Source organism: Delphinus delphis, chromosome 9 (genome assembly GCF_949987515.2).
Source record: "Delphinus delphis chromosome 9, mDelDel1.2, whole genome shotgun sequence".
Classification (NCBI taxonomy): domain Eukaryota; kingdom Metazoa; phylum Chordata; class Mammalia; order Artiodactyla; family Delphinidae; genus Delphinus; species Delphinus delphis.
The window spans coordinates 871306-1015484 of NC_082691.1; the positions used below are offsets into that span (position 1 = coordinate 871306).

The 144179-nt window shown below is 39.3% G+C and overlaps 1 protein-coding gene and 1 pseudogene across 1 annotated transcript; one reads left to right on the top strand and one right to left on the bottom strand.

Annotated features, from left to right (window-relative positions):
* The first annotated feature begins 21310 nt into the window (after window positions 1-21310).
* LOC132431366 (centrosomal protein of 78 kDa-like) lies at window positions 21311-51248 on the top strand (annotated as a pseudogene).
* On the bottom strand, window positions 50608-102342 carry LOC132431367 (metabotropic glutamate receptor 7-like). Its single transcript, XM_060021220.1, has 4 exons — window positions 101863-102342; window positions 92234-92315; window positions 90182-90272; window positions 50608-50877 (listed from the first exon to the last, which is right to left on the bottom strand). Exons 1-2 carry the CDS (start codon window positions 102340-102342, stop codon window positions 92280-92282), a joined length of 516 nt encoding a protein of 171 aa, XP_059877203.1. The 3' UTR covers window positions 50608-50877; window positions 90182-90272; window positions 92234-92279.
* Window positions 102343-144179: the final 41837 nt, after the last annotated feature.

The window sequence follows — 144179 nt, forward strand, 5'->3', positions numbered from 1 at the left end:
TCCTGGTGTTAGTTAGGGATAGTGCCTGTGCCTCAGTTACTAGTAGTGTCCGAGCTTTAGTTAGGGAGAGTTTCAGTGCCTGAGTTCAGAGTAGTGTTATGGCCTGAGGTAGCGGTAGTGTGAGGGCCTTAGCGACAGTGTCAGTGCCTCAGTTAAGAGTATTTCAAGGCCTTAGTTAGGTAGACTGTCAGTGCCTGAGTTAGGAGTAATATCAGGGCCTTTGTTAGGAAGAAAGTCAGTTCCTGAGTTAGGAGTAGTGTTATGGCTTGAGTTAGGAGTAGTGTCATGGCCTTAGCTAAGGACACTGTCATTGCCTGAGTTAGAAGTCGTGTCACGTGCTGAGTTAGGAGTAGTGCCAGGGCCTTAGTTAGTTACAGTGTCAGTGCCTCAGTTAAGAGTATGTCAACGCCTTAGGTACTAAGTGTCAGTTCCTGAGTAAGGAGTAGTTTCATGGCCTTTGTAAGGGAAACTGTCCTTGCCTAAGTTAGGAGTAGTGTCACTGGCTGAGTTGGGAGCAGCGTAAGGCCTTAGTTAGGGACAGTGCCAGTCCCTGAGAGTGTAGTTTTGCCAGGGTCTCAATTAGGGACGTTGTTACTGCCTGAGTTAGTAGTAGTGTTAGAGCTTTAGTTATGGACATAGTCAGTGCCTAGGGTAAGAGTATACTCTATGCCATTTTCAGGGAGAGTGTCAGAGCCTGAATTAGGAGTACTGTCACGGCCTGAGTTAGTAGTAGTGTCAGAGCCTTATTTAGGGATAGTGTCAGTCCCTGAGTTTGGAGTAAGTCCATGGCTTCAGTTAGGGACAATGTTAATGCCTGAGTTAGGAGTAGTGTTATGGCCTGAGTTAGGAGTAATGTGAGGGCCTTAGGGACAGTGTCAGTGCCTCAGTTAAGAGTATGTGAAGGCCTTAGTTAGGTTGAGTGTCAGTGCCTGAATTAGCAGTAGTGTCAGGGCCGTTGTTAGGGAGAAAGTCACTTCCTGAGTTAGGAGTACTGTTATGGCCTGAGTTATGTGTAGTGTGAGGGCCTTAGGGACAGTGTCAGTGCCTCAGTTTAGAGTATTGTCAAGGCCTTAGGCAGAGTGTGAGTGCCCGAGTTTGGGTTAGTGTCACAGCTTCAGTTAGGGACAGTGTCCGTTCCTGAGTTGGGAGTAGCATCCTGGTCTTAGTTAGGGACAGTGTCGGTGCCTCAGTTAGGAGTAGTGTCAGGACCTTTGTTAGGCACAGTGTCAGTACGTGTGTTAGGAGTAGAGATAGGGCCAGAGTTAGGAGTAATATGAGGGCCATTTTTAGGGACAGATTCGGTGCGTGAACTAGGAGTAGTGTCGGGGCCTTAGTTAGGGAAAGTGTCAGTGTCTTATTTAGGAGTAGAGTCAGGGCCTTAGTTAGGGACAGTGTCAGTGCCTGAGTTGGGAGTAAGGTTAGAGCCTTAGTTTGGGACAGAGTCAGTGCCTGAGTTACCAGTAGTGTTGGACCTGTGTTAGGAGTAGTGTGACGGCCTTAGTTAGGGATAGTGTCAAGGCCGGAGTTATGAATAGCATCAGTGCCTTCATTAGGTATTGTGTCAGCCCCTGATTTAGGAGTAGAAACAGGGCCTAAGTTACCGACCATGTCATGGCCTATGTTGGGAGTAGTATCAGGTCCTTACTTAGGGACAGTGTCAATTCTTGAGTTAGGATAAGTGTCACGGCTACAGGTAGGGACAATTTCAGTGCCTGAGTTGCGAGTAGTTTCAGACACTTAGTTAGGGAGAGTGTCAGTGCCTTATTTAGGAGTAGTAACAGCGCCTTAGTTAGGTAGAGTGTCATTCCATGAGTTAAGAGTAGTGTCATGGTCTTAGGGAAACTGTCATTGCCTGATTTCGGAGTATTGTCACGGGCTGAGTTCGGTGTCGTGTCAGGGACTTAGTTAGGGACAGTGTCACTGCCAGAATTAAGAGTATGTCAAGGCCTCAGTTAGGTATAGTGTCAGTTCCTGAGTTAGGAGTAGTTTCATGGCGTTAGTAAGGGAGAGTGTCCTTGCCTGAGTTAGGAATAGTGTCATGGCCTGAGTTAGGAGTAGAGTAAGGACCTTTTTGAGGGACAGTGCCAGTGCGTGAGTTAGGATTATTGTGATGGCCTAAGTTAGGGACAGTGTCAGTGCCTCAGTTAAGAGTATTTCAAGGCCTTAATTAGGTAGAGTGTCAGTGCCTGAGTTAGGAGTAGTATCAGGGCATTTGTTAGAGAGATAATGAGTTCCTGAGTTAGGAGTAGTGTTATGGCCTGAATTAGCAATAGTGTGAAGGTCTTAGGATCAGTGTCAGTGCCTCAGTTAAGAGTATTGTCAAGGCCTTATTTAGGCAGAGTGCCAGTGCCTGATTTAGGATTAGTGTCACAGCTTTAGTTAGGGACAGTGTCCGTTCCCGAGTTGGGAGTAGTGTCCTGGTCTTAGTTAGTGACAGAGTCAGTGCCTGAGATAGGAGTATATTCAGGGCCTTAGTTACACACAGTGTCAGCGCATGATTTAAGAGTAGAATTATGGGGTTTCCCTGGTGGCGCAGTGGTTGGGAGTCCACCTGCCAAAGCAGAGCACACGGGTTTGTGCCCTGGTCCAGGAGGATCCCACATGCCGCGGAGCGTTTCGGGCCATGAGCCATGGCCACTGAGCCTGTGTGTCCGGAGCCTGTGCTCCACAACGGCAGAGGCCACAACACTGAGGGCCCATGAAATGCAAAGAAAAAAAAAAGAGTAGTTATGGCCAGAGTTAGTAGTAATGCATTGACCTTTTTTAGGGACAGTTTCAGTGCCTGAATGAGAGGTAGTGTCAGGGTTGTAGTTAGGGACAGTGTCAGTGCCTCACTTAAGAGTATGTCAAGACCTGATTTAGATAGATTGTCATTTCATGAGTTAGGAGTAGTTTCATGGCCTTAGTAAGGGAGAGTGTCCATACTCAAAGTGTATACTCTTCTATCTTTGGGTGTATACCCTTCTATCTCTAGGAGTATACCCTTCTATCTCTAGGTGTATACTGCTCTATCTCTAGGTTCATACTCTTCTATCTCAAGGTGTATACTATTCTATCTCTAGGTGTATACTCTTCTCTAAGTGCACACTCTTCTATCTCTAGGTGTATACTCTTCTATCTCTAGGAGTATTCTCTTCTGTCTCTAGGTGTATACTCTTCTATCTCTAGGAGTATACTCTTCTATCTCTAGAAGTATACTCTTCTATATCTAGGAGTATACTCTTCTTTCACTAGGTGTATAGTCTTCTATCTCTAGGTGTATACTCTTCTATCTCTAGGTGTATACTCTTCTATCTCTAAGTGTATACTCTTCTATCTCTAGGCGTATACTCTTCTATCTCTAGGTGTATAGTCTTCTATCTCTAGGTGTACACTCTTCTATCTCTAGGTGTATACTCTTCTATCTCTAGGAGTATACTCTTCTATCTCTTGGTGTATACTCTTCTCTCTCTAGGTGTATACTCTTCTAAGTGTATATTCTTCTATCTCTAGTAGTATACTCTTCTATCTCTTTCTATCTCTAGGTGTATACTCTTCTATCTCTAGGTGTATACTTTTCTATCTCTAGGAGTATACTCTTCTATCCCTAGGTGTATACTCTTCTATCTCTAGGAGTATATTCTTCTATCCCTAGATGTATACTCCTCTATCTCTAGGTGTATACTCTTCTATCTATAAGAGCATACTCTTCTATCGCTGTGTGTATACTCTTCTATCTCTAGGATTATACTCTTCTATCTCTAGAAGTATACTTTTCTATATCTAGGAGTATACTCTTCTTTCAGTAGGTGTATAGTCTTCTAACTCTAGGTGTATACTCTTCTATCTCTATGTGTATACTCTTCTAGCTCTAGATGTATACTTTTCTATCTCTAGGTGTATACTCTTATATCTCTAGGTGTATACTCTTCTATCTATAGGTGTATATGCTTCTGTCTATAGGAGTATACTTTTCTATCTCTAAGTGTATACTCTTCTATCTCTAGGTAGAGATATTCCCCTACTCCTATGCCCCTACTTAAAAAAATACATTTTCAGACCCATTCAAACCAATGAAAATCCAAGTTTTCAGAGCACAAGATAATGAAAATTTTCTCGATCCACATCTTTTACTACCTTTAATCTGTTAACAGACACTAAGTGTCTCAGATGAAAAGTACTGTAGCGGGAATTGACATCATTAACAGTATTCCATACAGGTAAGTCTTGATTGTTCCAATTTCTCAAAAATTTGGACACATTTACTGCCTCTATGACATGTCTAGGGTGTGTGAAAGAAAAAAAAAGAGGCCTGTACAATGTATTTCTCAAAATAGACAGAATTATTTTGCACATAAAAACAGAGAAACCTTATAAATAATGTACAGGGAGCAATGTAATGTCGGTAACGGAACTACTCATTTGGAAAGACAACACTGTCACCTAGTGTCCTCTCAGCAAAACTGAGTGGGAATTTTTAGGAGCTGCCAAAGCAGAGGTGGAGATTTATAGGAACCTGGGATGTTTGAAAAATGGTTTTCGACGATCTCCTCAAGGAACGCACCAAGCGCCATCCCAAATTGCAATAATGGCTCCAGGTTGACTCCTTGTGTCCTCACTCGTTGCAATGTGACATTCCAACTTCTCTCATCAAGAAGCAGAGTTAATTTCCCCTCCCTTGAAGTTAGGTGACTTGCCACGGCCAATAGAAGGCAGCAGAAACGATGGTGTGCCAGCTCAGAGCTAGGCCCCACGATGCTTCTACTCTCCCTCTCAGAGCCCTGCCACCCCCATGAGCACAAGCCCCAGTTACTAGCTGCGGCATAAGAGACATGTGGCCCAGTCAGGCCCCCGGCCTGACTACAGCCAGCCCCCAGCTGACCCCACAGGTGTAGCAGCAATTCCAGCCATGATAAGCAGGGTTGTGAGGAAGAATTAAGAGCATAAGTGTATGCTATAATTTATAAATCACTCTGTCAACCTACGACATTATTTTTCAAAAACATTTTTGTTATTTTGAATTCCTGCGTGGACATATTGAAAACAGCACCCCAAGGATTGTTGGAGAGGAAAGGATGCAACCTGAAATTGAGAGTAAAATATATTAGTTTATCCAGATTCACATATTTGTATAAATTACTAGAAAATCATCTGAAGGAAAACAGACACGAATGAAAAAAACAGACCAAAGAACACGGGTGAAGAAACATGGCAATTTAACACCAACTAGTACATCAAAGATGTAATGGAAAGTGTATGTTTCGTTCTCTGTATAATGCTGTATAATTTTCCTCACAAAAGCATTATTTGACTTGTACATACTTCGAAAAAAACAAAGCATTAAGATTATCTGCTGGTGTGAAAACTGGCCCCTATACACAGAGGGCAACGAGAGACAGAAGAAAGAGGCAGCCCGCTCCAGACTAGTCAGTGGCAGTTTTAACAAGCAAGGGAACCTGCTTGCAAGGCTTGCTGTTGTCAGCTGAAAGATGAATAGATCTCAGCACCCATACACCAGGATCTTGAGTTTACACAGAGACCTTAACAGGGTTCACTCACGTGTACTCTCTACATGGTCTCAAGAACACATTACTCTCTCAATGCTGAGTTCTTAAAAATGGTTCCCACTGTGGGAAAGGCAGGCAGAATGTATATTCCAAAGTCAAGGGAAGGGGTGAGGAGACTCTGATTGCCCGGGTCCAGCTCTCATGTCAACTGGCGGTTATGCCCTCTCAATGGTTTCCTCTGACATTTCAGGAAGGAAGGATACCAGAAAAGACAGCCTACGGCAGAAAACACTCAACATGTTATCACGAATGGCAGGGCAACCCAAGCAAGTGGATATACAAGCCTACGTAACGCTTGGAAGTAGGAAGCTTTGGGGGACTACACCTGGGCTGGTACTGGCCTCCCTCCCCAAAGGGACAAGGAGAGCAGAAACCTGGATGGAGTCAAGAGAGACAACAAAGAAAGGCAAGGCTGGGTATGGAGCAACGTGTGGATCCAGAAGCATGTGTCTCAGAACTGCCGGGGCTCTGCAGACCAGCTGCATCCCCATTCTCCTTGACCCTCATGGGTATAATGAACTCAGGATGGGCGCATCCCGGCTGCCAAGTCACTTCCACCTGTCCATGGAGTTGACAGTTACTTGCTCACAGTGAACCAACCTCTCTGGACCTAACAGCTACTGCAGGAGGCGGTAGTGGAGAACAAGGTGACGACAACGACCAGATGCAAAGGAGGAAGAGACGTTCAGCGGACCGACTGGGTGGACTGATGGTGTGGGGTTAAGTCTGCAGAGCTAAAGGGGCCAGAGTTGTAGAAAAGGGAAGGGGAACCATGAGGATATGGTCAAGCCCCATCGTATGGATAGTTCATCCATATGTTGTATGCAAATCCCATTCAATTTGCTCTGAGTGAACAAGAGAGAACAAAATTATCCTTTAAACCATGTCAGTGACTTTATTTACCATCTCATTTGATGAGCTCATAGCCCAGGGTCAGAGGGAAATGGGAGCTGTGAGTCTGCCATCTCTCAGGAAGTCTCAGGCCTCAGAGGCCCCTCAGAGCCAAACTACCTCACCTTTTGCACTTTTCAAGCAACGTTATTCCTAAGTGCGAGTCACCCTCTTCATCAGGTTCTCCAAGAAACAGCAATCTCTCCCAATGAGAGAGGAAAAATGGGCTACTTTGGCTTGCTGAGGCACAATATGTAGGTCTCCAAAATGGTACCTGCCTGGGGATTTTTCAAGAAAATTAAGCATCAGTGGTGATTTGTTTGTCTTCACATAATGTATGACCCAGGTGTGCTGAGAAATAAGAAAAGGACGAACGAATCAAGGGCGGCTGATCCAAGGAGGCAAGGGGCAACTTCCACAGCCTACGTGGAAAGCTAGAGGGAGGGAACATCCAGCTGGTGGGAGCTGAAGACAGGGGCCAGTCCTCCTTAGGCTCGGGATGCCACCCCCTCTTCCTACATCTTCACGCTCTCCTTCTCTGTTGGCCCCTCCCAGCCATATTAAAGAGAAACAAGGAACTGCTCTCCTCCATTCCATTCTCCTGTCCTCCTATCCACCCCTCCCTTCTTTCCCTTTGCCATCAATTTCTTGACTTGCCCCCCATTTCTCCCCTCCCATCCACACTGCGGTCTGGTTTCTGCCCCCCTACTCTCGTGAAACTGATCTCCTTGAAGCCCCCAATGATTTCTCCGTTGACAAGTCCAGGGCACTACTTCTCAATCCTTATCTTTGTGACCGCCAAGCCGAGTCAGATCTTAAACAACGTCTCTGTCTTGAAAATCTCTTCCCTTGGCTTCCGCGCCACCTTTCCTTTTCTTTCCATGAGACCGATCACAACCAGTGCTGCAGATTCCATCAAATTAAGGAATGCTGTTGCCTACATGTGTGAATGAGCTCAAGTGAGTAAAGTACTGAAGTAGAGGACAGCTAAAGTGAAACGTCTTCATGAATGTCCACGTGGCTGAGCAGCAAGTTAACCTTTCCTACATGTGCTAAAGAAGAAGAGTTGGGTTTTATTTTAGTTACTTTTCCCTGGACTGTGTTGAATGACTATCATCTACAAGTTCAGGCTACTTTTGGCTGAGGATTAATGCACTGGGAGAGCTGAGAGAAAACTGAACAATAGAGCTGTCTTTTTCTTGACCAGTTCACCTTAGTTTCCCAAACTCTAAGTCTTTCCCGAATTCTTTCTCCTTTTTAGTGTAGTAAAAGGAACATAACACAACATCCACCATTTGGATCATTTTACAATTCACTGTACCATTCAGTGGAATTTACTACTCTCACAATGTTGTTCAAATATCACCACTGCCTAGCTGCAAAACATTTTCATCAACCAAGAGGAAACCTACACCCATTTTAAGGAGTCATTCCCTATTTCCCTCTCTTCCAAACCCCGGCAACCACTAATGTAGAATCTTTTCTGTGTGTATGGATTTGCCACTGCTGGACATTTCATGTAAATGGAACCATACGATATGTAGCCTTTCATGCCTGACTCCTTTCACTTAGTTGCATCCATCATGTAGCATGTATCAGAAATCCACTCACTATTATGGCTGAATCCTTCATACCCTTTGAATACAAAATTAAAAATACGTTGAGAGTGAAGCTCTTTTTTAATGGCACATCTATTAGGCCAATTCATTGAAAGAAGCTGAAGATGGAGATATTGTTGTGAAATGATAATCGTTGAGAAGCCTCAGCCAATTGGATAACGAAAACTTTGGGAAATGTTGCAAAAAATTATCTGCTTTATGTTAAAAGCCTATTAAACAAGGATGCAGGAGATTGTCTTTTTCTTGCAGGTAACTTAAATGAGGCAGAAAGAAATAATTGCCCTTTAGAACACATTTTGAAAGGATTCTATTTATTCTTAGTAGACGAATGGGAGTACAGGAAGTTCACATCCAATATGGACTCCCTGTCCAAACACTGTTTATCGTTTTGGCCACCACTATCGAATTATATTTCTTGAGAGTAAGGCAGCTCAATTCCTGCATATTACTTTCTAAAATTCATCCATCAAATCCATTAATACAGTATAAACAAGAGTTGTTCATGTTTAAGTGCACTTCAAATATCAGGTATAAAGAACCCCCAGTAAGGAAAAGAATCCTATATCTCTTGCCAGAATCTGGTCAGCTCTGGGGTGCTCTGCTAGCTGAAAGACACATTCATTATTAAGGGGATAGAGGCTGTTTAAGTGGGATGAGAGCCAAAAAATTGTAACTACATACATGTGTTAAGAACAGTGCTAGGTTATCTCATATTCTATATCAGTCAAGGCTCACCGTTTTATATACGTGAAAAGCAAAGTTAAAAGTGTATTAGTAGGGCTTCCCTGCTGGCGCGGTGGTTAAGGATCCACCTGCCAGTGCACGGGACACACGTTTGAGCCCTGGTCCGGGAAGATCCCACATGCCACGGAGCAACTAAGACCATGTGCCACAACTACTGAGCCTGCGTGCTAGAGCCCGTGAACAACAGCTACTGAAGCCCACGCACCAAGACCCCGTGCTCAGCAGCAACGAGAAGCCACCACAATGAGAAGCCCACGTACTGCAACAAAGAGTAGCCCCCGCTCACAGCAACTAGAGAAAGCCCGCGCACAGCAACGAAGAGCCTAGGCAGCCAAAGATAAATAAATAAATACGTCTATTTTTAAAAAAAGTGTTTTAGTAACTTACTAAAAGGCACGCAACCAGTAAACATGAGCAGGAATTCAATCCCAAATCTGTCACACTGAAGTTTAAGCTAATACTTGAGATTAATAAAAACAGCACTAAGTTAAAAGTTCAGAGATATTTTTTATTTCATACTTTCACTAACGCTCTTTGGAGATAAATCATGTCATTTATATGGGCCTTAGTTTTCACAACTTTAATAGTTGGAAGCTTGACTAGATGATCTGTATGTAGACACCCAATTCTAAAATGTTCCACTAATTTGGATTGCTACAATAATTGCCCTTGCAATACATGCATGCTGCCACCAAGTAGCAGTAGAGACTACTAGTTCCTTTTTTACCCCTAGTGGGGGTGCATTTTGACAGCAGACTTATCCGTCAATAGTACAACCTGTTAGTATAACTATAAGATAACAAAATAATCTGGTATTCTTTCCTGTAAAAGAGAAGCTTTACATTGTGTCTGTGAATCGTACCAGAATCACCTGTAGGTTTTTAAATATAGAGGAAATCCTGAACCCATTGAATGAGACTCTTCAGAGACAGGACTTGGGCATCTGGAATTTTGGGTTCCCATCATTTGTATATTTTATTTCATTTCATTTTTGCCTATGTACAATATTTGTCACATCCTTTTGAATCTTTAAAACTTTCTTTTTGTTTTAAATTTTAGAATATTCCACAATCTTCACCTACTTTTCATAAGGTGTTATCTGTTATATTTATTCGATCTTGTGCTTCTCCTGGTTAAGACTTCTTTCTTTCCTTTTTTTGTTTTTTTCGGGGCCCTGCCTCATGTCTTGCAGGATCTTAGTTCCCTGACCTGGGATTGGACCCCAGGGCCCCAGCAGTGAAAGCGTCATGTTCTAAATACTGAACAACCAGGGAAGTCCCAAGATTTCAGTTGTAAATGACTTCTTTCCCCACTCTAATTCATTCCTGGGATCAGTTTCATGTTTGGACATTAAAGCAACCTTGCGTTGCCAGAATAAAGCTACTTTGATTCTGATATATGATTGTTTTACATACCATGGATACAGTTTGTGCTTCTCTTTACACATTTTGCATGCATGTTCAAAGGAGAAACTGGCCTGTGATTCTATTCTCGTAATATTCTTTATCGATTTTTTTGTTGCTTTTTTAAGATTCTATACTTTATGTTTTATTTATTTATTTTTGGCTGCATTGGGTCTTCATTGCTGCATGCGAGCTTTCTCTAGTTTCGGCGAGCGGGGGTCTATTCTTTGTTGCGGTGAGTAGGCTTCTCATTGCAGCCTTCTGACCCCATGGGCTTCTGACCCCATTCGTCAGTGCTACTTCAGGTCCTCACCCCTTCCCTTCTGACCCTGGGCGGTGAAATCCTCTTTCTGCGGCTGGCGTGCGGCAGAAAGTCAATGAGGCAAGAGTAGGTTTGGAATATCCAAGGAGCAGAAAGGATGTCAGCGTGTGGAAAACAGAGCGAGCAAATTGGAGAGGAGAACGAAACAGTCAGAGAGGAAACAGAGGCCCAGATTTCTAGGTCTGTGGAGGCACTCTGAGGACTTTGCATTTTCTGTGAAGAAGCCACTGAAGAAATTTGAGTGACATGATCTGACTTATGTTTTAACAAGATCTCTCTGGATGCCACGCTGATTAGAGACTGTAGGAGAGCAAGGACAAGCCCCAGAAGACCAACAGTTGATTCAAAGAAATGATTACTCAAACATGGTCCCCCTCCTCAGTGAAGACGCAGAGCAGGAATTGGCAAATAATGGCCACGAATCAAATCAGGCTCTCAGCCTGGATCTGTGGGACTGTGAGCTAATAATGGTTCTCACGTTTAGAAAGCTTGTTGAAGAGGAAAGAGGAGGAGAAGCTACAGAAACTGTATATGGCCCACAAAGCCTAAGATATTTAAAATCCAGAAAATGCTTTCCAACACCTGACGTAAAGCGTGTGGCTGGTAGGAGGTCCTCAACCAAATTTGGAAGAGGAATACGTGAGTCAGTTAGTTCCTGAAAACACTGTAAAGTGATAGGTGTCAAGAAACATTTACCCCTTCACCCTTAACCTTCACAAATGATGCCAGTTCCATTGAGCTATTGAAAAATACATTCTGGCTTTCAGAAAAATAACCCAGAGGACATTTTCTCACATACGCAAGGTCATAAACAACTGTCAAGTGAAGTTGAAATAGCAACAAATCAAATAATAACAAAAAACATTTTTACTGATTTTTAAATCTTACAAAGCATTTTCATGTTCATTATCTAATTTAATCCTCCAATCAACGTCATGAGATAGTTATTATTTCCCCATTAGAAATGACCACATATGAAATCCTGAGTGATTGCTCAAGAAAAGCTGAAATCTTGAGTGTTACATCTATTAAGGCCATGGTTGGGTGTTTTCCCATGGGAACATTGGATGCTAAAATCCACAGGGATTTTCAGCTCAAGATGGCAGACTAGGAAATATATTTACTTGCTGTTCCTCCTGAAACCATATCTAAATAAAACTGTAGAAATACCAAAATTAATCAACCAATAAAAGCCAAGATATTCTGGAAGTCATCAACCACAGAAAGATTTCAACACATTTCGAGAAGGCAAGCAATGAAATGGAGGAGCCATGAATAAAATAATGAAGAAAAAAAGGCTGAGCCTAAGTAAGGTCTGCACAAAGTCACTCAGCTTTTGCTGAGCTCTGGTTATAGTCAAGGGCAGAGGAAAGAAGAGGGGCTGAAAACAAGAAGACAAACGTCATTTTAGGAAAAACACTTCGTTTAATGAGCTCCAGGGAACACTCAACCTGCTGCCATACTAACTCATGAATTACAACGGATTGTTGGTAAGCAAGACAAGAAAACAGGGAAGAAACAAAGGAAACAAAAATCAAGACACTGTTTCTAACTGGACTCTTCTCAAATGAGATCGAGGAATTACGGTTCAATGCCACAGCTGTAAATCATTTCTGCTCTTGGAGAGGTTACAAAGGGCTTATAATATTTCCCTTGTTTTCAGACAGAATTTAGGTCTGAGCAAAAGCTTTTGTGTCCTCCAACCCCAAAATTTATTGGGGATGGAAGCCCAGATTTGCTGGGACATACCATAAAAAGAATCTCATGAGCAGAGGGTCAAACTGATTTTGGAATATATGAATTATGCCCAGTGTGAGTTTCAACAGGTTTATATATATATATATATGCATTTTTACTGATCTATATGATTTTGGGTTCTGAAACTTCTACATGTCTCCTGCGTGATACATAACAGACAATGTCAGCCCCAGGAGGGAGAAAACACTCCAATGAAGCAAGCCAAAGAAACAAGTTTTAAGCAAGGTCAAGTGATGTGTAGACCAGGATTGTTCAATTCCTACCTGTCATGCTGAAGCTTCCAGCTCCTGAATAACAACACATGCTTCCCTTGTCCTAGACAGCCAAGAGTACGTCTCCTCTCTTGGGCATAAGAATCCCTAGAGTTACATATGTGTAGTAAAGAGTGGACCCAGCTGTCACACTCACAATGACCAAATTGTGTTGATCGTACTTTACACCAATACATCGCTCCACGCTGAAGTTGCAATAAATGATATATTTGCTTTCTAGACATATGAATGAGACGCCTTACTGGATATACTCCAGGAAGGCCAGAGAAGCTGGCTTCTAATCCATACGGAACAATTCACTGGTGAATTTCTTTCAGGATAGCCCATGATTTATCTAGAATATCACCTTTACGTATCTGGATCCTTCAAACTAGACAAAGGGAAAATACGGGCTTCAAGCCTCAGTTAGAAATATGGAATGGTGCCATGCTGACAACTGGTGGTCCCTGACCTGTATCTTCTGAGATTAGAACACAGTGTGGTGGATGACCAATTCATGCGTTGAACAAAAGAAGACCTCCTACAGGGCAGTGTAGCTGTTCGTTACAGGTATGGCACTTAGGGCTAAGTACCATAAGGACTACAAGAAAAAAAGAAAAACAAGTAACACATGAAGCATATACGATAAGGAGGCACCACAGTCCAGAGCACAAGCTCTGGAACCACACAGGCTTGGATCGAATCCTGGCTAAGCCACTACCATCTATATACCCTGAAGGACAGGCCAAGGTTTAAATGTTCTTTTGCCAAATTTCAAAAAAGAAGTGAAGAAAGAACCTATCTGCCAGGAAGGGACATCGTGGGCTGCAGCATCCAGTCGGATCAGGGCTCTGCATCTCCTGCTCAGAGACCTTGGCCACCTGGCTCATGGTGATGCTGGCAGCTGAGCAGCCCTGGAGAAGGCGATCCTGTCTCCAGGTCTCGCAGAGGAGCTGGGGAGGTCTGCGGACGAGGTGGCCCACACCCTGGTAAGCTCTGGCTGCCTCCTGCCCTCAGGTCTGAGCAGGCTCTGGCCTCTGGGCCCCGTGGTGGGGAAGGCCTGGCCGATACATACGCAGGGCTGAGGGACCTGCAGAGCCAGTCCCCAGGCAGGGTGAGCTCTGGAGGAGGCTTCCACAGTCCCCAACAGTCTCCGCATGGTGGCCCATCTGGTGCCAAACACCTGCCACCCACAGCCAGAAGTCCCAGCCACTAGAAAGTCCAGAAGGGGCCCCGCCCTTTGCCTTTGGGCCGGGGTTAAGGCAGCAGCTGGGCTTGCATGTGACCCCTGCCTCACCCCGTGCCCCGCCGCTCTTTCTCTGTGACACGGACAATGGATATGTCATAAAGCCAGACAGAGCCAGTGCTATAAATTCAGAGGAGTTAGAATCTAGGAAGAGGCTCTCCCACTTTCACTCTCTGCTCTCAGATCAGGCAGGCAGTACCTCTAATATGGAAGCTATGGACACCACACCTCCTTCACACGCTGTCCTCTTCCATTCTGCTCCTGTTTTCTCCAGCACCCCATTTACGGCTTTGGCGGGCATCGGTGCTTCAGCAGGAAGCACGTCAGACCCCGAACCTATGGACACCACACCTCCTTCACACGCTGTCATCTTCCATTCTGCTCCTGTTTTCCCCAGCACCCCATTTACGGCCCTGGCGGGCATCGGTGCTTCAGCAGGAAGCACGTCAGACCCCGAACCTATGGACACCACACCTCCTTCACACGCTGTCATCTTCCATTCCGCTCCTGTTTTCCCCAGCACCCCATTAACGGCCCTGGCGGGCATCGGTGCTTCAGCAGGAAGCACGTCAGACCCCGAACCTATGGACACCACACCTCCTTCCCACGCTGTCATCTTCCATCCTGCTCCTCTTTACCCCAGCACCCCATTTACGGCTTAGGCCGGCACTGGTGCTTCAGCAGGCAGCACCTGTAACACCAAAGCTATGGACACCACACCTCCTTCCCAGGCTGTCATTTTCCAGTCTGCCCTGTCTCCAATAGAAGCACTACCCATTTCACACCGGTGTTCCAAGTTCTGGGAACACACCAGCCAGTGACAGCAATGCCTCAGCCCATGCCTCGACTCATTTACCTGCAACGTGAGCCAACAGACAGACCAACACTTCAAAGTTATGACAGAAAGTTGAGTAAGTTATACGCTTGGAATTTCATTTATTATTATTAACAAGCACAACTGTAGTGCTTAGACTATAACAAGTACTATTCTAAGGGCTTACCAAATATTAACTCACTTATTCCTCATAATGGCAACCCTAGAGGTAGGGAATATTCATAATGTTCACTTTTCTGGGGGCAACTGAGGCCCAGAGACGTTGAAGAGCTTGCCTAATGCCACACAGTAAGTAGGTGGCAAAACCCGGGATTAAAACCAGACCGTCTAGACTTTCATCACTTTGCTGTGTCACCGTACTATAAGTTGTGGTTAGGGAAGGAACTAAACTGACAAGACTCTGAACTAAAAGGAGAAGGGAGAAATGAGAAAATGAGTGATCCTAGAAACTAGAGTAGAGTTAGGCTCAGAAATTTCTGGTGATGAGACCCGGAAGAACAAGAACTTGGTTGGAATATTAACTTGGGGTAGTATCTGAATCCATGGAGAAATGGTTTTGTTTTCTGTAAAATTTAGAAAGGTCAGTTGGATGAAGATTAATGAAGACAAAAGTAGAAAGGAAAAGAAAAAGGTGCCTTAAGGGAGACATAACCGCTTCCCTCTACGTACCCACAGGTGGGGTCCTGTGGGAAAGGATGGAGCTCTCTCTACCGGGTTGGTCACCAGGCTGAACAAGGAGAAACATGGCAACCATTGTACTGGTTTTGATGATCTCTCAAAACCAAGGCTTCAGTTTCCAAGAACGACCTACGGTAGCATAACTAGTGTGTGTCACACATGCCACTAAGCGTGTTTCCAGTCACACATTTTAATTGGAGAAATACTTCCTATGAGGTAGGCATCAGTTCCCTATGGCTGCTGTAACTAATGACTACAAATGTGCTTGCTTCTAACAAAACCCACTTATTTTCTTGTGGTTCTGGAAGACAGAGGTCCAAAACCAGTTTCCCTGGGCTGAAACCAGAAGTCGACAGGGCCATCCATCCTCCTTCTAGAGGCTCTAAGCGAGAATCTGTTTGTTTCCTCGCCAGCATTCCTTCACTTCTGGCCACATCAATGCAACCCCAACTTCGTCATCACATTCTCTTTGGAGTACAAATTCCCTCTGCCTCTCTCTTACGAGAACACCAGTGGTTATATTTGGGCCCATCCAGGTAGTCCAGGAGAATCTTCCCATCTGAGAACCATTACTTTCATCCCACTGGCAAAGTGCCTTCTGCCATTTAAGGTGACATTCACAGGTTCTGGAGAGTAGAATGTGGACATTTGGGGGCAATGGTATTATTCAGTCTACTACAAGGTAGATACTATTATCTTTCTCAGATGTAGGAAATGACGTTTAGGGAAGTAGTTTGTCTCAGGTCTACAATTTCCAGAGTAGAGACTTAAATTCTGCCACTGACACTTTAGGACACACCCTGAACAACTTGAATCTGTGTCCTTAACTACTGCATAATCCTTGGTGAAGAGTCACACTTAGGTATCAAGACCCAATTGAATACAACACAAGTACTGTCTCCTCTTTCACTATGTTTGCCTGGTGTACTGATGAATCTTGCCCAGAGCAGAAGAGTTCAGAAAATTGTTATGCAGGTTTACGAAGAGAAAGCATTTACTCTTTCACGTGCCCGGAGTAATGGAAGGCTTTTTCAAATAAAATATGCCACCAAAGAGTCAAGTGTCACAACAGAGGTAACCCCGTGGGAGTCACGAGGAGACTAAAATTATCTCCAATTGTGCAGGAGAGAAAAGTTTCACTGAAGGCAGGTTTCACTGAACTACACCTGTTCAGCCAAGCCCTACAGCACAGAAGTAGGAATGTGGGTATGTACGAATGGGAAACACTTTAATGCAGAATGGATGAGAAATATGCATTCGACCTATTCTAAAACAACTGGCTGATTAACTCAGTAAATCGATTTAGTCAGTCAAACTAGCTTTAGCTGATTACTTACCCAGGGAATAGCTGTTTAGAGTAATTTTTGTCATAGAACAGTAAATAAAATGGTTGAACTATAGCTTTAGGCTTGCTAAGTGAAACAGATTGCTCTAGATGATTTTCAAGTGACTTACTTGGTAGTACTCACGAAATTGGGGGTTAACAATTGCTTAAGAAAACAAAGAGAATTGATTTTAAATAAAGTACTTACTGTGTGAACTATCTGTTCAGTAGCTCATGTTAAACGGATGTTTATAATCCCCATTGGACAACCAACTACTTTTTTGCAAATGGCAATGTGAATTGCTCTCGCATAAACTATAGCAATGACCACCTATCTAATTTGTTGTCCAAACCAGAAATCTTCTAACAATACTGGTGTCCTAATAAAAATAAGCACGAAGGGAACACACACTGGGTGTCTCCCGTGTGCCTGTGCATGCATCTATATCTCACTGAAGCCCCATAACAACCCCCAAGAGAGGGACTCTGAGTGTCCCCATGCTGCTTCTGGAGAAACAGGCACAGGAAGGTTCAATAGTCTATCTACCTAATATCACACAGAGGGTGGGAGAGCCCGTTTTTAAACCACCTGCCTCCAATTCCAGGTGCCAGGAGCCAGGCTCAGCCTACAGCTCTCTTCTGCTCGCCTGGAGGTGAAACAAGGTGTCATGATTAGTCAAATCCAGGTCTTCACTCATCAAGGCAGCTTGAACACCTGCACGTCCTCCAAGTAGCAGGTAGCAGAAGCAATAAGATGTTTGCCCCGTGATCGTCCAGGAACTTGGAATCAGCTGGGCCTGGTTAGGCTGAGCTGGTTTAGAGTGGAGAGGACCACCGATCTTCCACCTGGGCAAGTGCCTTTTGACCTCCTGCCATCAGAGGGCCGAAAACTCCAGCCTGAGAATGTGCTGAGGCCTGTAGCCTAGTTACGCCAGCTCAGAACAATGATGAGCACACGTTTTTCCAATCACCTTTCCTCATGCTCCCCATGCCTCATACTGCCCTGCTTCTTTATTCTTTATCCCACAGATACCCAAAGCCCCTTGCCTTTGGGGAGGCGGATTTGAGACCTATTGTCACGTCACGTCCTCGCTTGGCTACCCTGTGAATAAACCTCCTCTTTGGTGCAAACCTCAGCATTTCAGTGTTTTGGCTTGCTGCGCCTCAGACAGAATGGTTGGGAGCAGTGGCACAGGTCCCTTGCATGTGAGGGAAGCTGGTTCCTAGTAGTCACGTTGCGGATGTTTTCTCCTCTCGGGTGGGGGTGGGGCAGACATCCTGCTCTTCCGGAAAGGGAGAAACACAGGTGCCAAACCCTTGCCCTCAGCGTCACCGTCACCTAGGAGCTTGTTAGAAGCACAGAATCCAGGCCCCACCCAGAACTACTGAATACTAGCCTGCATTTAACAAGATCCTCAAGAGAGGCATACCCATATTAAAGTTGGAGAGGCACCAAGCTGTCATCGTCTTCTCCGCAGCTAATGAAAACGAAGCAAAGATTCATCCCGAGCCGACTCTGCCTCAGTCACCTGGATATCCCATGAGCTCATTTAATCCTCCCCAGAACCTGCAAATGAGACTGAGGGTCAGAGTGGTCTAGCACCCAAGGTTCCATAAGAGAACATGACCAAGGCTCACTGGAGCCCAGACTTCCAAAAAAGAAGGCCCCTGAGCACAGCACGGCACCACCGCAGCCCAAACCGTGGGCCTCGAGGGTAGGCCAGGCTCCCCACGCAGAGTTCACACCATTCGACAGATGCCCACAGCAGACCACAAGGCAATATGAGAAGTAACTTCTGATTGTGGAATCTCTGAATTTTGAGATTTAAAGAAAAAAATCTGTTTTCGGGAGATGGTTAAAACAGTTCTACCAAGGAGTAAAGAGAGGGCATCTCGAGGCCCCTTCTGGACTAAGAATTTAATGCCTACTTATTGAGAGATGCTCCGTGCATTTGCTCAGCCCTACGTCAAGATGAAGTTCTCTGTGCCCTAGAAGCTTAGGTTCTAAAAGGCCACAGAAATGGGTGAGACCTAAAACATGCCAGAACAATGCGACGGCCTTAATCAGACTGTCTTTGCTTTGCCTTGCTTACAAGTCACTGACTTTAAACTGAATATGGTGTCATGTCTTTATGTTTCTTGAAGCTTTTTTTTTAAAAGATCATATAAAGATTTTCTTCCATGGTAAGACTTTTATATTGTATTTTGTTCAACTGGAGTGTGGTTCATTTACCCTCCATCAGATGATTGCTTATAACTCACCTTGCTTTGTTAAGAATACCGCTAGAGGCTTCTATGTCCCTACTAAAAAAAATACATTTTCAGGCCCAATGATAATCCAAGATTTCAGAGCACAAGATAATGAAAATTCTCTCGCTCCATGTCTTTTACTACTTTTAATCTGTTTACAGACCCTAAGTGTGTCAGATGAAAGGTACTGTAGTGGGAATTGACATCGTATGACAGCATTCCATACAGGTAAGACTTGATCCAATTTCTCAAAAAGTTGGACACATTTACTGCCTCTAAGACATCTCTAGGGTGTGTGAAAGAAAAAAAAGAGGCCTGTACAATACATACAAACAGGGAAACCTTATAAATAATGTATGGGGAGCAATGTAATGTCGGTAACGGAACTACTCATTTCGAAAGACAACACTGTCACCAAGTGTCCCCTCACCAAAACTGACTGGGAATTTTTATGGGTCACCAAACCAGAGGTGGAGATTTATAGGAACCTGAGATGTTTGAAAAATGGTTTTGGACGTCCTCCTCGAGGAAGGCAACAAGCGCCATCCCAAATTGCAAAAATGGCTCCAGGTTGACTCCTTGTGTCCTCACTCTTTGTAATGTAACATTCCAACTTCTCCCATCAAGAGGCAGAGTTGATTTCCCCACCCTAAAAGTTAGGTGACTTGCCATGGCCAATAGAAGGCAGCAGACACGATGGTGTCCCACGATGCTTCTACTCTCCCTCTCGGAGCCCTGCTACCCCCATGAGCACAAGCCCCAGTTACTAGCTGGGACATAAGAGGCATGTGGCCCCGTCAGTCCCCCGGCCCGGCTACAGCCAGCCCACAGCTGACCCCACAGGGGTAGCAGCAATTCCAGCCATGATAAGCAGGGTTGTGAGGAAGAATTAACTGCATAAGTGTATGCTATAATTTATAAACCACTCTGTCAACCTACGACATTATTTTTCAAAAGCATTTTTGTTATTTTGAATCCCTGCGTGGACATATTGAAAACAGCACTCCAATGATTGCTGGAGAGCAAAGGATGCAACCTGAAATTGAGAGTAAAATAAATTACTAGAAAAGAGTAAAATATAAATTACTAGAAAATCATCTGAAGAAAAACAGACCCCAATGAAAAAAACAGTCCAGGGTCAGCTGGGGAGTGGCTGTGTTTGGGAAAGTGGTCACACCAGGGACTCTCCAACAGGAATGGTAATGTTTCACTTCACACACTGGCTGGAGGACACAGGAGTGTCTGCGATGTTATAATGTGAGCACGTTGCATGTAAAAGCCACTGCTGACCACATCTAGGGGATCTGATGCGTGGGAGCTGGTAGTGGGTGGAGGCATCCAGAAGGTGGTGGTAGAAGAGCAACGTTGTACACATAACGCCTAAGGCCTGACCAGAGGACGACCACTGTTCTAGAAACTGGACACAAATCCAACTTCTACGGCCAATCTTAGAAGACAAACTGAGGCATATTTAAAGTTTTAACACTTTATGTGAGCAAAAATAGACTCAATTCAGGCACCACAAAGCGGAAGAGGTGAGGAGCACTCCAGCCACAGGAGCTGCAGAGATGTTTATTTTAAAAGGGCAGAAGCAGAACAAGGAAATGACTGATTTGCTATGGCTTTAACGCCTAGTTGGTGGTTTGTGACTGGTTGTCCTCAGCGGTTTTCGTCACCCTGAGGCGTTGACAGGCTTAGATTTTGGTTGGTTTACGTAGGCAGCCGCATCACTAGAGCCACTGCTGTCTAACGGCCTCCTTGCAGGGTTAATTTACTGACACCAATCGTCTGAGTCCTTCCTCTCACTCAGTCACTTCACTTCCTACGCCTCAGTTTCTCCTCTGTAAAGTGGATATTCAGTAGTAAATTCTCGGAGTTGTCAGTACAAATAAATAAACAAAGTGATTATTAGTAACCACGATCATGTCCTGAATGCACGGAACACGTCACCGTTTGCCAACCACCGTGTCAAGTCAGCAGAAACTACAGAAATTAAGGGCTCTCCGCAGAAATTCACACACCCGCGCACCAGGTAACGGACCACAGGCAAACGTTCACTCAGCCTTTCCTGTGTCCCTCACGAAGTGCACACTCTCTCCTGGGCGGCGCGAGCACAGACACTTAGTGGGAGTTTACTTTTAAAATGCGCTGATACAATCATGTCTCACTTTTGTTTGGATCAGTCAGCAAACGCGTTTTCGAAACCCCAAATTCTCCACACCGCCTACCTTTCGCGCCGTCCTAGTCTCGAAGCTTCCACCACTGCTCCTCAAGCCGGGTCCCCTTGGGAGGCGGGGCTGCGTGCTGGCGCACAGGGCGTGCGCTGACATCCTCGAGCCCCGCCCCCAAGGTCCCGCCCGGAAGTTTAAACCGCCGCGCCGCGTCCCGCGGGGCGTTGAGGCCGGCGCCAACAGCCGGCGATGCGGGGTCACGGGGTCGTGGCATGGAGGGGGCCGGCGTAGCTGGGGCCCGTGGCCCTGCGTCTTCCGCCTGCTACGTGGGTCCTGCCCACGCTGCGGCGCCACAGCCGCCGGGTGGTGGGCGCCCGAGGGGCCGGGAGGCGAGCAGGGACCGCCAGGCGGCTGTGGGCATCGTGTCCGCAGCCAGCGTCCCCGAGGCCACGCTCCGGCCATGATCACTCGGTGAAGCTGCGCCGCGACAGCGTGGCCGACTTCTGGCGCTGTGAGGAGCTGTGTGCGCTGCAGGACTCGCTGCCTCTGCCCGCCGGTCGCGCTTCCCTGCGGGAGGGCTGCTGGACTTCAACGCCGACCGCCTCCGTGGGGTTGACTGGACGCCGCTCTTGAGCACCCTCTGCCCGTGATCTGTATCCAGAGTTTCTTCCAGCCACGGCTTGGCGAGACAGGTTTGTAGTTCCCGCTTCCAGGGGCCCTCATGTGGGCGCTGAGAAGCGGGGTTTTAGATGGTGCAAGGTGGAGGGTGGGCACTAGAACCGGTGCCCAGTGCCCGGGTGTGCGTGCACTAGACGGGGCGTGCGGCTTAGGACCCCTGCCAGCTCGGTGACCCCGGCCGAGTGCTTTAAGGCTTCTAGGTCTCAGTGTTCTCATCTGTAGCATGGGCTTAACAGGACCCACTCTCTGTGGAGGTTACAAGGTCTCACTCTATTAATGCTTGTAGACTATAATGTAGAACACTTAGCACAGTTTGGAGCGTCGTTAATGGTTGCACAGATGTTACCTGGTGTGTTGAATGACTTTGCCTGGTACAGACCAAAGCGATTAGGAAATTGATATATCCCAGCTTCATTTCCTTTCCATTCAAACAGGGCTCAGGAAAAAGAAATTTTTTTCAATAGTATCCTATAGTGGAAAGAGCACCAGTGTGAAGGCAGCTTAGGGTTTGAATTCCAGGGCTTATGCTCTCTGTGGCCTGGGCAGATTTCTTTTGCGCTACAATCCCCACACTTGTAAAATGACATTAAAAACCACTCTTTTCTGTGGGTTCTTAGAATTAATTAAGCAGGTTATGTGTGTAAAGTATCCTGGTACTTGAATGAGTTGTCAGAACCAGGGGCTGCTGGAGACGACGCTTCTGCCCTAGGTAAGCTCCCCTTCTACTGGGTGGCAAGTAAACACAAGCACAGTAGTCAGTGTTCTGGAAGAAGTGAGTTCTGGTGCTACAAAGCATAGAATCTCTTTTTTCTTTAATTTAATTTTTATTTTATATTGGAGTATAGTTGATTTACAATATTGTGTTAGTTTCAGGTGTACAGCAAAGTGATTCAGTTATACATATATCCATTCCTTTTCAGATTCTTTTCCCGTACAGTTTGTTACAGGATATGGAGTAGAGTTCCCTGTGCTATGCAGTAGGTCCTTGTTGATTATCTATTTTATATATAGTCGTGTGTATATGTTATTCCCAAACTCCTAATGTATCCCTCCCCGCCATCTTTCCCCTTTGCAGAGCACAGAATCTTGGAAGGGAAAGTTCAGGGTAGGCTCTTGGAGGAGGCGCCATCCTTTCTAAGGATATGTAGAAGCTCCTGGGGTGGCAGGAGGGAGCAGTGTGTGTCAAAGTTTGAGAAATATAAAAAAATATGGCAAAACTCAGGTACAGGACTGGAACTCAGGGTTTGGGAAAGCAATGAGAGTTGATACTGGAAACCTAGTGGGGCCCCACAGAAAGGGGCCTTGTTTGTCATGTCAGAAGTTTGGATGTTTATCCTGAAGGCTGTGGGAAACACCAAAGAACAGTGAAATGGAATTCTGGTTTAGAGGCTCACTGGGACCTCCATGTGGAAGGCAGTTGATTGGGTGCAGCGTGAATTGTAATCAAAGGGTCCCACTTAAGTTATAAAAGGTGGGACTGGATTTTGCAGATCTGAGAGAGAATGGGTGAGGCCTGGTGACCAGTTAGAAAAGGGAGGGCAGCAAGTGTGGGTGACAGTTTACAGCTGCATCTTTTTGTGAGATACAGAGCACAGTAGCGAGGGATTGGAGGTGGGGAGAGGATCTTACTTGATCTTCAGTGCTTTAGAGGGGCCTGGTAGAGGGGCCAGGTCTGGGCCCAAGATACAGATCTGGGCTTTCTGGAAGGACAGGTGTTTGAAGGCATGGGAGAGACTTAAGTTATACACAAGAATATCCAAAGAGTCATAGGTCTGAGAGTTTTTTAAGTGGGTATATTTGAGGATGTTTATAAGCTGAGAGAAAGTAGCTAGCAGAGGAAGGGTGTGAAGATCTAGGAAAGGAAATGATTGTTCGTTTGTTTTCGAAAAGCTGAATACTTATCGTGTGCCTGGCCCTTTACTAGGATCTGGGGTTCACACCATCTGTTCTCTCTCCTGCAAAGACAGTTCAATTCATCCCCTGGTGAACAGAAGTCAGATTATTCTTTGCATCCCATTCAGGTGTAAGAACTGTTCTGTACCTCTGAAGGGACTTTACTTAAGCAGAGTAATAAGTTAGAAATCAAAAGAAATTAGAGCTGGAAGGGACCTTAAAGGCCACTGTACTTAATTTTGCCACATATTTTACATTGAATGTAACAAAAATTTATTGTTGAGCCCATTCTCTTCAGAGTTCCTTCACTGAACTTCCTTTATGTCTTGCATCCAGTGGGGCTAGCTTGTAGATTTTGGCCTCCTCTTAAATTTGCTTCTTCATCCATATTACATTTTGCCCAGACTATGGCAGAAACTCTTGGGTGGTTTCGCAGCTCCTGGGCTCAACTCCTCTAAGTTCATCTGCCTACTCGGGTTGAGTGATCTTGTAACATAAAAAGCTATGCTTAAAATAATGCTGCTAATGGCTTGCCCACACAGAGTTAGTGCATACTAGCCACGCAGCGTTTGCCCTGCCTAGAGGCGTGTAGTCTGAACTGTGCTGGGCCAAGCCTCATGGGGCTCTTTTTTTTTTTTTTTTTTTTGCGGTACGCGGGCCTCTCACTGTTGTGACCTCTCCAGTTGCGGAGCATAGGCTCCGCACGCACAGGCTCAGCGGCCATGGCTCACGGACCTAGCCGCTCCGTGGCATGTGGGATCTTCCCGGACTGGGGCACGAACCCGTGTCCCCTGCATCGGCAGGCGGACTCTCAACCACTGCGCCACCAGGGAAGCCCCGTCATGGCGTTCTTTGGCCCTGAGGAAGGGGAACTTTTTGGGATCACTTCCTTTGTCTAATTGGTCCTTCAGCAGCGGGGCGCCTTTTTCTAATCAGCGGAGGCACCCTTACTCAGCTAGTGGTAGTCCCAGGCCTCATCACCTGTGGGATAAAAGCCATGCTCTCTCCCAGGCTTGCTTCTGCCAGCTCCTCTATTTTCCTTTGTGTCTCTTCTCACACTTGGACCCCTGGCCTTTAGTCGTCCCCACCTGAAGTATTTACAGTGCCCAGCAGGAGTCAGGCTTGAGTGTCTTTTCACAGATGTTCCCTCTGCAGTTAATGCACCTCCTACTCCAACTCTGCATAGCCTTATCTTTCTAGATTGTACTTCAGGGTTCTCATGAAGCTGTCACTTAGATATAACTTTTTGCCTCCATAGGCACCTCTGTGCATAAAGGTTATGTTTATTTATCTCATGTGATTGAAATTTTGAGTTTATACATCTTCCTCCTTAATGAAGGCTTTAAGGGCAGGAATCGTTTCTAATCCTTAGCACAGAGCAGATGCTTTTTTTCTTTTTATTTAGGTGCTTTTTAATGATGATAAAATGTATGGTTTAAACCACTCATTTTACAATATTTTTGCTTTAGGTTGTGACAGAAATGAAGTTTACAGAAGTTGTGTTCCTGCGATAAGAAATAAAGATGTGACCTTCCAGTTGTGTAAAGCTCATGAAGGCTGTGTAAGTGCATCGGGTGCGCTAAGGAACCTGGAGCTAAGTGGGCTAGTTCTGAGAGAGAGAGACTTAACTATGTTAACAAAAGTAAGCTTTCATTGTGTCCTGCCAACCTTTGATAGTTGCTTTTGGGGCAAACTAAAGCAATAAAATTTAAAACTGTTCCTCCCCATTAAAGGGATTGAATATTTGGCCACTTTGGTGAACCTGTGTCTTGCGAATTGTCCAGTTGGAGACGGAGGTTTCGAAAGTGAGTTTCAGTCTTGTTTAAGTCTCTTCCCATTGGACTGGTCTCGTGATTTCCTACACACCATGTCTGTCTACCTTTTCCTGTCTACCTTTTCTTGGTGTTGTGTATGCGTGGATTGTCTCCTGTACCTGCTCAAACCTGGGTCCATTTTCATTTGTACCATGGAAGTTTGTCATGCTGGATACTGTCAGAATTAATCTTACTTAAGTTTGTGTTAAGCCACAAACCACACGTTTTGTATATTTCCTGTTTTTTGTGTTTCTTTATATTTTTATGGTTTCTCTTCAAGAAATATTATGGGACGGGAAATAGCAAGATGTAAAGAGCAAAAAAGTCATCATTCTCTTTAAATTGTTAGAACATCTATCTGCAATCATAATTATAATGCACTGTGGTATGTGTTCAAATAGGAAATATATGTAACGTCCCGTAGGAGCAGCAAACTCAGTGGTGTTGGTGAGGGTGTATGATGGACCTAATCACAAAGCAGGTGATTCTTGATTGGGGTCCTGAAACATTAGTGTACGTTCCCTGTGTCCATTAGTGGTCTGAAGGGGTAAGGAAGCCTGCCTTTCAATTTGAGGAAACAGAGGGTTTGAGGTCCTCCCTCTTCTATTGCTCTAGTATACTGCATAGCAGCTAATAAAATACTGGGTTTATAGTTGACATTTAAATCGCTGATTGATCATCAAGGTTGGCATGTATCATTGGAACTGAAAATCGGAAGAGTCTTATGCTCTTTAGGTTTTTCTTTTTTTTCCTTTGTCTCAAAAGTATGTAGTACTTTACTGAGTGGTTGGGAAGAAAGTTTGCAGTATCCAGTGTATTCAGTTTTAGTACTAAATAGAATTAAACTGTTGCTGTAAACTGGAATAACTTTGTTACTGACAAGCTTTAGAATGCATCAGTTCATCAATTACCTGTTTGGGAAGATTGTAGTTAATGATTTTAAGAATGTGGCTGTAAACCGCCAATTGACTCAAGAAAAGCAAATAAGTCAAGATTGACAAACGTATAGGCTCTTCATCTTACTGTGTGTGTGGGTTTTTTTTTTCCTTTTAGTTATTTGGCAAGGTGTAAAGAACTCTATCACTCTTAAGACAGTAAACTTCACGGGGTATAATCTGACATGGCAGGGAGCAGATTACGTGGCCAGGATCTTAAAGGTGATTTTATGTTTAAACTTTCATGAAAACATATGTGATTGAAGCACATTAATACATTGACACAGATGGCAGTTAATTTTTGTCTTTTGATACCTGTGAGTGCATCTTTCGTTTTGTTGAAAGAATAAGACCAGTTTTCAGTTTGGGATTCTACCATTTAGTAAAGATAGTCCACTTAATTTTAGAAATAGGAGATTTAATATATAATACATAATAATACTTCTATGTATTTTTAGTTACTGAAAACATTGATTGTGATGCTGTGAAGAAACTATTATAGTTTATAATAGTCTTCAAGATTTAATTTAGTCTTCAAGACTAAATTATAGTCTTCAAGATTTAAATGAATCAAGTGTCTATTAGCTGCTATAGTTTATAAACTAATAAACATCACTACATCGGCAACTTGTAAATACAGTTTTTAAACTAATGCCTTAACAACTTTACAGTGGTTATAATTACTGTATTGAGGCCCAAGTTATTTAATAATTTGACATGAAGTCTTTTTAATAGTTTGGTGGTGCAGATCAGGGATAGGTAAACTATGGCTGGTGGGCCAGATCCGGCCCGTCGCCTGATTTTGTAAAGATTTTGTAAAGTTTTTTGGAACATAGTGGAACCCATTGTTTACATGGTAGCTATGGCTACTTTCAGCCTACGCCAGTGGGGTTGAGTAGTTGCAACAGAAACTGTATAGCCCACAAAGCTGGAAATGTTTAAATTTAGATTTTAGAAATTGAAAAATTCTTTGAGCCTATACAGGGCAAGTCCATTGACCCCTCGGGTAGAGAACAGTCAAGAACTTGGGTGCCGAAGCCAAATGGTCTAGGTTCAAATTCCCTTTCTCCCTTTTCATAGCTAGTGACCATGGACAAATCACTTAACGTCTATGCCTCGTTGTGAGGTTTAAATGAACTCATTTGTATAAATAGTGCTTGGCACATACTAAGCACTGTGTAAGTGATTGCTGTTATTTCTGCTTGGAGCTTTTATAAGCCATTGTTAATAGGAAAATGACACTAATGATTTTGCTTTTAGAGTGTCAAAGGCACTTTGAGTCTTTTGTGTTTTCAAGAATGTAACAAGACTTTTTTGATTTAAAGTCAGTGTTCCCTGTTACCAAAATTGATTTTATGAATATAAAGAATTGAATGTCTTTAAGACAAGACTTGTGGTTAAATGTCAAACCATTATCTTCCCAAGGCACATCAAACTGGCTGTGCATAGTCCAGGCCTCTGAAGTTTGTGTCCACACCCTAGGTAGCATGTAAGATCCATTTTGTAAATATAGTTTTAAAAATAATGCCTGGGACTTCCCTGGCGGTCCAGCAGTTAACACTCTGCGCTCCCAATGCAGGGGGCCTGTGTTCGATCCCTGCTCAAGGAACTAGATCCCACATGCAATAAGTAAAAGATCCGGCAGGCCGCAACTAAAGACCTGGCACAGCCAAACACAGCCAAACAAAGAAACAAGTAAATAAATAAATACTTTTTAAAAATAAATAAAATTCAGTAATGCCTTAGGAGTTAGGAAAAGAAAATATTAGAACCTATTTAGCTTTGTATCATTTAAAAAATATCTGTGTAGTTTATAATGTACCTAAATTATATGTATAGAACTTTGTGTATATAATTTGTTAAAAAATAAGATGCATATTAAAAAGTTTTCTTATGGGTTGCCCAGTCAGGTGTTTGGAGACCATTGGAGGACAGAATGATGAAATTTAGAGCCTCAGCAATGATAGAATTTAGAATCAATTCCCTGACTTAGAAGATAAGGAAAATAATTCTTAGACTGTAATTGAGTTATCCAACTTTACATAACTGTTCAAAAACAGGTCATCCAGTGGCTGGAATCTAATCACTGACCGACTAGAATGTGGGTCACTGGACTCGTAAAGCAGAACTGACTGTTTAATTTCTCAGCTTGATTCTCCTGGCATATATGCGTGATATGTGTGTGTGTAAATCTCTGACATAATAAGCCATACTCAGTAGGCACATCCTGTTTCCTTATTGAAACATCTTAATTTTGTCCCATTAAATCTTTGAAGTATCAGACTATCAGAAGGCATGAAGAAATCTGGGCTGAGAGTCTTCGTTACAGGAGACCTGATCTTGACTGTATGCCTGGTTTGAGGCGCATCGCTCTGAACTGCAACAAGCTCATTGGTGACCTGGGTGCTCGTGCTTTTGCAGAATCTCTTAGTGAGGATTTATGGCTTGGAGGTAAATTCTTAAATTGAAAATACTGAATTTTTAATGTAATATATGCTTAGCTTTTGGCATGATACTGTTGTGATAGGACTTTTTTTAAGGCCTCATTTTTCTGATAGCTTTTATGTTGCTTTTAAACTTTCTCTAAGAGTTACATATATTCTTTACAGAAAATACAGAGTAACAAGAGAACAATTACCTATAAATTTAACACCCAGACATAATCACTGTTCATTTTGGTGTATATATTCTCAGTCTTTTTATTGTTTTCTATAAATATATTTGTACACTTAGGGATTACAAAAATAGAATTGTAGTATACTTGCTATTTCATATTCCTGCTTTTTTCATTTAATGAGGTATCATGTAGTGTTCCATCATATTGATGTCCTATAATCAGTTCTTTGCAATTAGATTGAGACAGTTTGCTTTTCCCTGTCAGAAACAATGTGAATACGTTGTATATACATCTCTGTGTCCATCGGGCTTACTTCTGTAGAATAAGGTACTACAAGTGGAATGACTAAGTGTGACATATTTTTAAGACTTTTCATACACATTGCCAAATTACCACCCAGAAAGGCTATGCCAATTTGTAGTCCACCCCAAGAGTGGATGTGAATGAAGCCTGCCTCTCACAAACGCTGGCTGGTAGCACTTTTTAAAAACTGTAAGACTACAAAAATGAGTACCTCTCCCTTTTTTATGCAAGTGGGATTACTCCAAATTTTATAACTTTTTTCAGTTAATTCAGTATGACCATCTTAGCAAGTCAGTAAATTTGCATCTTTTTTTTTTTTTTTTGTGGTACGTGGGCCTCTCACTGTTGTGGCCTCTCCCGTTGCGGAGCACACGCTCCGGACACGCAGGCTCAGCGGGAATGGCTCACGGGCCCAGCCGCTCCGCGGCATGTGGGATCTTCCTGGACCAGGGCACGAACCCGTGTCCCCTGCATCAGCAGACGGACTCTCAACCAGTGCGCCACCAGGGAAGCCTTACTGCATCATTTTTTTTGTGACCCTTCAGTGTTCCATTATATGAATATGCCACAGTGCACATAGCTTATCCGATCTTGTATAAAAGGTATGTCCAGTTTTTCAGTTACAAAAAGTACTCTGATATATATCCTTACCTATATCTCTGACTATTTCTTTTGGATCAAAAGGATATAGACATTTTAAAGACTTCTCTTACAGAATCTTGGCTTAATCTGATAGGAGAATAACCACATTTTGTTTTATTTTGTATTCATTTGATTTACTGGTGAGTTTTACTGGCTGTTTGTATTCATTTGGCTAGTTGGTTAATTACACCGGGCGTCCCTTCTTCTGTAGTGACAGTTTGTAAGGGTTGTATCATATGCTGTTAGATCCATATGTCTGACTTGCTATTTCTGTATGTCATGGGGCGTTGAAAGACTCTAGTTATTTTAATGTGATGGTCCACTCAACACTTAAATGACTCATGATAGTTTCCTTTCATGTAATATTTTTAAATACCTGTGCTTTTGCGATGATCCCTTTTGATTAAATGAGTAGGTTGTTCAGCCCCAGAACTACTAGAATTCATGATCATTTGTTCTGGTTTTTGTCTGACCTTTTACTGCGAGAGTTCTTGACCATCATACTTTCATGATAGGTTTTTAGTGTGTATTCTCTATACACACGTTGTTTGAATTTGTTAATTGTTTGTATCCTGGAAAACAGTACTTTTCTAATGTTGTACTTCCCTTATGGTTTGAGCAGATAATTCACTGATTAAAGTGATTTATACTTGTAAATTGTTCTTATCTCTACTCTGAATAGAGGTGAACCTAGATACTAAGCCTGCTTCCACCAAGAGCATTATTTGCTTCTTGTGCAACCTCTGAATTCTTGCAAGGAGTACTTTATTCATTTGTCAGTTTCACAAGTAATTTTTTTTAATACCTTCTGTGTGCCAGATACGGGTTTAGGCACTACTGATAAAGCAGTGAACCAGACAGACAAAAGTCTTGCCCTCATGGAGCTTACATTCTAGTGAAGGAGTTCAGATAGAAATTAGTAAAGAGATAAGTAATATAATTTTAGAGAGTAGGAAGTGCAAAAATATCTAAATGTAAGAAGAGTGAGGGGGGGCAGGTAGGACTCCATTGGACAGGTTAGTTAGGGACCAGCTTCACTGGAGAAGTGGCATTTGAATGGAGACCTGAATGAAGAGAGGAGCAAGCCATGGAAGATCTGGGGTAAGCACATTCCAGGACAAGGGGGCAATGAGTATGCAGGCATGTAGGTGGGTGGAGTATTTAAGGAAAAGCAAGAAGGCCAATCTGGGCAGAGTACTGAGTGAAGAAGAATGTGGTGTGACATGAGGTCAAGGAGCTAGCCAGGGGTCTGCTCTTGTAAAGTCTTGAAGGCCAGAGTAAAGATGTGGATTCTTCTAAATGAGTAGAGGGTTTCGAACTGGAAAAAGGCATGATCCAAATAGTATCTGAATAAGGTGACCTGGTATAGAGAATGGACTTGGGAGGATAAAGAAGAGAAACAGGGAGACCAGTTAGGAGACTATCACAGGGGTCCAAATAAGAGATGTTTATGGCCTAGGTTAGGTTGGAAGTTTGCAGCAAGTGAAAAGTGGTTGAATTCAGGTTGTGTTTTCATGGTGTAGCTAACAAGACCTGCAGATAGATTAGTTGTGGGGTATGAAGGGAATAGTAACAAGGAGACAAGTCGTTGATGATTATGTGTGCAACTGGGTGGTATCACTTAGAAAAAGGGGGCTGATGGGAGGAGCAGCTTTTGAGGGAATAACAGGACTTTGATTTGTTATCTTAGATGCCCTTTAGGTATCTAAGTGTCTGGACAGTGCTCAGACTGTACTTTCTATCCAAAGGTATCCAAAGCCACTTTAGATGCAAAATGTTTAAAGTTGACCTTTGTTGCTGCCAAAATAGTAGCCATTGTGGGCAGTCTGCAAGATGGCATCTTAGGTTTCTGAGGAAGAAATTAGAATACACAAAGGGGTATTAAGGGTATAATTACATAATGTAGATTTCATATTTAAATTTATGGGAAAAGCAATAATTAGTTGGCTTTTGGTTTTAAATGGAAATAGCCACTCATTGGGAAATAATTACTCTAACTTCAATTCATTTTACTTTAGATCATTCTGTGATGAAAGCAATTATCAAAAAAGTTCTCCAGATGGAAGGAGTGCCAAGTCAGACATACATAACATGTTTCAGTTCGCTCGGAAGAATTTCTCTTTAATGGCTTGTTTTTCTTTCTTTCTTAAAAGAAAATTATCAAGGTACTTTCTGCCATCTTAAAACTAAGTTTTTAGTCAAATCAAATGGCTTTTCTGTTTTTGAAAATGTTGTGTGATGCTTTAATTTAGGTTCCCAGAAATGCAGATTGAAAACCTTTTAACTTTTTATTTTCTGGAACATATTATCGTTAGTCACAAATAGTCTTTTTTTTTTTTTGGTGATAAGAATGAATAGCAGGAGCAGCATTTGTGAAACCAAATCTAATATGAAACTGACTCTTTCTTGTGAGTAAATTTGAACTTTGAAACAGCAAAACAATAAGGTTTGATATAAAGCAAAATACATATTTTATGTTTATGATCTGCCAATTTCCCAGAAAGAGTTTTCTGGTGACTTTAGTTATATACCGGATACATTAAAATCACCAATGGACAACTCATCTTTTATTCAGGTTCCCTCTGAAAGTTTTAAAAATTTGTTGACTTAATATCACTGAACGGTTCACTTTAAAATGGTTAAAATGATAAATTTTCTGTTTTGTGTAGTTTACCACAATTTTTTTAAAATGTGTTGTTTGAAGATTTTTGGGTTTTATAAAGGTATTGTATTAGCATAAAAATGAAAAATTTAAAAGACCACCTCTAATTGCATTATCCTATCTAGCAATATTTACATTTTTATTTTCTCTTCCTGCTGTCTATAAACATAATTCCACATAACTTCAATATAATTTGCCATTCTTATCTTTTCATACTAAATTTAAATTCTGTGATTCATAGTTATACTTTTTAACATTGTATTCACAAGGTTTCATGGAGTTGGTCAATTTTTTAAATTGGTGAACAATTGGAAATAACCTAAAATAAACTATTGTAAACATCTTCATAAATACAGCTTTTTTTTCCTACTTAAAGATGTATGTTTTTGATTCTCTGTTAATCAACTTGCTTGGACAATAGTGTATTAAATAAGTTGTTAAGAGTGTCTATGAAGTCAAAAAAAAGCTTATGATTGTCTGCCAATTGTTATTTCAAGAGAGTGATATTTTAATAATCAAATAGTACATAAAAAGAAGTTAAGATTTGTTGTATCACACTAATTAGATATTATTATTAAAAATTTATATCATGTGTACAGTATTCTTAAAATAGCTAAGTTGACTTTTGCTATGATATTAGAAATGGAAATATATATATTAATAAAGCATGTATATTAGGAATTCTGTAAAATTAGTACCTGGTGGTATATAATAGGGCATCATGGAATGAGAAGAAAACAGTTAAACGTTTTTTTTTTATTTAGCATGATGAAACAAAGTGGAAATATAACTGCAATGTACAAACTCATTGAGCTATTTTAAGAGTAATTTTATTTCTTGGGCTTTTTTTTTCTATTTGCCTCAGTTATTTGGAGACATAGAGGTAAGCCAATCAGTATCTGGGTATATACCTAGATCCTGGTGAGTGTAGGGTGAAATAATGGTGTGAATTCTGTCACATTTATATTGTCATGATGTATGCCTAAAAACAGATGGGAACTTCTATTAGAAATTTTTTTTATCCTAACAAGAAAAGTGTAATTTAAAAAACTTTTAATACAAATGTATTTGCATTCGTTTCTGAAAGTAAAGGAAGGGTATACACATACCCTTCACATACACATACACATACAAACCACATGCATACAAACATTTTTTTTGACCGTAATTAAGTTAAAAAACACAATAAAATAGCACAAAATGAACTGAGCTCCTATATATTTTTAAGAGGCATGTAAATCACACAGGATCGTGTGGTGATTATCAATAAGCTACACTCTATGAAATATTTGTCCTATATTACCACATACACTCCATTTTACCCTGCATCCTAATGTTGCTAAACTATAGTAGAAAGCAACAGCATAGCACAGGGAGATCAGCTCGGTGCTTTGCGATGGCCTGGAGGGGTGGGATAGGGAGGGCGGGAGGGAGGCTCAAGAGGGAGGGGATATGGGGACATGTGTATGCATATGGCTGATTTGCTTTGTTGTGTAACAGAAACTAACACAGAATTGTGAAGCAATTATACTCCAATAAAGATCTATTAAAATAAATAAATAAAATAACACAAAATATAGTAGCTTTGAAGGATAAATATAACCATTTTAACCTATGATGTTTGTTTTCAGTAAATTCAAATTAAATATTTAAATGTGAATTTTAATATGTGGCTTGTTCTAAATAAAATATTAACACGTAGGTCTAGTTTTTGCAACCAAATATTTCATATAAAGATACTTGCCTCTTTACTACTGAAATATAGGATACGTCTCCACATTTCACTCTTTTATCCAGTGGGTTTCATTTGTTTTTTTGTGTGATTTCTGTATGAAATCAAAGGAGCAGTGAAGGTTGACAGGCTTATAGGAGAGTAACATTGACTCACCTACCACCCAGCAACTTGCAGCCTTATAACTTTTATTGTTTTTACATAGAAAAATTCATCTTAAATTGAAATTTTGGTCTAATTCTGAAGATTCTGTTTGGCAGAAGTCATGGGTGTATCTGTGTTTCTGTGTCCTTGAGATTCAGAAATGCCAAAGGTGTTCTAAGATTCAGTAAACTTGAGTGTTTCTGCATAATACATAAAATGTATCATACTTCGGGATTATTTTAAAAATTTATTTTTGCATTTCTGCACATCTCAATACTTTTGTTTTAGTTAAAATAACTTGTTACTGTAGAGAACTTATATTTTTTAAGAATGCTGGCTTATGTAAAACCTTTGTACAAAACGATCCTCTTTTTAATGGCCTTGGCATCATCGTCAAGTGCCTGTTTGATTCCTTTCAAAGTGTACACATGTGACAGTTGCTCTGTAGACCTTTGGTGCATCTTGATTCCTTCTTTTCATGCTTTGTCAAACATAGGCTTGGCCGCAAAGCAACCTGTAAGTAATGGAAGGAAACACTCTGCTGGTAAAGAATGTTATGGTCCTGAACCTCTACCACCTGGTGTGTCTGGTTTCTGGCCGTGGCGTACTGCAGAACATGCAAAAAGCAACAGGTAACGTGTTTGCATTCCCTGTCTTTTTCAATCATTCAGAGTCCTTTATTTTGGAACTTCTGTTATGTGAGCGGTCTCTGGTGCTTTCTATAGAGGAAAAAAGATAACTCACACATGGCTTCTGCCCAATGAGCCCTCTAAGGAAGAAAAACAAAAAGTAATTGGGAGTTTCAAGTTGTTTCTCAAGTGTCACAACAGAGCTAACCCCGTGGGAGTCTTGAGGAGACTAAAATTATCACCAATTGTGCATGTGAGGAAAGTTTCATTAAAGGCAGGTGTAGTTGCGTGAAGCCCTACAGCACAGAAGTAGGAATTTGGATATGTACGAATGGGCAAAAAGACATTTTAGACAGGGGAAATAGTTTAATACAGAATGGATGAAAATTATGCATTAGACCTATTCTAAAACAACTGGCTTATTAACTCAGTAAATCAGATTTAGTGAGTCAAACTAGCTTTACCTGATTTCTTATCCAGGGGATAGCTGTTCATAGTAATTTTTGTCACAGAACAGTAAATAAAATGGTTGAACTATAGCTTTAGGCTTGCTAAGTGAAATAGATTGCTCTAGATGATTTTCAAGTGACTGACTTGGTAGTACTCACGAAATTGGGGATTAACAATTGCTTAAGAAAACAAAGAGAATTGATTTTAAATAGTACTTGAAGTAGTTACTGTGTAAAATATCTGTTCAGTTGCTCATGTTAAATGGATGTTTATAATCCCCATTGGACAACCGACTACTGTTTTGCAAATGGTAATGTGAATTGCTGTTGCATAAACTATAGTGTTGAATCCCCAGTCTTTGCACTTGAGTTTAGCAACTTTGTGGTTTCCTGTCTTCTTCCTGAGACACTTAATCTCACATCCATCCTCCTCACACAGGGTGGTAAATTAGAGAATGATTAATATCACCATTTAAAGAAGTGAGACTGAAATCTCAAGCATCCTGAACATAGGAACTGAAGGGGCCTCTCAGCAGTTCAGAGAGTTATTACCGAGCCAGTCACCTGAATTCTGTTCGGTTTTCTCCATAGCAGAGCCCTCCAGGTCCTTGTTTTGAGCTTATTTATTTTTATACACAATTCTGTGTGGATACTGTACATAATACTAAATAGTTGTATTAACTGGGTTTAACTGGTGATGTATTTACATGAAGATCTAACTTCGTTTTGTTGATATCTTTTTAGGGGCTTTCCATTCATCAAAGCTCGTGATGTATGTAATCAGTTGCTGGTGTTTAGCTATCATATTTATGATATATAGGACTTGAATTGGGAAAGGTGGATGGTCATTCTCCTTGCTTTTTCAACTGACAGAGCCTTACAAGAAGCATTTCCCTCTCTGAAATAAATCCATGTAAAACATGTCTGGTCGCTCTCCCAATGCAACTGTGTAGTTGTGTGGATTTGGCACACAACTGGCAGCCTTGTGGTTATGCCTGTAAACAAGGAAGCCTGTTTTCCAGTCCGCAAATCAGCTGTTACCCAGTGAGACGAACTTGAGTGCCATTTCTGACCCCTCACATGGAGCTCTCATACTGAAGAATGTTCACATGTTTTCAAGAAACGTTGTTTGCGGGCTATATGTACAAATTCCTGATCTGAAAGCCAATATAAAGCAACATCTCCCAAACCTCTGCTCTCTCACCAAGGCCACACACATTCCCTCGCTTACGGCCTCATGGCAAGCTAATACTGTCAGTATCAGATTCTCCTTCCCAGTGGTTCGGGGAGACTGCATAGTTGCTCTGTGAAAGGCACCACTGCTGAGGTTGAGAGAAGAGCACCTTGGGTGTCAGTCCTGCCCTTGCATGCCCAGAGAGAGAGGTGTGCACCTCGTTCTCCTGTTACGGTTTTCCTGTGCTGCAGGGTTTGCTGCTTGTTGTCAAAATGATGTCCTAGTGACTTGTCTTCTGCGTGGTTATATAATCCCAGCACGCTTCTTTATGATCTGTAGACTTTTATGGGGTTGTGGCCAGGTCAGGTTTTAAATGTTTGGAACTGTCCTATTGAACAACATTGCAGTGGCAGTGAATCTTGATGGGAGAATTGTATTACTGTTACCCTTGTTTTGGCTTAAGTGTGGTGAGAAGATGAAATTTTTGATGGGTTAGTTTTAGTTGTGTATGTGTATGTGATTTCTTTTTTAAAATTCTAATGTCTGTTATTCCCAGCTTAGATATGTTGACTTTCTGATTATTCATCAGTCCCTTTACTGATGTATTTTCCTCTGAAAAACTACATTTTCTTCCAGACTGTTTGTGTCTGATGGTGAAGAATAAATTTTTCATTTGCAGTATAAAGTTGATCTGAGAAAAAATGTTTACCTTGGCTCTTCACTTGGCTTCTGTGAAAGAAACTTAATAAAATAATATGGGCAATTCCCATTACTAATCCTAACCATGTACAACAGAGGTCTGGACAGTAACATAGCAAAAATAAGTTCCTGTAATTTTACTTAGTCATTGCCTGTTTTAGACTAAGGAGCAGTGAGAGACATTTATAAATAATGATACCTCAGATCACTTTTGTTAAATGTCCTCTAATATTTGGATATTTGGATCTGGCTTGTGTTATCTTTTTTTACAATCTTGTCTTCTTTCTTTGCACTTTAGTGTAACAACTCTGTGATTTCCTATCTTCTTCTTCAGACACTCAGGTCCATCAGAATTTCCTGTGACTGTGACAGTAGAGAGTCCTTCCTCCTCAGAAATCGAAGAGGTCGATGATTCCTCAGAAAGTGTTCAGGAAGAGCCAGAGAAAATCCGTTTGAAACAAGAAGCACTGCAGGTACAAAGTTATCACTTTAAAGCTATAGAGAAGATTCTTTTTCAAATGGAAGCCTGATTGCAACACGCCACAGCTTGTGTGAGGGTTCTGTTTTCCCCTCCCATCTGCATTGTATCCCCTTGAATGGTTCCTTAAGCTTAGACCAAGGTGAATGGTGGACATTTGAACTCTAAGAAATAAAAATCAAAACATGTCGTTAGTAATATATTTTCCTTTCCTTAGAACCTTAGTATATTAGATTTAGGGAGAACCTTAGTGATCATACGATAAAGAAATTGAGTTCTGAATGAATATAGTCAGCTGATTCAGTGTTCTTGTTTTACAGATGAGGAAATTGACAGTTCTAGCTGAACTCTGTTTTTATAAGAGGAAAATATGGCCTCATTTTAAATAAAAGTAAAAAAAAAGTTTTGATGTTGATATTCTCCTTTCCTAAAATAAAAAATATCAAGAAGCTACATTCTATTACCAACTAAACCTGACCTCTAATGTCATTCCATATTTTTGTTTGTATGGACAGAAAAGAAAAATTGATTTTCATAAGAAATTTTTGTACCTCAAAAATAATATATTTCTTTTTTTTTCAGCTTTAATGCAGAGCTGAACATTTCTAGTAAATAAAGGAACACCATTTGGGGGGACCTTGTCTTTGTGCTACAGAGTTCATGTTTAATTTTTAAAAATTATTTAATGTGATTTTCTTTTCATATGAAACATGAAACTTGACAGGTTTCAGAACTAATTATCCCATTATTGTAGGACTATGGGAATTACTCTTTGATTTTCAAAAGAGAAAGTTAGATTTTTATTTTTTTAATTAAAATTAATGATAATATAGAGAAATTTTAAGAAAAGAACTTAGAAAATTATGAAATGTTAGAGTAGGAGAAATCTATAGTTCGTGTAGGGTTACCCCCTTTCGTTTTATAAATGAGCACCTACAATTTGTAGCACGTAGTGGTTTATTAGTAAATGGCAGAGTACGACAAGGCCCTAGAGCATCTAACCCGCCTTCCTTGTCATTTTAGATGTGATGTATTCATTTCCTTCACGAATAGACCAGGAGATTGTATTTCTAAAACCAATGATAGACACTGGGGAAGACCAAGAAGTTTAAACACTGGACCACAGAATAGCAGATTCAGAAGGTACTGAGAACCCTTTTAGCTCTTCTCCGTTTTCACAAGACACTACAATGATGGTATCAAAGTGTTTAAGTATATAAGCCCACAAGAATCAAGAGATTTCAACATAGTTTTGAAAGACGGAAGACAAGTGGAAGAGTGTGAAACTGAAGCAGTAGGACAGAGGAAAAGCATCACCTAGAATATGCACAGCGACCACCTGCAACTGAGGAGGATTCTGACCCCACCTGCAGAAGTAGGCCCATGCTCAGATGCGCATGTAGGAGAGAGGGTGGAGTTAGTTAAAAGTGTGACTGAAATAGGGGAGCTCATTGAAGGGTTGTGTTTGGAGGAGTGGACTCCCAGCCCCGCCCTCACACTCCTGAAATGAGATGATTTCATTTTGAAACCAGTGAAACTGGCAAGAACTAGGGCAGCTAGTGTGAGTTTTTACACCCTAGAAAATTGTGTTTGGGGGAGATCCTATTACAGTTACTCCCCGCTTTTTCCTGCATAAGAAACCAATCAATCGTTGACTTCAGGGAGCTTTCTGCACTCATTCTTAAATAGAAAATAACTGTCATTTGCGTGATAGTTGAGTAAAGCTTCCAACGTGAGAGGGGGAAAAAGAGTGAAAACGTATCCTAGTAGGACGAGGGACAATTTAGGGAACAAAATAATTTAAGAAAAAACCCTAATTAGTATCCTGAGAGAGGTTTAAAAAGAGCTGTAAAAAGCTATAAAATAAGATTAGGGTGTTAATTAAAAAGAGAATGGTCAGAAAGCGAGAGAGGTCTCTTGGAAATGAAAATATGGTTGCTGAAATAAATTCAGTAGGAATTTAAAAAATTTCTCAGTATATAAAAAAGAAAGACACAATGGAAAAAGTGATAGAAATATGTTAGAGAGGCTGCATCTGGGAGATCCAATATGTTACTATTAGAAACTCCAGACCCAGAAAAAAAATGGAAGGAAGCTGTCAAAGGGCAACAAAATTCCCCACAGCTGTAAGTAGACATCAGGCCTCAGATTGAAAATAGTTACGCAAGATGAGCAAGAATAGACTCATACCTAGGCACCCTTCATTGTGAAACTTTAAAATACTGAAAAAATAAAATAGAATAAAATACTGAGAGGATACATCCATTCCAGAGAGAAAAATACTGGCCACCTAAAAAAAAGAGTTAAAATCTGACCTTATCATACCTGTCATCAGCACCATGGATCCTGGAAGGCATTAGAAAGATACCTCCAAAGTTTTTCAGGCACATAATTTTCACCCTAGGGGTTTGTATCCAGCCAAACTATCAGTCATAAGTGGAGGCTGAAGAAGATATTTTGTACACAAAGAAATTTGAAAAATTGACCTCCTGTGCTACACCTTAAGCTATTTATAGAAATAATCCAGCAAAATGAGGCAATAAACCAAGAAGGAAGGTAATAGGGGATTCGGTGCAGATTGCAGCTAGTCTAGAGTGGAGAGGCTTCTATTGATTGTGTGATTGAGAGCTGAGAAACACCTTGAGGCATATTGTACTTACTTGGTATTAGGCACTGTTGGAAGGGAGGAGGGAGAGGAAGAGGAGAGGGAACTTGAACTCCAGAGGACGAAAGGCTATATGGACATAAACATGAAGCAAACTAAACTATCATTGATTTTTAACGTACTATTGGTGAGGAAGAGAAGAATCCACTTAAACTTGACACTATAGATGTCCCCCTTTTCAGTGACACACAGGGGTAATGACCACCTGTCTAATTTGTTGTCCAAACCAGAACTTGTCCAAACTCCTTACACTTCAATAGTGTAAGGAGGCGCTCTAATGCCTCCTTACAGGTATAAACTGGAACAGCCCAAGGCGGCTTGGGGTATGTGGTCACCCTGCACAAGGGCAGTGACACTGGCACAGTATGGAACAAGGTGTAGTCTGTACACAGAGACACAGTACATCTGCAGTGGGCAATATTAATTTAATTGTAATAATGGCAATACTGTCTTGGTTTGCAGCTTTTATCGTCAACTTGCATGTAATCACTAATAACTAAAGTAAACTATACTTAGTATGTATTAGTATTAAGTTGGTATGTACTGAAATGTATTGTGTACTAGTATGTACTTAGTATATATTAGGCTCTAAGTGTTTTTGCATATATTAACTCATTTAATCCTCTGAATAGCCTTATGAGGTTGGTGCTAATATCATTCCCACTTTTTTTTTTTTTTTTTTTGGCGGTACACGGGCCTCTCACTGTTATGTCTTCTCCCGTTGCGGAGCACAGGCTCTGGATGCGCCGGCCCAGCGGCCATGGCTCACGGGCTCAGCTGCTCCGCGGCATGTGGGATCCTCCCAGACCGGGGCACGAACCCGTGTCCCCTGCATCGGCAGACGGACTCCGAACCACTGTGCCACCAGGGATGCCCCATTCCCACTTTTGAGAACAGGTAACTAAGACAGGGAAGGAACTTGCCCAGGCTGTACCTATTTTAAGGTTGGATTGAGGCTTTGAGTTGAGGCTCTCTGCCTGTTCTCTTAAACCTTACTCCTTACTGACTCTCGAATAACAGAAGACTTAACTGCACATAGAACAGAATATAAATTTCAACTTTGACAACGTAAAAGCTAGGTTTGGAAGGTAGACAGGAGGTAGAAAAAAGGGAAGATGGTATGAATGTCCTCATTTTACAAAGCGTGACGTTGAGAGAGTTTATAGTTGATCAACAATGTAGGTTTTTAAGTATATCACTACAAGTCAAAGAGATCATGAGCAGTGGAATAACTCATGATGACATTACAGAGCAGTGTGGACATAGGAAAGAGTGTAAAGGAACTAAACCCTTACTTATTAGTAAGTTAGAAAGTGAACAGATAATGCCTCCAAATTAGTGAGAAAATAGTCATGTAAGAGTATTACTTGGAAATGGAGAAGAAATGGAGAAGAATTCAAATAACAATAGTTGGACCTCCCTGGTGGCGCAGTGGTTAAGAATCTGCCTGCCAAGGCAGGGGACACGGGTTCGAGCCCTGGTCTGGGAAGATCCCACATGCTGCAGAGCAGCGAAGCCCGTGCGCCACAACTACGGAGCCTACGCTCTAGAGCCTGCGAACCACAACTACTGAGCCCACGTGTCACAACTACTGAAGCCCGCGTGCCTAGATCCTGTGCTCCATGACAAGAGAAGCCACCGCAATGAAGAGTAGCCCCCACTCGCCGCAACTAGAGAAAGACTGCACGCAGCAACGAAGACCCAACACAGCCAAAAATAAATAAATAGTAATAAAAAAATAAATAAAAAATAACAATATTGATGTAAACCTCATGAAAAAGGAAATCCAAACAGCCAGTAAACACAGAAAAGTGTATGACTTCATTAAGTAATAAGAGAAAAGTGAGTCAAAACCAAGGAAACTACATGCCAATCAGATTGACAAATACATAAAGAAAGTCTGGTAGTTTCAGGTATTGTAGACCTGAAGTACTATGAGAATCTTCTACCCTGTTTATACTGGAGTATAAATCGACACAACTACTTTGGAAAGCATTTAGCACTCTCCATCAACTGAAGGTACATAAATAGCCTGTGAGCCAGCAGCCCTCACCCCCGCCCTGTGTAAATGCACCAGAATAACCGGTACAGCAGGATTCCTGTCCATGATTTGCATTAGCACAAGCTGAAAACAAACCAAATGTCCATTAAGAGTCAAAAATTAAATAAATTTTGTGTATTCGTACAGTGGCAACACTATCCAGCAATAAAATTGAATGAACTAGAGCTACAGGCAGCAATGTGGATGAATTTTTTAAACCAACGTTGAGAGAAAGAAATAAGATAGAAAAGACTTCATATACTATGATCCTCTACATAAAGTTAGATGTTGACAAAACTAAACTCTTTTGTTAGGGATGCATGCAGGTTAAAGGAAAGGATTGTCAAGAAGTGAGGGTGGTGTTTAACCTGGAAGAGGGAAGGAGCTTGTGATGAGAAAAGGATATGGAGGGGGCGGTTTGAGATGCTGACAAGTATCAATACTTTCAGATTCGAGTAGTGTTTATGTGAGTATTCTCTTTTTATTTGTCACATTGACAGTTTTTTTCTGTGCACTTCTCAGTACACATATCGTATTTTACAATTAAAAACCTGCGTAAAGAATCGGTCACTTCTTGAGTGCTGGATGTGGGAGTGGGATGAGACCATTTCATTTTAAGCCCTTCACTACTGTTTGCATTCACATGTTCATTCATTCAGCATTAATTGAACATATTCTATGTACCAAGCACTCTTCTAATTTTATATGTGTTTTAACTCATGTAATCCTCACAAGAGCTCTGTGATATGGGAGCTTATCTCCATTTTATAGATGAGGAAGTTGAGGCCTAGAGTTATAGAACTTGTCCAAGGTTATATAGCTAATGGGTAGTGCCAGGCCCATTTGCCTCAGAGAATCTGAATTTTTACAATATAATCTAAAAGAGAAATTTAATTACTAATTATAAGCAAAAAAATTGCACATTAAAGAAGATGACACGTTTTCATCTATCCAGTTAGAGAAAAACACACAGTCTGTCTTTCACACACATACATCTTGTATTGGCAGGGATTTTCCTTATTAAGCAATTATTTATTGACCGTCTACGCTGTGCTAGGCACAGGTGCTGGGGGTAAACACTTAATAAAATACACCCCTATCTTCAAATAACTTGCACTCTAAGTGAGGAAGTAAGCCAATAGTTATAGTAGAGGTTATATACCAAGTGATACATCGCTGATGGCAGTGTAAAATCTCAGAAATCTTTTGGAAAGAAGTTTGGAGACAGGTACCTCAGAGCCTTAAAAATGTTCATTTGCTTTGATCTCAAACTCATTTTTATGGATTTATTGTAAGAACGTTATTCTCAATATGGAAAAAAGCTTTCATGCATAAAAACGGTTATTGTCTGATAATATTGAAAAGTTGGAAAGAATTTAAATGTGTAAAATGGTTAACCAGTAAACCCACTCAGTGGAATATTTTGTAGCCCACAAAAAAAAATCACGGTTATGAATCCCCGATTATATGAGAAATGATTGATTTCAATGTTAAATGGAGAAAAGTTGAACATAAAATTTGATATCTAATATGATGGAAGCTTTGTCCCAGAAAAATCACCCTAGCCAGTGTACAGAAGGGAGGAAGGAGAGCAGATGACAGGAAGGAAAATTATTCCAAAGCCTTATCATTAGTCTTACTTAAGTAATAGAATATCAAGCAATTTTACTTTCTAACTTTTTTGGTTCCATATTTCCGTGTAAGGGACATGAATTATGAATACTTTGTAGGAGGAGGATACACTTTTTCACAAAAATTTAACACTTCTAACACAACTAGAAGATTGATTAAACCATCGTATTAAAAGTAGAGGAATTTTGCATTTTTTTTTTCCTTTTTCCCCATTGAAAACTTGACTGGCTTTAGTAATGAAACATTAAAGAATTTGAAGTTCTTAGACTCTCAGTTTTTTAAACATGTTCTGAATATAAAAATATATGCTCATTGAGCAAATGTTTGTAAATAATGAACAGCTTCTTGAAGGAAATAGAAGCCACCTCGGCATGTACACACACCTAATCTGCTCTTTTGTCTTAAAAAAGTATCAAAAATATTTTGCCATGTCACTAAATTCTACATCAGAGAATTTGATTAAGCTTTTGCATCATCTCCCAGGAAAAACGCACAGATATATTATGAATGTAGAACTCCTGAAGCCCATTCATTAACTCTGGTTGAGACCTCTTGTCATTCTTTTCTTAGTGGCTTCATGGTGCATTCCTTCAGACGGTGAGCTGTTTTTCTTTAAACCAGTCCCAATTTGGAGGCTCTTAGCTTTCTTCTAGGGTTTGGTTATAAACAATCTTATGACATCATGCTGGTAGATAAATCTTTGCCCACATCTTTGATTTCCTTAGGGTAAACCCCTGATGTAGGATTATTGTTAGGTACCAAGAGTTACTCTCCAGAAAGTGATACCAGTTCCTCTCCCAATGATGGCATATAATAGAGTTCCTCATTCTTTAAGTGATTGTTCAAAGCAGTTAAAAGGTATAAATATACCGTACTGTTTTCATAAGTATAGGAATTCTGATTGTTTATCGCTGCATAAGAAACCACCCCGAAACAGTGGCCTAAAACAATGACAGTCATTTATTTTGTTCACGAACCTGGAGGTTGAGTAGGATATTGATTCTTTTACTACACTCTTACTGACTGAAAACAATACCTATTTGACTAGCTCACAGCTCTGCAGGTCAGAAGTCCGGGCACAGCATGACTGGGTTTCCTGCTCAGATACACACGGGAACATGTGAGTTCCCTCCTGAGAGTGTTAAAGCACGTGAAATTTAAGTGTAAGACATTGAGCCCCAAACGTTGGATGTTCACCATAGTTTGTGTGGGTCACAGAGCTGAAATCAAGATGTCAGTCTGGCTGTGTTAGCATCCAGAGGCTCTGGGAAAGAATGGCTCCGAGATTCTTCGGCTTGTTGGCATAATTCAGATTCTGCAGTTGCAGGACAGAGGTCCCCATTTCCTTGCTGGCTGTCATTCGGGGGACAGTCTCAGCTCCTAGAGACCTCTCACTTGCCTTCCCTGCCACACCATTGGACTTCTTCAGAGCCAGCAATGGAGAGTCTCCCTCTTGTCCCTTTTGTACTTCAATTCAGGAAGAGTTCAGGTCCTTTTCATGGGGTGCCTGAGTAGGTCACATCCACCTAGAATAATCTCCCCATCTTAAAAAAACAACTGATTTTGAACCTTAATTCCGTCTGCAAAATCCCTTCACTGCAGCACCTAGATTTAGAGTTTGATTGGATAAGTGGAAGGTTTGTGTACTTCAGTAAGTAGGAGTCTTAGGGGCTCTGTTAGAATTCTGCCTATTGCAAGCAGTGGCCCCACTTCACGGACCGAAGTGTCTTATTTCCTGAAACTCCTAAGGGAGTTTATCAGTGTTCATTTTATTTCAGTGACCTTGGTGAATGGGAAGACTACCACCTCCGTGAGCAGGAATGGCACCCAGCTTCCTGAGTCCACAGTGTGGCTCTGCTACTTAGTGGTGTGACCTTGGCTGTGCTGCTCTACTTACTCTACTTCTCTGCCTCTGTTTCCCTCATCTGTAAAATAACATGGAGTTAGTGATTGTTCTTTCCTCGTACGGTTTGTTTTTTAAATAAATTTACTTTATTTATCTGTTTTTGGCTGCGCTGGGTGTTTGATACTGCTCTCGGACTTTCTCTACTTGCGTCGAGCGGGGGCTACTCTTCGTAGTGGTGTGCGGGCTTCTCATTGCGGTGGTTTCTCTTGTTGCAGAGCACGGGCTCTAGGCGCGCAGGCTTCAGTAGTTGTGGCACGCGGGCTCAGTGGTTTTGACTCGGGGGCTCTAGAGCGTAGGTTCAGTAGTCGTGGCGCACGGGCTTAGTTGCTCCGAGGCACGTGGGATCTCTCTGGACCAGGGCTCGAACCCGTGTCCCCTGCACTGGCAGGCAGATTCTTAACCACTGCGCCATCAGGGAAGCCCCCTCTTAGGGTTTTGATGATTAGATTTAATGCCCAGGGAACTCCAGGAACAGTGCTTGACTGTAAATTGCTTTAAAAGTGATTACTTTTGGAGCTTCCCTGGTGGTGCAGTGGTTGAGAGTCCACCTGCCTGCCGATGCAGGGGACACGGGTTCATGCCCGATCCGGGGAAGATCCCACTTGCCGCGGAGTGGCTGGGCCCGTCAGCCATGGCTGCTGAGCCTGCGCGTCCGGAGCCTGTGCTCCGCAATGGGAGAGGCCACAACAGTGAGAGGCCCGTGTACCGCAATAAAAAAAATAAAATAAAATAAAGTGGTTACTTTAAAAAAAAAATGCTTTTGAATCTGCAATTATGCAATTCAGGTGTGTTAAGCATGTTCATTAATAGGAGTTCCTACTATAAAGAGACCCACAAATAAAAATAGAACTTTTCTTTCTTCTTCTTAACTATTTCTGACTTGCTATGTTATACGTATATGCCTTTTATGGTGGGCTGCCACAAATTTATGTTGGAAAAAGTGGAATTTAAATAAATCTTTACTATGCTAATTTGATAGATTTTGATAACTCATTTCACTAGCATGGTACGATATTACCAGTAGCAGACTAAAATCTGAGTTCACTTCTGGCTCTGCCCCTAAATCCTGATGAGTCCTATAGCTGGAAAGGCTTTTGGATATTATACTACGAATTAGTTATAACATTTACTCTGTTTGTTTAGGAAAAACTGGAGGAGTGCCTAAAGCAGTTAAAGGAGGAAAGAGTAATAAGACTTAAGGCTGATAAATGAGTCAATGAAGTAAACAATTGCTTATACTTTTGGGAGTGTTTTGGTTTTATTTCGATTTGATTTTAATCCATATACACATAGTTTGTAAACTTCAAAACTGTAATATGTTGCAAATTGGTTGTATCATATGGACTTTTGCATTTACTGGTATTTAGTGATCATATGATCTATATTCCAGAAAGCATGTTTTTAAAAATATGAAAATCTCGGTGTGTGTGTGTGTGTGTGTGTGTGTGTGTGTGTGTGTGTGTGTATGTGTGCGCGCGCACACGCGCTTTATGACATTAGCTTATGATCTGTTCATGATTCTTTGATTCAAGAAAGCACTTTTTGTGCATATACTATATATACAGTAGCATAAAAGACATGATGAGACTCTCCTGGCAATGAATTAGGAAAGTGAATCATTTAAATAAATTTAAGGTATTGGAAAACTTCTAAGAATGCAATGAAAGATAAAAATATATACTGTAAGAATTACATTAGGTAATGTGCATGAAAGCAGGGCATAATCTAAAAAGTTCTAAATATACTTTGTCAGAGGTTGAGCGTAGGGAGGAATTTTTCAAAGTGCATATCCACTGGACTGGCGGACACTCATTCAATAAGTGGTGAGCACCTGTTTATATAAGGCAAAAGGGGCATCATGAACATAACAGCCTTTCTGAGAAATACTGGAGTTGAGCTTATAGGGGGTTTTAAGTGCATAGGTGATGAGCGGAAGGGGAAGAGTGCACGGGAGTGAATATTTTGAAGGAGCCAAAGAAAACATTGGTGATCGTACATTTAATAAATTGGGTTGGGTATGATTTAGGACTTTTAAACGTAAGCATTAGATATTTTTTGTTCACTAAAGTTAATTCTTAACATTCAGCAGAGTTGTAATATGTTTTGTTCAGATCAGATTCTATAATTCACTTTCTAATTTAAGGGAAACTTAAAGCAGGTAATTTTCTGATGTGGAATGAGGCTCCATTATGAATTGAACCAGTTAGAAATGTGATCTTTCGTGAAAGATCATTAATAAAACGATAACTTTGGTTTACTTATATACCACCTAAGCGTTATATAGGAAACTTTGTTGGGTGCCTGGGGGTTTTGGTTATTATGTGATAATGGTCTCTGTCTTTACTGGTGGAGAGTTAGGTTAATTACAGATTAATTACATTTTGAGTGTTTTAGTTTTGTTCCTTGAAACTAGGCAAGACTACTTTTGATGACAATGAGAAAAAAATCATGTCAGACATTTTCCGTCTTCTTTTATAGTTAGAACATGAAAATGCCCAGTTAAGAAATGTAACTTTCTCTTTGTCTGAAGCCCTTCATGTCCACAAGCATGATCCTGGATGATGAAGGTGTTTTGGGCAGCATTGAGAATTCTTTTCAGAAGTTCCATGCTTTCCTGGATCTCCTTAAAGATGCTGGGTTAGTTCATTTCTCTTCATGGCGTTCTTCTCTTTGCGACTGTAATGGTAGTTTGCTGAGGAACTGGAGCAATTTTCATCACTTACGTGGCCATATTTAGCCAAATTTAGTGTAATTATAGGTAATATAGTTGACGTTTTAAAAGGAGGAATTAAATTTTTTAAGAAATGCAAATAGGGGAGCCTGCTTTGGTAGAGTGGGGAGCCCATTATAAAAGAGTAACCTGTAGAGAGTAATTAGTAGGTACAGTTTTTTGTAAAGACTAAATTGAAAGCAGTTTTCATTGAAAATATTCGGGAATGGATAAGAATTTTCCTATCTTTCATTTACTTTGCTTGTTTGATAAGTTTGAATTAAAGTTATTTTTGTCTTAGACATAAAAATTATTATTAATCTGCAGGGAAGATATAGGTCAGTGGTTCTCAACCATGAGCAATTTTGCTGAAAGAGGGAAGTGGAGATTGATAGTTGATGGAGTGGTGTTTTGTCAGTGAATGAGTTGGTGTTGGGAAGGAAGGAACAAACACATTCTTGGAAACTGGAGGAAAGGTGGTAAAGAAGTGTGGGAATGGAGGTGTGACTGGCAGTGGACGGGGTGCATGGTACATGTTGAAGCTGCTAGTGAGACAGTGGGATGTCTCCTAGAGGATGAATCTGGAAAGGGCTGAGAAATTGGGGGAGAGAGAGGCTTGTAGTATGGAGTAGGATGTTGGCTTTTAAGATTTTAGAAGTATTTCATGATTGTAGGTCTGGGGAAATCTAAACTGCTCTTCTGTGATTATAATAACCTTTATCTTTTCTCCTCTCCTCCTCTGGTCCAGGCTTGGGCAGCTGGCCACAATGGCTGGTATAGATCAGTCAGATTTTCATTTACTAGGTCGTCCCCAGATGAATTCTACTGTTAGTAGTCCACCTAAAGAAGAAAAGAAGGCACTTGAAGAAGAAAAATCAGAATCAAAGCAGAGTGCCCCAGGACCAACGCAAAATCTCCAAGTAAGTGGAGAGGACAGCACTTAAGGATTCTAAGAGTGATTAGCAAAAAGGAAATGACCAAGTCAGAGAGAAAATAATAATGGTCAGTCTCTAATAGTTCACGTGCTCGGGAGCTAGAAGACTCTGGAGTCCTCCCCAAATCTGAGATTAGTAAATGTGGGCCCGTTTCATGATACTGTATTGTTGTACATAAGAAAACTGGAAGTTCTTTAGAAAGTGTATGAGTTAAAGCAAACTCTCCTTAATGAAGAAAGAAAACATTACAGAAAATATTCCAAATTTTAAGTTGTATAAATGTCTGTTCTATTCATATTTTATCTAGGTTTCTATTTGTATGCAGTCAGCTTAACAATGAAGGAACACTAATGGAGGTACACGTACTGATACAATTCTTAAAATAAGTAATCTTGACATAGCTGATACGTAAGATATTACAGTGACTCACCTGGTCATGGGAATGGGAGGGGAAACCTGTCAGCTTTTCCTCCAGCCTCACTTGGAGCCCCCTTCGCCCAGCTCAGCCAATCTCAGACTGGTCTTGGGAACTGACTGGTCTTGGGAACTGACAGTCTGGTCACAAACTATATTATATACTGTTCACATGTGCCTGGAGGATAGCAAAGAAATTAATTTTCTTACAGAGTAGGGTTTTATTTTTAGTGAGGGGAAGGAAATGGGTAATAACTACCCCAGTCACCAAAGTCTGAAAATGTAGCGGACATAGCCTTGGATATAGCTAGGTTAAGCTGAGAATCACTTGGCAGGATATAATTAAGAGAAAAACTGGCTCTGAAATCTTCTGAATAATCAATTGACTGTGTTAATAATAAGATCACAGAGTAACACTGAAGTTTTGAACTCTACTTTTTAATGGTTGGCTTTGTTCATCACTGAATTTTTGTCTTGTCTTTTGTCTTTCCCTCCAGTTTCAGAAAATTACAGGTGATGCTGGGATTCCTTTGCCTGTCGACTCCTTCCATGTCCCAGTCTCTACTCAGGAGGCCTTAGAAACTTCCAAAGACAACCTGGGGGTCGCAGTCACAGAGCAGCAGCAGGAGTCTTTTGAAGATTTCATTGCTAGAACATGTTCTCCTTCAGCAGACGTCATTTCTGGAACTGGAAGTCAAAGAAAAGAAGAGGAATTACCTAGATATAGCAGGTCTTCTTCAGAGAAAATGACCAGAGCATAATATACCAAAAACTACTCTGCTAAGAAACAACCTGGGAAGGACCTGCATTCCTGCTCTGACTCACCTGTAAAGCAGAAAAGCAAAGGAATTGGGCAAAATAATTCTTTGCTTAATGAACCAATTAGAAGTGAGTCTTCGAAAAAACACATTTCTGTTAAGAAAGAGAGTACAATAGTGACTGTTTCTTCAAAGACAACTAAAAGTAAACTCAGTCTACTAGAACATTCTGAAAGTGATACTCTTGGATCTGATTGTGAATTTCCAGAAAGCATCCATATTCCATCACACCTAACATAGGTCTAAATATTTTAAAATCTTTTAAAATTATGTTTTTGCCTTCAAATTTTAATAAATTACTTATGTTTTTATTACAGCATATGGTGTTTTAAAATACTTGACTGGAAGCCATTAGAGAAAGATTTATCTATACTTTTTTATTATAATGAAAGTTTTGGTGTATTTTTCCTTGTGACAGTTTGCACCATTCATTCAGCTAGTGTTTACTGAGGGCTTCATATGTACAGTACTTTTCTGGGTGCTATTGCTTTCAGCAGTGAACAAAATAAAGCTTTTGCTCTCCTGGAACTAACACTCTGTGGTGGGAGAAAACATAAACAACAAAACAGGGTAAGGGGTAAAAAGAGATGGGAATAATAAATGGCATAGTTTTACCATTTGGTTAACTGTCAAACTATTATAAATCGTATGGCCAGAAGCCATTGACATATTTTAATTCACAATAACCAGAGAGCATCAAACAATTTACCAAGGCACTTAACCGTGTTTATGGATTACAGCAACAGTATGAGGTAGGGAACTATTACCATCCCCATTTATAGATGAGGAGTCTGAGGAGACACTATGTGAGTTGCCCAGAATTACACAGCTGTAAGTAAGTGGGAAGCTGGGATGTGACCAGAACCCATGCTCTTTTTTTTTAATGTATGGACTTTTTTTAAAGATTTATGTGATTTTTTTAAAGATTTTTTTTGATGTCGACTATTTTTAAAGTCTTTATGGAATTTGTTACAGTATTGCTTCTGTTTTATGTTTTGGTTTTTTGGTCGCAAGGCACGTGGGATCTTAGCTCCCCAACCAGGGATCGAACCCTCACCCCCTCCATCGGAAGGCGAAGTCTTAACCACTGGACCACTAGGGAAGTCCCCCTTCTGTGGTGATTTTTATGGCAGTTTTTTTAAATTTTATTTTTTATTGATGTATAGAATTACAGTGTTGTGTTAATTACTGCTGCACAGAAAAGTGACTCATTTATACATTTATATACATTCTTTTTCATATTCTTTTCCATTATGGTTTATCACAGGATATTGAATATAGTTCCCTGTGCTATACAGTAGGACCTTTTGGGTTTTTTTTAAATACATCCACTTTTTAAAAAATAAATGTATTTATTTTATTTTTGGCTATGTTGGGTCTCCATTGCTACACGCGGGTTTTCTGTAGTTGCGGTGAGCGGGGGCTACTCTTCTATGCGGTGTGCAGGCTTCTCATTTTGGTGGCTTCTCTTGTTGCAGAGCATGGGCTCTAGGTGCATGGAGTTCAGTAGTTGTGGCACACAGGCTTCAGTAGCTGTGACTCGCAGGCTCTACAGCGCAGGCTCAGTAGTTGTGGCAAAATAGTCAATAATTTAATACTGAATGGAGAATTAAGGACTCTAGAGCTAACCTTTGGAGAAAAGTAAGAACAGAAAAGATAAGATTTGGAACACTCATTATTATTCCTGTTTTCATATAACAGGGTTTCTTGTCATCCAACTATTCGTTATCTACATCCTAATTTTAAGGTGTCTATAGATTCCAGCCCTTCTAAGTCAGCAAACTGATCATCCTGTTTCAGCAAATTACTCACTGATGGATTCATAACATAAACATAATACCATATAATAGAAATAAAATTCAAATCAACTTTAAAGTGAAATTCTGAATTTTAAAGATATAATATCATGAAGCCACTGTAAATAATACCAGAGATCTGCTGGGTTAAACATACAAAGCCATTGATAAATGAGGATGTGTAGTTAACAATTTAAAAAAGAGATACAATAGAAGTAAAAGAAAAAACAATTGAGTATCAAATAATTAAGAGAAGGCCTCGGAAAACTGTTGAATTTTTACCAGAATTAGCCTGTTTGAGCTGCTAACATTGAACATGCAGTGAAGGACAGTTTACTGTCCCATAAACCAGTTTTGCTGAAATAATCACTCAAAACAAAATGTAATTCTTTTTTTTTAATTGTGGCACTTGTGCTTAATTAAAATTTAACCTAAATTTTACTGGCTATAACAGAAAATATACTGGATTCGTTTATATAATAACATATTTTGACATAAATTTCAAATGAAAATTATTTTCAAATGTATTTTCAATTACTCTTCAGTCACTACAGATGATTTTAAGTATATGGATTTTTTTTTTCATGTACAAATCATCCTTGAAAAATAAGGATTCTTTTACTTGAGTAGGACTTATCTTAATCCAGAGATCAGATCTAGGTCCAATAGACAAAATTTTAAAACTTAAAATTTTCTAATAGTAAAAGGCACTTAAAAGGTTAAAACCTCCTAACAGACCAGCATTCCGACTATAGAATCAGCTGACTTATGGGTAGTGAGCATTTTGTTATCAAAATACTCATCCACAGCTGAGTGAGCCTATAGCATGGATACATGGTAGATTTCTGTACCAGAAATTGGATGAGCTTGTGTGTGGATCTCCTTCCAAATGCTAAGATTTCAAGGGCTTAACTGAGACCAGAACAGCATTTTCCAAAGTTGCTGGAAACAAAGAGTCCTTTAAAATGTTCCACTGACAAAGGGTTGTAGAGCCAAATAAAGTTTAAAAACACTTCAGACCAAACTCTACTTAATAGTGAAATTCACAGAGCACATTATAGCTTATTCCACATCTCAAAAGTCCTGCAGTCACGAAACATGTTTAAATTTACTGAACCCAGGATTTCTCAAGTTTATTTTACTACAAAATCCTTTTTCTTACTTTTTTTTCTTTTTTGTTGACTTCACATTCACTAATGTCCCATGGGAGCATAGGTGATATTCAAAATATTTAACAAACTTCAAGTGAAGGCGCTAAACAATCAGGAAGCTGTCTGACTAATTAGACTGACCCTAAAACTAGTGTTCTTTGGATCACTATTTAGAGGAAAAATCTGGTTTAAAACTGAGATCTTAATTGATAATCTAATGCCATCAATCTGCAAAGTTGCCTTAATTAGTAGGGTTTTTTTTTCTTTTTTTTTTGGTTACAGTTGCTGGACTTAAAGTGTAGCTGATATAACGTAAATCATTTCAAAAAGGTCAAATGTATGATGTCACATGTTCTCTAGCATCAAATCCATTTCACTAAGTCTAAAATAATCTCTTTCAAGAGACGCAATATTTTTTTAACCCTGGAAGGTTCGGTTCTAACCTTAAAATAACTTAAAGACACTTTTCAAAACTAAACTAAAAATTGAAAAAATAAATAATAAGTAGAAAAGGGCAAGAGCTAAAGTAAGAGACATTTTCACTGGCCATTAAAAAAATTCTCTTCTTAAATCTGATTTTTAAAAATTAATAGAAAAGACTGGCAATTAACTTATTTTCCCTGGTGACTACTGCCTGTTTGGGGTGATACAAACATTTACCTAGATAACTGTGCTTTAGGAGTAATAAGAATTATATTTTTGGTCTCTGTCCCAGTTTCTGCCACAGAGTTTCTAACACCCTTGGTATTTCCTAAGTGATGAGATGATAATGGTGTCTTTTGTTATGTTAACAAGGTGATCTTTGGAAAGCACCTAAGGATGGGAGCGGGCAGCCTGTGGAGCCAACCTTGTGATTAGAGGTTGGAACTTTCAGTCCCACCCCCTTGCCCTCAGAGCAGGGAAGAGGCACTTAAGGCTGAGCTCAATTGCCCATGGCCAATGAGTTGTTCAGTCACACCTGTGTACTGAAGCCTCCATAAACCCCCAAGGACAGGGTTCAGGGAGCTTCCCAGTTGGTGAGCACATGGAGATTTGGGGCGAGTGGGCTCCATGCTTTCTCCCCATACCTCGTCCTATACATGTTTCCTATCTGGCTGTTGCTGAGTTTTATCATTTTATAATACACCGGTTAATCTAGTTAATAGAATATTTCTGTGAGTTCTATGAGTCACTTGGGCAAATTAATTAAAGCTAAGAAGGGGGTCGTTGGAACCTCTGACCTGTGGTACAAGGGTCAGAAGCACAGGTGACAACATATACTTGGTGACTGGCACCTGAAGTGTGTGTGTGCATTCCTGCTGGACTGAGCCCTTAACATGTGAGATCTGATGCTATCTACAGGTAGATAGTGCCAGAATTGAGTTGAATTATAGGACACCCAGCCGTTTGAGCACTGCTACGCTCTCTCATTGGAAATGGGGTGCTCAGGACCACTTAATGCTTTCCAGGCTCTGGCTTCTGTGAATTCATGACAACAGTAACCTCTGAAACATACACATGTACGTTTGCCACAAAAAACTTCTGATAGACACGTAAGAAATTAATAAAAGTTGCTAAGAAAGGGGGTAAGGGACCTAACATTGGTTGGATGAGGGGGAAAAATATTCCAGAAGGAATTACTACTACTATCTATCTTTTGATAGTATGTGATTTTTAAATGTGTGATCTCATTAGATTTTCCAAATACAAATAAACAAGATAATTATCCTTTTTTTTAAAAAAAGGCTGAAGAAAATGTAGTTTTATATACTTCAGGAAAAAGAAAATTGAGGGCGGATTTGATTATAGTGTTCAGTAGGCCAAGAAATGTGAATAAAGAAAGAATTATTATAAAGGGGCCAGAAAAATGATTTAGGAGACAAGACTTTAGGAGACACTTTCTGATAAGCAGAGCAGTAACTCTTGCCCATTTCCTTTGTTTTTGGCCACGAATGGTTAAAGGCTCCTGTGAGAGGGCTTACAAGGGGACTAATGTCCACATCAAGTGGATAGCTTAGATCCTGATACGAACTACTGGAAATTATCCAGGGCCCAGGAAAGAAGTACTGGTAAGCTGCAGTTGCCAGCACGGTGCTTGGTAGATGTAAATATTTGTGGGTCTGCTAAATTAACGGTAAGACTATAATTCATAATACCTTGCACACAAACTAGATTGGTAAGTTTTCAGTGGATGACTTTATTACCATTCCGAACTCAGATGGAACAGTACTCCTCAATGACTGAGAAATCAATCTTCCTCAATCTTCATGTATCACCATCTGCAAACATTGCTCTCTGTCACAGATTACCTGCCTTCAGCTATGGATGAGACAGTGAGATGCATTTCATTCTCCTCTTCCTGGACACACAGAACAATGACCTTTTCTAACCTCCCTTGGAGCCAGGCAGAGGTCAAGTTTTTGCATTCTTGTTGAAAGGGTATGGGTCTACCACTTTCAGGCCTGGCCAGGAGATATTATGCATGATTGCCCATGTTCCCTTCTGCTGTAGTTTAGGTAGTCATGCATTTAAGACAACACCTCAAGGTGGAGGGGGCATGGGTTCCTGATTCACTACTTGAAAGCAATCTGCTAAGAATGAACCACCTAATTCACACGGGTCTCTGACAAGAGAAATAAACATTTATTAAGTTAAGACACTTGGCTTTCAGGAGTGTTTGTTATACCACCTAGCATCAATTACCTTGAGTAATTCATTGCTAAACTGGTACACTGGTAATAACCACGGACTAGTGATGAGTCTACTTAATTCCAATCCTCTCCATTTCTCATTGCTGATTTACTCTATACTCACCAGAAATTATTTTTCATAGGACTTCTTGATGACCATGTCAGTCTAGAATTATCCATAGTATCTCTGTCTATCTCTTCCTCCAATTCAACTTCCCAGTAGGGGACTGGCATTACCCCTCTGTGTAGATACAACCATGGAGGATCAGGTCCTAACGAGATCGTATCTAGAAGGGCCCTGTTCTACAAGGTTAATGGTTTATTTTGCTATACCTTGGATTCATACGTTGATTTAAAATAAAAAGTGACATGATTTTTGAAGGTTGAAGCTGAGTGGCTGAACCAAATTTCTATAATCAAGTTAACATATATTTTCCCCCTGAGTCTGTACTAGGTCATTTCTTAAAAATTATTTTTTCTATCCTATGAATCTATATGTTTACATGAGCATTAGTTATTATTCCCAACGTCTATGTTATGGACGGAAAATAGGATTCTTCTTGTGTCCCAACTCAAATCAAACAGTAAAGCACTGTTTACATTATACAAGGTTTACATTGCACAGGACTGTTTATATTCTACAAGGATCCTGAGGTCATGTCTAGACCCAATGGGGAAAAATGTCATAATAGATTAGTAAGGACTGTAATGAAGATGGAAGGGGAAAGTGGTGGCATATGTGCTAGGCATTTATTTCCCCAACTGAGGTCATTTCCTTGTCATGTATCACAATGCTACTGTAGTTGCTCATGTGCTGCAATCCACTGCCCACCCATCCACCCATCTAACATTTTTGAGGACTTAATCTGTGCCAAGGACTCTACTCTCTGCCTGAAAGGCAAGTGAAAAGTACAACCCAGGTCTTTCCTGAAGGAGCACATAAAGGAAGACTGATCTCTGAATAGTAAGTGACACAAGATAATGGCTGAATGGGTGGTTGCTTTTATCGTGTACTTGCAGGATAGAAAGCAGAGAGAAAAATAGCTCCAAAGAGTTGGACAGTTATATTATCATTGATTTTCGAGTGACCACCAATTAAAGGGCATGCTTAGCAGCTAGAAATGAGGACCTCATTAGATGACTACAAGAGCCAGACACTTTCAAAACTTTCCCCTAAACTCTCAGTTCCATTTTCATTTCATGAAGAGACAGCTTGGGAAGTCAGAGGTCACGCTATTGTATGTCCACAACAGGGATGATTTAAGGCACTGGTAAGCTCCTGCTGAGCTGCCACCTAAGGTCATATGACTGTGAATCAGGGCGGGATATAATGACTTGGGCAACATTCTTTCCTGCAAATACGTACAAGACGGATGATGAATAGTATTGAAGTATAATATATGGTGCCGATCATGAATTTAAATTCCCTCAGAAATGGAGGAGAAACAATTAGCAAAGGGCATTCTTGACTTCGTTGAGCAGCAATGCCTCTCTGACTCCCGAGACACTCATTTTCAGCAGTCAGGCCACAAGATGTGTCTTCAATTTCTGCAAAATCTAGTTCTAGCTAGATTTGGGGTACTAATGGGAACATGATCTTAATGGATGTCTCATGTTTCTCATGCAGTGTGGCTGTGGAATTTTATGGGATGGAGTCAACAAAAAAGACAGGTCCTTTTTTAAAGCATTCTTTGTATCTGTTCAATCTTGTCACTACCATAGTGTCCTAGTAAAAGGACGTTTCAGGGACTGTGTGAGGCCTGGTACAGTGCGTTTTTATAGTCAGAGTGGGTCAGCGGATGGAGAATCACATGAGAGAAAACAAGAGGATGAGGTGCTATTCCTGGCTCCAGCTTCACCTCAGAGAATGACCTTGGCAGAAGCACTTAACCTCACTTTGAATCTTTGAACCTCAGTTTTCTTATCTGTGAAATGAGGAAAGAACATCTGCCCCTTTGCTCCCTCTCAGGATTGTTGGAGGATTAAACAGATCAGGGCTATAACCTGAAGTACAGTGAACTCATGAGGAAAAAAATTAGACATCACTTAACTGTATAATATTCTTTTTAATCATTACTAATTTCCAAAGGTGAAGAAAACCTTGTTTAAAAAAAATATGTAAGCTGATTGTTTTTCTGGAAACAAAATAAAGGCTCAACTAGCAACCCTGCATTATAAAAGAGAACCTGAAATGCACATTCCAAATCTACTTCGAGACAGAAAGACCCCCAAATTCCTTCCAGTTTCCTAAGATTTTTCCACTATAATTTTTTTTGTTATTGTCTTCTTCATAAAATGTTAGTTATATTTTGGGGTTTTGCTATTGCATAGTTTAGCATATATAAGGAAATCGTCTTTCCAATTCACTAATAAAAAAGGGAGTACAGGAGAGAAGAAGGAAGAGAGGGAAGACAGAAGGAATAAATAGAGAACAAACCCACGTGGCTAGAAGAAACTGACCTGAGAAGACAAAACAATTCATAATTTAAAATACTATATAATACAAATGAAGCGAAAGATGTGTTTGCCCAGAAGAGGACTGACTTGAAGTAAACTGATATGATTTTCTGGATAACACCCTGTATTTCCCTGCTTTAGTGAAACAGTCACTCATAGAAGAGCTCTATCTACAGGGAAATTATGAAAGAAATAATCTTCATTTCTCCATGATTCTTTAAAACCAAATTGGACTTTATTCCTTCTTATTTCTCTCTCAAGCTCCACTCTTTGACATAGAAAATAGCATTCTGGAATGACTTAGAATTAGAGATCAGTCAATATTTCATGATTTTAAGGTTCTTCATTATGAACAATGTGAATTTGGACCCAATAATCCTAATCCTAGCTTTTTCTTTAGTTCTATAGTTCTATTAGGCCATGTTGTTAGAGCACTGTTTACACTTATTGCCAATAGTCTCTGGATTGGAGGTCGAACTGTTACTTACCTTCTTCAGCATACCCTTCAATGATTAAATGCCCCCAAGGACTTTTAAGAATCATTTTCATCTTGTAAATATTTTTAAATTGACATCTTAACTTTATAGTTGCTTCCCCTGTGAGGGAAAGAGACTAGGGTGATGGAGGGTTTTTGCTTCTTACTTTGTATTTTTTCAAGTACTTATTACTTTTTAAATTAAAATCAAGGAACCAGCACAAGAATGCTAGTAAGGTGTAAGTGAGATGTAATGCTTGGTGCATAAGGGTTCAATAGTCCACTGTGAGAATGCAGCCTTTTGAACAACCTCAGTGATAAGTGGGAACCACTTGTCCACGACTATTTTATTTAAGATGCAATACTCATTTCTATCCCCTTCAATACATTTTAAGTACCCCAAGCTAGAATAATGGGGCTAGAGGTGCAAGAAGAATATTATACCAAACAGGGGCAATATAAAAAAACATTACAATCAAATTTTCCTTATTAAAAATATAAGTCAAAAACCTAAATACACTATTATTCCACGGAGTTTTAAGGTATATTAAAAACATTGTGATAGGATGTTTCAAAAATTATGGTACAATCCCCTTCTGACACCCTCATTCCTGAGTCACCACTTCAGCAGGACTGGGCTTTGGCACACTCAACCCACATGATGAGACAATAGCAAAAGAGCTTGATGGCTCAGTTGCCGAGGACTAGCCCACTAGGTTCTGAAGACAAGTGGACCAGGTGCTCCCACTGTCCATGCCAACCACCAAACCTGTGAGTGAGGCTGTCTCAGACCAGCTCTCACTCAGCTGATCCATCAGTTGACTAAAACTGCACGAAGGAGCCCAGATAAAACCAAAAGTAAACACTACCCAGATGAATCCAGTCCCAAATTGCCAAGTAATTGCTATTTTAAGCCACTAAGTCTTTTGTTGTTTTGGTTTTTATATCTTTATTGGAGTATAATTTCTTTACAATGGTGTGTTAGTTTCTGCTTTATAACAAAGTGAATCAGTTATACATATACGCATGTTCCCATATCTCTTCCCTCTTGTGTCTCCCTCCCTCCCACCCTCCCTATCCCACCCCTCTAGGTGGTCACAAAGCACCAAGCTGATCTCCCTAAGCCACTAAATTGTGAGGTGGTTTGTAATACAGCAAAAGCTAATCTATACTCTAATACGATTTGGTCAAGTGGGTTTATCCTTGAGAATGCAAGGTTGGTTCAGTATCAGCCAATCAATTCATGTGATTCACTGTATTAGTTAAAAAAAAGGAGAAAATCATATCATCATTCTTTTTAGATACAGGAGATAAAAAGCATCCCATGAGGTTCAAAATCTATTGGGTAGGGTAAATTTTATAAAACTAGATCCAAATAATAACTATCTTTCCTTGATAAAGGCTATATACCAAAAATACATGGCACATGTATACACTAACAAAAATTATTATACTACTAATTTTTTTAAAAAATTAGCATTTCCTTTAAGGAGAGAATTGAGATAAAGATTTCTAACATTACTGGTCTATTGGAACTGACCTTTTTGGAGCTGTGTATTGAGAGAAATAGAAAGAGAGAGAAGGTTTAGAAGAATATAGATAAAAATGTCATATTTATAGATTGTTTTGATTATGTATTTCATTGGAAACACAGGAAAATCAATAAGCTATTAAATCTAAGAAAAGAGCTCAACATAGGGGCTGGAAAAAAATTAATACACCAAAATCAATTGTGTTCCTCCATAGCATCAATATCTAGATACAATACAAGATGAATTTACCATAGTAACAAAACCTATAGAGAGTATAGGGTTTCACCTAATAAATTATGCAGAAAACCTTCATAATGAAAACTTTATTAGAGGACACATGAGTAAAAGAAATATATATCACAGGTACGGATGAGATGACTTGCTATAAAAATATAAATGTCCTTATATTAATCTATAAAATTAAATGCAACTGTAATAAAAGGCCAAGCTGTTTTTTTTTTTTTTGAGGGACAGCATAAAAAAGTGATTCTAAAATGTATCTGGGGGACTTCCCTGGTGGCGTAGTGGTTGAGAATCCGCCTGCCAATGGAGGGAACATGGGTTCAATCCCTGGTCCAGGAAGATCCCACATGCCACGGAGCAACTAAGCTGGTGCACCACAACTACTGAGCCTGCACTCTAGAGCCCACGAACCACAACTACTGAAGCCCACGAGCCTGGAGCCTGTGCTCCGCAATAAGGGAAGCCACTGCAATGAGAAGCCTGTGCACCACAACAAAGAGTAGCCTCCTGCCCCACCCCTCACTGCAACTAGACAAAGCTCGCACGCAGCAATGAAGACCTAATGCAGCCAAAAAAAAAAAAAAAAGAAAAGAAAAAAAAGAGCAGATTGTTCTATCTCCTATAAAAAAATTAAAATAAAATAAAATAAAATGTATCTGGAAGAATAAAGTTCTCCATACAGCTAAGGTAGTTTTGAAAAATAAGCTCAAAATGGAGAATGTGCCCTATACATTAAGATATATTGGGAAGTCATGATAGATAAGAACTGTGTGATGCCCTTGGAAGAAACGGCAAACAAGAAAACAAATCAAACAGGTGGCCTAGAAATAGAGCTATATACAGATAGGAAGTTGGCACATGAAAGAGATGGAATCATAGTCCAATGGAGGAAGCTGAATTACAGCTTTTGGGGAAACAGTCTCATTTTATTTTATTTTATTTTATTTTATTTTTTGGTACGCGGGCCTCTCACTGCTGCGGCCTCTCCCGTTGCGGAGCACAGGCTCCGGACACGCAGGCCCAGCGGCCATGGCTCACGGGCCCAGCCGCTCTGCGGCACGTGGGATCCTCGCGGACCGGGGCACGAACCCGCGCCCCCTGCATCGTCAGGCGGACTCTCAACCGCTGCGCCACCAGGGAAGCCCAACAGTCTCCTTTTAAAAAGAGATATGAGACTGGATCTTAACCTAGTGATATCACTTATGTTGTACCCAGTCCTATATAGCTCACCTAATCTTCACAAAAAAATCCACAAGGCATAAACTATTATCCTCATTTTACAGGTGGAAAAACTGAGGTATGAGAGATAAAATGACTAGCCTAAGAAGTACATGGTGGAGCTGGAACTTAAACCCCACAGAAATCATTCTATTAACCATTATGTTATATAATTCCACCTAATGTACAAAACTAAAATACAATAGTTTTAATATCTAAATGTGAAAAATAAAATCTAGAGAGAATAAAAGAAATTGCAAGGTAATTTATTTGTGATTTCAGGGTAAGAGATGAAATAGATCTTTGAAAAATAAAGAAGCATACATTGTATGAAGCAAAAGTGATGAATTTAACTATATTAAAATTATAAATTTATTAATATAAAAAATCTGATTTAAAAAAATGGGCAGAAGAGCTGAAGAGACATTTTTCCAAAGAAAACATACAGATGGCCAACAGGCACATGAAAAGATGCTCAACATCACTAGCCATCAGGGAAATGCAAATCAAAACCACAATGAGAGATCACCTCACACATGTCAGAATGGCTATCATAAAAAAGAACAAAACGAACAAGCCTTGGCGAGGATGTGGAGAAAAGGGAACCCTGGTACACTGTTGGTGGGAATGTTAACTGATGTAGCCACTAGAGGGGTGGGATAGGGAGGGTGGGAGGGAGACACAAGAGGAAGAAGATATGGGGACATATGTATATGTATAGCTGACTCACTTCGTTATAAAGCAGAAACTAACACACCATTGTAAAGCAACTATACTCCAATAAAGATGTTAATAAAAACAGAAACAAAACAGAACAACCATATAATCCAGTAATTCCACTCCTGGGTATATATCTGAAGAAAACAGAAACACTGATTTGAAAAGATGCATGCACCCACATCCAGTGTTTATAACAGCATTGTTTACAATAGCCAAGATATGGAAGCAACCTAAGTGTCCATCAACAGATGAATGAATAAAGAATGCATGCCATATATACACAATGGAACACTGCTCAGCCATAAAAAATGATTAAATTGTGCCATTTGCAACAACATAGATGGACCTGGAGGGTATTATGCTTAATGAAATAAGTCAGACAGAGACAGATACTGTAATGATATCACTTATAAGTAGAATCTAAAAAATAAGACAAATGAATGAATACAACAAAACAGAAACAGATTCACAGATATAGAAAACAACCTAGTGGTTACCAGTGGGGAGAGGGAAGCGAGAGGGGCAAGATACAGACTGGGAATTAGGAAGTGCAGACAACTATGTATAAAATAAATGAGATACAAGGATATATTGTAGGGCATGGGGAATATAGCCAATATTTTATAGTAACTTTCAATGGAGCATAATCTATAAAAATATTGAATCACCATGTTGTACACCTGAAATTAACATAATATTGTAAATCAATTATACTTTAATAAAAAATTAGAATTTTATGTACAATAAAGGATACCAAAGTCAGACTGAAAAACAGTTGATGGGTAGAAGACATATACATTATCTAAAACCCAATAAAGGACTCAACATCTGAATACAAAAACTTCTACATCTCTAAAGACACTGAATACTCAATAGAAAAATGAGCGAAGGTCATGATAGGCAATTCATAGAATGGAAAACATGAATAGCAAGAAAGTATACGAAGACCTAACTTTTCTAGAATCAGAGCAATGCAGAATTAAAACACCTTACTTCATATGAATCCACACATGCCAAATTTCCGGAAGTTAAAATGCAAATTATGCCGTGGAGCAACTACGCCTGCGCACAACTACTGAGCCTGCGCTCTAGAGCCTGGGAGCCACAACTACTGAGCCCGTGCGCCTAGAGCCTGTGCTCCGCAACAAGAGAAGCCACTGCAATGAGAAGCCTGCACACCGCAACGAAGAGTAGACCCCTCTCGCTGCAACTAGAGAGAGCCTGAGTGTAGCAACGAAGACCCAATGCAGCCAAAAATAAATAAATTGATTACTTTTTAAAAATGCAGATTAACAGCATGTGGTGACAAAGGATATGGCAAGAGAGAAATTCCAAGTATTGCTGGTGAGGGGAAAATGGTACAGCTATTCTGGGGAGGAATCTGTGAAATAAGGCATATATATGACTTCTACCTCAGCCATTCCACGGCTGCACTGTTACTCAAGGGGACATGTGGAAAGAGTGTATTAATGCTTTATGGTGGACATAAAGTGTTGAAAATAGCCTAAGTATGTATCACCAGGGTAATGGATAAGCAAAACATGGTATTAACATATGGTGGAATATTAGACAGTGGCCAGAAGCAATAATTTCTATGAAGCAACATAGACAAATTTTAAAACAATAATTTTGTGTAGAAAAAATAAAAGAATAGGATGTGATTTTTAGTCGATACTACTTTTACAAAAATTAGAAAATACAAAACAATTCGGTATTTCAAATATATACATATGTTTAAAATAACTATGAAAGGTGAGTTGGGAAATTACATATTAAATGGCCCAAATGGTGCTATATAGGGGAAAATAAAGGAAATAAATCTGGCAGAGGAACATCGGGGCCAAAACCAATCTTAAAAGTATTAGAAAATAGAGTGACCATACACACTGATGATAGAGTGACATGAACTGAGGCATATGGTCCCTTTTGAGTAAATGCCTTAAATACAAACTAAAAAAATAATGTCATAAGATTTACAAGCACTATAAAAATATTTAGCATTATTGCAGTAGATAGTAGAAATATATAACCTTTCAACTTAAATGAAAACAAGACTGATGAAATATCATCTTTGTTCCCATGTCATCCATGCAAAGGAAGAAATAATAAATCAGCTTTTAAGATAGAATTTTTTACAATGAAAGATAAAAAAACAAAGAAAAAGAAACCCTAACTGTTTATCCCATGAAGGGAGAAAAAAACAGTTTGAAAAGTCAGAGAACTCTCTGAGGACAATATTTAACATCAATTTTTGTAAAACAGAATTTTAAGAAGCTGGTTTTGAATTGTTTATAGAGTTTCTAATTAGCATGCTGAGGAAATACAGGGTCCATCTTAATCCAGAAGCAAATAAAAAGTTCTGACTCTTAAAATTCTAGGCTCTAGTGTAGGTGCGTGCTGGTGTGCTGGTGTGTATGTATGTGTGTGTGCACATTTGCTGTGTGTTTTCAATAAACTCAAGAGTACATAACGGTGTATGTTATTACATTGTAACAATTCTTGAGCAAGTCTAACTGAAGGTCAGTAGCAGACAAGTAGATGCCGCTTAGGTGGCCCCCCAAACTCTCAGGTAATGCGCAGATCTGGCTTGGCAATCATGTTCTGCTTTTAGACATAATGCATTTTTATGTTCTTGTTAGCATTGAAAGACTAACTTGAATATTCTGCAACTGACGAAATGGACAACAGAGCAGTAACCTAGAGTTTACAAGTATTTGGGGCAGTAAAACTTTAGTTCTAGATTTAACTTGGATTTTAGTCCTAATTTAACTTGGATTTTCTACAACGCATTTTTTTTCTATAAACTGGAGGTATATACCACCATAATCCTAAAAAACCTGTGACTTTGGGCTTCAGGGGTCTAAGCCTTCTCTCTAAGTGACTGAAAGGTACAACTGGATATTAGACCCGTCTAAAAATTGTCCTTTTCTGCCCTCACATACAAGGGTTCAGCTTGATTTTTGGATAGCTGTCATTAAAAAAAAAAAAAATGTGCAAAGAGCTAATGCCTTTTGCTACAAGACAAAACAATTTCTCCTGGACATGCAGTAATAGGAGGCAATGCCATGTGTTGGAAGCACGCACATATTTTATGATAGATATTAATCTGGAGGTTAACAGCTAGGTGCTCTGGTTGAAGTAGTTTATTTCAAACATACATATAATGTTAACCCACTTTGTAACAAAGCCTTCAACATTTCATATGCAGATTCTTTTTTCTTTCTAGTTTAAGCCCAAGGAAATCCCTATAAATCTTGTCACCAAAGAGAAAATATAAAGAATTCATAAGATTAAACAGTTCTTATCAATTGTATAAGAAACTAGAAATGTACTAACTAGACAAAAATGTAGATGTCTAAGAGAACGTCCAACAAACAGAAAAGTAGAGGACTGCACTGAGATTGCAATCCTGAGAAAAATACATTATTTCTAAATGAAGAAGTAAAAGGAGATAGTATAAATTGAAGCCAGAAGAAAAATTTAAAACCTACAAAAATACGAGTCAATACAAAGTTAAAAACCCATTAATTTTACTATATACCCAAAGGCTTCACAAAAGATCTCATGAATATCACAAATTAAAATAAAACAAACAAAAGTCAGAAATATTGTTTTCCCCAAATTGTACTACTACCTGCTTATTGCTTCAGTGGTAAGAAGAAAAATTATCTTCAAATAGTTAAATTGTATACCTACATATATTTTAACTCTTAGGTGGATTTGTTATATAATATATATGATCTTTAAAGAAAACTTGTTGATTGTTTATTTTGGCATCTGTTAGGAAATTCCTATTTAATTAGATAAATCTCCTTAGATAACTCTTAAATAAAAATAGATGCAAATATAGTATGTTTCATATCATTCATTTTAGACCTCTAAGAGTTGGAAAAGCTCAACCTGGAGAAGAAACTAGTTTTATTGAGGGAAGAAACTACTTTCCAGTTTAGAAGAGGAGGGATTATCCCATTTCCGTAGAGGAAGCAATCAGGAAGATACAAAAAGAATGATCCTTGCCTAGTGCTAAGGCCAGAACTACTGTGAATATTGTACCAGATCTTGTAAAAACAGCCACTGTGCTGGCACTCACAGGCCTGGGTCATGGTGTGTTTAACAATAAAACTTTGTTCCAAAGGATGGAACTCCTTTGGGCCAAAAAGCTTTCACCTGCATTACTCCATTAACCTCACTGTTTTGTTATGGGAAATGTGTTTATTTTTTGAAATGACATTGAAATATATCCTTAAAAGAACACTTTAGGTCTCAACAAGATTCTCTTCTCTTTCAGCCAACACATTACCTTTTAGAAATCAACAGTCTACTTCTTTCTTTAAGTCATCACATTTCAAAGCTGTAGCAGCTAATAAATGTTAATATGATTTTTCCAAAACTGCAATCTCCCTAAATTTCTATGCTGTCTTCTTTATCCTGTCTTTTCAAGGTAAAGGTATCTTTCCAGTTTTCTTAGCATTATCAGGATTATGGATTTTGTTCATTGTTAAAGTTCGTTATTTATGGACATAAGTTAATGTAAATGCAAAAGTATCTCATATTATTCACAAGCTGGCTGACTTAAATCACTCGCTCTTAAAACAACTTTACTGCTCTCCAATCTGTTCAAATGCACGGAAATATAAATTCAGGATGATGTGGCTTCTCTGCAATGCTTTCTTTTCAGGCTGCAGTCTACATGACAGCGTTATATCTTATCCTTGCTGCTGCTGTTGTTCAATCTATAAAATCTCTCTTGAAGACCCCCAAAACAGCTTGTAATTTAAACTTTTACTTTTGGTGACTCACTGTTTTCAAATTGCCATCTCTGACCATATCCCCCTTCCAGGGGAATTTATGCAGACTCTTAACCCATAATTGCTTTACTCTTTACCTCTATTTCTGGGTTCTTAAATTAACTGTTACATCAGTGTGCTTCATTACTCAAATTATTTTTTCTTAGGAACTTTTCCTGGAAGTAAGTTCATGCTATTTTTGACAAGCAAACATTTGACTTCTGAAAGAATTCTTATGGAAATGGGTTTATATCCCAAATGCACCACCACAAATCTTTGTGACCTTGCATAAACGTCCCTTACCATTTCAGGTGCTATCTTTACTTGACTCCAAAGTGAACTGATTAAAACTATGAGCATCTAGCTGTTATGCACTTTTGTCTCAGTTTGGTCAGTGAAACTCTCAAAAATCCATCAGATTTTCATTATTTTTATCATTAGCCTGTTTGTATAAAATAAGTTACCATTTATGGAGCCAGTGTTCTCCTTTATTCCGGCATCCAATCATTGTAAATATTTCTCATGGACACATTCTTAGAAGGCCTATGAATAACCTGGCCTCTTACTGATTCTCCCTTTTGCAGTCTTACTAGCCAGACTTCCCCAATAACTTTCAGAGAGAGTTTTCCCCCTTTCCGGGTCTTCTTTTTGACTTCTATACGCCATAGAACTTTCAAAAGTCATCACACCAATACTAATATTACCACATACCCTCCAAAAAGCTCCAAGCTGTTTATGCCTATTCGTTAAGTTAATACTTTATCAAAACTTGTCCAATTAAGTAGTTTTAGCACAGATATTTTACACATTTTAGCACAGACATGCTCTGTTTAAGGCTGACAGACCCATTAGGAATTAACTTTCTGGTACATTTTCCCTCTGACATTTTCCTCACAACTGCGTTTCCTCATAACTGAGCCATCAGTTATCTCTTGCCTATAGAAAGGCAGATAAGAGAAAAGAAAGCTAAGTGAGAAAAGATATGTAAATAGACTAGCACAATATTGGACACATAATAAGTATTCAATAAATGATAGCAAGTATTCTTACCCTTATCCTCACATTAGTTTATATGTATTAAAAACTGATTACTGGACTCAACTCTTACTTCCATTGATCATTAGATCCTCACAGAAACCTTGGAGGAAGCGAGGTTTTATCCCCATTTTACAGGTTGGGAGACTGAAGCCTAGAGGGCTTAAGTACCTTAACTGAAGTCATATAGTCAAGAAATAAGCCTGTATTTGTCACAATCACTTGCCCATGCTTTGACATGACACCACCGCCCATCATTTACCCAGCTTCACCAAGGTACTACTAAATTTTTTACTCTTATTCTCTTCTCTTTGCTTCATACTGCCATTGTCACCAGCCCACTCAAATTCACTTTTAATTTTCCAATGTTAATGAAGCGAGTAGAAGGTGGAAATTGAGGTTAAAGGAGGAAACTTTAATGTTATTCAAGGATGACTTCATCTTAACTTCCAGCCTTCGTCTACCCATTCTCTGCTCCAGTCACACGCAGAGTATTTGCTATTTCTTCCATAAGTCTTGACTTGCCTTGTCTTTATGCCACTTTTCTTTTCTCCATTTGCAATGAATCTCCCTTTCCCTTGGTTCTTCACCATTTCTTACTCCATACTCTCCATTAAAATTCAAATCTACCTTTAAAGCCCAACTCATATACCAGTTCTGTCCTGCAGTCTCCTGGATCTGCCAAGTCAGAACTAACCACTTGCTCCTCCGTGCTCCTGCAATGGCAATGATGTTAGAAGGGCGAGTGATTTTACAGCTCGCTCACCACCTGCGGGAAATATGTCCTATTTGCCCTTCCACATCCTTTCTCCACCCAACTCTATATGGATGGCTTGCATGGCCTATCTTAGTAAGTGTCCTTGCTCTGGCTTCTGTTTGGCTCACCAATGAAGAGTACCAATAGAAGATTGTAGGGAATGAAGGAGGGGAATGAAGTTAGGGTATTAATTCTTGCCAAATTGCTGGGAGTCGGCCGCATCCCCCAACTAACGTATAGTGCTTCTCTGTGGGGCGTCACAGCATCTTTGGGGAGGACTCTCTCTCCAGCAAGGCTTCCTTTCTCTTTCATCTCCTATAAAGTAGCCACACTTTTACTGAACCCAGGGCACTACACTATCTCTTGATTCTCTACATTGGGCTCAATTTATCCTTACTGATGTACCCCTGATTTCCTGCTGAGACCCTGTCTGATGAACTTCGTAATATGCTCTTCTAAGCTGTTAATTTTACAAACCACATTATTACACTTATTAGAAGAATGTCTTCAGGACGTGTCAGTAAGCTCTGATTGATGATAATGGTAAACAGCTAGAATTTATGGAACATAAAGTATGCTTTGGTTACTCTCGAGTACACCGTGTGCATTATTCTAATTAATTAAAATCACTATTAGCTAAGCAAGGCACACAGATGCTAAGAGGTTCCCAGAAGTAACTTGCTCGTGGTCACTCCAGTGTCTCAGTAGTGTTTAGGACTCAGATCTGTCCAAAGCCTAAACCTTAAGTTCTAGGTCTAAGCAGTGGGTCTCCAACTTGAGTATGCATCAGCATCACCAAGAGAGCTTGCTGAAACAGGTAGTGGGCCCACCCCCAGAGTGTCCGAGTCTGTAGGTCTGGAGCAGGGCCCAAGACTTTCATTTCTAAAAATTCCTACGTGCAGCTGATGTGCTGGTCTGGGTACCAGACTTTGAGAACCACTAGTCCAGGCATTTTAGGTCCAGAATTTCAGGTGTTAGAATAATTTTCTGGTGATAAATGTCCAAAAAAAAAAAAAAACCACTGCATTTTTCTGTTTGTAAGGAGGTAATACATTCAATCTTAAAGAGTCAATAATGGGGCTAAGTATTTAAGAAAGAAGAGTTATTCTCCAGGAAGATGGGAGGAGATGGACATTCTAAGGACAGGAATGCCCTTTCAGGAAACTTGCAAAGGGAACAGAAAAATAACATAGTAAGATTCTGCTATCCAGTGTTCACAGAACATGAGTGGGGTACTCTTGACGGTAAAATGGGAAGCCAACTTTTGCTCACCATATTCATACCTTATTCAGTACAAATGTTTATTAAGAATCTCCAAAAGCTAGACACTACGCATCAGGGCTACACTGATAGAGCAGATAAAGTGCCTGGCCTCAGGGAGCTTGTGCTTCAGAGGATGTACGTCAGCTAGATAGACTGAATGATGGATACTATATTGGGTTCACACTTCGTCTCAAGAAAAACATATATCCATAGACGTGATCCAGGAGTCAAATGGCAAAAGACCTAGCCTCAAAGTGAGTGTTAATTTCATTAAATGGTAGGTAAAAATTATTTTATATGCCGAGATAGGCTCTGCTTAAAAGACACACTATTCCTCCAAACGTATTATACAAGCCAGCTTATGAACCTGTGACTTTTTCTAGGAGAAATGTTGCCTTCTTTCCCAAGAAGGGAGCGGTAGGGGTCGGGGTGGAAATAGTTTCATCATCAGAGGCACAGTCTCACTACTACTGCTCAGCCCCAATTCGCAATCTTCTGAATGGTTTCCAGACTAAGTAATTTAGCAAAGTGATGAAGAAAAAATGGCCCATTAATCTTATGATGCGTGTTGTAACTTAACTCTGGGTTTAGCATAGGAAAAACATTATTTGCATTGATTAGAAATATGCTTTATGGCTGCATATATTATTCACTCTGAACATTCTAAAATTATTAGCTGGGTTGACATGATGAACTGCACAGGAGTACTTCTAGATGGCATCTCAATGTCATCTGTTACTCACATCATATAGGTCTAGGAATCAATATGTATTTTACTCAATATGAGATCTTATTCCAAACACCAAAAATATGCCTGTTTTTATTCGATGGTTATCATCATGAAACTACTAGCTAAACATCATTTAGAAAATTCAAAGCAAGTAAATTACTGTATTAACTGTCCAACTATGATTATGACTTTCCTCCACTTACAGCTGAACCTAATATAATGATCTGGTCAGTCTGACTAGGAGGATTTATTCATTAATTTACTCAAATGTTCTGAGGTATATTTTGAAGGACTTAAATTATGGTCTGGTTTGTAGGATCCAACAGTAAGGGTGCAGGTTTATCTCCTACAAGCTCTGTGACCTTGCCCAAGTGACTTAGCATCTCTGAGCCTCACTTTCCTAATCTGTAAAATGGAAACAATAATAGAACCCAAGTTGTAAAGCTGAAGGAAAAAAAGTAATATGGTAATGTATTTTGGCACAAAAGAGCAGTTACGCTGATGGTCATTATTTGTGAATACTGTTGCTAAGATTACTGAAAACCTGTTGTGTGTTAGGTGCTGTTCAAGGACTAGAATTTTAAGACTGTTCTTCACCTTTATCCCAGTTTTACCTGCAAAGTTCTACCATGCACTGGAAAAACATACTGGTATTTCTAGGGAAGGGGACCACACAGGTGACATTTTTGTTTCACCAGGTAGATAAAGTATACAAAGGTTATAGTGTACCTTTTAAGTCCTTTGGACGTCTAGTTACCTTTCACTAGAATGATTCTAGTAGATTCTGATAGATACCTGAGACAAGGTCAGGTCAGTGATGTTGGTACCTTTTCTGGCTTAAGAGCATAGGGCAGAAACACAGGAAGAGAGGTCTTCCTTTTCCACTCCTGTTACTAAGAACCCTCTCGAATAATGACAATCTGAAACAGATCACTACATTGTTGCATGTTGTAGAATCAAAGCAGTGTACACAGCAAAGAGCACTGGCCTCCATTATACTTGCATTTCACTTGAGATTCACTTTTCTAGACCGTGGAGAAAGCAGATGTTTCAACACTTTCCAGGTACTGGAATATTACCATCTGGCAATCTCCACCACTGCATGTTTGATCACACTATTCCCTGCAAATGGAATGCTGTTCCATCAAGGTCAGATTGACCAATGCAAATACCTGATTTTATCGTACGGTCAGAACCAAATTAACTTACTGAAATTCTGCCCAGCTCAGGGTCTACCTTCTCTGTGAAACCTCCTGTGAGATCCCAAGTTACAAACAACTCTATCTTCTTCAGAAGACATTGTATACTAGATAAATAATAATTTACATATAAATATATGTATATGTGTGTGTATTTCTTTGTTACATTAAGTTATAACTCCTGTGGTTTCTCTTCTTAACTAAACTGGACCCCCTTATCATCACAGTGGCCATGTACATCATTGTATCCTCCAAAACATCCAGATAATAATATCATGGATTCAGTATATAGTTGTTTAATAGAAAACAACTAACCACTGTAGAATACTAGTGTCTCTCAAGGTGTGTTCAGTGGATCATAAATCCTACGAGACAGTCCATGACGGAAGATTTCAAGTAAATTTGGGATCTGTTGTCCACTACATCTCCTTATCAGAGACTCATAATTCACAAGACTCGTAAAAAGCTCTGTAGCCAAAGAAACTGTTGACTTAGTTTGACCCAGTATTTCTCTTACAAGAGTATCAGTTCTGGAGGTCAAGGACATTTTCCACCTCTAATACAACATCTCTACTGCCTAGTAGAGTGCCTGGCACTTAGTAGACACCTAATAAATATTTGAATAAGTTTCAACATACATTCCCCTTTTAAGCTATAGAAGAAAAACATAGTATATAGTAGATTTTGATTTACTTGGGGAGAATAATCATATGAATAGATAAATTTACACAAATCATTTTAAAGTATATATATTTGATAATACTTTTTTCCACAAATCTACACAATTGCACATTTAGTGGTGATAGTAAACGAACTACATTTGCTTCTGAAAACTTGCTAAGAAGCATGGCTACTAAAAACTACAACTTGAACCCAAAACAATTGATTTAGTTCATCGGTCCCCACTCCTTAGCAGTTTTAATATAGAAGAAAATAGACGCATATATTTCTTTTCTGCCATAATATGACATCATATAAGGAATGCTATTTCATTAGCTAGAAATAAGATTTCCTTTTGTTATTTTAGTACATTTGATCACATAAGAATAATTCTAGATTTTTTCCCCTCCTGTGACTCTCATAGCATCCCATCTAAAATAGACTTTGGAGATTTAGATCAAATGTCATATCAATTGTCCCAGACTGCTTACTACGTGCTTTCACTATAGATTTTAATGTCAATAGAGAAAGGAGAAGGAAAAGTCAGAGGGAAATGAAACAGGTGTATGCAACACCCCTCTCTACTACCAACATTTCTCAGAATTCTGGGGGAAGTTGCATCTATAAGGGGAAAGTTTTTCACCATGGAACTCACGGTGGTTGAACTTCTCATGAAGAATTTTTTTTTTCACGACTGAAGAAAAATATGTTTGATTTTACCATAACTGAAAAGTTCTCCTCCTGTTTCTACTTCTGAGGTTTGCCCTCAAGACTACTGTTTACCTAATGGAAGTGACTCCTATGCATGGAGGAAAAAGTGCACCATTTGAAGGAAAAGCTAAAGGAGTGATATTCAGGTAGCTCCTCATTCCACCAATGAAAACATACACATAGATTTTCCACTTTACACCTCACTTTCCACCTTATTTTCATGATTTTGAAATGAATATGTAGGGTCTGATGAGTTTGTCGATAGTCTATTAATTATTAGTGTTATTAAAATAGAATACAAATGATAAGCCATATGTAAAAATGCTGTGTGAATAAACTGCTATACCCCAAATAATACAAATGAGTGAATGGCAGTAAATGCTAAGAGGGATTAACAACATAAAGGATATTAAAAAAATGATGACCGTATTTCATATTTATGTGTCTTTTTCTCTCTTACTCTTTTTTTTTTTTCTTTTTTTGCGGTATGCGGGCCTCTCACTGTTGTGGCCTCTCCCGTTGCGGAGCACAGGCTCCGGATGCGCAGGCTCAGCGGCCATGGCTCACGGGCCCAGCCACTCCGCGGCATGTAGGATCTTCCCGGACCGGGGCACAAACCCGCGTCCCCTGCATCGGCAGGCAGAACACTCAACCACTGCGCCACCAGGGAAGCCCTTCCCTCTCACTCTTACTCAACTCCTAAATAACTAAGAGAATATGCTCACAAATGGTAAGCATGTTTTGGATGTTCGATGTGTGTTTGTGAGAAAGAACAAAAAAAAAAACTGCCTCTATTAGGTCAAATATCATACAAGAGATGAATGAGATTAGAGATGGTATTGGGATTTGTGTTAGTAACTCAATAGCTAACCAATCACAGATATGACAGTGTAGTGCAATATGCAAATATACTTTTAAACAACTTCTCTTAAGTTATCTACTGTCTGTAAAGACAATCACACTCAACTGCTCTGCACTTAACCCCAGAGCTTCTGAGTTAGAATCTGTTAGAAATAGGTACACGTTTCATTGCTTTGGCAACATTTACATGGCTCTGCATCAGGCAATACAACTGCTAAGATCACACTCTGGGAATTCAGGAAAGGCTAGTGTCCAGTTCTGGTCGTTCTACCACCCAACTGTGATGTAGGATAAATTCCTGATTAAAAAAAAAAAAGAAGAAAAACCCTGAAGATGCTGAAACAGTATTTCCTACTTCACAGGGTTGTCATGGGGATAAAAGGTCATTAGGATAAAGTGCCTCTCACCCAGGAAACACTGATAAATGCTACTGATGCTACCATCATCATCATCATGACCGATCAAGAACATATTGCCACATGGAAATTCCAACATTCCCTGGGCCATTCACAGCTTTCCTTTAAAGGACTCATATTCTATGTGGGGTCTTAACACCTTCAAATAACAGAAAATACAAGTCTTTAGCCTTTTTTTCTGTAGCTAATTTTGGCATCTTTCACCTCTGTCCACTTAAGTGTTGGTTTAGCATATTCTTGTCACACAAAGAAACTACTTCCCAAAGAGAGGAACAACGTGTCAAGTGACAAAGACATTGAGTGAAGTCTTTCACATCCTAGATTGTCCACGGTACAGCTCAGCTGGTCTCTGGGTTGGAAGGCCTGGGTCTACTTTGCTCGTCTGTTACAGGGGAAGGGACATGGTCCTTAGCATGTGGTCTGTGAAACAGAGACAGCTGCGGGTAGAATTATAACACAAGCAGAACTGGCTTCAATTCTTCCTTCTTAGGTCTTTTCCTTCTTGTTCAGCTGTTCAAGGAACTTGCCTGCCCTCTGTCCCTGCCAGGACGATGTTACATCTGCCTGGATAAGTAGGTCACCATTGTATATCAGGAAAGGTCTTATTTGTAATCATCAGGAACCATATATGGCTAATTTGAGCAGAAAAGGAAACTTTTGGTAGTTTATAGTTAGGTCTCAGTAACTAGAAGCAGACTAAACAACCGAAAGCCAGGGCTATGCTATTGCAATTATAGGATCAGGCCAAAGTGATGTTATAAGTCCTAGCTGGCCTTGCTACCAAGCAGGAACAGGAAACAGGAGGTTGACCCAGCACTGCTGGCCTTGCTTCTTTACATCATTTATTTGTAATTCAAAATCCAAGAGAGGAGTGCAGTTGGCCAACCCGAGGTCGCCCGACTGTTTTCCATCTGTAAGGGAGACTGAGCATGTGAGTAAACAGTGTATCTGACATGTTCAGCTTGTATAACGAGAGGAAGGCTCTGTTTCTCATCAAGACCCACAAAGTGGAAAATTCCCCAAAGAGAAAGGAATTTCAGATGCTTGAAAAGTTAAAAACAACAACAACAAACAAATGCAGATGTGGAATTAAAGACATGGAGTAATTAAGAACCTATATGTGGAGTGATTCAGACCTGAGTTCATATCTGGAGCAAGCTACTCAATCTTGCTGAGCTTCAATTTTCTTTAAAGGAAACAACGTGGAAGATGATATCCACATGTAACTTGTGGTACACATGAAGGAGGGTAGTACAGTATATGATGCCTGGCACATCCTATGCATTTTCTAAAACTACTACTAGTACTATTATTATTGTTACTTATTATACAATTTATTGTAGAAATTAACAGGGAGAGTATTAATAAATGTTAATACAGTGCTAAGTGTCACATTTATGATCTCAACTAATTATTTGTTGATTCAACAAACATTCCACATATCAGAAAATAACCTGTTAGTGTGTATATATATATATATATATATATATATATATATATATACATATTTTTTTTTACAGAAGAAAAGAAACCCTGAGGCTTAGAAAGTATAAACAATGTACCAAAAGTCACTCATTTAAGAGGTAATGGAATATTATTCAGCCTTAAAAAATGAAGGAGATCCTTTCATTTGTGACAATATAGATGAAACAGGAGTGCATTATACTGATGAAATAAGCCAGACAAGATAAATACTAATGATATCATTTATATATGGAATCTAAAAAGAAAAAAAGCCACACTCATAGAAAGAGAGAGTAGAAAACTGGTTGCCAGAGGCTGGGGTGTGGGTGGGGAAAAGAGGGTAAGATTGGTAAAAGGGTACAAACTTTCAGCTGCAGGATGAATAAGGTCTGAGGATCTACTGTATAACATAGTTACTACAGTCAATAATCCTGTATTGTATAACTAACATTTTCTGAGAGAATAGAACTTAAGTGTTCTCACCACAAAAAGAAAAAAAGGAAAAAGGTGTCATGAGCTGTTAGATGTATTAATTAACGTGATGGGAAGGATCCTTTTGCCACACATATGTATATCAAATCATCATGATATACTCTTTGACTATCTTACAATTTTGTCAATTATATCTCAATAAAACAAAAAAAAGAGGTAATAAAGATGAGATTCCAATCCAGGATTATCTAGCTCAAAAAACTACACTCTTAACCATTACAATATAGTATCCATCCATATGTTGTAACTGTAAAATGCTTAACACAAAAGAAACGTTAAATAAATGGTATTTATTCTAACTCTAATGCTTACTAGATATTAGTTATGTGGTACGCTTTACTTCTAACTACAAGGGTATAAGGTGCAAATTCTTGCTACAGAACATAAAAGCCCCTGTGGTACCCTGTAGGATAAACACAGTACCTGTAAATCTCTCATCTCTCAACCCAGAGTCTCCTCAAGTTGGAGGTCTTTACCCCCTTTATAATGTGGGAATAATGCCTTTCCCACATTTGCACTGGGCATGAAAATCCATACTTCCAGGTGTATACTGAACCTCCACTTAGCTCCTCGTCACCTTGGAATCACCAGACCAAAGATCATTTATTCCATTAATATAAATGATGTAGGGATAGAAGTACAGAATATACAGAGAGTGTTGGAGGAATCCAAACAACAAGTCCTCCACTCTCAAAACAAATTTTAGAGTTCCAAAAGTAAAGAGCAATGTTTGGAAATAAAACTAAAAATGAAACTAACATCTACAATTAGCCAAGTATTTATTATGGGCCAGGCTACTTACTAGGCACTTGATAAACATTACAGCTCATCTTCCTGCAGTCCTTCAAAGCATATAATATTGTTTCTATTTCATAGAGAAGAAAATTGTATCTAAGCAGGTTAGTGATTAGCCCAAGACCACAGGGCTAGGCTGTAAGAAAAGAAGGCCAAGTTTCAGTGGTCAAGATGGTGATGGATGTTATAACTAGAAGATTATGGCTAATCAAATAAAAATATTCAAAACGGTCCTAATGTATTATTAGGATTTCTTTAGAATAACTTGGGTGCCTTAGTGAATACAGTAGTGGTAGGCACTATAGTCTCTTTAATTTGCTAATCATACAAATCTACTTTAATATTCTTGGTGACAAGGAGCTAACTACTGATAAGACAGCTTCTTCAGTTTTGGGGCTACTCCAGGGTGAAATGCCGGAACGTCTTACTGTCTGCAATGCTATCTAGTTCTACCAGGGGGAATAAAGCAGAACAAGTAGCCACTGTTCTTGACAAATGGATACAGTTTCAGTTTTTCAAAATATGAGTGTCAGATTCATTCACTGTATCAGATAGATCTGTCAAATGGCTTTGCCCATTTACTAATGGATGGCACACTGCAGACACACGTTGGGTCAAAGGACTCAATGTCACCTCATTGATACTGTCATCAGTATAATTTGTATTGGCATTTTGTCTCACCCTGACTTTAAGGACTATGTGAGGAGATCCAAGTCTCCAGACCATGGACTGATCACCTCTGCTTGACACAGTATTCTCTGCTCACTTCCAGAGGGGACCAAGGATGAGCTCTTGTACTTCTGAGTCTATTCACCCTACCTGGCAACACATACTAGCTGGGCTGACTGGATCAAGCAGGAGCCCCAGAGTTTAAATTTCCAGCTGCATTGGAGGAAACAGAGGCTATGCCCCAATCCCATAACCCCTCACTTCTTCCTGCTAGCCTATCCTAGGCTGTTCTTGCTGATAGGAGTATTTCATGCTAAAAATTAATTTTGCTTACCTGATGGCAGTCACACAACCTCAAATGCCGTTTTTATAAATAAGGCAACCACCAATGGAGTGTGATTTAGGGTTTTTTCTTCTGTAGACCCTGCCTACCCTATAAAATCTCCCATTACTGCATCATGGAGACTATAATCCCTTTCCAAGGGAATAGATTCTTTCCAACCATAAGATGAAATAAGAACTTACATTTCCATACTGCCCAAAAGGAAATAAATTGATTACAAAATGCAGGAGAATGACTGATTTTCCACATTTGTTGTGTTCATTAAAGGGTTTTTGAATAGACTTGACAGTATTAAAGAAGTTCAACACACACAAAATAAAAATTAATAAATGAAGAGAAAAAAATTGCATTTACAACAAAATAAACACATTGATATAGAAAAGGTTGTTTATACATCGATGAAAATGGATGTCATAAAGTCACAAACTAAAAAGTATTAACAGCCAATAAAGATATGAAAATATGTTCAACCTTGCTATTATTAATCAAAGAAATACAAATAAAATAATTCAGGTGTCATGTTTTACTGACTAGAATGACAAAGTTTTAAAAAACTTGATACTACTGGTATTGATATTGATAATACTGGTACTGATGAGTGTGTGTAAGAAACCACACTGGATGTTAAATTCTTGGTAGAAATAAAAAGCACGGTAACCTTTCTGGAAGACAATATGTCAGTATGTACCAGAACTGACAACCAGCCATTCAAGTTCTAGAAGTCCACTCTAAGGAAATAAACAAATGCTCAAAGACATATGAACAAGGATGCTTGTCTCATTGTTTAGCAAAGCAAAACAGGAATAATCTAAATGTTGAACAGTAGGGACTGGTTAAATAAATAATAGAATGCTGTCAACCATTAAAAATGATGCTGCAGATTTTTATTAGGTGATGAGTAATCATACTTATATTACTAAATAAAAATCTTATAGAACTGTTTTGTAGTTTGATATAATAATTAAAGGTATTTTACACTTGCATTGTATTTATATGCACCCCGTCACAAAAAAGTTTCCAAAGATACCCTCAAAAATGTTACAGAGATGATTTATCAGAAATGGGATTTTGAGTTATTTTTCCTTTTTTCTTTAAATCCTTTCAATTTTGGAGTTTCTGCAATGAGCCTGTATTATTTTTACAATTAAAAATATTTAAATTTACAACAAAAGGATCTAAATTCCTCCAATTTTCCATTTATTTTCCACCCTGGCTCAGGGTATTTGTGTAAAAAAAAAAAAAATCAGCTTATTTTCTCTTTTGTATCAATCTAAATTTACTTTTCATAAGTTAATTATTTTAGTCTAGCAAAAGTTTCACACAGGAAAATTGTTAAGGTCTGAGTATTCTATTACCTTTAAAAGCACTGGAAACTTTGAAATTATTTCTTTCAGAATTTTCATATAGTACTGAAAGGCGGGGGAGAGGTAGCAAAATGAAGGGAAATAGATAGTAGTAGTCAACTTCAATTAAGAAAAAGCACCAAGAGGCAGTTTGTACTCTTTTGATACGGCAGAAGCCCCATGTGTCAACTCATGCTAAAAAATGTATATATACACACACATATATATGTTTGTGTGTAGTATATGTATATGTGACACACACACATAATTAATCCACAGTCTTAGGCTAATCACTCATTGTGGCAGAAACAACGAGCTGTTGACTACACTTTAATTAGCTCCTCCAGCCTGTAGAGGCCTCACTAGGACCAAGATAGGAACAACATTCTCCATCTCCGCTTGCATCTGGGTATGGTTCTATTCCAAAGAATGTGACCAGAGGTGACCTGAAGAGTTTATGTCTGAAGAAAAACGAGTTGATAATTGTAGCTTGCAGCTACCTCTCTCCTTTCCATTTTAGGACAAACGTAGAGCCACTTGATGAAGGTGGTGGGTCCCTGAATAACTGAGCAGAAAACTGACCCTCAGACCACCAAAGTCCATACTACACTCCTGAGTGAGTGAGAAATGAACCGTCCATGTGTTGCTCCACTGAGGTTTAAGGTTTATTATTTAGTGTTTAACTAACGCATTTTTTCTTTAAACCTCAGTTGCCTTCTCTGTAAAATAAAGTATTTGAAAAGGATCAACTGTAAGTTTTTTCCATTGCTTATGTTTTTATCTTAGTTTTTAATTCTCAGAAACATTGTGCGCATTTTAAGTTAGTAAGTCTACTTTTTTTCCCACAAAGACGGGTTCTTCAAGTTATGGAGAAGTCATAGCAGACTGCTGCTCCAGTTTAAGATACACATTCACATATGAGATGAGAAGGGTGAGGACCCAGAGAAACGCCTTTGACAGAGGGGAGTGAGAGCATACTGAAGAATGTTTAGTAATAAAGAATTCAGATGGGAGAAACGGATGGGTTACATCTAACAGATTTGCTCAAAGGAATTCTGGAAAGGAAAATATGTGAAAATGTATAACAAAGACATAAAATGCCTTTTGGTCCCTAAATGGATTTCATTTCAAAGACGTGCATATTGCAAATACATGTACCATAACACTTCTCTGTCCACTTCTAGAATTTTCTAAAGCCTGACAGAACATCTGCAGAGAGAGGATGTCATTCCAAGATAATCGACTGCAAGTTACTAAATTAAGATAAAAATGTCCTTAACCTTGAACAGTTTTTAAAGAGATTTTAGAAGAAAGGAGCCCTCCAGGGGGTTGTATAACTATATAATTGTACCCTTTCTAAAAGGCTATTTACAGATACATAATGTTTCCCCTCCATTCTTTAAAGTAAAATATAGGATAAAAAAATAGTTTGGGGATAATATTTGTTTGGGACAGCAGGCACTGCTAATCAGTACCACTCTCTCCTTATTCCTTACTATCAGAGCCCTGGTTTAGGAGACCCCATTATCCTTAAGGCTAAGGTGGCCAGTTTAAAATCCGAGCTGATGAAATCTAAGTGCAAGTCTGCTGACCATCTGTGGTAAAAAATTTGCTCTCTGATTTACACACTGCCTTTTTTTTCTTACTTAATTCCTTTTTTTTTTCCCCTTTTCTTTCTTCCTGCCCAAATTGCTGGAACACTATTGGGATTCTGGGGTCACTTTGAAGCTATGTGGACGTGCTAGAGATGTGGAAGCTGGAAGAGCTAAGCAACGCAGTCCCCTGGTGATGCCCTTCAGCTGCTGGACTAACGCTAGAGGGACTAACTCCAAACTTCCTGCTACCCGTGGAAAGTAAGGTAAATCACTCATTCACTTTCTGTTACCTACTAACTGATCCAGAACTCTAACCTCAGGCTTCTAGAACCCTTCTCAGTATCCCATAGTCATACTCATGTTCCAGACTCCTGATCATCAGACTTGCTTATAGCAGATGTATGGGGAGGGTGGGCTCTTCTGGAAGCCCTGATACTTCCCCCCTACCCCCACCACACACAAATAATGATCTTTATGTCCACTCATCCTTCTATCTACACTCAGAGGCCAGGGCCCCCAGGAAGGCTTCACTGACAACCCTTTACTCCTCTCTACATGCAGAAAGGGTAGAGGTGTGGGCTCTGGAATCAGACTTCCTAGACTTGAATTCTTAATCTGTTACTTACCAGTTTAGGACATGGGCAAAGTAGTTACCTTCTCTGGACACCCCTGTAAAAGAGGAACACTAAGTAGCACCTATGTACCTTACTGAAAGGATTAAATGAGCAAATGCAGGTAAAGTTCTTATAATTTTTTCTTGGGTCAACCAATTCTAGCTGCTATTGTTACCTTTGACTAATTTAGGGCAGAGTCCCTTTGCCCTCCTTTGGTTCTCTGGGCCCGTCTCATTCACAACACACACAATCGCATACTGCAGAGTTTTGAAAGGTGGTTCTCAAAATGTGGTCCCTGGGCCAGCAATATCAGCCACACCTGGGAACTGGTTAGAACTCTGGCACTGGAGCCCAGCAATCTGTGTTTTAACGATATTCTCAAGCAAATCTGATGCACACTAAAGGTCGACGACAACTGAGAACATCTGTCTCAGACTCTCCTGGAGGCATTCACCAAAAATAGAGTTACAGGACCTTACACCTGACCAGCTGGAGAAGGGGTCTAGTAATTGCCCTGGTTATCATGCTTGTCATGATTTTTCAGCACATAAATGTTTGAGAATCACTGCCATTTTGAATGTGTGTGTCACTTGTCTGCTTTTCCAGTGGACTTTACTTCCTTGCAAGGAAGGTTTGTGAAGATTTGTTGTTGTTGTGTGCATTATTAGTTTTATTATGCTAATTCTAGAATCTCTGGTGCATAGTGCAATCTCAGGCAGGAAGTAGTGGCTCATTAAAACAGGTATCCCACACGTCTTAGTAGAACTTCAAGATTAATTCCTTCAGGAAGAGGTAAAATTGTCATTATATGCAGATGATATGATACTACATATAGAAAACCCTAAAGACTCTACATGAAAACTACTACAACTGATAAACGAATTCAGCAAGGTAGCAGAATACAAGATTAACATACAGAAATTGGCTGCATTTCTTTATACCAACAATGAAATATCGGAAAGGGAATGTAAAAAAACAATGCCTTTTAAAATCACAACCCCAAAAATAAAATACTTAGGAATAAACCTCCCCAAGAAGGCAAAAGACTTATACGCTGAGAACTGTAAGACATTAATAAAGGAAAGTGAAGATGATTCAAAGAAATGGAAAGACATCTCATGTTCTTGGGTTGGAGGAATTAATATTGTTAAATGCTCACACTACCCAAAGCAATCTACAGATTGAATGCGATCCCTATCAAATTACCCATGACATTTTTCACACAATTAGAACAAATAATCCTAAAATTCATACAGAGCCATAAAAGACCCAGAATTGCCAAAGCAATCCTGAAGAAAAAGAACAACGTTGGAGGCATGGCCACCCCAGACTCAGACAGTACTCCAAAGTCACAGGAATCAAAACAGCGTGGTATTGGCACAAAAACAGACATATGGATCAATGGAACAGAATACAGAGCCCAGAAATAAACCCACACACCTCAGTTAATCTTTGACAATTAATCTTTGACAAAGGAGGCAAGAATATATAATGGGAAAGAGACAGTCTCTTCCGCAAGTGGTGTTGGTAAAGTTGGACAGCCTTATATAAACAAGTGAAGTTAGAACACATCCTTTCACCATACACGAAAATAAACTCAAAATGTCTTAAAGACTTAAACATAAGACATGACACCATAAAACTTCCAGAAGAGAACACAGGCAAAATATTCTCTGACATAAATCATACCAATGTTTTCTTAGGTCAGTCTCCCAAGACAATAGAAATAAAAATGAAAATAAACAAAGGGGACCAAATCACACTTACAAGCTTTTGCACAGCAAAGGAAACCATAAACAAAATGAAAAGACAACCTACAGAATGGGAGAAAATATTTGCAAATGATGCGACCAGCAAGGGCTTAATTTCCAAAATATACAAACAGCTCATACAACTTCATGACAATAAAAGCAAACAACCCAATCAAAAAAATAGGCAGAAGACTTAAAGAGACATTTCTCCAAAGAAGAAATACAGATGGCCAATAGGCACATGAAAAGATGCTCAACACTGCCAATTATTAAAGAAATGCAAATCAAAACTACCATGAGGTACCACCTCACACCAGTCAGAATGGCCATCAGTAAAAAGTCTACAAATAACATATGCTGGAGAGGGTGTGGAGAAAAGGGAACCCTCCTACAACACTGTTGGTGGGAATGTAAGTTGGTGCAGCCACTGTGGAAAACAGTATGGAGGTTCCTCAGAAAACTAAAAACAGACCTACCATATGATCCAGCAATCCCACTCCTGGGCGTATATCCAGACCAAACTATAATTCAAAAAGACACATTCACCCTGATCTTCACAGCAGCAATATTCACAATAGCCAAGACATGGAAACAACCTAAATGTCCATCAACAGATGAATGGATAAAGACGATGTGGTACATATATACAGTGAAATACTACTCAGCCATAAAAAAAAGAATGAAATAATGCCATTTGCAGCAGCAACATGGATGCAGCTAGAGATTATCATACTAAGCAAAGTAAGTCAGAAAGAGAAAGACAAATACCATGATACCACTTATATGTGGAATCTAAAATATGACACAAATGAACCTATCTATGAAACAGAAACAGAATCAGAGACATAGAGAATAGACTGGTGGCTGCCAAGGGGAAAGCAGGTGGGAGAGGGATGAACTGGGAGTTTGGGATTAGCAGATGCAAACTGGTATATATAGATTGGCTGAACAACAAGGTCCTACTATATAGCACAGGGAACTATATTCAATATCCTGTGATAAACCATAATGGAAAAGAATATGAAAAAGAATGTATATACCTATGTATAACAGAGTCACTGTGCTGTACAGCAGTAATTAACACAACGCTGTAAACCAAGTATACGTCAATAAAAAATACGTTAATTAAATTTTAAAAAAGATTAATTCCTTCAGAAGAACAAGTACTACACATTCACAGAAAAAGCACCCTTTGAAAGTTTAAATTTTTGAACTTCTTTGCCACTTCCTTAGTTTTGATCATCCTGGACAATATATTTTTAATATTGACTTTTAAAAAGAATTGTGTTTCAGTGTTTGCTATCCTTAGAGAGACAGAAACAGATAAGTACAACTAAATACTTATTTTTCAAAAGTCTCAAAAGTATAAGGGAAATGAAAGTAATTATATCTTCAAATGATTTTGGGGTATGTTTCTAATTTCATACTTCTGATGCGATTCAAGATTAAAACTGTATTAAGACATTTGAGACATGCTGCATTGGTATTAAATGAATTTAATTTTGTGTAAAGTGGTAGAAATATTTTCTTCAGCAAACATACCTGCAGATATAAAATCACAACCATAAATCTACAAAAAAGCAAGCTATTGAATGAAATCTGATTGGTTATTTCCCTGCAGTATGGATCTGCTAATAATTTAATTTACTACTTGCTAACAGAAGCCAAAATTTAAATATACATATATATATATGTGTGTATATTTATATACATATATTTGTGTATATTTATATATATTTATATACAAATATATGTACATATATATATCTTCAATTTTAAATCATTCATATATATGAACAAGTATACATACACATATATAACAATTGTTCATATATATATATATATATAAACAATTTAAATTAAAGAAAGTACATCTGGTGGCCTATTTTTTCCCCTCGATTTCTAAAGAACACCATATTCTATTCTAGGCAGTGGAATGTCAATCCACCTTAAGGGTTGTTCAATGAGCATATCTGAGAAACCACTGGTTTAGCCAATGATGTACTTATTGAGGGAGGCCCTAGTGCCACTGTCAAGAGCTTATCCACAGGAGAGGTAAGAAGGTACTTGTTTGGTTTGTGAAAAGGAGTAGTGAGGAATGGCAGGTAGCTGCAGGCTGATGACACGTGATGTCCATATATATGTAGAACCAACACGCCCATAATTGCACCCATTTTCCATACCCAAATCCAAAGCCTTTATATCATTAATCCCAGGCAAAAATGGTAAGATTCATGTGTGTTACTATCCCACGGCTTCAAGATGCCTATAAACTCATATGAGTATGTCTTAGTTTTATCAGCGGAGGACAAACCAGGCTTCTATCACCAAGCCCCATTCCATAACAGGCAAACCAGTCCAAGACTTCTCTGAGTGCTGCAGGAGAGTCTATGGAAGGGGCGCTCACTCCACTGTGATGCCTAAAATGCCTTTGCACAGAGCAAACATTCAATACATGCTGAGTGAATGAATGAGTGAACTGGTGTCACAAAACAGGCTTATTTCAGGGAAATTCCATTCAACAGGCTGGCATTCCTTCCTACCCATCTTAATTGTTAAGCTTGCAATCAGACAAAAATTTAATTATGAAACGTTAGAGCTGAGGAAATTTTAGAAACTATCTACTCTCCAGAGGTATACAACTTTAATTTAGTGGTAAAAATCACTAGGAGTGATTTAGGAGTCTATCAGACCTGAGTCCAAATTCCACATCTACCATATTTTCATGAGCAAATAACTACTTCTGAGGCTCTGTTCCATGTATGCATTATGGGATATCATAATAATACATACATTACATACATTAATTGTATGACTATCAGGGGATGAAATGACACAATCCATTTGCCATGGTCGGCTAAGTAATTTGCACCAAGTAAGCACTCAAGACATTAGCCAATATTAATAGCGGAGAGATGAAAACAAAACTCTGGGACTGATGCCTACCCTAGTGGCCCCAGTGGTCGTAATGACTTTCTTCCATTCAGCCTGCTCTCTTCTCACTGAGACTAAGGAAGAGAAGATGAACAAATTAGGAATAACAATTTGAAAATGGTTTTATACTCCCTGAATGAATGGAATTATAATAAAATGATTCATGAGTTCTGCAGAAATATGATGAGACTTTAGATCTTAGTTCTCTACAAAACCAATTTATGGCCCTAAGATGTACCTTCCCACCCAGCCCCATCCTTACCAGGATCAAATATCATTGTAAATGGAAAAGTCAACAACACATAATCAACAAGCTAAGTTACAAGCCAGTGAAGTCTCGGAGCTTTGATAGAGAAAATTCAGATTTATCATTATATGTAAAAATAAGATGATATGAAGAACTCAATCTAAAAAATATTACCTGGAGATCTATAATCTCTATAATAGTGCTATAAAAAGTAAACAGCTAGAAATCTATTTAGATGGTTTTCCTTATAAGAAAGCACTTTCTGTATAACTTTTAATGTACTATTGATGAGAACAATTCAACAAAATTCAAATAAATATCTGCAGATGTCCTACAAGAAGAAAAGAACAGAGTTAGATGCGACAGGGGATAACTGGACTTCAGGATGAGTAAGACCCTATACTTGACCTCAATAAATTAACATGAAATACAGTGGATGAGTCATGTACAGAACGTCAGAATTCTAAAACGCCAAGCTAAGTACCAAAAGGAACATGTGGGGACTCTTAAGAAGGAAGTAAAATATTGGTTAGTTGATTACGAAAAGGCAGAAGGAACTAGGTTCCCTTTGGCTGCTCTTTGAAGAGATCACTTCCTTTCCCCCCTAGTCCTGAGGCTAGGATGGCATGGGCAATAGAGGAATGTGGGGATTGGGAATCATTTCTACTCTCACCAGAGTGGCTGGAAGCAGATTTTCTTACCAGGATGTAGTAGTATGCTAATATTTAAGGGTTCTTGACGTCAGAGAGAAGGGTTTGAATACTCCGGCTCCATCTCTTGCTGTGGGTCAAGTTTCTTACCTTTCCAACACCTCAGCGTCTTTATCTGAAAATTGGGGATGATGATAATGTCTCCCACCTGAGTGTGAGAACTACATGATATAGTGCATACGCAGGGCTAAATTTGGTGCCTGGCACACAGAAAGTGCTCAGTACGGCAAGCGAGTGTAGTGACAATAAAGGCAAAGATGACGGGGGTAGTGCCGGTGTTGCTTCTGCCCCCAGAACAGGCTCTGACTGCGAGAGAGTTAAAGCACCTTTGGGTTCATGGGGGTTTATATATAAGCAACGGTTGATCAATGTGAGCTGGTTGTCCAAACGATTATGTGCAATCTAAGAAAAAAATGGGCCTCAGATTTGCTCAGCTACTTAATAATATGAGCAGCGGTAGTAGTCAAAGAAGCTAAATTTTATTAAGTGTTTATATGCCAAACAACGTGCTGAACGCTTTAAAAGGATTTACTCACTTATTACAACAAGGCTATACGCTAGGTCCTGATAATGTTATTCGTCTCTTTCAGATGTTGACTGAGCCTCAGAGGGGTTACAAATGCACCTAAGATCCCGTTGTCAGTACATGAAGGAAATGAGTTCAAATCCAGCCTGTCTGACTTGTTCTTAATCACCAAGGTATGAAATTAAGCATGTTGCCCTTTGCCTGATTCTCCTTCTGAGGCCTGAATATTTCACTTAGCTCTCTGAGTGCAGAAGAGAGAAAATTCTCTCTCCTTGACCCAACTTGGCATCAATATCCAACTCCCCTTCTCAAAATGGGTTGCTTCAACGAGCAGCAATGAATGCCGGGTCGTGGACCAGTCACCTTGATGACTAAGAGTCAGACACTAGGGAAAGAAAATGCTCTGTGACAAACCTACCCTTGTACAGAAACAAGACAGAAATGGGGGGACAAGCCGGAAGATAATGGAATAAGGCATAGGAAAAATAGCACCTGGCATCGTGATAGTAATAATAATAATAGTAGTAGTAGTAGTAGTAATAGTAATAATAATAGACTTTACTATGCTCTAGGCATTGTATTAAGTGCTTGGTGTAAGTGACTTCATTTCAACATTGAAAACAAGTCTATGAGGATGAAATATTATTAACATCATTTATAGGCAGGAGTATTGAGGTTCAGGTAATCAGGTAAATTGCCCAAGCTCATATGGTTAGCAAGTGGAAAGCAGAGATTTGAACCAGCACCTACACTCCTAACCATTATGCTATAACCATTATGCTGAAGACATAAGAATTCCAATGGTCTTTCCCCATAACCCACTCCTGCACTCCAGACTTAAATAGTCCAAGATCAAGAGAGAGCAAACTTGGAGTTGCCACTCTTCAGTGAGTGTCAATCATTTCAAAACAGTGTATTTGCTAACAAGATGCAGTTCCTGTGATAATCTTCTCAACTAGGTATCAAGAAACAGGAAGCAAAGATTCAAGTAACAGTATGTTCCTACTTACGAGGAAGGTGGGACAGCACAGTTGACACTGGGCTTAACTGTTCTGGAAAACGTGGTCCCAGTAGGCATACACACTGGTACATTTTCCCCACCTACCAAATACAAAAGAAGTATTTCATTTCCATGTTGCTCTTCAAGTTCCACCTCATTCGTGCCTGTCATTCATCCTCTGGCCTCTTCCTGTCTCCATTTCTGTACAGAAAGGTGCCGAGTCTCTGCTCTCGGATACAAACAGGGTGTGTTAGGAGAGGGAGCCATGGTACCTCAATGTCTTTTTTTTTTCATCTTAATTCTATTATGCCAACTCCACTGAACTTAATTAGAGTGAATACAGAATTACACAATTACCCTCTGTTCTATTCTTCAGATGTTATATTTTGATAAAATTTACGACATGCTGCTCTCCCCTTGAACACCAGATGAACACTAGAAATGGATGTGTGTTGACATAAAATCTGTTATAATTACAATTAAAGTATAGCTTACATAATGATAGTGTTAACATAAAATTATAGATGTGTAGAGACAACGTGGTCATGCATTTTTTAGTATAAGTACATGCTTAGACCAATATCTGTTAGCGGAATGAAGATGGAAGAGAATTTTGGTTAAGCCGCAAAGGCTGTTTAAGGACTTGCAGATAGCTAAGGAGAACTCAAAGACCAGTAAGATAATATTTCCCCTGCCATGTTTTCAATTGCAAAGTGAAGGGAAGATGTGAAAGTAAGTACCCCTATGGAAATTACAAGACAAGTACATTTTTTTCCTTGAATACCTGGGTAAATGCTTAAATTCTAATGTATATCAGTGATGCAAATTTTCAACTGAGTCTGATAAATCATAAAATAGTAATTATACATATATGTATATAAAACTGCATGGAACTAGACAGTTCAGAATTACTTCTAATTAAAGAGGTACCCTATAACAACTAACTTAAACCTTACAAAATATGGTTCCAAGTACCCTATCAGAGTGAAAAGTAGGAGATTGAAAGGTTTATTGTAAATGTTTGTAGTCATGGTGTCTTAACTAAAACTACTGTGTCACAAATACTATTAAAATAATTGTGACGTTTTATTCACTTTTACTGCGAACAACAAAAGAAACTATAGGTATTTTTTTCATTTCAGGTAATTATTTTAGCTAACAGTTATTAAATGTTTTGAGAAGACAGAGTGCTAATTGCATTACTTCATTTTATCTTTAAAATAGCGCTTCCATGTAATTATTCTTAATATCTCCATTGTATTAAAGTGTATCTCTAGTTTGGACCTTTCTTCAGAACTGCAGACTTGTGTATCCAACTGTGTACTCAGCATCTCTACTTGGACGTCACGAAAACATCTCAAATCTTATACCTCCAAAACTGGTCTTTAATCCCCCAAACATGCTCTACCCCAAACTTTTGCATCTTAGGTGACAGTAACCACACCTTTCCAGTTCCCCAGGCCCTAAATCTCGAATTCACCCTTGATCCCCTCTTCCTTTCCATTCTTGCATTCAATCTACCATGAAATGCTGTCACAACCTTCCCAATGTGCCACTTCTGAGAATTACCAGCCGCTAGCAGCCTGGTGCAGGCCACCAACATAGACCTCGAGGATCCTGTAGTCGCCTCCCGAGATTCTCCCTGACTCCACTCTCTCCCCACATCCTCAAGGCCACAGATAGAGTTGTGCTTTTCAAACAAGAGACAGTTCATGCCACACCTCGGCTGAAATCCTGCCCCTGGCTGCCTACATTTAGAGTAAAAGACACAATGCATGTGATGGCCTCCCAGGACTTACCCAATCCATCCCATCACATATCTGACCTACAGCCCTCCTGCTGTCTCTTCCTCCCCACTGACTAAGTCAGCCAGGGTGGCCTCCTTGATATTCCTCCAAGCTGCCCGGCATATTTCTGCCTTAGAGTTTTGGGACTGGTTATTCTTGCTCCCAGGGAGTGGTCTCCCCCTCATACATTCTGACAACTCCCTCACTTCAAGTCTTTGCTCAAATGTCAACTTATAAAATCCACCCTGACTACCCTATTTAAAATCAGAACCTACCTGTACACTCCTCCAGCACTCCCAACCCAAACCTCTTCAGTGAGCTTCACATCCTTTTCCTTATCCCGTAGCGCCCATCAACCTGTGACAAAGCATAGAATTTATTTATAACATCCGTATCCACACGAGAGTGTAAGGAGGGAGAAAGCATGCAAGAAGGAGCACGCAGGCAAAGGCTCTTGTCTAATTTATTCATTGATACGTCCAAGCATAGAGAACAGGAAGATGCTTGATAAATAGTCCTGAAAAAGATACAGATGAGGAAACTAGTAGTGAAGCTCAGAAAGTTTAAGCAACTTCCTCAAGGTTCTAGAGCTAGAAGAGGGCCACAGTAGAATTCACACTTGGGGATGTCTAACTTCAAACCTCTTAGCCTCTCTGCTATCTTTTTTTTTTTTTTCTTTGCGGTACGCAGGCCTCTCACTGTTGCGGCCTCTCCCGTTGCGGAGCACAGGCTCCGGACACGCAGGCCCAGCGGCCATGGCTCACGGGCCCAGCCGCTCCACAGCATGTGGGATCTTCCCGGATCGGGTCACGAACCCGTGTCCCCTGCATCGGCAGGCGGACTCTCAACCACTGCACCACCAGGGAAGCCCCTCTCTGCTATCTTAAGTCCATGCAATTCAGGATTTGTTTTAATCAGTGCCATGGAAATTCTCACTCCACTGAATAGGATCACTAAAGTGTTCTCTGTCTAGATTTATATATATATTTTCCATTTAAACAAAGAAAACAGAAGAGGGGAATTCATCATGGGTTATTGCGGTAATTTTACAGCAATTTTAGCAATAATGACATTTAAGTAATAGTGATATTTAATGATAGCATAATAATAATAAAATAATAGCTCTTTAATGTATTGAAGACGAATCGCACGCTAAACTCGGTGCTAAAATATTTCCATGTGTATTTTGTGCAAAATCCTTATGAATATTCTATCAGATGAGCTTTATGTGTAACTCCACCAGGCATACTTCTCTTATTCCGCTTTCAAAGATAAGGAAATTGATGAGAAGTGTGGTAACTGTTTGATCAAGATGAGACTGGTAATAAGTTGTGAGTATGAATTTAAATTCAGGTCTAACTCCAGAATTTGATTCTCACTCCATACATGAAAATTTTGATAATTCCTTTGATAAGAATATGTTTTCTCCTGGAAAACATCCCCCATTATGTCTGCCTGTGCTCATACCTTCAGAACACAGTCAAGTTTAAAACATGATAAAAATGTTTAAACAGTATGCTTTAATAAATGGAAATATCTTCATCTAAACAATAACACAAAAAGGCAGGCTGAGCCCTTTGAAGTGGCTTCTTTGCTATCCTCCATCCAGAACAAGAGAAGGAATCAACAGCTGCAGAGTAAAGAAAGCATGAAACCCAGAGATGGAGGATTCTGTAAATGACCAATTACAAGACTATTAAGCCACACTTTCATAGCAAGAGGCAAAATATTCCATTAAACTGAAAATTCTTCTACCCCTCACTCCAAGGCCCACACAAACATTAATGTTGCATTTATTAGGATGTATTTCCTGTGCTCTATCGACGTGACTTTCAGCAACTGTATTAATCCAGTCCTTTCGCTTTGCACATATATCTGAATGATGGATTCCATTACTGGAGTTTTGTAGAAAGAGTGGAGTGAATGAAGTAAAGTTTGGGAAGAGCCATCATAATCCATAATGATGGGCACTGAATCAGGACAAGAAGAAACCTCTCTTCTCATTTATTTGAATGAAAATTCTACTATATATTTATTGCCTCTGTACAGGGCCATCTGTTGAATAATGGAAAAGAAGCATCTTTCACTTGGAGGTAGGATTTGTGTGCTCAAGTTTCGATGGGCCTGCAGAATTAATCTTGTTTTAGAAATGAAATAAAATGTAATTTCTTACTGTAAGTAGATGTGGTTAAGCAACTGGCAACTTTGATGTCTTTAAATCACTGCAGTTTCAGGGTAGGCAAATCTAATTATTTCAAGCACTTCTTTATTGGTGCAACAACTGAGCAGTGTACATAGTGGTCAACAACCTGGGCATTGTCAGACGACTCTAAGTTTGAATCCAGACTTTGCCACTCACCAGCTATGTGACTTTCAGCTATGAGAAGCACTTTCTTCAGCTTTACAGTGTGGATTATTATATGCCCTTTGCAGAACTACTGTAAGAACTAAATGTACATGGGCACAGTGGCTCATAGTAAGGGCTCAAATTAGTACTGTGGTCACTACTAGTAGTATTGAAAAGAAATTAGAACTTCTATTCTCATAAAGTGGGATATGTGTCCCTTTATCATTGTAATTTCATATCATTTTACTTTTGACCTTATAATTTAATAGCTTGATCCAAGAAACATTTAGCAGTAAATATAATTGAAAGAAGATTACTTGTCAAACATGAAATACTGTAGTATCAAGTGTGCTGGCACAATACTCTTCTCAGATAATTAACCTGTAAAAATATGTTATTGTCTTCTTTCTTTTTTTTGCGGTACGTGGGCCTCTCACTGTTGTGGCCTCTCCCCTTGTGGAGCACAGGCTCTGGACGCACAGGCTCAGCGGCCATGGCTGACGGGCCCAGCTGCTCCGCGGCATGTGGGATCCTCCCGGACCGGGGCACGAACCCGTGTCCCCTGCATCGGCAGGCGGACTCTCAACCACTGCGCCACCAGGGAAGCCCTATTGTCTTCTTTTTAATTAAGCACATTGAACATATATATTTACTGTGCCAATTGGCGAAAGGTCCATTAATTAATCAGTCTAACTATATGTTGCATAAATGTCTTCTAAACATAATTGTATATGTATTTTATTTGTTGGGAAAATGTGTTTGAGATTGTTCTTTTCTGCCTATTTAAAGTAAAAGAGGGTGAGAAGTAGAGTTAGGCTTAATGTACTTTGTACTCCATTATGCCATGAAAATGCTTCTGTGCCCTGGAGACAACAACAAAAGATTTGCTTTCATGACAAGAATCAAGTATGTTCTAAAGCTTCCAGGTAGGAGGCGTATAGGTTGCGGTTTATATCAGAAGTATTTGCTCTCTCTCTCAACTGCGTCTAGATGGGAAAGATGTGGTCACAAATGCTTCAAGGTGATATAGTAAATGTTGGAAAGAGGGGGGTAGGAGGCAGAGTTTTGAATATCTCAAACCTGAGCTAGAAGGATTATTTAAAGAAAATAGCGGATATTATTTTTCATTTAAGGAATGCCAGTCAGCAAACCTGACATTAATGTAGGAAATTAGCTCTTTTAGCTACGATGCTTTCAAATGCACATGGCTGAAAACAAGTTCAAAATAGTCAAAGGAAATTTAAAAACAAAAACCAAACAACAACAACCACCTCAACAAACAAGTACTAGAAATTCAGGGATGCAGCCATATTCAGATACAGTTGGATCTGGAAGTTCCAGAGTGTCAGCAGGGTTCCAGCTCTCTCTCCATCGCTCAGCCCTGCTTACCTCTGCAAGACTTTATTTTACAGAAAGTCTCTTCTTGTGCTGGACGGTCACTGGGAGTCCCAGAGTCATATCTCCCCAGCTTAGAAATTCCAGAGAGAAAAGACAATTCTTCCATTTTTCTCTGAGAGAAAAGTCCTGGGGAGGAGTCTGATAGACTTAGCCGAGGTCAGATGCCTACCCATGAGCCAATCACCTGCTTTTCTGGAGTTCAGTCCCTGGGCGACTCATCCCCGGGGCCAGTGAGGAGGCAGGATAGCATTATCTGGCCGTTCTCCAAGAAAAGCCTGCTGTTTTTGTAAGATGAAAGGGGAGAGGACATGGATAATGAAACCTGTATCTGCTTCTGTAAAATCCACAGAATCTTACTCCCTGCCCTGTGTCGATGACCATGCAGTAAGCTGACCCAGGAGGTCATTTTTCCCACAACAGTCTTTATATATATGACTAAGGAACACACTGGTAAAAGAATATGGGAGAAAGTCTGAGTATGACAAGTCAGCTAGACTGATATTAACTAAAAAAGCTGTGTGAAAATATCCTTAAAAAGTTGCCCCCAACTCACTCAAAGTCCAAAGTTGGAGCTGGAAATACAATGTCATGGAGTTTGGATAAGAACAGGTTTTCTCCAAGCTGAACTATGACACAGAGATTAGAAACTTCTAGAAACTATACTTTTTCAAAGAAAAAACATCACATGAGAAAAATGAGGCCTAGAAAAATTAAATGACTTAAGCTAATTAATGGCAGGACTGAGACTAGAGTATACTTTGTGTAATTGGCTATGGTCTTTTTTTTTTTTTTTTTTTTGTTATCACTTCAGAACGAGACAAACTTAAAGAAAGGAAACACAACCAAAACTCAGTGGCTGGAAAAGAGATGGATGTGAACGCCCACTTGTTTCTTACGTATAAAGTTACCCCTCGCAGTGTTTTGGAGGAGAAAACGCTGGCTCTTCCCAACGTTGGTTACATACACAAAGATTCCAAAGACAAGACAAGTGCTTTGCAAACAAAGTAACTAGAACCAGCTCAGGCTTCCCCGCGCCGGGTCCTACGTTCCACGGTCAGAACCACCAACTGTATCCCCCCGGGTAACAAGGTGATTCAGAAAACCTGGCACCTTCAGAGAAGCGAGAAAACTTAGCCGGGAAGAGAGTCAGGAGGAAACTTGCTCAGCTTCTTGCTGGGGTCTGAAACGATCCCAAGAGAGTCCTTAAACCCCTCAGGTTTCCACAATCAAGCACCCTCGCCTCCAACCTGAGCCACCCCAGATCTGACTATCAGACGACAGAACTCTGCGGACGCATGGAGAGCTGACCACCCCACGAGAGGGACCTACGCGCGGCCGCGCCCACTCACCCGCCGCTCCCCGGGAGACGGGAGACCAGCCCGGGGTCCAAGTCCTGGGCGTGGCAGACTCGCCCCACTCCGGGCCCGGCTCCAGCTCACCTCGGCGCGGCCCGCCTGGGCGCCGCCATCTTGACCACAAAGGGGGCCTCGCGCCGGAGGCCCCTGAGCGGGCGCCCTGAGCGGAGCCGGAGCGCCGGGGAGCCTCAGGTCGGCGCCCTACGTCCCCCGCACGCTCGCTCCCTGTCCACGCGCGACGAGAGTCCCGCACGCAGCGCCCGACCCAGGCTTCCGCGGAACCGGCGCCCCGCGCAGCCCGCACCGCGGCTCAGGCGGCGCCGAGGGCGGCCCGGGCGGAAGAGCGGGCGCGGGGCACGCGCTCGGTAACCTGGCAACGCGGAGCAACTCGGCGTCTCCGGCGAACCCCAGCCCTCCACCGCGAGGAAGCACGGACCCCCGCGCCCGCCGCCCAGCCCGCGCCGCCCCTCGGTCTCTCCGCCCGCCGCTGCCCGCTGGCTATGGTCTTTTAAATCCATGATACAACGTCTATATGTAACAAATCTGTTAAACCCTAAATGTTTATGATAATTCAAGTAATCCATTATCTGAATTATTCTTGAAGATAAAACATCCAAAGACTTCTTAATTGTATGGGTATACATACATAAAATACACGTGGAGGTAACTTCAAATATAGAATGTGCCTGTCTCTATTCCTTCCCTCTCCGCTCTTTTAAAAAATGCCCCTTTAAAAATTGCCCACTCACCATCTGTTAGGTAAATTTGCTGAAACACAGTAAATGTGGAGACAGAAATTGTTATAGAGACTATTCCAAATGGCACTGACACCTGTATTTATGAAATTTTTAAAAGGGTAAGTTAGAGTTGTTTTTTTAAAAAAAAAAAATCCCACTATAGTAACACCACATCATCCTAGGTGCCCAGTTCTATCCAATTACATAAGATGGAGAAAGAGAGAGAGAGAGATAGAAACAGAGAGAGAGAGAGAGAGAGAGGAGAAAGAGAAAGAAGAAAGGAAGAAAACCAAGTACTTATGTATAAAATGTTGCTCCCAAAGTTTGAGATTATACTCAAGCATCAATGAACAGAAGGAAAACACTTACAAATTTACAAATGTATTTCATTTATGGTATGAGGGACACAGGTTTAGATTTGCAACACGCTCCCACAAGGGTCAAATTGACCACTTTTTTCTATCTAGTTGCTCTTGAGAGAACAAAACAATTGAAACAGATGCCATTCAATTCCAAGTCTATAGCTTAGACCATGTCACTGCACATGAAATATTGTTCATTCAGAGTCAGCACATAGCAAGAGTAATTTATACTCTCAGAGTGTTTGCTCTCAAGTCAATAGCAGAGAAGCCTTGAATAAAAACGTTCCCATTACTTTCCATTGTAATATATCTTACTTATAGCCCATGAAACAGCGGTCAGAGGAGATTTATTCTTTGGACACCATATTATATAATCTCTCCACTTTAAGCCATCCCCCACTCGGCGATTATTTTTTAAATATGTTACTCGTAGTCAATATTAATTTACATTTAATCTTTCTTAGCATTAGGAGAGTATTATTTTGTACAGGCTCCGAAACAAATCTCCCGAAATTCCTCCCTGATGCTCCCTTCAGGCTGAAAATGCATTGCAGGGTGGCTGCAGTGACTTAATTCTAGTTGGCAGAGCCCTGGCCACACACTAATTTCATTAGCCTCAAACTCCTGGATTTGAAAGATCCACTGAATATGATTCATGTCCTCTGACATGTCACTTACTAACCAATTCAGTGTGCATACAGAGGAGAGAAAGGACTTGCTCAGCTCTGGCCCACCGGCAGGCAGATGAGAATTCCCAGTCAGAGACACTGTTTACATCTGAGTGGTCATTCTTGCCCAGGTCCTCATTTTCAGGAAGGAACTTCAATCCAGGCTTTGCTGGCAGCTGCAGCATTTGTTACATCCATTACTAGCTCCTTGTTCCTTCCTGCCCCCCAGTGCTTAGCATCCCCCATTTCAGTCACTAAGTCTTCCTTCCCCCAGCCTAGAAGCTTACCTCACCATAAATTTTTATCTCAAATGATAGGTTTGGCACATTCCCCACAGCAACGCACAGGGACTGGGGAAAAGAAAACTCAAATCTCCGGAGAGCTAAGAATTCAACCATTTAGAGGAGTTTCTTTTATACAGGACAGTCTTCATTGAGCTGAACCCTGCAATCCCAGAGAAGATTCACCTACCCGTTCTTTTCCTCTTTCCCTAAAGTGACTGTGTCTTTGAACAATAGGTCTGTGTTCCACTATTCTCTCTATTCATTTTGCAGGTTTACAGAGGCTGGGAAACTGGGGACTGGACTTACATGCCAGGAGCTTCTAAGATCACACGCAAAAATAAGGCTACTGGAAGAGATTGTTGGAATCTATCTCTGTATATTTGAACATGGGCAGTGGTTAACCAGGATGCTCACACCAAGCTTATATCCAACTTGCAGCACAACCTACAAGTTGGTGCATCCCTCCTACTACCAGCCTCTTCTCAATAAATGCAGGTGAAAACTGGGGGCTCTTTTCCCTCAGCTGTTCAATCCAACATGAATAGCTGCAATTTGCAAATTAGAGGAAAATGACAGTGTTTTCTCTGAATGGTTTTGGTCCCAACACACACTGCTAATGCTGGCATTCAGTTCCTTTCCTTCCCAGCCCAGGGAACGGGGGAACTAAGCATAAGGCAAGCGTTCTCTTTTCTTGCAGGTGCCTCAGATCCACACACCAGAGAAGGAATCAGGTCCCCCTGGAATCTTTTTCAGCAAACACAATCCTTCAGCCTAGTCTGCAAGCTCTCTCTTGACTTTAAGATTTCTCTCTTTTTTCGACAGGCAGGCCCATCTGCAGTACTGCCCAAGCTCCAAGTGAAGGCACCAAAATAATTTTTAAAATGTCAAACAGCAAATGTGCCTTCAACCCCCAGAGCTCCAGTAAAAATACTGTGAGTTGCCCCTGTGGTTCTCAGGTGACCTCTGGCCTCATCCTCCCTGCAGCGCTGCCTCCTCAGGTTCTCTTGTTTAAGCTCAGAGGTAAAGGAAGTGCTTCTGGGTTTCGCTTACAACAACCCAGGCTCTTCCTGAAAGCATTACCTCAAAGTGAAGGCTGCCCAGAAGCACTTTTGGCCTTGCAAACATCTAGATGTGGCATACTCAACAGGTGCTAGGGATGCTCAGAGGCCCAGAGGGGCCATACCAGGCTGCAGCTTTAGACAGGCACTCCTCCTTCTGGCACAAACACAAACTTCATACCCCTGGGTGCTGATGTAGTGACAGCTTGAATCTCACAAGGAGTCCCCTCCAGAAACCCAACATGCTTCAGGAAAGGCACTTGAGAGGGAGCCAACTTTTTAGCTACGGGGAGCATAAGGGTCAGCCAGAACATCTGGAGAAGGGACTAACTGACCTTGGGTCCTACCAGGCAGGGAGAGAGCTGTGCATTAGGAAAGGATCACTTCAAGACAGAGATGAACAAAAAACTTGGAGATAGGGGTAGAGAAGGAAAAGAGAGGCAGAAATTGAAAGGGAGAACATAAAAACAGAGAGACAAAAAAAAAAGGGGGAGAAAGAGACACAAGGAGAGAGACACACAGGAAGAAAGACAGAGAAACAAGAGAACCCATAGTCACGCAGACCCTGAAACTCAATTTCTTCATCCAGAAGCCATCCATCTATACCCACGGCGGCACAGGAGCCGTGGGGCCGAGGCTGCGGGAGCAGGCGGTGAGAGAGCACTGCAGCACCGCCCACCGCTCAACGGGCCCGATCCGCCGTCCTCGCATCTTCCGCCGTTGCCCGCCTGCACCCGGAGCTAGAGGACCGCCCGGCCTTGCTCAGCGCACCCTACTGCCTCCCTCCAGGCGCCTTCTTGTCTGGCTCTGAGAATCGTCCTCAAAACCCAGGACTGGGGCTGGGGGCTGCGTTAGGGAGGTCGTGGGAAAGGATGGGCACCGGGTGGGTGCAGAAGAAGCGACTGTGTTTCGCAGTTAGCATGAGTTCACCTTCGGGCTCTGAGCTGTTAGGAGTAGAAAGCGGATCGCCCGGCTCCTGCCAGTGGCCGGATCGCAAAGGCAGTTTAGACGGTGCAAACAACTGCTCAGAGCAAATCACCTGGGGGCATGTCTGCGGGTGGCTTCTCCCCGCTTGAGGACAGTCCCCACGCCTTCCGCCCCATGCCCTCGCAGAGACAGGTTACAGGTCGGGAAATCCAACCCAAGCGAAATGGGCAATTCACGTCCAAATGTAGGTGAAGACCTAGCCTTCGGTTTAAGAACTGCCTCCCTAAGCTCTTCTCGAAATTTTCCAAGGGAGCTGCAGCTTGTCGGGCGGCTTGGGGCAGGGAAGCTGGAGAGTTGAGAAATGCCTAGTTTCTAGGCGTCTTCTCATCTTTCATATTCCTTGCGCCTAAGTGGCTCTCACAGGAGCCCGGCACTTTTACAAGCCTGTTTTGGAACCATATTTCACTCTAATGCAAACCCATTTAAATCATCGTCTTGTTTTTCGGAGACTGTTTCTTGTCAATGGGGCCATAAATCCAGAATGTCAAGCCGGATGGAGTGGAGCGCGGACAGGGGAGAGATGGAAGGGAAATGAATCAAGCAGGGAAAGTACCTCCTCGGGTGAGGTGGGAGGGATTCGGCAGGATCTCCAGGGTGGAAATGAGCGAAGGCTGACCAGACCCCGCACCCCTGGAGTCCAAGCCAGCCTTCAGGATAAAGAGCGCGGGGAGCTACGGCGCGCTCTGCTCCGGAGGGAGCGCCCTCTACCTGGAAAAGCCTCAGGATGTTGGCTACCATGATGGAGACCGAACTCCCCGAAGCCCCAATCACTCCAACTACTTTCTCGGGCTTGACGAAAACCGGAGGCTCGCCGTTGGTGCAGCGCACTTCGGAGGTGTCCTTCTGGATGAGCGCCTGGACGAAAGTGAGCGACTGTTCGAGCGCATAAGTGTCCCTGGAACAAGTGTCCAGGATCCGCGCTCCCAGCGTCACGTTGGGCAGCAGGTTGGCATCGCTGTTGATCTGGTCCAGGGCGTAGAGTATCGCTTCCAGCCTGTGGATCCCGTTCTCCCTCTTGATGTCGCCGCAGGGCACTCCGCTGGGACCCTTCGCGTGCACCGGGAACAGCTCCCCGAGGGTGATGTCCCCCTCGATCCGAATGGAGTACGGGGCGTACATCTCCTGGCCGCGCGCCGCCACCGCCAGCGCGCACAGAAGCACCTCCAGCACGCAGCAGGGAAACTTCATCAAAGTCAGGGCGCGGAGCAGCTTCCCCAGCTGGACCATGCTGCTTCCGCGGCTGCGGTGGTGGCGGCGGCACTCGAGGGGACGGTGGCGGGCTCGCCGGAGTCCTGGCCCCTTGGGGTGAGCTCCGCCGGGGAAGCCCAGGGTCTCCTGCGGGCGAGGAGGGTAGGGGCGCCCGGGGAAGGGCAGCCGGCGAGGGTGGGGGCTCCCGCGGCACCTGCCAGCTTGGGGCGCCGTGCGCTCTCGAGTTCCCCGGCCAGCGCGCCGCGCTCGAGCTCGCGCTCGGTGGCTAGCAGCTCGAGCTCTCCAACAGCCCAGCACTGGGGAGAGAGCGAGGATGGCTATCGCTTTAAATGCGCGTTCGGCTCCCTCTCTTCCTCAGCCCACTCCCTCCCACCCTCGCTCGCTCTCAGGCTCTCCCCACCCTTCCCAGCGCCCACCCTCCCCACGGTTTTGTATCATCACGCAGGGAGGGGCTGCGTGCTGAGGTAAGGGGGGAGGGAATGGGTGGGCGGCTGCGGGGGGGGGGGGAGTACCTCCGATTGGGAGTTTCGAGGTCCCCAGGGAATCGGGATTGCAGGTCGCAAGCGAAGGCTGAGCTCCTGCTTCGGTCTCACTGTAGAAGCCGCTCGCTCTCCCGCCTGCACCCACACGCACATTCTAGGCACAGGGTGGCATCAGCCCCGGACAGGGCGGTTCTAGCTGGGGCTGACTGCTTCCAACCCTGAGGTCCGGAGCCGGGGCTGTCAGCGCCCGGAGAATGCGAGATAGTCGAAGGGGATGCCGCCAAGCGTGAAGGGTAGTAGGGAGACCCCAGTCTCTACTGCTAATTCGTCTGTGCCAGTTTTTCCTAAGAAAAACACACATACACACAGGAGCCTGATTTATGACCTAAAGAACCTTTACGCAGAGACTTCTCCGGGGCCAGGCACTGGGCTAGCCGGTAGGGAAAGACGCCAACAAGAAATGCTGGGAATGGAAATGCATCTTTGGTCTTCAGGGGTTACTGTGGCCGGAGCCGGATGAAGTAACCCTGGTCTCCAGTAAATCTGTGGCGGATTCGCTCCTTTTCTTCCTTTCATCGCGAGAGATGGAACAACTGAGAACTCTGCAGAGCGCACTTTCTTCTCTGGCGCTGACAGGCTCCCTCCTACCCATTTCCAGAGATGCTTTTGGGCTGATGTCAGGTTTCCTCGGGCAGGAAATAGCAAGAAAGAGGTGACAGTAGGAGGAGCAGACAGAAATCTCCTCATCGATCCAGTGATCCATTCTTTTTTTTTTTTTTTTTTCTGGCTGAAGATTTGGGGGGTTTGGGGAGTGGAATCAGGATGCCAGAGCAGGTTGTAGTGCAGTTAGGAAGCTGTTTATCAAAGGTGTCCCCTCCTGCAGGTCCAGCCCAAACTTGGCCCATTAAAGCAACAAGTGGCCCTAGTTCCCACACAAGGAAGGGCAATGTATCTGCCCTTGGTGCCCACGTGTACTGCTTATGGTGGTCTCTACTCTTGCTGAGCCTTTCTGTTGGAGTGCAGCGAAACTGTCTTATACAGGATTCAGGGTGCAGAGAAAACCCAAACAAGACTATACTTTCTGTTGTAATGTTAGTGTACTAAAGAAAAATGTCCTTGCACATAAACAAAACAACACACACACACCCTTAAAAAGTCAGAAGTTGGGAAGTTGGTTGTCTCTTCCACCAACCACCTGTATGACCTTGGCACTTCTGTTCCTGTGCCTGAGTTTTACTTTGCCCATCTGTAAAATGATGACATTGAATTGAATGTTTTACAGGTTAACTTTTAACTTTCAAATCCTCTGTTGAAATAGGCCATGCACCTTTGGCCATGGTGTTCTTTTTAGACCAATATCCTTTGTTGCTTTATGTGTAGGGCACCCGTTTTTTGATACCCAAACAACACTTCAAACGTTTCCTGGTACAGAGGATTTTTTTTTTCTTGTTGACCACCCATTTATCTTCCTTCTAGGGAGAGTCCAGTCCATCATTTTCTTTTCAGACATGCCCCTCCTCCAGGTTTCAATACTTAAGGTTTGAGGAGGAAAAAAAACCTTCTACAGTGTTCTAGGAAGGGAATAGAGGCTAACAAGAGTTATGCAGGGCTAATCCCTGGACTTCTGCTGGAGTAACGAGGTTGATGACATAGGGTTACCACTGTCCAATAGACAATCCGTGCCGGAGTTAAAAGAAAAAGGAGCCTCCTTCCTCTAAATGCTTTATGTATATCTTTTGGACAATGTTACACTATTTGATTTTGTAAACACATACCATTTTACTGCCATCTTGAAGAAAAGTGATGTAAAAACTACGCGAAGCTACCCCTGTATACAATGTGATCATCAATCACTCATAGATGTGATGCCCTGCTATATAAGTGCACACCTTGTGCAACCTTATGCTGTGATGCGCCCGCCCCTCCAGCCAGCCCTGGAGCTGCGAGCGCATAAGCCCGCAGCTGTGCCAGAAGCTCCCACATAAACAGGGAAATATTTGAATCCCATAATGAGAGATACCAGAGAGGAGAAAAGGCAGAGAGAAGAAGGGGTGGGGAAGAGAGAAAGGGACCTGGTTAAAACATGTGAACTCCTGGATCCACATGTGCCTGAAAGATTGCCTCTTTTTTTTCAATTATAAAGTATTTTATTTTTGTTGTTTGAAGTCAAAATATCCTCTTGTAACTCACCTATTCTGCTATTCAATACATTGGATCAAAAGGCTGGACCAAGTGAAATAGATATCCTGTTAAGGCAGCATTAGCTAATTTGGAAAGGGGGAAAGAAGCAAAGCAATAGAAAGGCATCCTTGGGAACACAAATACTGTGATCCTAGTATTTAGGCATCAGTACCTCAGGCTATATTTGATAGAGACTGTATCCTTATTTAGTTTTTAATTTAAAGCTATTTAGTAGGCACTTGGTGCCAAAAAATATATTTGAAGAGCTGTGTTACAAGTAATAACACTTGAGTTTTCACCTGCCCATGTGAAGATCTATGTTCTCCTCTTCCATTTCCAGGTCACAGCTTGCAATTGCTCAACAAATAGTTCTTGGCTGACTGTTGAATGTTGCCTTATTCTGTGTTCTCTCTTTGCTTTACTCATTCTCCCCAAACATCTGGCAGCAATCATTATCTTCTTTTTGTTGCAGTCATCTGTGTGCATGTTTTATTTCCCTTGCTAAGCTAGAAGATCCTTGAGGGTAAGGGGCTAGGTATTATAAGGGGCTAGGTATTATTTATCTTTTTACCTCGGACAATGTTCAGAATGGTGTTTTGTACCTAAGAAGCACTCATGTGTTGAATGAATCAGAATTGGTTTGCCATTCCTCACTGCCTTTATCTCACAATAACAGAAACATAAAGTGGGCAGAGCAGAAACGACAGCAAATAAATTGTCCTGTTAGTCACAGAATGCAGTTTCTAGAACTTAAAGAATAATTAGTAGATTTTGAAATAATTTTGTTTTACAAAAATTTCATAAGATTGAAATACTCTAACCTTAAAGCTCTTGATCAACTCTAAAGGAGGGCTTTAATTGGCTCTTCCTGAGTCAAGTGTTTATTCCTGGGCCGATAACTGGGGCCATTGTCATAATAGAAAGTGTGATTTGTTACCAGAGAAAGAGGAAAGTGACGCTGGGCTTGCAAGATATTTATATCTTCAGCCAGAGTGCATAGGATCTGGAACTTAATTGATGACGCAGTATTTGTTTGAGATTATATGAATGAAAAATCTTTGTGTAAGAGTGATTAATCTAAAACTTGGCCAGTCATTGTCCTAGTGTCATATTAAATTGCAGGAGAATCTAGTTTTAGGCACAAAGATCATAAATATAAAATGTGTTCCCAGGCTTGGTTCTGTGTAGTCAGTAATCTATACTCACCCAGTCATTAATAAAAATGAAAGTTAAGGACTCAGTCCTAACTTATATGCTTAGCATTGTATTTTGTTAACAATCTCAGTTTTATTTTCTTTGTTCTCCCCTGTCCATCATCTTCTGCAGAATATAATGTCTCCACTTTCAATTCCCTGTCTATTTAAATCCAATTTGTAATTTATAAAGTTGTCCTCCTTAAGGGCTGTTGCTTCTGCCAGAATAATGTACTCTGACCATTATTATACTCTTCCATCTTTCATGTAGGTCTCCATCCATAGGTTTTGTTTTCATAGCTTTTTTTTTTTTTTTGGCGGTACGCAGGCCTCTCACTGTTGTGGCCTCTCCCGACATGGAGCACAGACTCCGGATGCGCAGGCTCAGTGACCATGGCTCACAGGCCCAGACGCTCTGCAGCATGTGGCATCTTCCCGGACCGGGGCACGAACCCGTGTCCCCTGCATCGGCAGGCGGACTCTCAACCGCTGTGCCACCAGGGAAGCCCGAAGAAATCAAAATCTTTACAGACAAGCAAAAGCTACAAGAATTCAGCACCAGCAAACCAGCTTTATAACAAATGCTAAAGGAACTTCTCTAAGTGGGAGACACAAGAGAAGAAAAACGCCCACAAAAACAAACCCAAATTAATTAAGAAAATCGTAATAGTAACATACATATCAATAACCACCTTGAATGTAAATGGATTAAATGCCACAAACAAAAGACACACACTGGCTGAATGGATACAAAAACAAGATCCTTATATATGCTGTCTACAAGAAACCCATATTGGACGTAGGGACACATATAGACTGAAAGTGAGGGGATGGAAAATGATATTCCATGCAAATGAAAATCACAAGAAAGATGGAATAACAATACTCATATTAGAAAAAATAGACTTTGAAATAAAGACTGTTACAAGACATAAGGAAGGGCACTATATAATGATGATGGGATCAATCCAAGAAGAAAACATAACAATTATAAATACTTATGTACCCAACATAGGAACACCTCAATACATAAGGCAAATGCTGACAGCCAAAAAACAGGGAAAATACAGTAGCACAATAATAGTGGAGGACTTTAACACCCCATTTACACAAACAGACAGATCATACAGACAGAAAATAAATAAGGAAACACAAGCTTTTAAATAACACAATAGACCAGAGAGACTTAACTGATATTTTTAGAACATTCCACCCGAAAGTAGAAGAATATACTTTCTTCTTGATTGCACATGGACTGTTCTCCAGAATAGATCACACCTTGGGTCACAAGTCAAGTCTTGGAAAATTCAGGAAAACTGAAATCATATCAAGCATATTTTCCAATCACAACGCTATGAGATTAGAAATCAATTACAGGAAAAAAAAACAACAGTAAAAAACACAAATATATGGAAGCTAAACAGTGCGCTGCTAAATAACCAACAGATCACTAAAGAAATCAAAGAGCAATTTTAAAAAATACCTTAAAACAAATGACAATGAAAACACGATGGTCCAACACCTATAGGACAGAAAAAGCAGCTCTAAGAGGGATATTCATAGCAATTCAAGCTCACCTCAAGAAACAAGAAAAATCTCAAATAAACAATCTAACCTTAAACCTAAAGCAATTAGAAAAAGAAGAACAAAGAAAACCCAAAGTTAGTAGAAGGAAAGAAATCATAAAGATGAGAGCAGAGATAAATGAAATACAAATGACAAAAACAATAGCAAAGATCAATAAAATTAAAAGTTGGTTCTTTGAGGAGATAAAAAAAATTGATAATACTTTAGCCAGACTCATCAAGAAAAAAAGGGAGAGGACTCAAATCAATAAAACTAGAAATGAAAAAGGAGAGATAACAACCGACACTGCAGAAATACAAAAGATCAAAAGAGACTACTACAAGCAACTATATGCCTATAAAATGGACAACCTGGAAGAAATGGACAAATTCTTGAAAAATTACAACCTTCCAAGATTGAACCAGGAAAAATTAGAAAATATAAACAGACCAATCATAGGTAATGAAATTGAAACTATAATTAAAAACCTTCCAACAAACAAAAGTCCAGGACCAGACGGCTTCACAGGCAAATTCTAACGAACATTTAGAGAAGAGTTAAAACCTATCCTTTAAAACTCTTCCAAAAAATTGTGGATGGAGGAATAATACCAAACTCATGCCACAAGGCCAGCATTACCCTGATACCAAAACCAGATAAAGATATCACACAAAAAAGAAAATTATAGATCAATATGACCAATGAAAATAGATGCAAAAATCCTCAATAAAATACTAGCAAACAGAATCCAAAAACACATTAAAAGGATCATACACCATGATCAAGTGGGACTTATCCCAGGGATGCAAGGATTCTTCAATATATGCAAAAGAATCAATGTGATACACCATATCAACAAATTAAAGAATAAAAACCATATGATCATCTCAAAAGACGCAGAAAAATCTTCTGACAAAATTCAACACCTATACATGATAAAAGCTCTCCAGAAAGTGAGCATAGAAGGAACCTACCTCAACATAACAAAAGCCATATATGACAAACCCACAGCAAACATCTTTCTCAGTGGTGAAAAACTGAAAGCATTTCCTCTAAGATCAGGAACAAGACAAGGATGTCCTCTCTCGCCACTATTATTCAACATAGTATTGGAAGTCCTAGGCACAGCAATCAGAGAAGAGAAAGAAATAAAAGTAATACAAGTTGGAAAGAGGAAGTAAAACTGTCACTGTTTGCTGATGTCATGATACTATACATAGTATCATGCAGATGATGGAGCAAGGTAAAAACACAGCAGATGATGCAGCAAGGTAAAAACCCACCAGACCTAACAAATGAAGAGGAAACAGGCAGTCTACCTGAAAAAGAATTCAGAGTAATGATAGTAAAGATGAGCCAAAATCTTGGAAATAGAATGGAGAAAATACAAGAAACATTTAACAAGGACCTAGAAGAACTAAAGAGCAAACGAACAATGATGAACAACACAGTACATGAAAATAAAATACTCTAGAAGGAATCAGTAGCAGAATAACTGAGGAAGAAGAACAGATAATTGACCTGGAAGATAAAATGGTGGAAATAACTACTGGAGAGAAAAATAAAGAAAAAACGAATGAAAAGAACTGAGCACAGTCTCAGAGACCTCTGGGTCAACATGAAAACACCAACATTCGAATTATAGCAGTCCCAGAAGAAGAAGAGAAAAAGAAAGGGACAGAGAAAATATTTGAAGATATTATATTTGAAAACTTCCCTAATATGGGAAAGGAAATAGTTAATCAAGTCCAGGAAGCACAGAAAGCCCCTTACAGGATAAATCCAAGGAGAAACATGCCAAGACACATATTAATCAAACTATCAAAAATTAAATACAAGGAAAAAATATTAAAAGCTGCAAGGGAAAAACAACAACAAATAACACAGAAGGGAATCCCCATAAGATTAACAGATGATCTTTCAGAAGAAACTCTGTAAGCCAGAAGGGAGTGGCAGGACATATTTAAAGTGATGAAGGAGAAAAACCTACAACCAAGATTACTCTACCCAGCAAGGATCTCATTCAGATTTAACAGAGAAATTAAAACCTTTACAGACAAACAAAAGCTAAGAGAATTTAGCACCACCAAACCAGCTTTACAACAAATGTTAAAGGAACTTCTCTAGGCAGGAAACACAAGAGAAGGAAAAGACCTACAATAATAAACCCAAAACAATTAAGAAAATGGGAATAGGAACACACATATCAATAATTACCATAAAGGTAAATGGATTAAATGCTCCAACCAAAAGACACAGACTGGCTGAATGAATACAAAAACAAGACCCATATTTATGCTGTCTACAAGAGACCCACTTCAGACCTAGGGACACATACAGACTGAAAGCGAGGGAATGGAAAAAGATATTCCATGCAAATGGAAATCAAAAGAAAGCTGGAGTAGCAATTCTCATATCAGACAAAAGAGACTTTAAAAAAAAGACAAGAGACAAAGAAGGACACTACATAATGATCAAGGGATCAACCCAAGTAAAATATATAACAATTGTAAATATTTATGCACCCAACAAAGGAGCACCTCAATACATAAAGCAAATACTAACAGCCATAAAAGGGGAAATCGACAGTAACACAATCATAGTAGGGGACTTTAACACTCCACTTTCACCAATGGACAGATCATCCAAAATGAAAATAAATACAGAAACACAAGCTTTAAATGATACATTAAACAAGATGGACTTAATTGATATTTATAGGACATTCCATTCAAAACCAAGAGAATAAACATTCTTCTCAAGTGCTCATGGAACATTCTCCAGGATAGATCACATCTTGGGTCACAAATCGAGCCTTGGTAAATTTAAGAACATTCAAATTGTATCAAGTATCTTTTCCAACCACAACGCTATGAGACTAAATATCAATTGCAGGAAAAAATGTGCAAAAAATACAGACACATGGACGCTAAACAGTACACTACAAAATAACCAACATATCACTAAAGAAATCAAAGAGGAAATTAAAAAATACCTAGAAACAAATGACAATGAAAACATGATGACACAAAAACCTATGGGATGCAGCAAAATCAGTTCTAAGAGGGAAGTTTCTATCAATACAACCCTACCTTAAGAAAGAAGAAACATCTCAAATAAACAACCTACATGTAAATGAATGAAATTAGAACACTCCCTAAAACCATATACAAAAATAAACTCAAAATGGATTAAAGACCTAAATGTAAGGCCAGACACCATCAAACTCTTAGAGGAAAACATAGGCAGAACACTCTATGACATAAATCACAGCAAGATCCCTTTTGACCCACCTCCTAGAGAAATGGAAATAAAAACAAAAATAAACCAATGGGACCTAATGAAACTTCAAAGCTTTTGCACAGCAAAGGAAAACATAAACAAGATGAAAAGACAACCCTCAGAATGGGAGAAAATATTTGCAAATGAAGCAACTGACAAAGGATTAATCTCCAAAACATACAAACAACTCAAGCAGCTCAATATCAAAAAAACAAGCAACCCAATCCAAAAATAGGCAGAAGACCTAAATAGACATTTCTCCAAAGAAGATATACAGATTGGCAACAAACACATGAAAGGATGCTCAACATCACTAATCATTAGAGAAATGCAAATCAAAACCACAAGGAGGTATCACAGCACACTGGTCAGAATGGCCATCATCAAAAAATCTACAAACAATAAATGCTGGAGAGGGTGTGCAGAAAAGGGAACCCTCTTGTACTGTTGGTGGGAATGTAAATTGATACAGCCACTACAGAGAACAGTATGGAGGTTCCTTAAAAACCTAAAAATAGAACCACCATATGACCCAGCAATCCCACTACTAGGTATATACCCTGAGAAAACCATAATTCAAAAAGAGTCATGTACCAAAATGTTCATTGCAACTCTATTTGCAATAGTGAGGATATGGAAGCAGCCTAAGTGTCCATCAACAGATGAATGGATAAAGAAGATGTGGCGCATATATATATACATGGAATATTACTCCACCATAAAAAGGAACGAAATTGAGTTATTTGTAGTGAGGTGGATGGACCTAGAATCCATCATGCAGAGTGAAGCAAGTCAGAAAGAGAAAAACAAATACCGTATGCTAACACATATATATGGAATTTTAAAAAGCCATACTGATGAACCTAGTGGCAGGGCAGGAATAAAGATGTAGACATAGAAAACGGATTTGAGGGCACAGGGGAGGGGGCAGGCGATGCTGGGATGAAGTGAAAGAGTAGCACTGACATATATACACTACCAAACGTAAAACGGATGGCTAGTAGGAAGCTGCTGCATAGCACAAGGAGGTCAGCTTGGTGCTTTGTGACGACCTAGAGGGGTGGGATAGGGAGGGTGGGAGGGAGGCTCAAGAGGGAGGGGATATGGGGATATATGTATACATATAGCTGATTCACTCTGTTGTACAGCAGAAACTAACACAACATTGTAAAGCATTTATACTCCAATAAACATGTGAAAAAAAAGAAAATATGGGGCAATCTAAATAAATTATGTAAATTACAGGTTGCGCAGGGATCTGGAGAAAAGAATGGCAGTGGTACACAATCCCTGTCATTCAGACAATTCTGCTCTTGGTATCGGTAGGCAGGAGTGTTAGGTATGTGAAAACATGATGCAAGAACACATGCTAACATGTAAAGGAGGCCAGGATTCATCCCTGTGAATGGAGGTGTTCAGAGACATTACTATGCATTCACATGAGGCATATTCGGGAAAAGGGAGATCGCTTTGGCCAAAACAGAGTTAGTAAACCAGAAGCAAACTGCAACTGATCCTAACAAAGTGAACAGTAATGGTGGAAATATCAGCAGAGGCTAAATTATGAGGAGCTTTGAATATTAACTTTAGACTTGCTTATATAGTTACAAACGCTCATGGTATATGTCATTTTTTTCTTTCAACTTTGCATATAAAAGTGATACAAGCTCCTAATGAAAATTGCAATCAGTAATTAAATGTATAAATTTTTAAAAATCTATTTACATTTATTTCTAAGAGGTAGCTGTTTTAATAAAATAGGGTATAGCCTTCCAAACTTTGTACATACAGATGTACATATGTAAACACATACTTATTTTCTCAACTAAATTGTGTATCTACTCTAAAATCCCTCATAGCTTGCTTTCTTATTTGACAATCCATCTTGGGGATTTTTCTATGTTAAGCCAGGTAGATTTATCTCTTTTAATAGTTACATAGTATTCTACTTTGCAGATACAGCATTATTGATTCAACCAAGCCCCTGTTGATTGGCATTTGAGTTCACTGATGATTTTGAATAGACAACAAAAACTTTAAAGAAAAGAAACTGTTTAAATATAACCATTAAAATATCTCACATACTAAGAGTGGTAATTGTTCTTTGATCTAGAATAAAACATCCTATTGCACAGATGAGCTGTCCACTCTGAACATCCATACAGACTTGTATAGAATAATGTTAAAAATTTAAAGCAATGTGCCAGAAGATGATTTACAGAAGGAATCTTTAACTTTTTTCTAATCATAGATTTCCTCTAAAAATCAGATCAAAATCTGATTGTAGTATTTTACATTCAACTTCAGGGGCTGAACCTTTGAAATTTATAAGTGGAGAACATCATGTATTATAGAGAGGCAGGACTCCAGATAGTGAAAATAGCTGATAATTGCAAGTGCTTAATTATGGTAGCAACAATTAGAATAAGGGGGAAAAGACTGATGAGATATCAAGGAAAACTATCAATACAGCTTGATAACTAATTGCACAAGAAGAGTAAAGGGGAGTGTATACTCAAAAGTGGTTTCAAGGTTCTGATTTGGGGTGAAATAATGATGGTTTTAATTGTCACTTGACAACTTTTTCACATTAGAAAGAAGATAGAAAGAAAGAAAGACAGGAAAAGGAAGGAAGGGTGGGAGGAAGGGAGGGAGGGAAGGAGGAAGGAAGGGAGGGAGGAAGAAAAGAAAAGAATACCTCTAATGTCACTTGGTCAAGAAAAGTGGGAAAGATAGTTACATGATTAAGGCAAATTCATATTAAAAGAACCAGGACCCTACAAGAATCTGATACAAAGGGGTAATACTACTACACTGAACGGAAAGACTTCCCTTCCAAGGAGACACTTTTATTTACCTAAAATATCAAGATGAAATAGAATCCTCTTCTAACAAGTACTGTGAACCATTAGGTTTCAGGGAAGTCAAACAAAGACAGTCCTACAAACAAAACCTGCATTCTTTGAAGGAAGTGTAAACTGAGACAAGCTGAAAAGAAACCATTTCACTGATCTCAGGCTATCAATAATTCACAGGTAATGATCAATAACTGGCCACCCTAGTTGATCTGTAAATCAAAGCTGTACCACACAGCACTCCATTGCTCTTCATCAACATTTTTATACATTATAATGCAACTTTTACTCTGTGCTTTCAATAATCAAATCTGCCGATATGAGATCTGGTTGTAGTTTCTAAGAACAGAAACCCATGGTGGTTCTAAATTATTAAATGCAATTTTAAAATGCAAAAGTTTCATTTTTCTTCATCCAAAAAAACCCTTACCTACCGTGTTGATAGCAAAATGGATGGTATTAAAGTTACAAACTAATGATTAAAATCACAAAAGCAGATAGAATGGACCTGATTCTGGTTGTTATGAGGAGAATGTTAAGGAGATGGGGCATGGAGGGCTTTAGAGTTTATGGCTCATCACCATTTGTTGGAAACAAGCAATCAATAGGATATATGACTCTGACAAAGATGGGAAACATTTTGAGCCATTATTTTCACCCTCTCTCACAGATGAACGGGATATGAGCAAAGAAGTGTGGACTTGTATATTTTCCAATGACTTACAAATTTAATAAAAAAGAAAGAACATCCATTGATCCTTTTTATGGTCCTAAAGTATGGATGTTCATAGAAAGAATTGTAAGAAATAAAGCATCACATCTTTACTCACTACTTTAACTGCATGCTTCTAAGGGCACATTTGTTTGAATCAATTTTTAGACTGCTATTCCTTTTAGTAGTATTTCCCTCCCTCACTAGCAAGATTCACTATGGAAAAATATTAACTATTTCTCAAGCACGTGCTATATTATAGTATGAAAAGTCTCCAAAGGTGTTTTGGGGGTAGAAATTGGTTTAAACCCAGCATGTCTTATCCTATCCAATTGCTCTTCCTTACCTCCCACTAACTCATAAAGTCAGCAATGAGGTAATAAGAGCTGCACCCAGAAAGCTTTCTCCCAAAACTGTCATTAGGCTATCTAGTAGAGCAGGTCTTATGGTACATGTCCTCACATCTTTTGGAGACAACAATTAAAATACCCTCAGAACAAAAGAAATAGGCTTGTGTTTTGAGAGCAATCTTTTGTTTGAGATTAAATTACAGAACCCACCCAGTAAAGGCAATTTCAGTGTAAGCAAACTGAAGTTTGGTGACCTTTTCCAGGTGTCTGAGGTACCACAGGGCACTTCTGATAGCTGGGGCAGGGGGCGGGGGCAGGTCAATGTAATACTGTGATGCTAGAGAACTGTCCACAATACCACCCTTTCTTCTGACACCATCTAAAAAGTCTGGGCATTTCCCTAATCACCCTCACTTTTGACACAAATTACAAGTTCAGAGATCCCCAAGACCACCCGCAAGTTCGATAATTTTCTAGAAAAACTGACAAATATCACTGAAAGCTATTATACTCATGGCTATAGCCTATTACAATGAAAGAATACCAATTAAAATCAGACAAAGGAAAAAATGCAATTGGTAGACTTTAGAAGGTCTCCAAACATGGATCATCCAGCTGTCCTTTCCTGGTGAAGTCATGGACAGTGTTAACTCCTCTCATCAATGACGTGTGCTAATAGACATGAAGAATTTGCATTCAGGAAAGCTCACCTAAGCTTTGGTTTCTAGAGTTTTAACTGGAGCTTCGTCACAGACCCAGTTGACTGTCTCCTGGAGGAGTTGGTCGGGGTTATTCTATAAAGATATTATTAAGAAACTGACAAAATTGAAAGATGCACTGTAGATTAAAGGATTATATTCATGTAAATTTATAAAGTTGATAACTGTACTATGATGTGAAAATGTAAGAGGATAACCCTATTCTTAGGAAACACACACTGACATATTTAGGGATAAAGGGTCAAACTATTATACATGTGTAACTTACCCTAAAATAGCTCAAAATATTATGTGTATATGTATATATGTATATATATAATTACTTACATATATACTCTGTGTGTTTATATAGATACACATATATACATATATGTGTGTATGTATGTGGTGTGTGCATGTCATGTATATGTGTGTGTGTGTATATATATATATATATATATATACACAAAGACATATATATGTTATAACATGTTATAATATATATGTTAGAGAGAGAAAGATGGAGAAAAATAGGAGGAGAGAGAGAGGGAGATAAAGAATAGATGGCAAAGCAAATTGGCTAGAGTGTTAAGACAGGTAAAGCTGGGTAGTCTGTGTAAACAATGGTTTTTCTTCACACTATTTTTATTATTGCAAATTTTGTAAATTTGAAACTACTTTGAAATAGTAAAAAAATAGTGAAAAAAAACCCATCTAAAACTGAACAGAAAACACTGCTCCACTTCCAATCCTGTTTCAAGATGAGGCAACAAAACATTCTTGTATGAGTGAGGCTTTCAGCTGCAGGTAATGCTGAAAACTCAAAGGAGCTCACACACTAAATGGAAATAATAGAGAACAGGAGAAATGTCAGGCACTCTGAATCTATGGATTCCAACTATGTCACACAACTCCATCTCTGTCTTTCTTAAATCCGTTTTCCTCTTTGTTATCTTCACCCTTTCAGATACTCGAAATCCTTGTGGTAATAAAGGTGTTCCCCAATGACTCTTAGATTCAAGTGATTCTTACAGCTAGTGATTGCAGCAAAAAGATTCAACATATTTCCTAAAAATTCCAGAAGAAATAAAAATTAAAACGAATTCTCTAGGTTTTCAATGGTTTTGCATGTATTAAACACCGAGGATTAAGCACTATGGACGGTGTGTGGTACTCTGATTGGCCAGGTCTGAGTCACATGACCACCTGTGAGCCATGGGGGGTGGGAACTGTGGGTGTCAAGCATGCAGAAACCACCTGATTGAGAGATGGAAGAGTGGTTCCCAAAAGAAAATAAGGAGTTCTGTTACTATACAAGAATAGGCAAATAATAAAATAAGAAAATCCCCATGACCACCATTCAATGAACTTTACTATACTATCACACTTCATGTTCCCCTACCTCTTAACACCTTTCCTCACAGCAGCATCTTTTGTTGAATCTGAGAAAGAGGCTTTGTATCACAAGACTTCCCACAGCGAGTGCTCAGGGTCTACTTACACATTCAGTAAAGACCCACCCTGTGGACACAGTAGGCTCGGGGCTATAGGGGTTGGCACTGCAGGAGCTGAGGAGTAGGCCAGCCATTAACTCCACAGGCAGAAGCACTTGAACAGTTCTTCCCGGTGAAATTTATGACATTCACGAATCCACAAGCACTCTGAGAGTTTTCCTCTCACATGGGCAATCTATAAAACCAAAGCTTCTGGATGAGACCTGCAGGTGGTTTATTTCAATTGAAAGTTGTATTCGTTTTAACATGTATTAAATTTATCACACAATGAATGCATAATATATGCATATTTAATGAGCATTCAAAATATATTTAAACTATCAAATATTCATGAATAAATATCCATATACTACCAGAAAAACAGAATACATTTGCCAAGAGAGTTGATATCCTTTATTTGGGGGACTGCGATATTCATCTCAATACTATAAGGATATAAACTGATTTAAACAAAAACAACTTTTTGAACTTAATGTTATCAATGAAAAATGTTGCCTTCCATATCAGTAAACAAAGGATGTTGCAGCCTCAAGCCATTACATTACAGCAGCCTGAGGGTGAGCCCTGAGGGAACTCGGGATAGAAACAGGATGCCTGCCATCTACCAGTCAACTGCTACAGCCACCCCCTGAAGGTGCATCCTGAGGACACTGAGGATGAGAAAGCACAGGACTGGCCCCAGACAGCTGAGATGCATATCAAAGGAATAATCTCAATGAACCCTGACGTTTGCATGTTCCCATACACAGAAAAGCACTAAATTCCTTAACTTGAGATACCTGGTTTTCTTTAATTAACAGTAATCTTTTCACATTCAAACTGCCTGGTCTTTGTTGCAAAGTCCTGTATATCCTGGCTTCTCCCTTACCTCTTCTGAGCGGTCTCTCAGAGCTATCTGAGATGCTGTGTCCCCAGCTTAAGTCCTCAATTTTGTCCACCAAATAAAACATAATTCTCAACTTTTAGGCTGCGCATTTTTTTCAGTTGACAATGTTAACATGACACTTCTGTCAGATAAAAAATGATTTAAAAACAATCCTTGTAGAGTCTATTATTTGCTGGCAGCAAAGCCAAAGACTTGGTTCTCAGCTAACTGGTCCAAAGGAGAATCTAGTAAAATAGCTTTCTAAATGAAGAAGCACCAACTCTAACCTGCAGTGCAATAATGTGTTTCTTCTTTCCACAAGAGAGCACTTAAAATGAAATCTCTACCTAAATGCCAGTCATATGATAACAGTCACTGGCTTTATAAAAGTAATTGTCCAAATACAAGATAATTTTTTATGTCACTATCCATCCAGAACGAGGGAAACAAAATTATTCCTATCTCCAATTAAAATATTTTTTGTCTCAAACATTTCATATGAAAGTCCACAAAACAACAGGGTGTAAGTGGTAAAAAGACAAATAAATAAAAATAAACAAAAAATTTGTGGTTAAAAAAAAAGGCAAATTTTCCCACATCACAATTAGAGCCATGTTTAGTTTTCCTCTGTCTGTAACTACAAAATTGAAGTATATATTCCTGCTTTCCTTTTCTCCCTTTTAGCTAAGCTCTGGGGCAGTAAACAGGTATATTTGTGGAACTAGGGAAGTATGGGAAAAAATGACCAATCTTTGATATTTTTCTAGCCAGTTCCCATATCCCATATCCTGAAATTAATATTTCACCTGCTGCTCCGTTCTACATCTCTGCAAGACTTCAGAAAGATGCTCACTGATCACTTCTAGAATGGAGATACAGGGTGAAAAGAGAAGGATAGAAAACGTCTGACAGCTGTGATTTGCTACAAATGGAATGGTGGCTCATCCAGAAGAGATTAAATAATTTCAATTCAATAAATACTTATTTTACTAGACCTATCACTTACATGCTATGTTCAAAGTCCCCTTGTAGCTAAACAATGCATTTGCTCAGGCAAAGGATACCAAGCTACTCTATAACCTGGTTTACTTATTTCATGGGTTGAGTCATAATCTAAAATTATTTTGATTACATAAATATATGTTTGTATCTTCCACACAAGCTATGCCCTGTAAATGCAGAATCTTGTCTGTTTTGTCCTCTCCTTTCCCCTGGGTGCCTGTCACCTAGTGGATGCTCAGTAAATATTTGTTGATTAAATGAAGATAAGGTGTTTAAGAATTAGGGTATACCAATAGCTTTAATAAGTCACCCCCACCTCTCAGTGGCTTAACCCCAAAATAGATTTACTCCTGGGTCACATAAGAGTCCAAAGCAAGTCAGTGGGGATGGTAGATACCGGATCATCCTCAACATACAGCTGCTGATTTTTTTTGTTTTTTAGGAAATGACATCCAGCTGGCAGATGCAGGGGGTGGGAGAGCAGAGAGATAGAGAGAGAGAGTTAAAGGCACTCTCTCTGTTAAATTATCTAGGCAGAAGCAACACATGTCACCTGTGATTTTTATATAGAAATATAGTGACTGAAACTTGAATAAGAGTTTCTTAGAAATAAAATAACCCAAATTAAAAAAATTGTGTTTTGAAATTGAACCTATATTATTTTTATGCACTCATATATAAGGACTTTTTCAGGCAAGTTTTTGCTCCATTTAAAATAAATTTGATGGAAATTCTCACGGTTCAATGCCCCCCAAAACAATCATACTCTACCTTTTAATATGAGAAGGGTTCTATTTACTGAATACAATTATCCTCTATTAATACAACACTGTTTAATTGCTTATATTATAATCAGCATTTCTGACATAGAATAACACAATAATTTTGTTTCTAATAACAACTTAAAATTACTTTGCATGATTACAGTAGTTTCCCTTATTTATTTCATTATTGGCATCAATTATAAGAAAGGCTCATGGTAAGTCCAATAAAATGTGAATCCTAAATTTCAGAACCTAAACTCCAATATGTTTCAACCATACTGTGGTATTCCTAAAAGGTTTCATATTAAAAAAAGTAAGATAGATTTACAAAGTAATGTTTTAAAGTCCTATAATTTTTAGAGGACACTCACATATTACTTCATATGATCCTTACCAAAAGCTTGGCATATACAGGTGGAACTTTTTTTCATGTGTCCATCTTAAAAATTAGGAAAGTGAGTATGCAGTTGGTCCAGTGACTGAGGTGATCTTCCCCTCTGCTCCCTACCTAAGAATAGGAAATTCTCTCCTCAAGAAAATACAGTTGACCCTGGAACAATGTAGGGGTTAGAGACGCTGACTCCCTGTGCAGTCAAAAATCCACATATAACTTTATGGTCGGCCCTTCTCATCTGTGGTTCTGAATCTGAGGATTCAACCATCCACAGATCATGTAGTACTGTATTACTTATCGAAAAAAAAATCCATGTATAAGTGGATCTGTGCAGTTCAAACCCAGGTTGTTCAAAGGGCAACTGTAATGTCATTCAGATTCTCTACAACTTGTCATATCCCAAATCTGGTATTCACTGACGAACAACCAAGACTACCAAGAAAAGGAGAATTAGAATAAAAAACAAAACAGAATCAGAATCATAGATGACCTAAACATTAAATTTCATACATATTTTGGTAAATATTATCAAGTTCAAGAAAATAGATGACAAGGTGAAGAATTTAACTTGACAACTAGAAACTATAAACTGATTGAAGTTGAACTGATAGAATTAAAAATTATACGAAATTTAAAACTCGGTAGTGGATTGGACACAGGTAAAGAGAGGTAAGTGAACTGGAAGATAGAGTAGTAACAATATTAAGACTAAAGCACGGGAAACGAAAAGAATAAAAAGGACACAAAAGCGCATTTGAGACATATGGGCCACAGTAAACATTTTTATCATATGTGTAAACTGGAGTCCAAAGAAAAAAGGAGACCGAGATTGGGGTGAAAACAATATTTCAGAAATGTTAACAGCTGAGAGTTCTCTAAAACTAAAAAGAATATATGGAGCCATAAATTCAATAAGCACTAAAAAAACGCAACAAGAACAAATACAAAGAAAACCACACCTAAGATCACCACAGTACAATTCATGAATGGCAAAGAAAAACATGACATCTTAGAAGCAGCCAGACGAAAAAGAGAGAGATTACTTTCAAAGGAACAATAGGATTAAGATTACAGCTTACTTCTCAGTGAAACTGAATGGATACTAGAAAATAATGGAATAACATTTTTAAGTGCTAAAGAAAAGAACTTCCCATTGGGAATTCTAGAGGCAGAGAAAATGTTGTTTGGAAGGAAAGATGAAATAAAGAAATTTGCAGACAAACAAAATTTAGAAAATATTTTCTCATCAGAACTGACTGAATTAAGTTATAAAGGGAGACCTGCAGGCAGAAGGAAGATTATCACAGATGAAAATAAGGACTTTATAAAGAATTATGTATAACAGAAAGGATAAATAAGTGGATAAACCTAAATAAAATCTAACCGCACAAAAGAGTAATAATAAAATATATGAAAAATTAGAATGCATTAAAACAAATGGAAGAGGAAAAAGTAGTAAAAGAAATTTAAGATCTCAGCATTGCTTGAGAAGCAGTAAAAGAGCTAATAAGTCATGGTACATGTGTAACTGCTACTTGCAAAAATAACAAGCTAATACAAGGGAAAATGGAATTTGAAGAAATCTCAAAGGAAGAAAGAAGAGCAAAAGGAACATAACAAGGTGGGACAAATAGTAAACAAGGAGTAAACGGTCTATAAGAAAATACATTAACTGTAAATTCTCAAATTAAAGGACAAGGATTATTGAAACAAACAAAAAACCTAATTCTATGCCACCTACAAGAGACAAGAGTCAGATTGAAAATGAAAGGATTCAAAAATTATGTCATAACAACAGTAAGCAAAATTGAAGAAGATTTTTTAACGTTAACATAGATTTGAAAGCAAAAAGTATCACTGGCGTTAAGGCAGGATAATAAAACCCACTGTTACTTTACAAGGAATATATTATAAATCTAAACTTCAATGCAATATATGAAGGGAAATTCCAAAAATCTAAGTAGAAATAGAAAAATCTGAATTACCTAGATCAGTAACATAGAACCACAGCAACAAATCAGCAGATTATAGGAGATCTGAATACCATCATTAAAAACTTTGGCCTAAATTTACATAAAACACTGGACCAACAATGATGGAATATATATATTACGCAGAAATTTTTAGGTGCGCATGGCACATTTATAAAATTGACTACATTCTGGTTATAAAACAAGACTCTGAATAAGCAAGAAATTTAAAACTATACAACCAATATTTTACCAAATAGTTGGATATTAAAAACATACTTCTGATCATTATGTAGGTCAAAGATAAAGTCGCAATGGGAATTAGAATTTTATTAATTGAATGATAATGAAAATATGCCATAACAAAACCTGTGGGTTGCAAATAAAGCTCTGGTCACAGAGAAGTTTATGTATTCCAATTATACTCTCTAAATGTAAAACGGAAAGGAATAAAGCAACTAGAAGAGAACCTATCACCCTGAGGTAGGCAGCTCCTGAACTGTACCTGGTGGGGAAGGCAGGGCAGAACTTCAGGAGGCCAGCTGGGAGCACGGTGAACCCCATGTCAGGAGCAGTCTCCAAGAAAGAGAATTTAATGTACAAAGGAATGCCTAAAATATATTTAAGAGCTAGCACCCTGACCCCTCTTAAGGATGACTTATGCTGCTGGGGAAAAAATAAGAAGTGCTCGATGTAGAAGGTGAATAGCTTTATAATTCCCAGGAGAATCTTGGTACCAGGACCACACAATGAAGAACTTGGAGTCCCCGTGGCTAACCCAGCAGAGAGAAAATGAGAAACAGAGATGCGAGAGAAAATAAAGGGAACTCTTGGTGCAATTTGGTGCTGCTGCAGGTCCAAGTCCAGGTATGTGCTCTCTATCTCCACATCTTAAATAAAAGCCACCATGTTCCTCAGTCTTTCAGGTACTTAGAATTTCTCTTTAGAACATGAAAACGGGGTCAGGTTTGCTGTCTGCATCGCTACAGTACAAAATAGAGGCAGGTTGTTTGAAATACTTCTCCATCTGGCAGAGGAGGCCTTGAAGCTGTGAGCCACTCGCTGCAAACCAGCAGGACATGAAGGATTCTTGAGAAGATCTGAAGCTACTGGGAGGCCTTTGAGGAGTTAAATCCCATAGTAAATACTGTACCTTCAATGGCCCCTTCTCCCTCTCTGTCCAGTCTTCCTCCACTCCCGTGGGGACCCAAAGGGGTTAAATGAGCACTCTGATGTAATCAATATAGCAAATTACTGGTATCTTCTATGGATTATTGAGATCATAAATGCCCTATATACAGTATTATATAGAAAGCAAGAGAGTTGACATAATACTTATATAAAACCATGAAGGTGGAACTATCGTCCTTGGTCCTTACCATATAAACACACACACATAGACACACACACACTTAATGGAGATTGAAAATTTACATATTTATTGTTTTCCAAACCAATAGATGCACACCTAAATCTCCAATGATAATGTCTATGATAAGCTTTTCTAGTCAGGGTATCACATGTAGACATAGCTGTTTCAATTCAAAATCAGGCTACCACCTGTTAAATATACAGGAGTCCATGTTTATGTGCCACGATCCATCACTGTTGTGCGAAAGCCATGTAAGCAAATTCAATGGGGAGATCCAGGAATCACAGCTACTACATTTTTCATACCTTTGACAGTAATACACATCTCTTCAATAATTCCAGAAATGCAGTATTGCTGTTGATTTCAAGCTTGTTGGAATGGGAGACAAGTTCAGTTTAGTTTCGTTTGGCTTTCCTACACAAATTTGAAAAGCAAGACAAGGGATGTTCTATCACTAACTGTGTTTTCCCCACTTATATATCAAGAACGGGATAAATATCCACAAATTTCATTATGAACCAGTGAGCACACTGTGAGTTGGGCTTGGGTCAGAACTCAGTTTATCACCTGACCTCCATATCTCTCATGCTAACAACTTGAGAGGGTATCATTTCTGTTTAATAGATGTTATTGATACCTCAGACCACTTATCTAGATGTTTTTGAAGTGTCTGAATGTTACTCCAGGTCAGTGTCAGATTCAATGATTCAGTTGCTGATTCAAGACTCTTATAAGATACACATATGCATGTGCACACACACACACACACACACACATCCATTCATTCATCTATCTGTCATCTACCTATCTATATCTATAAATATTTTTTGACATAGCATTAAGTGAAAGAAGTGTGAGAACATTTCCCAGTTTGTGGATTTTCAATTTTCCCTTGTGAAGACTGAGTTGCTATATTTATAGAAGCTTGAGAAGCTGGAGTTACTAGGTCTTCTTAATGATTCATACATTTTATCATAGTAAATATCTTTTAATCCCTGATAGTATTTTTGACTTCTTTTTCTGATATTATTATAACTAAATCCATTTCTTTTTGATCAGTATTCTCCCCTTAGATTCTTTCTGTCACTTATACTTCAGACTTTCTATGTCCTGTTAAATTGGGTATGTCATAAATAAATAATAATAATTGTCTATTTAGCTAAATTAAATCTTACGTTTAATGTATTTATTGTGATTTTAATTTTAACATTTTCTTTCTTAAGAACTTCATTGGATATTTTGCAAATAGATATAGACTTTTTCTTGATTTTGTCTTTATTTTATAAAATATTTTATATAATTTCTTTACATTTAGAACTGAATTTTCAAAAATCACTGGATTTATTGAAAGACATGGTATGTATATCAGTTCTTTTTTTTAGTTGACTTTTATTTATGTTTGACTTCATTTCATCTATAGTTCATATTTGATATTGAGGTCATTTTTTTTTTCAATTTAGTTTGTTGAAAGTCTGAGGGCTTAAGTAGAGAATAATTTCCTCTAAAATAGGTTTAAATGTGCTTCTTCTGGGTTCCAAGGAACACTATTAACCTGGGAAACTATCTTGAGCTTAGCTTCAATTCATCAATATATGATTTTTATGATAAGAGATCTACTTCTAATTTGAACTTCAGACCCAAGTGAGATCTGTAATTGCAAACATGCAGGGCATATTATTATTAACCCCCAGCCACAGCATAAAAATATGATTTCTTACAGCCTTCCATTAGTGATAGGCACATTTTTGTAGCCTCCTGTTTTAGCCCCCAGTGAGACTCTGCACTTAATATACAGGTGTAAGATTCATCCCCAACTTAGCAAAAGTCCATGATTTAGTCAGTTTTTCCTAAACTGACATTGAATTTGCCTCTAAGACAGTCTCAGATTTCTTTGACTAAAATCACTTCTCTGATTACAAGCCATCTTTTGTTATTTTTATTATTTTGTGTTTTATTTCTTTGGTGGGAGAACTTAATTGCCTGCCTTATCATCTTACAATCTCAGCAATTTATTAACTTTTATGTTATTTTATCCTCTCTCTAGTAATACTGTGGACTGGTATTCTTTTTAAGACCTACTCTAATACACTTATTTATATATTTTGTAAAAGGTATGTTTATATTCTTAATATCTTTTTTTTTTTTCTTTTTAGCACCTTGGTAAAATCCACCATGTACAGACAGGCATAAGGAAGACCAGGAGTTTATTCATCATCAGAAACTCATCCTATTAGAAACACCATGTATTGGATAATTCAATAATATCTAATTGGCCCAATCTGATTCTGTAGCAGATAGAATTCCCTTGGAAACAGACTCTAAGAATATGAGATTTGTATGTAGTAGAGCTATTAATGTGTGTTCTTGGGAACAATATCTGTTAATAATATAGTAAAACAATGTAGGAAGAAATACAACATAGTTCTCCAAAGAAAATACATCTAAAGTTAGTTGAATTTCCCGAATGTCTTGTAATCATGAAAAACTATATATGGAGTCCCTATGATTACTGTACTTACCTATGGGGTAGTACTGCTCTTATATTTCCATCAGTTCTATCAATCTTCATGTCCTAAGCCTTAATACATTTTTTTATCAAGAAATCCAGTAATTTCCTAGTGTCCTTACAGTAGATATGGTTGTTTGCTTAAGCCATAGCATTGCTTCCTTTTACATACAACTCTGATTTTGATTAGATATCAACCTTCCCACAGGCAGCTTGGATATCCATAGGCTGTGGATGACACATTGGAAACCAATAACATGTCATTCAAACATTCTGGTTAAGCTGCCATTCTACTTGTCAGTGATCTTTTATTTTTCAGGAATAGAAATGTAGTGAAATTCAGATCACAGAGAATCATAAAGAAATTTGCTTTTGGAAAAATCATTTCTCTGTAATTAGCAATGATTTCCAGAAACATTTCTTCTTCTATCACTGATGTGAAGGAAAATGCAGGTAATCATGATCATTCTTGGCAGTAATTCTACAAGTATGTACAGAACCAATTTTAGGGTGGCATCAATACTGTGGCCAGGAGAGCTGAGAGATAGTAAAACTTGAGCCTTTATAATACTAATGAGCTCCTAAATTGATAAATTCTGAAGATTGTCTTTCTCCTAGACTTCTTCTGTATCAGCTTAATCATAGCAATCATAGTTAAGTTGTTTGAATCAGAGTTCCTTGAGTCAGCATCCTAAATGAATAAAATATTTGTGTTAGAAATGGAAATCTGAAAATAACATTCTAAAATATGGAATTGAGTAAAATTGATACAAGGCAATAAGGATAATATTTTTCTGTCACAGGAATCTGAAAATACTAGTTATTCTACAGAAAAGTTCTGTTTAACTATTGCCTATCGTATATTGAGATGTATCAACTTTTGATGATGGCTGAGTCATCCTGAATCCTAGTAGGAAATATTTATGAGATTGAGCTAGGTTGAATCATTTCTTTGGCATTACATAACACCTTAAATATGAGAAAACTTTTGTCTGCAAGTGACTCATAGGAAATCTGAGCGAGAAAAATATGTCTCTGCTAAGAGAGGTCATCTTCACTTATGGATTATAATCAAAACATTTGGAAGTTTAGTAATCAGGGGCCTGGATAATTTAGAAAAGCTAAGGCTTGTAAGAACGATACTCTAAACGTTTGGGAATTTGAGAGAAAATAAGATTAGAACAAAACACTTGTCCCCCCCAAACCTTTTCCAAGCACCTCCTGTAAAGCATTGTGTGACTGATGAAGGGCACAGTCTGATTATTGTGAAGATAGAGCTGTCTAAAGCAGCGATATTCGTGCCAGAGGCAGTTGGTTAAATCACCTGGTAACTGAGACCAAGAGGAAAGGAAAGTGTTACATTAAGGTCTCATGGCACAGACAGAGCACAGAGCTTGTTATCATAAACCAGAAACTTCCAGATTCATAGGCCCAAATAATTGCTGATTGTGTATTAGTATTCATGCAGTTAATTGAAAACAAGTAGACTGTATAACTAGTTTTAAAAGAAATGTATACCAAAGTGACGCCAAGCCTGGTTAGAGTATATGATTGCTAAACCTTCTAAAGTAAACACTAGTCCCAAGAATTTTCACCTACAGAAAGTACGTTGCTAAAGTGGTACAGACCCAGAAAAGAAATTTTACACTGTCCACTCTAAGGTCACAGAGACAACAGACATGGCTATACTCTGAGAGAGGAGAATAAAAGCTCTCTGATTCACAAGCTATGAAAATCACTTCACTGACAGAACAGGAAGTTTTTGTATCCCTGTCCAACGTGTAAAGTATATTATAGACAACTGCATATTTTCCCATTGTCCACCTTTACAAAAGGGAGTTCTTTATTGTAATTATCATGCTTTTTACAACTTTGTGTACAGTTAAGGAAGATAAATCACCTTATCACTGGACCATTGGGAGCCATGTCAGAGGACTGAATACTACCCAGAGATCTTGTACTTCAGAATAAATGCAGTAATTGACTTTGGATTTTCTCCCTTTGGGAAGGCCTTAAGACATGTTTCAAGTGGGCACGAATTTTTTTTAAATGTATTGTAGAATGTGTGGAATGAAAATATGTATGTGGAATAAGTTCTTGGATAGCCAAAGAGCTTGTAATATTGGATTTTAATTGTTGCTTATCCATTTATATTCCATATTCCCCCTTCATTTCCCTACTAGAAACTGAATTCATTTTCCCCAAATATCCAGTTCATTCTATGAAGCTTTATATAACTTAGTAGAGACTGAGTGGGCACTGTTTAGTCTAAACCAATCACAATATTTATCTTTACATCTATCAGTGATTGGTTGGAAAATAGACATGGAATTTACTGAGAATTAAAAGAATTGGGAAGTCAGCTAAGGGCTTCTGGGAAAGTTCTTTGCTCTTCAGTCAAGAATCTAAGAACAGGAATAAGCCTCTAAAACTGATTGCTACTGGCAGTCACCTTGTAACCCTGAGGGCAACCAGTCTTAGCATAAAGCTAATCTGAGGACAAAAGAGATAAAAGACAGATAAAACCAATGACTCTGATGACCTCATTAAGTCATGTATTCAGTGAGCTTAGAAATCTGCTCCAACTTCCAGTTTTATGAGACAATAGATGATCTCATTGTTTTAGCAAGTTTATATAGAATTCCTATTAATTAATCCAAAAGCATTCTAAATAATATAATCATATTCCCCATCTATTCCCTCTGGAAAACCTAGAGGGTGCTTGTGAAGAGATTCTATATAGGACAGTTTTCCAGGGGTATCCACAGTAATTCCATACATCAAGCATCTCTGTGGCCTAGTTTTACAGAAAACTAAGTGCTTTTTACTCCATTCTGTCCTCTTTTATGATAACCCCCTGTAAAACTGGATGGTCTATATATGTCTGTACTCCATTTCTGGACTATTCAGGTACTGAGCCATGTGACTTCAGGTTTCCTTGAAGAGCAAAAAATTACACTGGGTATTTATTTCAGTGTCTGGACAGCTCATGATAAGAATATTCTATTTCATTTTAGTTTTGTCAATAGGGAGGGTTCTGTGCCCAGAGGAGAATGATAATCAAAACAGTATAATGTTTTCTCATGCTTGAGAATACTAATGCTGTTAAATATTTCTCTCAAACACTATGTGTAATGAATGACTGGAATTCAATCCTAGGTATAAACTTTAATTTACTCCATCTTTCCCCAGTTTTTATACTTACATTTTTTATTGTCCTTTGCTTTTGTAATTAATGCCTCTATAAATATTTTTATACAAAATCAGTATTATTCAATAGAATTATTTTTGAATTCCTATCTTAGCAAGATGCTTATCTATTTCAAATTTAGTACTAGGTATTCATTAGTAAATTTGATTCTTGTTATCATGGAGCTTACAAAGTACTGAGGAGAGAGATGCGAAATAAAATCTCACAATAACATATTTTTCTGTGATAAATACTATCCAGAAAACATATAGTATTTTATGAGACTAAGAGTGAAAGAACAAACGTGTTTTCCATTAAGAAAAAATCTGAGAGAGACCTTCAAGATTGCAGAGGAGTAACACGTGGAGATCACCTTCCTCCCTACAGATACATCAAAAGTACTTCCCCATGTGGAACAACTCCTACAGAACACCTACTGAATGCTGGCAGAAGACCTCAGACTTCCCAAAAGGCAAGAAAATCCCCATGTACCTGGAGAGGGCAAAGAAGAAAGAAAAACCAGAGACAAAAGAATAGCAATGGAACCTGCACATCTGGGAGGGAGCTGTGAAGGAGGAAAAGTTTCCACACACTAGGAAGCCACTTCACTGGCGGAGACGGGGGCGGGGTGTGTGTGTGGGAAGTTTCAGAGCCACGAAGGAGAGTGCAGCAATGGGTGCAGAGGGCAACGCGGAGAGATTCCTGCAAAGAGGCTCGGTGCTGACCAGCACTCACCAGCCTGAGACGCTTTGCTCACCCGCCAGGGGACTGGGGACTGGGAGCTGAGGATCGGGGGTCAGATCCCAGGGAGAGGACTGGGGTTGGCGGAGTGAAGACAGTGTGAAGGGGTTAGTGCACCACAGCTAGCCGGGAGGGAGTCCAGGAAAATATCTGGACCTGCCTAATAGGCCAGAAACCATTGTTTCGGGATGCGCGAGGAGAGGCGCTTCCTGCTCTGTGTGCCCACAGACAGCAGAGCACAACCTAAGCAAGCTCCAGAGATGGGCATGAGCCGCAGCTATCATCTCAGACCCCAGAGTCATGCACGGACCACTAATGCTGCCACCACTGCCACCAAAAATCCTGTGTGCAAGCACAGGACACTACCACACTCCCCCAGGAGCCTGTGTAGCCTGCCACTGCCAGTGTCCCATGATCCAGGGACAACTTCTCCAGGAGAACACAAGGCACACCTCAGGCTGTTGCAATGTCACGCCAGCTTCTCCCCCTGCAGGCTCACCCCGCATTCCAATTATGACTATCATACCTTTCCTCCTCTCCGACCTGAGTGATCAAGAGAGCCCTAATAACCCGCTGCTTTAATCCTTTCCTGTCTGGGTGGGGAACAGATACCTGAGGGTGGCCTACACACAGAGGCAGGGTCAAAACCAAAGCTGAACCCCAGGAGCTGTGCGAGCAGAGGTTAGAAAGGGAAATTTCTCCATGCATCCTCAGGAGCAGTGGATTAAATCCCTGCAGTCGACCTGATAAACCCTACATCTGTGGAATACCTGAATAGACAATGAATGTTCCCAAAATTGCTCTCTTCCTTTTTTTTCTTTTAACGAGTGTGTGTGTGTGTGTGTGTGTGTGTGTGTGTGTGTATGTTTCTTTGTGTGATTTTGTCTGTCTAGGTTTACTTTTACCATTTAACCTAGGGTTCTGTCTGTTCATTTTTCTGTTATTTTTGGGTTTTTTTTGTTTGCTTATTTGTCTTTTCTTTTAATGAGTGTGTGTGTCTGTATGTTTCTTTGTTTGATTTTATCTGTTTAGTTTTGCTTTGACCATTTGTTTTGGGGTTCTATCTGTTTTTTTTCTTCCTTTTCTTTCAAGGCATACAGATGGCATGGTCTTGGTGATACAGCCAGGTGTTGCGCCTGGGCTTCTGAGGATGGACAGCCGAGTCCAGGACATTGGACAACTAGAGACCTCCCAGCCCCGTGTAGTATTAATTGGCAAGAGCTCTCCCAGAGATCTCCATCTCAACACTAAGACCTAACTCCACCCAATAGCCAGCAAGCTCCAGTGCTGTATGCCCCATGCCAAACAACTAGCAAGACAGGAACACAACCCCACTCATTAACAGAGAGGCTGCCTAAAGTCATACTAAGTTCACTGACACCACAAAACACATCACCAGATGGAACCCTGCCCACCAGAAGGACAAGATCCAGCCCCATCCACCAGAACACAGGCTCCAGTCCCCTCCAACAGGAAGCCTACACAGCCACTGAACCACACTCAACCACTGGAGATAAACACAAAAATAGCAGGAATGATGAACCTGCAGCCTGTGCAAAGGAGATCCCAAACAGAGTAACTGAAACAAAACGAGAAGACAGAGAAATATGTAGCAGATAAAGGAGCAAGGTAAAAACCCACCAGAGCAAACAAATGAAAGGGAAATAGGCAGTCTACCTAAAAAAGTATTCAGAGTAATGATAGTAAAGATCCAAAATCTCTGAAATAGAATGGAGAAAATACAAGAAACGTTTAACAAGGACCTAGAAGAACTAAAGAGCAAACAAATGATGATGAACAACAAAAGAAATGAAATTTAAAATTCTCTACAAGGAATCAATAGCAGAATAACTGAGGCAGAAGAATGGATAAGTGACCTGGAACATAGAATGATGAAAATAACTGCCACAGAGCAGAATAAAGAGAAAAGAATGAAAAGAATTAAGGACAGTCTCAGAGACCTCTGGGACAACATTAAACACACCAACATTCAAATTACAGTGGTCCCAGAAGAAGGAGAGAAAAAGAAAATGTCTGAGAAAATATATGATGAGATTACAGTTGAAAACTTCCCTGACATGTGAAAGGAAATAATCAAGTCCAGGAAGCACAAAGAGTCCCATACAGGATAAATTCAAGGAGAAACATGTCAAGACACATATTAATCAAACTATCAAAAATTAAATACAAAGAAAAAATATAAAAATCAGCAAGGGAAAAGCAAGAAATGACATACAAGGGAATGTCCATAAGGTTAACAGCTGATCTTCCAGCAGAAACACTGCGAGGCAGAAGGGAGTGACAGACATATTTAAAGTGCTAAAAGGGAAAAACCTACAACCAAGATTCCTCTACCCAGCAAGGATCTCATTCAGATTCAACAGAGAAATTAAAAGATTTACAGACAAGCAAATTTAAGAAAATTCAGCATTACCAAACCAGCTTTACAACAAATGCTAAAGGAACTTCTCTAGGCAGGAAACACAGGAAAAAGAAAAGACCTACAATAAGAAATCCAAAACAATTAAGAAAATGGTAACAGGAACATACATATCAATAATTACCTTAAATGTAAATGGATTAAATGCTCCAACCAAAAGACACAGACTGTCTGAATGGATACAAAAACAAGACCAATATATGTGCTGTCTATAAGAGACCCACTTCAGACCTAGGGACACATACAGACTGAAAGTGAGAGGATGGAAAAGATACACCATGCAAACAGAAATCAAAAAAAAAAGCTGGAGTAGCAATTCTCAAATCAGATAAAATAGACTTTAAAATAAAGACTATCAAGGGATCAATCCAAGAAGATGATATAACAACTGTAAATATTTATGCACCCAAAATAGGAGCACCTCAATACATAAGGCAAATGCTAACAGCCATAAAATGGGAAATCAACAGTAACACAGGAATAGTAGGGACTTTAACACCCCACTTTCACCAATGGACAGATCATCCAAAATGAAAATAAATAAGGAAACACAAGCTTTAAATAACAAATTAGACCAGACACACTTAATTGATATTTATAAGACATTCCAACCAAAAACAACAGAATACACTTTCCTCTGAAGTGCACATGGAATATTCTCCAGGATAGATCATATCTTGGGTCACAAATCAAGCCTTGGTAAATTTAAGAAAATTGAAATTGTATCAAGTATCTTTCCTTTTCACAACACTATGAGACTAGATATCAATTACAGGAAAAAAATTTGTAAAAATACAAATGCATGGAAGCTAAATTATATGCTACTAAATAACCAAGAAATCACTGAAGAAATCAAAGAGGAAATAAAAGAATACCTAGAGACAAATGACAATGAAAACATGATGACCAAAAACCTATGGGATGCAACAAAATCAATTCTAAGAGGGAAGTTTATAACAATACAATCATACCTTAAGAAACAAGAAAAATCCAAACAACCTAACCTTACACCTAAAGCAATTAGAGAAAGAGGAAAAAAAAAAAAAACACCCAAAATAGCAGAAGGAAATAAATCATAAAGATCAGATAAGAAAGAAATGAAAAAGAAATGAAGGAAACAATAGCAAAGATCAATAAAACTAGAAGCTGGTTCTTTGAGAAGATAAACAAAATTGATAAACTATTAGCCAGACTCATTAGGAAAAAAAGGGAGAAGACTCAAATCTACAGAATTAGAAAGGAAAAAGGAAAAATAACAACTGACACTGCAGAAACACAAAGGATCATGAGAGACTACTACAAGCAACTCTATGCCAATAAAATGGACAACCTGGAAGAAATGGACAAAATTCTTAGAAAAGTACAACCTTCCAAGACTGAACCAGGAAGATATAGAAAATATAAACAGACGAATCACAAACTCTGAAATTGAAACTGTGATTTAAAATCCTCCAACAAACAAAAGCCCAGGACCAGATGGCTTCACAGGTGAATTCTATCAAACATTTAGAGAAGAGCTAACACATATCCCTCTCAAACGTTTCCAAAATATAGCAGAGGGAGGAACACTCCCAAACTCATTCTACGAGGCCACCATCAGCCTGCTACCAAAACGAGAAAAGATGTCACAAAAAAACAAAACTACATGCCAATATCACTGATGAACATAGATGCAAAAATACTAAACAAACTTCTAGCAAACAGAACCCAACAGCACATTAAAAGGGTCATGCAACATGATCAAATGGGGCTTATCCCAGGAATGCAAGGATTCTTCAATATATGCAAATCACTCAATGTGATGCATCATATTAACAAATTGAAGCATAAAAGCCATATGATAATCTCAATAGATGCAGAAAAAGCTTTTGACAAAATTCAACACCCATTTATGATAAAAACTTTCCAGACAGTGGCCATAGAGGAAACCTACCTCAACATAATAAAGACCGTATATGACAAACCCACAGCCAACATCATCCTCAATGGTGAAAAACTGAAACCATTTCCTCTAAGATCAGGAACAAGACAAGGTTGCCCACTCTCACCACTGTTATTCAACACAGTTTTGGAAGTTTTAGCCACAGCCATCAGAAAAGAAAAAGAAATAAAAGGAATCCAAATTGGAAAAGAAGAAGTAAAGCTGTCACTGTTTGCAGATGACATGATAGTATACATAGAGAACCTTAAAGATGCTACCAGAAAACTACTAGAGCTAATCAATAAATTTGGTAAAGTAGCAGACACAAAATTAATGCAAAGAAATCTCTTGCATTCCTATACACTAATGATGAAAAATCTGAAAGAGAAATTAAGGAAACACCCCCATTTACCATTGCAACAAAAAGAATAAAATACCTAGGAATAAGCCTACCTAAGGAGACAAAAGACCTGTTTGCAGAAAACTGTAAGACACTAATGAAAGAAATTAAAGATGATACAAACACATGGAGAGATAGACTGTGTTCTTGGATTGGAAGAAGAAACATTGTGAAAATGACTATACTACCCAAAATAATCTACAGATTCACTGCAATCCCTATGAAACTACCAATGGCATTTTTTACAGAAGTAGAAACAAAAATTTTACAATTTATATGGAAACACAAAAACCCTGAATAGCCAAAGCAATCTTGAGAAAGAAAAACAGAGCTGGAGGAATCAGGCTCCCTGACTTCAGACTATACTACAAAGCTACAGTAATCAAGACATTATGATACTGGAACAAAAACAGAAATATAGATCAATGGAACAGGATAGAAAGCCCAGAGATAAACCCATTCACATATGGTCACCTTATTTTTGATAAAGGAGGCAAGAATAGACAATGGAGAAAAGACAGCCTCTTCAATAAGTGGTGCTGGGAAAACTGGACAGCTACATGTAAAAGAATGAAATTAGAACACGTCTTAACACCATACACAAAAATAAACTCAAAATGGATTAAATACCTAAATGTAATTCCAGACACTGTAAAACTCTTAGAGGAAAGCATAGGCAGAACACTATGACATAAATCACAGCAAGATCCTTTTGGACCCACCTCCTAGAGAAATAGCAGTAGAAACAAATGGGACCCAAATGAAACTTAAGAGCTTTTGCACAGCAAAGGATACCATAAACAAGATGGAAAGACAATGCTCAGAATGGGAGAAAATATTTGCAAATGAAGCAACCGACAAAGGATTAATCTCCAAAATGTACAATCAGCCCATGCAGCTCTATGTCAGAAAAATAAACAACCCAATCCAAAAATGGGTAGAAGACCTAAATAGACATTTCGCCAAAGAAGATATACAGATTGCCAACAAACACATGAAAGGATGCTCAACATCACTACTCATCAGAGAAATGTAAATCAAAACCACAATGAGATATCACCTCACACTCGTCACGATGGCCATCATCAAAAAATCTACAAACAAATCCTAGAGAGGCTGTAGAGAAAAGGGAACCCTTTTGCACTGTTGGTGGGAATGTAAACTGATACAGCCACTATGGAGAACAGTATGGAGGTTCTTTAAAAAACTAAAAATGAAACTATCATATGACCCAGCAATCCCACTACTAGGCATATACCCTGAAAACCCATAATTTAGAAAAAGAGATGTACCACAGTGTTCATTGCAGCACCATTTACAATAGCCAGGATATGGCAGCAACCTAAATGTCCATCGACAGATGAATGGATAAAGAAGATGTGGCACATATATATAATGGAATATTACTCAGCCATAAAAAGAAATGAAATTGAGTTATTTGTAGTGAGATGGATCAACTAGAGTGTGTCATACAGAGTGGAGTAAGTCAGAAATAGAAAAACAAGTACCATATGCTAACACATATATATGGAATCAGAAAAAAAAAAATGGCTCTGATGAACCTAGGATCAGGACAGGAATAAAGATGCAGACATAGAGAATGGACTTGAGGACATGGTGGGGGGACGTTAAGCTGGGATTAAGTGAAAGAGTGGCCTTGACATATATACACTACCAAATGTAAAATAGATAGCTAGTGGGAAGCAGCTGCATAGCACAGGGAGATCAGCTCGGTGCTTTGTAACCACCTGGAGGGCTGGGATAGGGAGTTTGGGAGGGAGGTGCAAGAGGGAGGGGATATGGGGATATATGTATACATATAGCTGATTCACTTTGTTATACAGCAGAAACTAACACAACATTGTAAAGCAATTATACTCCAATAAAAGTGTAAAAAACATAAAATAAAATGAAATAAAAATTAACAAAAAAAAACCCTTTGAGAGGGACTAATGTTTTTACTGAAGTTTGAGTGCGTTGTTGAGGAGAGTGGGCTTTTCAGGGAGAAGAAACATTTTTCAATGATGTCTAAGTGTCTGAAAGAGCTTTCTGCACTAGAGAAGCTTGAAGAAATATACTGTGCTTGAAGAGGCAAGAAAGTACACAAGATAAAGGTGAAGAATTGGAAGGAACTAGAATATGCAAATCTCAGATTATGTGAGGAATATACTGGTGTACCAATTACAGATTGCTTAATATAATAACTGTTTTACATACTTAAAAATATCTGGTGTAGAGAATTAGAATTTTACACAGTATTATTCTTAGTTACCAAGACATAGTGTAACTCAACATTATTTGTCTAAGAAATTTATAAATAATAGATTGGCTGCAGTGCGTAGGAGGAGAATGTACCCAAAGGGAGCTCAGGTTTCTGATGTGTATAACTGGATAGGAAAAGCAGAGGAATGGTTGTAACAAAGAAATTAAGCATTTGATTCTGAAGAAAGAAAATGAAATGTGGTATAATATTTCATATAGAGAAAAACAGAAGAGGCTTGTGTGTTGATACAGTTATGGTCTACTGGAAAATTCCAAGTGAAGAAACTAAAATACAATAAAGTAATAATGATTATATTTTCTATGTATTTCTTTATAATAGCTCAGCAAACATTTTTCATAAAGGGCCAGAAAATAAATATTTTAGGTTTTGAAGCCATATGGTCTATCTCAACTCTAGAAATCTACCATTGTAGAATTGAAGTAGGCATAGTGTATAGGTAAAAGAATGAGACAAAACTCCACAGATGGATTGAAATTTAATTACGAAGTGTTATCTGGAACTATATTTCAATAAATTTGAAAACATAATAATAATTTATGTGTAAAATACCAATCTTGATTTTAAATTAACTAGCACACTTGAATAGATCAATCACCTTAGAAAAGAGATGCAGAAAAAGATTTTGCATCTTTTTTCAACATTCATTCATAATAAAACCTGTCAACAAAGTGTAGAAGGAACTTACCTCAACACAATAAATGTATATGAGAAGCCCACAGCTAATATAATAATTAATGGTGGAAAATGGAAAGCTTTTATTCTAAGATCCAGCACATGGCAAGGATGCCCACTCTTGCCAATTCTATTTAACATAGTACTGGAATTTCTAGCCAGAGAAAGTAGATCAGAAAAAGGAATAAAAATCATCCAAATAAGAAAGAAAAAATAAAATAATCTCTGCTTTCAGATAATACAGTCATATCTGTAGAAAAATCTAAGGATTCAATAAAAAACTCTGTTAGTATAATAAACAAATTCAGTAAATTGCAGGGTACAAAATCACTGTACAGAAATCAGTCACATTTTCCATTGTCAATAATACTGTATTGTATATTTAAAAGTTGCTAAGAGAGTAGATCTTAAAAGTTCTAATCACAAGAAAATAATTTTTTTAACTTTGTATGGTGATGAGCTTTCTGCAATATATACAAATATTGAATTATTACATTGTACACCTGAAACTAATATAGTGTTATATGTCTGTCATAACTGAAAAAAAATCAGTCACATTTCTACACATAAACAATAAACTGTTCAAACAGAAAATTAAGAAAAATTTCGCATTCACAGTAACAACCAAAAGGATAAAATACTTGAGGATAAACTTAACCAAAGAGGTGAGACACAGTCAAATGGAAAGATATCCAGTGTTTGTAGATTGGAAGAATTAATACTGTTGAAATGTACAGAGATCTACAGATTCAATGCAATCCCTATCAAAATCCCAATGATGCTCTTTGTAGAAATATAGAAAACAATACCAAAATTCAAATGGAACTACAAGAAACCCCAAATAGCCAAAGCAGTCTTGAGCAAGAAGTGTAAAGCTGGAAGAATCACACTTCCTGATTTCAAAATACATTACAAAGCTACAGTAATAAAAACAGTATGGGACTAGCATAAAAACAGACATGTAGAACAAAGGAACAGAGTAGAGAGGCCAGAAATAAATCCAGGTTACTAAGGACAACTGATCTTCAACAAAGCTGCCAAGAACCCACAATGAGGAAATGATAGTTTTCTTTAATAAGTAATGCTAATAAAACTGAATATTAACATTCTGGAGAATGAAATTGGACACTTATACCACATACAAAAATCAACTCAAAATAGATTAAAGTATTAAATGTAAACTTGAATCTATAAAATTACAATAATAAAACATAAGGAAAAAGCTTACTGAAATGGGTCTTGGCAATGAGTTTTGGGATATGACACCAAAAGCACAGGCAACTAAAGCAAAATAGACAAACAGGACTACATCAAACTAAAAAGCTTTGGCACAGCAAAAGAATCACCAGAATGAACTGGCAACCTAAGAATGGGAGAAAATATTGCAAATCTTATATGTGATAAGGAGCTAATATCCAAAATAGGTAAGGAACACATACAAATCAATAGGAAAAACACAGACCAATTTAGAAAATGGACCAAGGGCCTGAATAGAACTTTGTCAAAAGAAGACATCAGAATAGCCAAAAGTTACATTAAGTGCTGCTCAATGTCACTAATTAAGGAAATTCAAACTTAAACCTCAATGAGTTATTACCTCATACCTGTTAGAATGACTGTCATCAAAAAAGACAAAGAATAACACGTATTGGAAGGATATGGAGAAAAAGAACATTTGTCCACTGTATGTAGGAATGTAAATTCATATAGCAATTATGGAAAACAATAAGGAGTTTCCTCAAAAGACTAAAAATGGAAGTACCTTATGATCTAGCAATCCCACTTCTACAAACACAGCATATCCAAAAGAAATGAAATCAGTATCTCAAGAAGATCTGCACACCTATGTTCGTTGCAGTGTTATTCACAACAGCCAAATAAGGAAACAACCTAAATGCTCATCAATGGATGAATGGGTAAAGAAAATGTAGATATATATTAGATTATTCAGCCTTAAAAAGAGAATGAAATCCTGACACTTGTGACAACATTGAGGAACCTGAGGACATTATGCTAAATAAAATAATCCAGATTCAGAAAGACGAGTACTGTGTGATCTCACTTAATATGTGGAATCTAAAATAGTCATGGAACTCATGGAAACAGAGAGTATAATGGTGAGTTCCAGGAGGCAAGGTGGGAGGAGGAAAGGGGGAGATGTTGGTCAAGGGGTACATAGTTTTAGTCATGTAAGATGAATAATTTCTAATGAACAGCAGTGTGACTATAGTTAACAATATTGTATTGTATACTTGAAAGTTTCTGAGAGGGTAAATCTTAAGGGTTCATACCAGACGCACACACACAAAAGCAAATGATAACTACGCAAGGTGATAGATATGTTAATTAGCTTAAGTGTAGTGATTATTTCACAATGTTTACATATATCAAAACAAAGCTGTACACTTTAAATATAAATAATTTTTATTTGTCAATTATGCCTTAGTAAAGCTGGAAAAAATAACAGAAAAAGGAAATGAGGTAAAGATATTTGGACAGTTAATTTGTCTACAAACTTTATTTATTTTTTTTATTTGCTGTACGTGGGCCTCTCACTGTTGTGGTCTCTCCCTTTGCGGAGCACAGGCTCCGGACGCACAGGTTCAGCGGCCACGGCTCATGGGCCCAGCCGCTCCGCGGCATGTGGGATCTTCCCGGACCAGGGCATGAACCCGTGTCCCCTGCATCGTCAGGCAGACTCTCAACCACTGCGCCACCAGGGAAGCCCCGTCTACAAACTTTAAATGGTAAGTAACTTTAATGATATGGAACCCATTTCAGTCATGAAATAAAATGTAAAACTTTTTATTCATTTTGTAAAATAAAAATATAGCAACATAAAAAGATTAATGTTAAAGCCCAGTTCTATATCAAATGTAATTGATACGTTTATATATACAATATAAATAATATAATAAACAGTGTACTGAAAGCATAATATGTTATGATAAACTGGAATATATTGCAAGACTGAAAATTTAGCTCAGTGACAGTAATACTATCAATACATCTCATAAAATAAAACATTAATATTTTCTCTAATATCCAGGCAAATTTCTTGGTACCATTTGAAATTTGTTTTTATCCAATTTTATCCAATTTTATCCAATTTTAATAGCAAGCAACACTTTAGATAACTTTAGATAACACTTTAGATAACAGGTCTCTAAATCTTCAGCATGGAGAAACCAGGATTAAGACAGAAAGATTAAGGATTAAGACAGAGAGGAACCAGGATTAAGACAGAGGGGGATAGCATCCACATTATTGTGCAATATTATTATAAATTTTCAGTTACAACCAATAAGATAACATGAAATAATCTTTATAAATTTTAAAAATGAAGAGATAAAATATATCTTTTTGATGATGTATTTTTGTATCTACCAAAACTAAGAGACAAGTCAATTCTTAAAAATCTATTAAGGGGGGCTTCCCTTGTGGCGCAGTGGTTGAGGGTCCGCCTGCCGATGCAGGGGACACGGGTTCGTGCCCCGGTCCGGGAAGATCCCACATGCCGCGGAGCGGCTAGGCCCGTGAGCCATGGCCGCTGAGCCTGCGCGTCCGGAGCCTGTGCTCCACAACGGGAGAGGCCACAACAGTGAGAGGCCCACATACCGCAAAAAAAAAAAAAAAATCTATTAAGGGATCTAGGAAAATTGAAGGGATGTAAAATGTAATTTATAACTAGGTCTTTCCTATTAGAAGTAGTAATAGGATTTTTTAATAATCCATTCAACACAGTAGAAAAGCTATGATACTTTGGAATAAACTTAAGGGGAAAGTACCCAACTTTTATGAAGAAAGTAATACAGTTTTATTGAAGGACATAAAACAAGACCATAACAAAGGGAAGGAATGTACCATATTGTTTGATGGAAACATAACATGTCTATGAAATCGTCTATTTTTCCAAAATTATATTAAAATTCAATGTGATTCCAATTTGAAATCAATGTTTAGAGTTATGCTGTGACCTTTATGCCAATGTGAAAGTATTTCCTTGTTTGTTTGTTTACAAACTTGGAACTATTTATTGATTGTGAGGAGAAACTTATGTACAAACAAGGCATGAGGAGAAGGGGGAAACTGTCCAGTGCTGGCAAAGGTAGTGGGGGCTGGAGAGTGGGCCTGACAATACACCAAGAATCAAGAGAAGTTTTCTGAAAACTAGCTCAACTCCTAAACATGCTTCATGGGAACTAGGCTTCAGGACACAGTCCACGTGGAAGGGGACAGACAAAGTTGGTTCTAGAAGCCAAGAAGTTTAACTGCAGTGGAGTCCCTTCAGTGGAGTCTGATCCACTGTGGTAGGGACATAACCCCCTCCGAGATCTACTTTCAATCATAGATCCCTCTGTAATTTTATTACAAGGGGCCTCCAGTCTTTGAGCCCGGGATGTTGGCAGTGGGTCAGAGCACCTTAACTAGCCACCAAAATTATTCAGAGAATGGTTATGTGAGAATCCTCTAGATTTTAATGTGTAATATAGCTTAAAACAACTAACAAACCAAACTCAGAATCTACAGAGAAAATATCCAATCATAATGAGGATAAAGAAAGACAAAATCAGGAAAACCAAAGCTGAGAGCATTTCTGGCCAGTAGAATGCTATTAAAGGAAATACTAAAGGATGTTTTTCAGGCTGAAGGGGAACACCGCCCATTGGAACTCATGTATAGACGAAATGAAAACAGAAATTGCTGTTATTAAAAAAAAACCCAGCATTTTTCCTGCTCTTAATTTAGTTGAAGAACAACTATCTGTATTAAGCCAAAATAATTACAGTATATGGTATAACTGTCCCAGGCAATACAAAATAAATAAAGAGTGAGAAAAGAAATCAGTGAAATAAAAAAAAACTACTCAACATAAATACAATTAATAGAGACAAAAGTTGTTTTTCCTGAAAAAAGTTAATAAAATTGATAGACTCCTAACATGACTATTTAAGAAAAGGGAGAGACGGTGATCGTGATTACCAATATTAGGACGTAAAAGTATTTATTACCACAATCGTGAAGGATTGGAAGAAGAAGGCAGCCCAGGGCTTGTGTTGAACTGGAAATCAGAGTGGAGTTTGAGAAAAATCAAGTACTGACATTTCTGGTAAGACATTGATGGTGAAGTTATCCCTAGATTTGACAACATGGGGTTTGGTGGGGTCCTCCAAAGACCACTTTTAATAGAGCAAGTGGAGCGATGCCAAACTGTAGTTGATAGTTGAGTAGTGTTTAGGTGATCCTTTGAAAAAAAAATTATATGCAGATAGTTCCTTCAATAAGTTTGGCTGTGGAGTAGAAGAAAATACAGTCTACCTGGAAAGGAACATATAGTCAATATGAATCGTTTCCTTCTTTCTTTTTATAAATCTTTTTTATTTAAAAGTAAACTAATGTTTACACAACAGCAAGGAAATTGGCCAGCAGAACAAAAGAACATTAGTTCCCCTGCTCTGTAAAAGATATTTGGAGATAAATGACATCAGTTGTTTTTATTGTCTGAAAACCTTGCTGCAAAGAACCAATAATCTTGGTTAAATGTAAAAATATAATGTTATTTTTTTTGTGTTCACCTTCCTTTCAATAATAAGAAGACTCTTAAGGATTTATAATTGTAGCTTATTGAATGTCACATTCACAGTGGAACTGACGGCCAGTTAGTCAAGGATCGGAAGAGTTTTGGAAAAATGCTACACGTTTTATGTACAGAAATATCCTTGACTTTCTCTTGTTATAGGACTTGTCATTAGAAATAAGAAAACTGTAACTTGCAGCTAAGCCATGATAATATCTATTTACTCAGCCATAAGTAAATTATGTATAAAATATTAGACACACATAATTTGTATATATCACCACATATGATTTGTCTATATTTAGTAAACTCAGAAGGTATTTTGCTGTTTGTAACCCTATTATAGAAGATGTACTAGTTTTTAAACCAATGTAGTAATCCTTGGCTCTTAAAAATAAAAATAGTGAGTTGGGTATCTGGTTAGAAATGCAAGTTTTCTGAGAGTCAAAAGAAAAATACATCCAAATTATATTTACTAATACAATTATATCAGAGTAGACTGCAGGCAATCATTTTACTTGGTCTGGTGTGATATAATTTGAAATGTAATTTTTGTAAAGAAGCAGGAGATGCCACTTTTTACAGTGATATAATACCCAATGACAAGATTGTTGTCTGTAGTATAATGTACCCAATTAAGGGGGCCTGGGATTTGCTTGGGGGAAATGATTGGTTCTGTGTTTGAGGCAGGAAATGTATAAGGTGAATCTAACACATATTAAAACACCAGAAAAATTGGCTACTCGAAACTAATGGGGTCATGTCAAGAGGACCCAAGAGTCAGTCAGCTTGAATAGAATCTTTAAGCCAATGATAAGATAGTTAAAAAAAATTTTTTAATGACCTCACAGTTGATTAAAACTCTAAATGTAGAAAATGAGTTC

Excerpts from the sequence above, each read along its gene's own strand:
- LOC132431367 (XM_060021220.1), bottom strand. The coding sequence starts at position 102,342 with ATGAAGTTTCCCTGCTGCGTGCTGGAGGTGCTTCTGTGCGCGCTGGCG. Across the intron at positions 92,316-101,862 it reads ACATCCTGAGGCTTTTCCAG|GTTGATGGGCGCTACGGGAT; the intron begins GTAGAGGGCGCT and ends GCTTTGTCACAG.